General features: G+C 48.8%; 3 protein-coding genes across 14 annotated transcripts; 1 reads left to right on the plus strand and 2 right to left on the minus strand.

The window, feature by feature from the left end:
• Positions 1-3,186: 3,186 nt before the first annotated feature.
• Positions 3,187-75,730, plus strand: DHRS7B (dehydrogenase/reductase 7B). 10 transcript variants are annotated; one of them, XM_037987814.2, is made up of 9 exons: positions 3,197-3,255; positions 22,103-22,191; positions 51,038-51,215; positions 58,676-58,854; positions 63,978-64,087; positions 68,255-68,471; positions 69,032-69,124; positions 73,044-73,196; positions 75,255-75,730. In XM_037987814.2, the coding sequence occupies exons 4-9, from the start codon at positions 58,701-58,703 to the stop codon at positions 75,458-75,460; spliced, it is 933 nt and encodes a 310-aa protein (XP_037843742.1). In that variant the 5' UTR covers positions 3,197-3,255; positions 22,103-22,191; positions 51,038-51,215; positions 58,676-58,700; the 3' UTR covers positions 75,461-75,730. The 10 variants fall into 10 exon arrangements, with proteins under 10 accessions (XP_008008867.2, XP_037843742.1, XP_072860869.1 ...); XM_073004768.1 differs by having other exon boundaries at positions 51,038-51,184; XM_037987811.2 differs by lacking the exon at positions 51,038-51,215 and adding an exon at positions 55,423-55,560.
• Positions 75,731-82,294: 6,564 nt separating this feature from the next.
• Positions 82,295-99,464, minus strand: TMEM11 (transmembrane protein 11). 3 transcript variants are annotated; one of them, XM_008010682.3, is made up of 3 exons: positions 98,956-99,026; positions 95,854-96,145; positions 82,295-83,196 (listed from the first exon to the last, which is right to left on the minus strand). In XM_008010682.3, coding segments are annotated over exons 2-3 (519 nt in total). In that variant the 5' UTR covers positions 95,856-96,145; positions 98,956-99,026; the 3' UTR covers positions 82,295-82,679. The 3 variants fall into 3 exon arrangements, with proteins under 3 accessions (XP_008008873.1, XP_037843737.1, XP_008008872.1); XM_037987809.2 differs by lacking the exon at positions 98,956-99,026 and adding an exon at positions 97,776-98,358; XM_008010681.3 differs by lacking the exon at positions 95,854-96,145 and having other exon boundaries at positions 98,956-99,464.
• A 26,493-nt stretch (positions 99,465-125,957) lies between these two features.
• On the minus strand, positions 125,958-141,380 carry NATD1 (N-acetyltransferase domain containing 1). Its single transcript, XM_008010683.3, has 3 exons — positions 141,088-141,380; positions 131,155-131,273; positions 125,958-130,490 (listed from the first exon to the last, which is right to left on the minus strand). Exons 1-3 carry the CDS (start codon positions 141,191-141,193, stop codon positions 130,374-130,376), a joined length of 342 nt encoding a protein of 113 aa, XP_008008874.3. The 5' UTR covers positions 141,194-141,380; the 3' UTR covers positions 125,958-130,373.
• Between the last annotated feature and the right edge of the window lie 757 nt (positions 141,381-142,137).

The following is a 142,137-nucleotide window of genomic DNA, read 5'->3' on the forward strand; positions in this document are numbered from 1 at the left end:
ACAACCCTTGATGCTGTTGCAGAAATCATAGGTTGTGACACCCACAGCATTCTCTCAACCATTTACACATTCCTTCCAGGGTAAGTATATTTTTTTCCCCAAGATATAAGCCCTGGTTCTGGGAGGCTACTGTGTAGAGATCCACTGGCCTCGCGGACACCGAAGACCATGCTTCTGTCTGTAACTTCCCTCTAATTAATTATCCTATACTGACACACTGGATTTGTCTGCTTCCTATGTTTTCCCAGCTCCTTGGGCATTTGGGGATGGCTTTGCCTATATGCCCTTTCATGGAACACTCTCTCTGACACCACCCCAGAGAAGGGGATGAGTGCTTTCTTCCCATCAAGTCGGGTGGAAGTCCAGGTTCTCCATGTGGTTTCCACTGATACCATGCTGGGGGAGAGCCTCCTTGCTGCTCAGTGGGAATGAAAATCCAGCCCTCCACTTGGCCTTCTCTGACACCATGCCAGAGGGTGGGGACGGTGGTGCCTCTTTACAGCCTAGCATGGGTGGCAGTCTGGGCTTTCCAAGAGGCAAGCATGGGGATGGGGTTCTTTCTGTGGTTTGGGCTGGATTAGAGTCATTATTATCTAAACATTTTCTGTCTTCTGAGGCTGCCCTTTTCCTGGTCTTGTGGCTAGAGAGAGAAGGCTTTTCTTAGGGCATTGTCTTTGCCTGTTGGCATTTCCAGATTGCTTACTTCCTAGCACCCAGTCTGGGATATATAAGGCAACACCCACCATGTTGTTCGTTGGGTCTCAGGGTGGCTAGCTGGTTTCCTTCTCTCCACCTTTCAGAGTCTTAGATTGTTTTATATATAATGCCCACAATTTTTAGTTGTACTTAGTAAAAGGAATAGGGAAAATTGTGTCTAGTTCATCTTCTTGGAAACAAGAATCTTCCATCTTGTTTTCATAGAAGGCCATGGAACTGTGCTAACCACTGGAATCTATTTGTTTTGTTTGTTTGTTTTTGAGATGGAGTCTCACTGTGTTGCCCAGGCTGGAGCGCAGTGGCGTGATCTCTGCTCACTGCCACCTCCACCTCTTGGGTTCAAGTGATTCTCCTGCCTCAGCCTCCTGAGTAGCTGGGACTACAGGTACACGACACCATGCCTGGCTGATTTTTTAAAATTTTTAGTAGATGGGGTTTCCCCATGTTGGTCAGGCTGATCTCAAACTCCCGACCTCAGGTGATCCACCTGCCTCAGCCTCCCAAAGTGCTGGATTACAGGTGTGAGCCACTGCACCCGGCCTACTGGAATCTATTTGTATAATATCCTGACTGTGAAGTTAGAGTTCTTACACTTGCATTTGGGAGACGCAGTTCAAATTGGTTACCAAAACATTGAAATGTGTTGAGTTGCTTCTAAAACAAATTCCATGCAGGATTGAAGAGTGGGTTGGCTAAGAGGGTAGCAGGCCTAGGAAATGAACCCCAGGAAACTGACTTAGTCAGGCGTTACCCAGTGGAGGGTGTCCAGGTTCTTGGCGTTTTGAACAAAGAATTGGACAAAACGCACAAACAAAGCAAGGAAAGAATGATGCAACAAAAGCACACTCCACAGCGTGGGAGGCTGCCTAGCATGTGGCTCAAGAGCCCGGTTACAGAATTTTCTGGAGTTTAAATACCCTCTAGAGGTTTCCCATTGGTTACTTGGTGTACACCCTATGTAAAAGAGGTAGTGGCCTGTGATCAGCCTGATTGGTTGCAAAAGGGGACCAATCAGAGGTACCTTCAATTTTTCATCTGCCAGGCAGAAAAGTGGGGCAGGTTGCAAAGGGAGTAGCTTCTGGTCCTTTTGTTACTTGGGCATGGAAAGTTCCGGTTTTCCTTTTGATTTAGTTCTAGGAAGTCAGCGTGAATTGGCCTTAGGTTCCCTGCCTCCAGACCCTACTTTCCTGCCTCACAGGTTCATATTGGGTTTGTTATAAGGATATTCAAACTTTGTGAATAGGCAAGCAGGAATCTAGAGTTTCTAGAACATTGGAGAGGGACCAGGAGGGTATAAAAACTTGTGTGAAAACATCAAAAATAAATATTTAAAAATAAAATTTCCCACTTTCAGAGTTTGTGGATATCTGTAAGAATTTCCATGATATATTAATTCGTTAAAGTGAAAAAAGCAAGAACAGAAGGGTGTTTCAGAATGCTATTGTTTGTGTAACAAGGGGGTGTTGAATATATATATAATTGCTTGGTTATCAATAAACTGGCTCTGAAAGGACACACATAGCTAATAGCATTGTTACCTAGGGGGAGGTGAAGTGGGTTCCTGGAGAACAGAGAGGGAGATTTTCCACCTTACACAAATTTGCCATCTTATGAATTTTGAATGATGAGTGTCCCCCCACCCCTTCCTTCCTCTGCCCTGCCCCTTCCTTCCTCTGCCCTTTACTCTCAATATCCTCTTTTCATGTTTTTTTTTTTTTTTTAATCACTTCAGGTCCTTCAAAAAATTTATTTGCAAGAAGTACGTAAATACTCTGAATAAAATTCATTTTCAGATATATGTATTACAAATATCTTGTCTGTTCTATTGTCTTTCCCTTTTCTCAATGGGGTCTTTTCGGTATCTTATAGTTACTGATGCCCAATTTATCAGCCTTTTCCTTTAGGACTGGCACTTTTTGTGTTCTGCTAAAACGTTATTTTCCTCTCTCATGGTTATGATATTCTGCGATTTTATTGTCTAGAGTTGTACTGTTCACATTCAGGTCTACCATCCATCTAGAAATATTTTACTTGAGATAGGAGTCAAAGTTCATTTTCCCCCAATCCACATTCAATTGACGTAGCACTATATATTGAACAAAACTTTCCTTATTGCATTACCGTGGCTACTTGTAGGAGGAAAAAGTGACGACATAGCTGCGGGTCTGTTTCTGGCCTCCCTCTTTTTCATTCATTGTTTTTACCTTTGTACCAGTTATCACACTGTTCTGATTACTGTGGCATTATAATCATCTTGATAACTATATCGTGAATTCACCAACTATGTTCTTCGCCGAAAGTCCACGGAACACCAACCACGACCTTCGGAATTTCCCTCCGGAAGATGAAGGCACTGTAGTTACGCAGGTGGACCCTGTTCAAATCTCTGGTCTAGCGGGTCCTACGTACACCTTGAGGGACGCCCGCCCAACGCGCATGCGCAGCCTCAACGCTGGGATTGGACGGAACGTCGCCGGCTGCGTACACGTCACTTCCGAGGCGGGAGGATGGATTGACTATGATCTCTCCGGCAACCAGGTAGGGGCTGGGGAAGAAGGAACCTCCGAGATCAGGGGATAGGGTCTGACCTTGAGCTGAGGCGACTCCCCGGCCTGGGTGAGGGGAAGCGGTGTAGTGGTCGAGCGAAGGCCGCGGGCCCTGGGGGAGCGCGCGGAATCCCGGGCGGCTTTCGGATCCCCGCGACGCGGAACTCTGAAGGAAGACAGCCCAGGCGCTGGGACCAGGGCTCTGTTTCCGGCGAGTGCTTGGCTGGGAACCCCGCCTGTCGCCGAGGTCTCTTGAGTCCGGTTTCCGCGGCTGGAAATGGGTGTCGCGCTGGGCGCTGTGTGTGAAAGGCCTCTGCTCCCAGAGGGCTCCTGGCTCGAGCCTGTTTATTCCCGCATTTCTGCGCGACGTAGGGGAGCCCCCGCAGCGTGTGCCTGCGGCAGGACCGAGGGTTGAGCGCTGGGGGACGGTGGCACCTTAGCCAGTGACGGCGAGTTAGGATTAGCCAAAGGAACTCCGGTTTTTCAGAAGGCAGAAGGAGGGTGCTGACTCGAGCGTCCACGGGAATGGCTGTTTGAGATGTCTTGCTCTTCCAGTAGTTACTCTGCGGCTTCCTGGCTGTGCGGCTTTGGGCAAATGTTTTAAACTCGGAGTGTCTGTTTCTTCAGCTGTAACTTTGGGAATAACAAACCCACTCACAAGGTTGTTGTGAAGCGTAAATGAGACTGCACTTGCAAGGTGCTCAGCTGGTGTCTGGCACATAGTAGGTATTCAACAAATGGTAGTCACCTAATGCTCTTTTTTCAGTTTCCAAACCTTTGGTGTAATGATTTGAGAATCGTGAAGTTACTTTTGAAATAACGTTTGGGTTTCATACACTCATACATTTAGTAAGCAGAATACTTGCTTACACTGTTGCCGATTGCAACGGTGTGTTTGCGTAATGGAAGCTATATTTGTGCCTTTATCAAGGGTGTGGAATATGCCTTCCCTACCATGTACATGTCCCCTTTTCTCCATTCCTTAATAATAGTTGATATTTTTTGAGTGTTTGCTATGTTCCAGGCATTGTACTAATCCCTTTACTGAATTACTCAATCCCGTAATAACCCTAATAATAGGAACTATAGGGAGAGATGGGCTTAGAGATGTTGAGAAATTTATCCAAAGGCATAGAGCTATTAGCCAGGCATGGTGGCACACGCCTGTAGTCCCAGCTACTTGTTGGGACCGAGGCAAGTGGATTGCTTGAACCTGGGAGATTGAGGCTGCAGTGAGCCGAGATCACGCCATTGTATTCAAGTCTAGGTGACAAAGTGAGACCCTGTCTTAGCTGGGTACAGTGACTCACACCTTTAGGGGCTGAGGCGGGCGGATCACCTGAGGTCAGGAGTTCGAGACCAGCCTGGCCAACATGGTGAAACCAGTCTCTACTAAAAAATACAAAAATTGGCTGGGCGCTGTAATTCCAGCACTTTAAGAGGCCAAGGTGGGCGGATCACAAGGTCAGGAGATCGAGACCATCCTGGCTAACACGGTGAAACCCCGTCTGTACTAAAAAAAAATACAAAAAAATTAGCCGGGTGTGGTGGAGGGCTCCTGTAGTCCCAGCTACTCGGGGGGCTGAGGCAGGAGACTGGTGTGAACCCGGGATGCGAAGCTTGCAGTGAGCCGAGATCCCGCCACTGCGCTCCATCCTGGGCGACAGAGCAAGACTCCGTCTCAAAACAAACAAAAATTAGCCGGGCGTGGTGGTGGGTGCCTGTAATCCCAGCTACTCGGGAGGCTTTGGCAGGAGAATCGCTTGAACCTGGGAGGCAGAGGTTGCAGTGAGCTGAGATCCCGCCACTGCACTCTAGTCTGGGCTACAAGAGCGAGACTCCGTCTTGGGGGAAATAAAAAAGTGAGACCCTGTCTCAAACAACAACAACAACAAAGGCATAGAGCCGGTAAAGGCAGATCCAATACCACGTCACTTCAGAACCTAGCACTTAGCTACAAATCTTATTAATTCCTTCAGATACTTATTGAACGCTTACAGTGTACCAGCATTGTGCTGGGTGTTGTGGATGCAGTGATGACCAAAACAGATAAAACCCCTGTCTTTAAATTGCTTGTAAATCTAGCAAGGGAGATAGACGGTAAATATATACATAAAACTAAATGTTAATTACGATTGTGATGCATGCTGTGGAGAACAGTAGAGGGTGCTGTGAGAATACATAGTGGAGTCACTGGCATGCTGGGGGCGGCGGGGGTGTTGGGGGGGAAATGAGGAGAGACAGGGCAGGCTTTCCCAAGAAAATAATATTTCGCTGAGACTTCAAGGACTGAGTTGGAGTTAAATGGACAAAGAGCTAACAGAAGGAGGGAAGGGCATGTGTGAAGTCTTGAGACTAGGAGGAGCTTGTATCTTGTTACGTAAAGACCTGTGTGAGGCTGAATGTGGTGGCTCACACCTGTAATCCCAGTGCTTTGGGAGGCTGAGGTGGGAGGATCACGTGAGGCCGGGAGTTTGAGACTAGCCTGGGCAACAAAGGGAGACCCCATCTCTACAAAAAATTAAAAATTATCTAGGTGTGGTGGTGTGCACCTGTCGTCCCAGTTACTCAGAAGGCTGAGTCAGGAGGATCACTTGAGCCCAGGAGTTTGAGGCTGCAGTAAACTGCATTCCAGCCTGGGCAACAAGTAAGACCCTGACTCAAAAAAAAAAAAAAAAAAAGAAAAAGAATAATAAGCATTAAACCAGACTGGGATGTATTACGGATAATATACTAATGCAGTTTCTTTCAGAAAAGAAATACCACATACAAATAAATACCACCATTTATTTGTATGTAGCTGAGCAGATATAACCCATTATGTAGTCTCAAGATTAATGGTAATTTGTCCTCTTGTAAGAAGACTTGACGGCACCATTTGCTGTACATGCTTTCATAGTTCATTCTAAATTCATCTGGTAATTGGATTGGTCATCTGTGCTACCTAGTTACTTTTTTCCAAAGGAAAACATAAAACAGCTCTATGATAAAACAAGTAGTTGAGGTGCCTAGGTTAAACTCCCACAGTGATAGGGCTGGGTCATTTTCTTCCTGGATATTTCCATTTAAAATAGGGGGTTCAGGGGGTTTGGCTGAGCATGGTGGCTCATGCCTGTAATTCCAGTACTTTGGGAGGCTGAGAAGAGCAGATCACTTGAGGTCAGGAGTTCAAGACCAGCCTAGCCAACATGGCGAACCCTGTCTCTATTAAAAATACAAAAATTAGCTGGGTTTGGTGGCACACGCCTGTAATCCCAGCTACTCAGGAGGCTGAGGCAGGAGAATCACTTGAACCGGGAGGCGGAGTTTGCAATGAGTCGAGATTATGCCTCTGCACTCGACCTTGGGCTACAGAGTGAGACTTCATCTAAAAAAAATTTTTTTAAATACATAAATATAAAGGAGGGGGTTCCAGGCCCTTCAGAAAAACAGTCCTGGGTTTTACTGTATTTACTGGGTTTAAAAAAGCTAAGATAGGGCTAGATTATTTAGCCTTTAAAAAGATTTGCATACATATCAAAGGGAAAGAGGAATAATTTATAAATACTGGGTTTTTCAAAGAAATGCTGTAAGGAAAAGGAAGGAGAGAAAAGATCTCCTTCCCTTTAGGCAACAGGAAAAATTCAGTTTTAAAATTTTTACTCTATGTTTGCATGACAACTAAAAAAAAATTTACTTAACAGTACAGTAAAATGTTGGACTAGAGCAACATCCATAATGTTGGCTGGTGTAGGAGTTATTCATTCCCACCCCATTATACACATATGAAACCTTTCTTTGGTAGCCAATGTTATTTTAATGCAGAAATTAACTCTCTATTCTGGAAAGCCATAAGCATGAGGGTGAAAATTGGGATTGAACAGCATGTAAGTTCAGTTTGAAAGCTTCTTGCCACCCAAGAGGGAGAGGTCTGTGATGGCCACTGAGTTTGCTACCGGAAAAGAGTCTTGATCCAGACCTCAAGAGAGGGTTCTTGGATCTTGTGTAAGAAATAATTTGAGGCCAATCCATAGAGAAAAGTGAAAGCAAGTTTATTAGAGAAGTAAAGAAACAAGATAATGGCTACTCCATAGGCACAGCAGCCCTGAGGGCTGTTGGCTGGCCACTTTTATGGTCATTTCCTGATTATATGCTAAACAAAGGGCGGATTATTCATGAATTTTCCAGGAAAGGGGTGGTAATTCCCGTAACTGAGGGTTCCTTCCCTTCGTAGACCATATAGGGTAATTTCTTGACCTTGTCATGGCATTTGTAAACTGGTATAGTGCTGGTGGAAGTGTTGTTTAGTGTGCTAATGCATTATAATTAGAATGTATGAGCAGTGAGGATGACCAGAGGTCACTTTCATTGCCATTTTCCATTTGGTGGGTTTTGGCTGGCTTCTTTACCTCAGCCTGCTTTATCAGCAAGGTCTTTGTGACCTGTATCTTATGCGACCTCTGTCTCATCTTGTGACTTAGAATGCCTAACCTGGGAATGCAGCCAAGTAGGTCTCAGCCTTATTTTACCCAGCCTGTATTCAAAATAGAGTTGCTCTGGTTCAGATGACTGATACATTGACTGAATATTGCTTACCAGTGGTTTGAGCTTTCTTGCTGTACTTAGCTAGTGTTTTATTAAGTAAGCTATGTTTGCACTAGGAACACTAAGTTCTGAAGGGGATATACATTTTTCCAGTTTATATGAGCAGCACTTAGTGGTCATTAAATTACTACATTAGGAAACTACCATTGCGGAATTCTGTATGAGTATGGTATTATAACCCAGATTGGTTTAAAATATTAGCTAAACTAAATCAAGGAAACTGTACTGAGTTCCTGTTAAGCAGCTATTGGTTTAAAGTGTTAGCTAAACTGAATCAAGGAAACTACTGAGTTCCTGTTAAGCAGCTAGCTTGTTTATGTTCAATTGTTGCTTAGAACCCTTTGTATTCTGTTTGAGTTGTTAAAAGAAAAACTTTAGACAAATTAAATTCAACAGAGTTTAACTGAACAAAGAATGATTTGCAAATCAGCAGCTTCTGGAATTAGAATAGGTTCAGAGTGACTCCAGGGCAGCTACATGGTTGGATAGTATTTATGGACAGAAACAGGAAAGTGACATACAGAAAACGGAAGTGAGGTAGAGGCCAGGCCCAATTGCTTATACCTATAATCCCAGCACTTTAGGAGGCCAAGGTAGGAGGATTGCTTGGAGCCCAGGAGTTCGAGACCACCCTGGGCAACATAGGGAGACCCCCATCTCTATAAGAAAAAAGAAATATATATATATGTGTGTGTGTGTGTGTGTGTATGGTATATGTATCTGTATATGTATGTGCGTGTGCGTGTGTGTGTGTGTGTGTGTGTATATATATATATGAAAGCAGGTGTACCACTCATTCCTGTGGTCCTAGCTACTTGGGAGACTGAGGTGGGAAGATCGCTTGAACCTGGGAGGTCGAGGCTGCAGTGAGTCATGATCACACCACTGTACCCCAGCCTGGGCGGCAGAGGGAGATCCCCTGTCTCAAAAAAAAAAAAAAAAAAAAAAAAAGTGAGGTACATAAACAGCTAGATTGGTTGCAGCCTAGTGTTTGCCTTATTTGAGCAATTGGCTGCCTATGACTGGCTGAAACTGGGCTGCTGTGATTGGTTGAGACTGGGCTACTTGTTACAAGAGTAGGTTAAAGTTTGTTTGCACATCCAGTTAGGTTACAAGTCACTAGGTATGGAGGGACATTTAGGCTAAACTTAAAATATGTAAGGAGGCAGCTTTAGGCTAAACTTCTTGTAACAAGGTGATTAGAGCTAAGCTTAGGGATCTGTTCATCTCTTAGTATTGGAATCCTTCCTGTTTAAAGTTCCAACTAAAGGATTATTATTATTTCTTTTTACATGACCCCCTATTTGATGCACTTAAGAGTTAAGAATGTGGGCTTCAGAGTCTGAATACATTGGTTGAAATCTCTTTTCCACCATTTACTAGCCATGTGACTTCAGGTACTTTTCTTATGTAGCAAATGAAAATAACTGTCATACCTACCTCAGGATTGCTGTGAGGATGAAATGAAATCATGGGTATGGAGAATGTGTAGTTCAGCATCTGGCACATTGCAAACATTTTACAAAGTTAGTAATTGTTATTAATATTTTTCCTTTTCAATAGCCATATATGGTAATGTGAACCCAGAAAATCTGAGACAGGTCTCAGTTAATTCAGAGAGTTTATTTTGCCAAGGTTGAGGACGTGCCCGTGACACAGCCTCAGGAAGTCCTGATGACGTGTGCCCAAGGTGGTCGGGGCACAGCTTGGTTTTATACATTTTAGGGAGACATGAGACATCAATCAATATATGTGAGAAGTACCTTAGTTCCATCCAGAAAGGTGGGACAACTCAAAGTAAGGCCCTCCTCAGGGACTTCCAGGTGACCAATAGGTGAGAGACAAATGGTTGCATTCTTTTGAGTTTCTGATGAGCCTTTCCAAAGGAGGCAATCAGAATATGCATCTGTCTCTGTGAGCAGAGGGATGACTTTGAATAAAATGGGAGGCGGGTTTGCCCTGAACAGTTCCCAGCTAGAAGGAGCCCAAGATACTTTCCTTTCACATTTCCCCACTTTTCTTTTTTAAAATCGTTTGGAGAAAGCATTTTAGAAGAAAATGAGTCTCTGGTCTCAGGTTTCATCTGATCTCTCACGGCTAGGACAGTTTATTCCTAGTTAGTTAGGTCCTGAAAGCTCATTCTTATCTGGTTGTGAAGTCTCATGTCCTGTGAAGAGAAAATGGGGGGAGGAAGGGAGAAAAACAATAACAAACCAAAGAACAATCCTGGAAAAATTGATATAGGCCACATTACTCTGAAGCAGGTATGAAAGTGGCTTATGTATGTAAATAGGTTGCTGTTATTTTCTTCTAAGTTGTCTGGCTTCAGTTTGCAGGGCTTTAAAAAAGCACAGCTTAGTTTTCAGAGACTCCAAATTAGGAAAAATGGAAGGAAAAAAAAAAGGAAAAAAATTGAAAACAGTATTTTGAAGACTTGTAGCAAGAAAAATTAGAGTTCAGTTCAGGGCCGGGCGCAGTGGCTCACGCCTGTAATCCCAGCACTTTGGGAGGCCGACACGGGTGGATCACGAGGTCAGGAGATCCAGACAATCCTGGCTAACACAGTAAAACCCCATCTCTACTAAAAATACAAAAAAATTGCCAGGCGTGGTAGCAGGTGCCTGTAGCCCCAGCTACTCAGGAGGGTAAGGTAGGAGAATGGCGTGAACCCAGGAGGTGGAGCTTGCAGTGAGTCGAGATCGCACCACTGCACTCCAACCTGGACGACAGAATGAGAATCTGTCTCAAAAAAAAAAAAAAAAGGAATTCAGTTCGAATTGTAGAAAATAATAAAAATTGAAAAAACATTGGGCAAAACTAGAATCTAACAACAGGTGTAATATAGTTTTGAGACATACACTTTCTCTCTCTAGTTTCCCAATTTTGCCAAAGACAAATCATGCCAGGACTGGTTTGCTTTATTATACTTGACCTAATTATTTGTATACAGTGCAGCAAGAATAATAATTTTTTTTTACATAGGGTTTTAAATTGCTTTGATGGAACTTGTTCCATAGGAGGAATCTCAGATAAGACTTTCTAAAGCTGAGCCATGATTTATGTAATCAAATACCTATGAGCTGGGTGAATTTCCTCTCCTCTTGAGATTCCAGGATAAACCTGGGACTTCTGGGACTGTCAGAAAGTGACATTCTTTACTTGCCACAGGTCAGAAACCCTGTACATGCACTGTGTACACACAATATGAGGCCACTTTTTCCAAGGGTTTTATTGGCTCCATATGTCATATTTGATTCCTTAAAGGAAAGCACTCCATTCCAGTCAAAGCCTTGGTAAAATAACCAGTTTCTCCAGTTGTGTCCTGTTACAAATGAAAACAGAGTCTTATATCCCTTATGCAAATAACTGTATTACCATAAGAATACTCATAAATAGTTTCCAGATTCTGGAGTAATCAGGTAGAGAGAAACAAATATGCTCCAAATTTTGTTCATAGGAGTATGCTGAATTGTTAAAAGCTGTCAGTAGCTCAAAAGAAAAGTTTCAAGACTCTGAAAAACAAAACAAAGGATCAGCAAAAATTTTAAGCAAAAATTCAGTCCATGCAGTTAATTCCTGTTCTGCTTGATACTCGTGAACATTTTAGCTTTCCCTGAGTCCTGAAAGTTTTTCCTCTATTCTGATATCACAATCTCCAAAGAAACCTGCATTCAAGAGCACCTGTTAGAGTTTTGTAGCTGATTAGAAAACCACCTTCTAAAAAGGACCAAAACAAGACAATTGTCCATGGATGACAAAAAGTTTTAGGGCAGTCATAGTCAAGGAAATTTGTTACCTCTGTGACACCAAAAATTTAAACATAACAATTATGATTATTACTGATAATGTATACTAAGTTATATCAGAATTATAGGAGTTTCCCATAATTTTGTAATACATACCAATAACATATTTATACAAATACAGCCCAAAGAAAACCAAATACCGTTTCATATTTGACAATGCTTCCTGTATAATTTTTGTATCAGATAAGCCAAATTATGTTATTTTTTGGACTTTAGGGAACCTCTAATGTCTTAAAGGATTAATTAGGTCAGAAAAAGACATAATTTATGATTTGATTTGGGAAAGTTTGTCAAATATCAAAGGTTTTAAACACTTGATATCACAAAATAGGATCACAGGTCATTGTAAAATAAGTCATTCATTTAACCAAAATGGTAACTCAAGGATTTCAAAAGCAAAAAGGTGAAAACCTCTATTTTTTGAGAGAGAAGAATTAATTTTCCAAACAATAAGCCCTAATAAAAACAGCATGAAGACAATTAAATTTGTTTTTCAAAATTTTATAAACAGTCTATAAGATTTTAATCTTGACCTTAAGATATAGCTTCCATAAGCTTTTTATAACCTTTATTAAGGAGTTGATTAATGCTTCCAGAAAACCTTATTAATCTGACATGGGCCATATGCTGGTCTTGCATCAGTGTGCCTTTGACATTAATAATTAATTTATAGAGAAACTGAACTTATTTTATCTTTCAAAATTGGCCCTTACAATCTTACATGCCCACCCCTTCCACAATAGTCCCTGGGCTTTGAGGAGTTAAATAGCTTTTAACTTCTTGCCCTGTGTCTCAGGAATGCAGTTTATTTTGATTGGCATCTTCTGTGGGGCCTGAAGACAAGGCTTTAATTGCAGTCAGTGTTTAAGATTTAGCAAAACTGGCTGGGCATGGTGGCTCATGCCTATAATCCCAGCACTTTGGGAGGCTGAGGTGGGTGGATCACCTGAGATCAGGAGTTCAAGACGAGCCTGGCCAACACGGTGCAACCCTGTCTCTACTAATAATACAAAAAAATTAGCTGGGTGTGGTGGTGCACACCTATAATCTCAGCTACTCGGGAGGCTGAGGCAGGAGAATCACTTGAACCTGAGAGGTAGAGGTTGCAGTGAGCCAAGATTGCACCAGTGCACTCCAGCCTGGGCAACAAGAGCAAAACTCCATTTCAAAAAAAAAAAAAGAAAGAAAGAAAGAAAAGGTTTTATGGGGTTTTTTTTGGTGTTTTTTTGTTTGTTTGTTTTTTGAGACGGAGCCTTGTTCTGTTGCCCAGGCTGAAGTGCAGTGGCCCGATCTTGGCTCACTGCAACCTCCGCCTCCCAGGTTCAAGGGATTCATTCTCCTGCCTCAGCCTTCTGAGTAGCTGGGATTATAGGCGTGTACCACCATGCCCGGCTAATTTTTGTATTTTTAGTAGAGATGGGGTTTCACCATGTTAGCCAGACTGGTCTGGAACTCCTGACCTCAGGTGATCTGCCCGCTTCAGCCTTCCAAAATGCTGGGATTACAGGTGTGAGCCACCGCACCCAGTCAAAAAAAAGTTTTTAATCTCAGTTTTTTTATGTCTAAGCAAACCAAAACTTAATATGACAACTTGGTCATATTAAAGTTTTTTGGTTTTAAAATTTATTTTTATTTTTATTTCTTTTTTGTATGTGTGTGAGACAGAGTCTCACTCTGTTACTCAGGCTGGAGTACACTGGCATGATCTGAGCTCACTGCAACCTCTGCCCCCAGAGTTCATGCAATTCTCCTGTCTCAGTCTCCTGTATAGCTGGGATTATAGGCATCCGCCACCACGCCTAGGTAATTTGTGTATTTTTAGTAGAGATGGGGTTTCACTATGCTGGCCAGGCTGGTCTTGAACTCCTGACCTCAGGTGATCCACCTGCCTTGGCCTCCTAAACTGCTGGAATTATAGGCGTGAGCCACTGGGCCTGCCCATTTTTCTTTTTGTTTTTTTTTTGAGACAGTGTCTCACTCTGTCACCCAGGCTGGAGTGCAGTGGTGCAATCTCGGCTAACTACAAGCTCTGCCTCCTGGGTTCACACCATCCTCCTGCCTCAGCCTCCATACCTCAACCTCCAGAGTAGCGGGGACTGGTGCCTGCCACCACGCCTGGCTAATTTTTTTTATTTTTGAGATGGAGTTTTGCTCTTGTTGCCCAGGTTGGAGTGCAGTGATGCAATTTTGGCTCATCACAACCTCCACCCTCCGGGTTCAAGCATTTCTCCTGCTCAGCCTCCCGAGTTGCTGGGATTACAGGCATGTGCCACCACACCCAGCTAGTTTTATACTTTTAGTAGAGATGGGGTTTCTCTATGTTGGTCAGGATGGTCTCAAACTCCCAACCTCAGGTGATCCGCCTGCCTTGGCCTCCCAAAGTGCTGGGATTACAGACATGAGACACCACGCCCGGCTTCTGGCTAATTTTTTGTATTTTTAGTAGAGATGTTGTTTCACTGTGTTATCCAGGATGGTCTCGATCTCCTAACCTCGTGATCTGCCCACCTCAGCCTCCCAAAGTGCTGGGATTACAGGCGTGAGCCACTGCGCCCAGCCTCTTTTTTGGAAAAAAAAAGAAAAAAAGAAAAAAAATCCTCTTATTGCAACTTATACTAATCATTCATGACATGCTGGGGCTTTCTGGGCTTTCTGATTTCTCTTGAACATCTTCCCTATTTTTTTTTTTTTTTTTTTTTTTTGAGACGGAGTCTCGCTCTGTCGCCCGGGCTGGAGTGCAGTGGCATGATCTTGGCTCACTGCAATCTCTGCCTCCTGGGTTCATACCATTCTCCTGCCTCAGCCTCGCAAGTAGCTGGGACTGCAGGCTTCTGCCACCAAGTCCGGCTAATTTTTTGTATTTTCAGTAGAGACGGGGTTTCACCGTGTTAGCCAGGATGGTCTCAATCTCCTGACGTCGTGATCCACCTGCCTCTGCCTCCCAACGTGCTGGGATTACAGGTGTGAGCCACCATGCCTGAAACATCCCTCCTTCTTAAACAACCAGTCATTTTATTTTAGGACTAAATTTACCATACAAGATTCTTTCTCATATAAAATTATTTTTCTTTAAGCTTTCTTACCACACATACAAAAATTTACCTCTTTATTTTTATAACTTTCTTTATGTCTCTTTTTTTTTTTTTTTTTTTTTTTTTGAGACGGAGTCTCGCTCTGTCGCCCAGGCTGGAGTGCAGTGGCGCAATCTCGGCTCACTGCAAGCTCCGCCTTCCGGGCTCACGCCATTCTCCTGCCTCAGCCTTCCAAGTAGCTGGGACTACAGGCGCCCGCCACTGCGCCCGGCTAATTTTTTTTCTATTTTTTAGTAGAGACGGGGTTTCACCATGGTCTCGATCTCCTGACCTTGTGATCCGCCCGCCTCGGCCTCCCAAAGTGCTGGGATTACTGGCGTGAGCCACCGCGCCCGGCCTCTTTATGTCTCTTTTTATTTTCTGGTTCCTTTTACCTTGTTTTATATGTAACCTTTAAGCTTTGAATTAGACAGAACTTGTTCACCTTTTAGCAAGAGTGTTTTGTTTTTTAGCAAGAGGGTTTTCCTACAATATGTATTTATTGGAAAATACCCAAATAATTAAATACCTATTATTTAATTTAACTTTATGTTCTAAATTATGACCAGTTTATCTACAAGTATTTATCCTATTACATTTACCAAATTATTTTATTTTAATTGTTTACATACATTATTGAAACTATGATAGTCATAATTTAAAATTATGAAACCACCACTGCAAAATCTTAACAGTGAAAAATGATTTGACCTAACTAACTTCATCTTGCTCTTAACCTCCAAGCTGTGCTTGTTCATTCCTGGGCATAAGCTGAACTAACTTTGGAAGGAACTTAGTTTATAGTTTAGCTTTGAAACAAAGATGGTAACAGTCCTTTCCCAAAAGGAACCTCCTTGTTGCCTGTGGACTAGACTGCCTAAAGCCATGAGATTAGAAGTTACGGTAATCTTACTATATTGAAGATGCAGCTATTTTCATTAAACCAATATTAATGTCTTATTTATTAAAAATTACACAAGCAAAGATCATTCTGTTTTGGGCTGGGTTTGAAGTTTTGAAACCCCTGTGCCATATGTTGACACCTTAATATATCTGGCAGAGAATTATGAAATTGCTTGATTAATAAATGCAGGCAAAAATGTATGCTGGCAATTGTTAAGACATTTCTAATATTACTTTACCAATAATTTTAAAACTAGCTTATTTATTAAATATTTTACTTAAGTTACATGAACTTGAAAAAGCATTTGACTCGTCTTTTTTAGTATCTGATTTAGGTGCTTTTTTAAAGCCAATTACTCAGAGCTCTTTTATATATATTTTAAATAGTGAAACATTGTGTACACAATATGTAAATACGTAGACATATTAGGCATGCCAATAGAAGTACATTTTTGTAGATTCATTTTGTAGTACCATTAGAAGTATCATTAGAAGTACATTTTGTAGATTCATATCAGACTTTCAGATTCTTGATAACCTGTTTTACAACCCTGCGCAGCTGTCAGCTAAATAGCCTTAAATTTTCATGTTAAAGGAACCAATTCAGGTGAAAGTCAAATAGCACAGTTTACATTATAAGATGAGGAGAGAAAAAGTTTGGGTTATAGAAATTATAAAGGTCTTTTAAATACACACACACCCCAACACCCTATAGCTTTTACTTCAGAACTTTTAGCCATGAGATTAATAGAAATTTAGTGGTTTGCAAAAATATCTTGTTGGATCTAAACAGTGGTTTTTATCTTAATAGAAAACTAACAGCAGATGAAGAGCAGGCAGAAAAGAAAAAATAGAGAAAAAGAATACTTAGGAACTCTGTAGTTTGCAGGTCAACCTTAGTCCTCTTTTTCCTTAATGTGAATGTGCACAAAGACCATATTATTGCCATTTTACATAAACTTTGGCAAGTAGAGGTGCCATAAAACCTATGGAGTGCTCAAAAGGGGGTCATTCTCCTTTTCTCATCATTCTTTGATTATTTGTTTCCTGCCCTTTTTCTTTTTTTTCTTAAAAGCGGGAACTGAGCTGTAGTCTAGGGTTTTTATGTGGTGAATCGATATGTGCTCCTTGTGGGCAAGACTACACAGTATGTCATCACTGAGTCATTCCCACCCTTTTACGTGTCTCATTTTCTCTCTCCAGAAGTCTATGACCTCAGAGAGGGCTCAGAACGCTGGGTGATCAGTGCTTATATGTATTTCCTGGAAGAGCTATTTTAAAAATTAATTTCTGTTGGGGATTTCCCTGCAAGGCTGCTGCATGTCATTGTGGAGGGGTGGAACTTAACCCCAGACACCCCCAGGAGGCCACCGGTCACCCAGGGGTACCTTTCGGCTGGGAGGAGCAAAACGCCTTTTTTCTTCTCAACTGTGAAAAACAGTTCAGTTCCTCACACAAGTGCATACAGACAAACTGAATTAAGATTAAATTTGAGAGAAAAAGCAATAGTGAAGTCCCTTTAGAATGCATCTCTGAACTAGAATTAGGATCCTTAAACAAAAACTTCAGACAGGAACAAAATAGCAAACACACACACACACACACACACACACACACACACACACACACACAGAGCAATAGGATCACTGAGCACTCTAATGGTAAGGAGGAATTACGACCAGTTAGTTGTTAATCTTAACTTTAACCAAGACAAATCCCAGTTCAGTTACTTACCTAGAGATTGGTCTCAGGCTGAAGAGTGGTTTCTACCAGCAGGAAAGAAAAAAAAAAACAAAACCCTAATCTCAAACTCCACAAAGGAGTTACTGCCTTCCATCATCATGGAAGCAGGAAAATCACTTGTCTTCCTTATGCTGGAAGCAGGTAAAACTCCAAAAAAAAGAGAGGAGTTATACAGCAAAATAAACTTTAGATCTTGATCAAATTTTGGGAGATCAGGGATTCTCTGGAGGGAATGCTTTCAGACCCCAGCAAATTGTCATAAAGGTAGTTCATGCTGGTACCAAGCACCGGTAGGCAATTTGTCAAAGGTCAAGGGCATCCCCACTCAGAATACCCCCATGGTTATCAAAATGTGAACCCAGAAAATCTGAGACAGGTCTCAGTTAATTTAGAAAGTTTATTTTGCCAGGGTTGAGGATGTGCCCATGACACAGCCTCAGAAAGTCCTGAAGACATGTGCACCCAAGGTGGTTGGGGAACAACTTAGTTTTATACATTTTAGGAAGACATGAGACATCAGTCAATATATGTAAGAAGTACATTAGTTCCATCCAGAAATGCAGGGGCAACTCAAAGCAAGCAAGCCCTCCCACCCATTCACCCGCCTTCCCCACCCCACCATTACTCCCGGGGCTTGCAGGTCACAGGTAGGTGAGAGATAATTGGTTACATTCTTTTGAGTTTCTGAAGAGTCTTTCCAAAGGAGGCAATCAAAATATGCATCTATCTCTGAGCAAAGGGATGACTATGAATAGAATAGGAGGTAGATTTGCCTTGAGCATTTCCCAGCTTGAAGGAGCCCAAGATATTTTCCTTTCATAGTAACAGGCTAAAAATTACTTGGGGTTTTGTTTGGTTTTGAGGTGGAGTCTTGTATGTTGCCCAGGCTGCTGGAGTGCAGTGGTGCAATCTTGACTCATCGCAACCTCCACCTCCCGGGTTCAAGTGATTCTCCTGCCCTCAGCCTCCCGAGTAGCTGGGATAACAGGCACCTGTCACCATGCCTGGCTAATTTTTGTATTTTTAGTAGAGACAGGGTTTCACCATGTTGGCCAGGCTAGTCTCAAACTCCTGACCTCAGGTGATCCGCCCACCTCAGCTTCCCAAACTGCTGGGATTACAGGTGTAAGCCACTGCGCCCGGCCTAATTTTTGTATTTTTAGTAAAGATGGAGTTTCACCATGTTGGCCAAGCTGGTCTTGAACTCCTGACCTCAAGTGATCTGCCAGCCTTGGCCTCCCAAAATGCTGGGATTACAGGCATGAGCCACTGTGCCCGTCCAAAATTACTTGTTTTTAAAGTATGATTTGGACATCTGTGTAATATTATTGTTTCACTCAAAGCTGCCATGTTAGAAATAGCCACAGGATGGGCAAAATATTAATTATATTAGAAATAAAAACGTACTTCAGATTTGTGAAGTTGGCATATATAGTGTTTTCTACAACATTTTCAAAGGAATGAAGGATTGTGACATTACAGCATTTTGTAATACATAAAAAGCACCTGAAAGGAGCATAGTTCCTCTCTCCCTATCAATTGTCAAGTATTTACAGAGGGGCAGTTTTTTTCCTCTCATTTTAACCCATGAGATTTACAAATTATGACAGTCAAATAGTGGTTCTCATACACCTGTGTGGTCCGCTTCTGAGGATCCAATCTGGCAGCTTACACAAAAGAGTTGTAGTTATTGCTGACTACTGGCTCTTTGGGGTAGCAATTGGGGTCCTGAAATCTCAGTTACTGAAAACTAGAAGATTACAGTGAGAGAGCCTAACATGTTAAAAGTGTTTGCTCTTTTTCACATCTACTTTTCATTTGTTTATCATTAAGTCAGCAGATGTTTATTCAGCATCAAGCTTGGGCATGGCACAGGAAACATAGAGATGAATCAAGTGGCCTTTCTTAGGCCACTAGAGAGAGACCACCTGTGGACAGGTCAAGTGCAACCAAGGGTTCTAGGAGCTCTGGCAGGAGGTTCTAGACAATTCTGGGCTTTCTTGTGATCTAATTTCTTACTCTCAGGTTGAGAAACACTCACCTGATGTAGACATGCAGCAGTAGAGGATGCTTGTAGCAGCTGAGGACAGGTCTGAAGACCGATCATTCCAGCAGACTCCATTCAACATGTAATGCTTTACGGTGAATAAGGAGCTGTTACCTCTTTAGGTCTTATCTTATAACTGCCTTGAGATGCAGGTAGAATGAGAATCTACTCATTCTGGAGGTGAGAAAACTGGGGTCCAAATGGGATAAGTTCCCAAATCAAACAGAGGAAGTAAATGGTGGCAACATTTTTATTCCAAATCAGTTGCTCCGACATGCAGGAACTATAAATCTAACAAGCATTTCATTTGTCATGCTGGACTGCCTTAGTTTAAGGAATCTAGATTTATAAAAATCCAGGTTTACTAATTCACCCAAGTTTAAATGGTGAATATTTGCATTGCAGAAGGATTTTTCAGGCTGGTCATGGTGACTCACGCCTGTAATCCCAGCACTCTGGGAGGCCAAGGTGGGTGGATCACCTGAGGTCAGGAGTTTGAGACCAGCCTGGCCAACATGGTGAAACGCTGTCTCTACTAAAATTACAAAAATTAGCTGGGCATAGTGGTGCATGCCTGTAATCCCAGCTAGTTGGGAGGCTGAGGCAGAGGAACTACTTGAACCCAGGAGGCGGATGTTGCAGTGAGCCCAGATCACGCCACTGTACTCCAGCCTGGGTGACAGAGTGAGACTGTCTCCAAAAAAAAAAAAAAAAAAAAAAAAGATTTTCCATTAAAAGTAGATATTGTAACTTGGAGCATACAGATGGGCTTCAAGGGTTTTGTAGGTCTCCTGAAATCATTTACACAATTTTTTGTATACTTGTCTTTTAGCAGACGTAGTAAAAATCAGATTTCCAAAGGAATCTATTCAGAGAAATGGTAGAGACCCCCACCATTCTAGTGGATTTAAAAAAAAATCAACCTGTAGGCCGGGCATGGTGGCTTATGCCTGTTATCCCAGCACTTTGGGAGGCCAAGGCGGGTGGATCACGAGGTCAGGAGATCAAGACCATCCTGGCTAACATGGTAAAACCCCATCTCTACTAAAAGTAAATACGAAAAATTAGCCAGGCATATGTTGCTGGTGCTTGTAGTCCCAGCTACTCAGGAGGCTGAGGCAGGAGAATGGCATGAACCCAGGAGGCGGAGCTTGCAGTAAGCCGAGATCACGCCACTGCACTGTAGCCTGGGCGACAGAGCAAGACTCCGTCTCAAAAAAAAAAAAAAAAAAAAAAAAAAAAAAAAATTCAACCTGTCAATTTTTAAATTGTGGTACTTAATGGAATGTTTCTCAGTAACTCTTCGAAAATGTGTTTAAAAACATTTAAATGCAGGTTTACGGGAAAATGTTACATTTCTTAGTATGTTGCATGTGGTAGAATATTGTGCTTGTAGACGCATCTCAATTAATGAAAAGGGGAATTTTAAAAGGTCACTTCATTTTCCATTGCTGGATAAGGAGAGATAAGGAAATTTAAACTACAGATGGTTCCCAGCTTATGATGGTTTTACTCAACCATTTTTCAACTTTATGATGGTGCAACAGTCATATGCATGTAGAAACTATACTCAAGTATCTATACACCCATTCTGTTTTTCATTTTCAGTACAGCATTAATAAATTACATGAAATAGTCAACACTTTATTATAAAATAGGTTTATCTGAGATGATTTTGCCTAACTGTAGGCTAATGTAAGCATCCTGAGCATGTTTAAGGTAGGTTAGGCTAAGCTATGATGTTTGGTAGGTTAGGTGGATTAAATGCATTTTTATTTATGGTATTTTCAACTTATGATGGGTTTATTGAGATATAACCCTATGTAAATTGAAGAGCATCTGTAGTTAATTTTGTTGCCCATTAGTGTTGGGCACAAGGAAGAGTAATAATTTATCCATTTTCTTCGTTCCTTCTCTTTACTGTTTCTTATATTACCTAACACCCACTCCAGATAGATAATCCAGTAGTTGTCATAATAATATCATTTAGCTAAACCAAATAAAAGGCCTCCTAATCTACATATAAGCCTGGGCGCTGTAGCATAGCACATGTTTGTAATCTCAGCACTTTGGGAGACTGAGGCAGGCAGATTGAACTCAGGAGCTCAAGACCAACCTGGGCAACGTGGCAAAACCGGATCTCTACAAAAAATTATCTGGGCACAGTGGTGTGTGCCTGTAGTCCCAGCTACTTGGGAGGCTGTGGTGGGAGGATTGTTTGAGCCCCAGAGGTCAAGGCTGCAGTGAGCTGAGATCACACTACTGCACTCCAGCCTAGGTGACAGAGTGAGACCTTGTCTCAGAAAACAAAAACAAAAACAAAACAGAAAACAAAAAACATGCATATATGTATTTAATCCTTTCTGCAATCTTATAAGATATTAGATACATTTTGCAGATGAGGAAACTGGCTAAAACATTAAGTAACTTGTTCAAAGGTACTCACTTAGTCAGTATGATGTTGGTATTTAATCCAAGATCTGCCTCGTTCCAACAATAGTTTGCTGTATCAACCATGTGAAGTGGTCATTCACACCTCAAATTTATTTATATCTTAATAGAAAAATGGCAGCTAGCAATTTGATCTTAAGCAATAAGCAAATCAGACTTGAATTTAAAGATAATTTATTTTGTGGAAAAAACAATGAATTGCAAGAAACAAAATGTGGTTTCTTACTGAATCAGAAGGAAGATGTGGTTGGACAACTATGGCAGTTGACCCCAGGCCAAGGGTACTGGTTAAAGTGAGGAAACATTAATTCTTACAACAAGAGGTAAGTTTTGCAATGATCTACTGTCTTTTTTTCTCATAAACGTGGAATGAAAGATACTGCCTTTTTCCCCAAACAATTTTTATTTAACTTGGCATGTATAATGTCTTAAAAGGCATCTCTTCTTGAAAGTTTCTAATTGACATGCATTACTATGAAGGCATTTGTATAGGATTATTTCAGAGACATAATTTCTATGTGATTAGAGTTTTTCATCTGTTTTATCAAGATTTTAATTTCTAGCAGTGGGATAATTATATTAATAAGTCCTTGGGAAATTTGTGGCGCTTAGAGTCTGTTGAGTTGCTGAACAGAGCTGGGGGTCTTGCTGTAGCCAGTGATCTCAGGACATGTTAAATGCTATCACTGTTGTAGACCAAAATCAGCATGCCTTTTATCAGTGAAGACTCTGAAGCCTTGGGCTATGGCAGAACTTGGGGCCCTGAAGTACACATGGAAGTCAGCCCACTGAACGTGGGGTTAACAAAAAGAGTGCAGAAATGAGAATATATATTTGGACTACTTCTGGTTCCAAAGTAGCAACATAGAAACAAACTGACTTCACTCACTTCCACAGAAAACCAAAAACAAATGTATAGTGCTGAGATTATCACCAGAAATGTCCCAGAACTCAAACATGAAGATGAGACAATTCTCGAGGCCATGGAGAAATGAAAAAGCTCCCAGCAGTTGGTAAGAGAATTGGACTTCCACATCCATTCTGCCTGGCACCAAGTGTGAGGAAAATTTCCCTGCAAGTCACCATTTTTGCACTGGAAAAAGTAAGACTGAGATGAACAACCAACTGTAGGAACCCAGTTTTCAGATTCCTTCCTGGGCTGGGGTCGCCGCGAGAGACCACTCGACACGGAAGTCACAGCGGAGAGATTTATTGCTAGCGCGCTAGGGTCCTATGTCCAAAGTTGGCCACAGGACCCCGAATGCTTGTTACAGACAGTTTATAAAGGAAAAAAACCACAAAATTTTACAAAGCTTGAGGCGCAAGATGATTGGAGCAGGTTATGGCCTGAGCGAGATGTCTTACTTTAATTGGTTGGTTTGAACCTGGTTTGAACCCGCGCGGGGTATTTCCCGGACTTGTTCTTCTGTTTGAGTTCCAGGAATATGGGTGGGTGTTTTAGATAGCCACACGGACATCAGGCGGGTGCTTTAGATGGCCACCTGGTCGTTGGGTGGGTGCTTTTAGATAACCACCTGGTGTGGCTTTTCTAAGCTTCTAAGTTTCTAAGTCTCTAAGTTTCTAAGCTTCTAAGTCTATAAATTTCTAAGTCTCTAAGTTTCTAAGCTTCTAAGTTTAAAGGTTTTTAAGTTTCTAAATCTATTTTCATTCCCTCCTCTTTTTGTGACCAAGAGGCTCAATCTTGAGCCTCCTCTTCTGTCCTGAGGGCTTGGTACTGTTGGGTTAGGACCATAGCCTGCACAATGTTTAACTTATCTTTAATAAAGGCGAGTAAGCGGTTAAGTATACACGGCCCGAAAGTCAGGATGAGCATGAGCAGGATAAGGGGGCCTAAGATGGTGGAGACTAAGGTACTGAACCAAGGAGACTGGTTGTACCAGCTTTCAAACCAATTTTGTTGAGACTCTCTTTCTTTTTTCCGTTTGTCTAATCTTTCTCTTAGTTTTGCCATAGAATCTTTAACCACTCCTGAATGGTCTGCGTAAAAGCAACATTGTTCTTTGAGGGCTGCACAGAGCCCGCCTTCCTTTAAGAAGACAATTTCTAGTCCTCGCCGGTTTTGCAATACAACTTCTGACAGAGAGGTTAGAGATTCTTCAAGTTTTGAAATAGAGTGTTCTATGGCTCTAAGGTCCTCATCCATGGCTGCCCTAAGTTGTTGCAGATGGTAGCTACCACGTACTAAAGCTGCTGTTCCGGTCCCAACCCCAGCTGCTACCCCCACTCCTAGCATTACAGCGAGGGTGAGTGAGACAGGTTCCCTTTTGGGTCTACTATAAGCTTTCTGTTCATACCGGAGGTCAAAGGAGTCTCCAGAGTGATAGTATACTCGGGGAACAACCTGTACTAACACGCAGTAGTCTGTGCTGCGGTTAAACGCTGCTGTGGATACACAGGGAGTGAGTCCAGTGTTGCAAGCCCACCAGTCTGTCCCAGAAGGGACCAAATAGTGATTGGAGCTAGGCACTGTCAGAGTCTTGTCACAAAGATGCTGATGGCTAGTGGGCACCTTTCCTATACAGATTCCTGACCCAGAAACTTCAGCCAGGGTCAGCTTTTTATGCTGATCCCATGCACATCCAGTAGGATTAGTGGAGTTGGTGAAATTATTAGTGGAGGCAATGCCCTCATAATAAGGGGGGGCTGTCGCTAGGCACAGCCAACAAGAGGAGGTAGATTCTGGCCTGGTCTGGTTTAAGGCAAAGTAAGAGCCCTTTATGAGATTAAGGAGCCTGTCACCTAAGCCCGGAGAACTCAAGGGCAGGGTAGTGCCTTGAGGGGCCTTTGGCTGAGGGCTCTGAGGGGCCTCCGGCTGAGGGCCCTGAGGGTCCTTCGCCTGGGAGCCCTGAGGGTCCTCCGGCCGGGGGCCCTGAGGGTCCTCCGGCTGAGGGCCCTGAGGGGCCTCCGGCTGAGGAGGCCTTGCTTCTGGTAAAACTGGGTTTTGCCCTATTGAGACAGGAGCTGAGGCAGGGCTAACTGCTAGTCTAATTTGGATGGGGATCCCAAACAGTGGCTTTTGGTGTAAATATAGGCCCCATATTAACCCTGACATCCAGCGGCCATCAGATTTCGCCGCTTTTTTGAATTTGATGCAGACCAGATTACAATCAGCCGAATACCGGGTTCTGGTGCAGGGCTTAACAAAGGACATGGATATGTACCATGGTGTTGTGGCCTATTTCCATTCTCCATCATTAGTAGTTACACAAGTCCAGCTAGCACAATACAGGGAAGTTATATCCCCGCAAGTTTGTTTCATTTTTCCTGTCCGGAATCCGGGGCAGGCATAGAACCCGTTCCGGCTTATGGACACCCTTCTAGCCTGTTTTCTCCATGCTCCCCCTTCCATGTTATCTACCCCTGCTACTCTATCTAGGTTGAGATAGAGGTCAGGGAACCAAGTTCCCACAGGGGCAATTTGTGAAGTCTCATATAAGACTTCATGGGTATTAAAATTAGTTACTTTCCAGGTTAGGTTAAAAGGTTGGTGGGGGTTTTTGGTGTCAGCGACGCGGGGAAGGAGGGCTAGTAGTAAGTAAAGGGTTAGGTACGAGTGAGTCTTATCTTGAGGGGGTCCTCGGAGCGACGGAGTCTCCATGTCCCAGGTGGTCCGGGCGTCTCTGGAGCAGCCTTGGCGTGGGATGCGTGGATCCAAGTGGCGATTCCGTCAACCTTTATGGCTGTGGGTGTGGTCAGGAGAACAATGTAGGGTCCTTTCCACCGAGGCTCCAGTCCTTGAGAACGGTGTCGTCTAACGTAGACGGAGTCCCCCACCTGGAAGGGGTGGCTGGTCTGCGAATGTCCTGGCCGGTACAGTTCTGCCAAGGGGGCCCAGATTTGGGTCTGTACTGCTTGTAGTCCTTTTAGCCGGGCCTGTAGGTCAGTCTTAGAGTTGGAGGGAGAAAAGGAGTCAAGTAGGGTTGACAAAGGGGGAGGTCCTCCATAGAGGATTTCATATGGAGTGAGCCCAAAGCGGTTAGGCGTATTCCGGGCTCTTAATAGAGCTAGAGATAGGAGGCGTCTCCAATCTTTTAAGCCAGTCTCTAAGGTCAATTTAGTAAGGGTCTCTTTTATTGTTCTATTCATTCTTTCTACCTGCCCTGAGCTCTGGGGTCTATAAGCACAATGCAATTTCCAATTAATCCCCAGTATCCTGGCTAGCCCCTGACTTACCTGGGAAACGAAGGCCGGCCCGTTGTCTGACCCAATTACCTTGGGAAGTCCAAATCTAGGAAAGATTTCTTCCAGAATCTTCTTGGCTACTATGTGTGCCGTTTCTTGCCGGGTGGGGTAGGCTTCTACCCATCCTGAAAAGGTATCTACAAACACTAGTAAGTACTTATACCCAGCATAGTGAGGTTTTACTTCAGTGAAGTCTACCTCCCAATAAGCCCCCGGGCGGCTGCCACGGGTTCGTATTCCTGCTGGCACTCGAGTAGCCCCAGCGTTCACCTGCTGACAGACCTTGCAGGCAGAAGTCACCTGTTCTATTAGAGTACTTGCCTTAGGAATTAGAAAGTCAGTTTTTTCAATCAACATTTTTAACTTCCGGCTACCTAAGTGTGTCCAGGCGTGCATCTGCTGGATCATAGCCACGGCTTCTTTTTGTGGGAGGACTGTTTTCCCTTCTTTTTCCCAGTTCTTGGTGTCCTTGTTTCTTATAGCTCCTATGGCTCTTGCCTCTTCCTGATCTTCTGGGGTGTAGGTGTGTCCATCCTGGTCGGTCTTGTTGGGTTCTGAGGCTAAGGTTAGTACTTTTGCCATGGCTGCCTGCTTGGCCACTTGGTCCGCCTGTCTGTTTCCCACTGCAACTGGATCCTGTCCTTTCTGATGTCCGGGACAGTGGATTATGGCTACTTCACGTGGGAGGAAGAGGGCTTTTAACAAGGCAATTATTTCAGCTTTGTTCTTGATTTTTTTCCCCTCTGATGTTAGGAGACCTCTTCTTTCATAAATACTTCCATGGGTATGAGCCGTTGCAAAAGCATATCGGCTATCTGTATAAATATTAGCCTTTTTCCCCTTGGACAGCTCTAGGGCCTTGGTTAGCGCTATTAGCTCAGCCTTTTGTGCAGACGTGCCAGGGGGCAGTGACTGCGCCCAAATGGTGGTGTGGCCATCTACCACTGCCGCTCCCGCCCTCCGGGTACCTGAGTCAAGATAGCTGCTGCCGTCTGTATACCATGTGTGGTCCGCGTCTGGGAGTTCTGTGTCCTTGAGGTCCTCCCGCGTTCCGTGGGTTTCTGCCAACACCTGCCGACAGTCGTGAGGGCTCAGTTGGTCTCCTGGTAGCGGCAGCAGCGTTGCAGGGTTCAGGGTGACCGGAGGGCCAAACCGGACGCGGTCTGTGTCCAATAGGAGGGCCTGGTAGTGGGTCAAGCGTGCATTGGTAATCCACCGGTCCGGGGGCTGTCGCACTATGGCCTCTAGAGCGTGTGGAGTAATAACAGTCAATGGCTGCCCAAGGGTTAACTTAGCAGAGTCTTTGACTAACATGGCAGTGGCTGCCATGATGCGGAGACACGGGGGCCAACCGGCTGCTACAGGATCTAGCTTTTTAGACAGATACGCTACCGGTCTCTTCCAGGGCCCTAATTTCTGGGTTAAGACTCCTTTTGCAATTCCTTGCCTCTCATCTAGGAAGAGGGTGAAAGGTTTTGAGGTATCCGGTAACCCAAGGGCTGGGGCAGAGAGGAGTGCTTTCTTTAGAGTCTCAAAAGCCAATTGATGTTCCTCCTGCCAGGTAAAAGGGGTGCTTCCCTTGGTGAGGGTATAAAGGGGGGCGGCCAGTTCAGCGAAACCGGGTATCCATAAGCGACAGAACCCAGCAGTTCCCAGGAATTCACGCACCTCTCTGGGATTCTGGGGCGGTGGAATGCGAGCTACAGTCTCTATGCACCCAGGGGTGAGCCACTTTTTCCCCTCACTCAGTATGTACCCCAGGTAGGTTACCTTGGTCTGACAAATTTGTGCCTTCTTGGCGGATGCCCGGTATCCTTTTTCACCCAGTTCCTGGAGTAGATGCCTAGTACCTTGCATGCAGGCTTCCTTTGTGGGGGCCGCCAGGAGGAGGTCATCTACATACTGGAGCAAGGTCACTTCTGGATGCTGGGTCCGGAAGTCGGTTAGGTCCCTGTGGAGAGCCTCATCGAAGAGAGTGGGAGAGTTCTTGAACCCTTGGGGAAGTCGGGTCCAGGTCAATTGGCCTGAGATTCCTCTCTCAGGGTCTTTCCACTCAAAGGCAAATAGTTCCTGGCTTTGGGGGGCCAGGGGTAAACAAAAGAAGGCATCTTTTAAGTCCAGTACTGTATACCAGCTGTAGTCTGGTTTTAAGGTACTGAGCAAGTTGTAAGGATTGGGGACCGTGGGGTGGATATCCACAGTTCTTTTGTTAATTTCTCTCAAATCTTGGACGGGCCTGTAATCCTGGGTACCAGGCTTTTTTACTGGCAGAAGAGGAGTATTCCAGGGTGAGCGACAAGGTCGCAAAACTCCAAGTTCTAGAAATTTGATAATGTGTTGCCGAATGCCCATATGAGCCTCTAGGCTCATGGGATATTGTTTGATAGATACAGGCACCGCCGTGGGCTTTAGATCAATTATGATTGGGGCTTGACACTTGGCCCGCCCAAGTCCTCCCGTTTCCGCCCAAGCTTGGGGAAAATCTTGTAACCAAACATCAGGGAGGCTAGTGGTGACCGGGGTGTCAAAAAGCCGGTGTTCATCTTGCAGAGACACAGTCAAAATTTGGATGGGCTGGCCGTCTTGGTCTAACACTTGGGCCCCTTCCTCGGAGAAGTGGATCTGAGCTCCGAGTTTGGTTAGGAGATCTCGTCCCAGAAGGGGGTATGGACATTCGGGTACCACCAAGAAGGAATGTGTCACCATTCCTTGCCCAAGGTTAACTGTCCGGTGGTTAGTCCATTTGTGCATTTTTCCCCCTGTTGCCCCTTGGACCCAAGATGTACGAGAGGACAGGGGCCCGTTTGCCTTGGTCAAAACCGAGTGTTGGGCGCCTGTGTCCACCAAGAAGGTGGTGGGATGCCCCCCTACAGATAGAGTTAGCCGGGGCTCGGGGGGGGGCTCCAGAGCCTTGACACCCCTATTCGCTGTCCTCACCTAAGGTGAGGACAGGGGCAGGTTTCTTCTGGTCTCTAGGACGCTTGGGGCAGTCTTTGATCCAATGCCCTCGCTCTTTGCAGTAGGCGCACTGGTCCTTATCTACTTTAGGCCGCCTCCGCTTTTCCCCCTGTCTCCCTGGCCTTTTCTCCGTTACTACTGCTGCCAGGATTTTTGTCAAGTGCTTATCTCTTTTTCGGTCTCTTCGATCCTCCCGTTCCTCTTGTTCCTTCGCTAGCCTGGCCTCCCTTTCCTCGGGGGTTTCTCTCTTATTATACACTTTTTCTGCCTCTCTGACTAATTCCTGTAATTCATAGGTCTGGATCCCATCTAATCTTTGGAGTTTCCCTTTAATATCTGATGCTGCTTGGTCTATGAACGACATGGCCACGGTAGCCTTATGTTCCAGAGCCTCTGGATCAAATGGGGTATACATTCGAAACCCTTCCAGAAGTCTTTCCATAAAGGCTGCCGGGTTTTCGTCCTTTCCCTGAATTATGGTCCTTACTTTGGCCAAATTGGTGGGGCGTTTCCCTGCCCCCTTGAGACCCGCCAACAGAGCCTGGCGATAGATTCGGAGACTTTCCCTACCTGGTGCTGTCTCATAATCCCAGTCCGGGCGGGTGAGGGGAAATCCCTCGTCTATTTCGTTGGGGAGCTGGGTTGGAAGGCCTCCTGGCCCCGGCACATTTTTCCGGGCTTCCAGGAGGACTCGCTGCCTTTCTTCGGTGGTCAGAAGGACCTGCAAGAGCTGTTGACAATCATCCCAGGTAGGCTGGTGGGTGAGGAGAATTGATTCTATCAACGAGGTTAAGGCCTGAGGGTCTTGGGAAAAAGGGGGGTTGTGAGTTTTCCAATTGTAGAGGTCGGAGGCAGAAAAGGGCCAGTACTGGATCGCGCGGTTGACCGTGCGAAGGGGGAAAAGGGAAGACTGCCAGGTGGGAGTGCCATCCGGGTCTTCAGTCCGCCGCAAGCGGAGACGAGGTGTTGGTGGCGGCGTTCTAGGGGTTAATTCAGGCGGGGTTGGAGAGGGAGGCGAGGTCGAGGGAGGGACCGATGAGGGTGCTGGAGAAAGAGTAGGGGCCGAAGGAGTAGTGGGAGGGAATGGGGATAGGGTAGGGGACGAGGGTGAAGCGTAAGGTGGAGGCCTCAGGAGGGGGTCGTGAGGAGGAGGAGGAGGAGGCGGAGGGTCGAAAAGGAGGAGGTCTTGCTGAGTTCCATCAGGGAGGACTGGCTTAGGGGGATCCGAAGTCTGATTCTTTGGGGCTTCCACGGCAAGGAGGGTAGATTGGGACGGGGAGGGGGAATGAAAGAAGGGTTTCACCCAGGAAGGAGGGTTTCGGACCAAATCTTCCCAGGTGATTATGTAGGCCACTTGGTCCTGGTGTCCTTGTGGCCCAGGATTCATCACTTTTGCTTTAACCTGTAAGATAATGGAGAGGTCAAATGTTCCGTCTTGGGGCCACCCAACCTGGAGGTTTGGCCATTCAGACGAACAGAAAGTTTTCCATCGTCCTTTACGGACTTCCACGGAGAGATCGCGGGCTCGCGCCCGGACGTCAGGGAAGTGGGTCAAAGTCAAGGCTAAAGGAGTTGTTAGTGTCTGTCCCATAGTTTCGTCCAGAAAGTCACGCACACACAAGGACGAAATGACAACAATAAACACAGTGACCAAACACACACAGAGGAGCCGCGCGGCCAGAGAGTGGCGCCACAAGATTACAAAAGATTCAGACGGCAGGCGCAACCTGCCGACAGAGACGTTAGCTTTCCTTCCGAAAACCGCCAGGGCGTCCCCCGGGGCGCAAGGGGGAAGGTGCCGGACACGTCTGTCCCCCTTTCCCACTTGATTATTCAGACGGAGTACTCCTCAGAGCTAGCCGGCAAGACAAACAGAGCACAGAGCGAAACGAATGTACCTGACAGAGTCCGTTCGTTCGTCAGTCGGTGGCCCGGGCCAGTTGAGTCTCCACCGGAGGGGTCGAGGGTCCTCGGGCGACCCCCTTTCCCGGCCAACGCACCAAATGTAGGAACCCAGTTTTCAGATTCCTTCCTGGGCTGGGGTCGCCGCGAGAGACCACTCGACACGGAAGTCACAGCGGAGAGATTTATTGCTAGCGCGCTAGGGTCCTATGTCCAAAGTTGGCCACAGGACCCCGAATGCTTGTTACAGACAGTTTATAAAGGAAAAAAACCACAAAATTTTACAAAGCTTGAGGCGCAAGATGATTGGAGCAGGTTATGGCCTGAGCGAGATGTCTTACTTTAATTGGTTGGTTTGAACCTGGTTTGAACCCGCGCGGGGTATTTCCCGGACTTGTTCTTCTGTTTGAGTTCCAGGAATATGGGTGGGTGTTTTAGATAGCCACACGGACATCAGGCGGGTGCTTTAGATGGCCACCTGGTCGTTGGGTGGGTGCTTTTAGATAACCACCTGGTGTGGCTTTTCTAAGCTTCTAAGTTTCTAAGTCTCTAAGTTTCTAAGCTTCTAAGTCTATAAATTTCTAAGTCTCTAAGTTTCTAAGCTTCTAAGTTTAAAGGTTTTTAAGTTTCTAAATCTATTTTCACAACATCCTCATCATCTTGGATTCCCTAGCAGGAGATTTGTCCCTGCCTTAACCCACAGGAAGCATCTCAAGTGCCTGAAGGGGGAAATCCTGAGGACAGGCAGAGACAAAGGTGAGAGGCAGGACTGCCATCCCCAGCCCTGGAAACTCTGCTCTGTAATTCAAAGGAGATGGCAAATCATAATGGCTACTCAGCAACACAACACTGCAGGAGGTTTTTACCTACAGGTCGTCTGGGCACAGTGTGGGAGGATCAAGAATTCAAAATAGGCCAGCACAGTGACTCAGGCTTGTAATCCCAGGCATCAGGAAGGCTAAGACAGGAGGACTACATGAGCCCAGGAGTTTGAGACCAGCCTGGGCAACATGGTGAGATAGTGTCTCTATTTAAAAAAATAAAATAATTTTTGAAATTTATTTTATTTTTTTTGTAGAGACAAGTTCTCACCATGTTGCTCAGACTGCTGTCAAACTCCTGGGCTCAAGCAATCCTCCCACCTAAGCCTCCCAAAACACTGGGATTACAGGGAGAAGCCACCATGCCCAGCCCTAAAAAATAATTTTTTAAAAAAGAATTCAAGGCCGGGCGCGGTGGCTCAAGCCTGTAATCCCAGCACTTTGGGAGGCCGAGGCGGGTGGATCACGAGGTCAGGAGATCGAGACCATCCTGGCTAACATGGTGAAACCCCGTCTCTACTAAAAATACAAAAACCTAGCCGGGCGTGGTGGCGGGCGCCTGTAGTCCCAGCTACTCGGAGGCTGAGGCGGGAGAATGGCGTGAACCCGGGAGGCGGAGCTTGCAGTGAGCCAAGATCGCGCCACTGCACTCCAGCCTGGGCGACAGAGCGAGACTCCGTCTCAAAAAAAAAAAAAAAAAAAAAAAAAAAAAAGAATTCAAAATAGTAGTTTCAAGGAAACTCAATGATCTCCAAGGTCACACACACACACACACACACACACACACACACACAAAATTCAGAAATTTATCAGAGAAACTTAACAAAGATATTGAAATAAAAAACAGAAATCTCAGAACTGAGAAATACATTTGCTAAACTGAAAAATTCATTAATGGCTTTCAGCAGCAGAATGGATCAAGCAGAGGAAAGAATCAGTGAGCTGAAAGACGATTTGAAAGTACACGGCTGGGCACGGTGGCTCATGCCTGTAATCCTAGCACTTTGGGAGGCCAAGGGTGGATCACTTGAGGTACAGGAGTTGGAGACCAGCCTGGCCAATGTGGTAAAATCCTGTCTCTACCAAAAAGTATAAAAAATTAGCCGAGTGTGGTGGCGTGCACCTGAAATCCCAGCTACTTAGGAGGCTGAGGCAGGAGAATCACTTGAACCCAGGAAGTGGAAGTTGCAGTGAGCCAGGATCATGCCCCTGCACTCCAGCCTAGGCGACAGAGCAAAACTGTAAAAAACAAACCAACAAACAAAACCAGAAAATACACAAAAGTGAAAAAAAAAATAACAAAAAGCCATGAAGATTGCCCATAAGATATAGAAAACTACCTGAAAAGGCCCAAACTAAGAATTATTGGTGTTCAGGAGAGAGTTGAGCAAGAGCAAAGGGTAGAAACCTTAGTCTGAGAAATAACAACAGAAAACTTTACACAACTTAAGAAAGATACAAATATTCGGGAACAGGAAAATCAGAGAACATCAAATTTGACCCAAATAAGACCCCAAGACATATAATAATCAGACTCTTAAAGGTCAACAAAGAGAGAATCCTAAGAGCAGCAAGAAAAAAGAAGCAAATAACATAAAGGAACTCCAATTTGTCTGGCAACAGACTTCTCGATGAAGAAGCCTCATGGGAACCATGATGCAAAAAAGCATGCAGGAAACCATACAGGCCAGGGAGGTGTGGAACAACATTTTCAAAGTGCTGAAAGAAAAAAATAACTGCCATTCAAAAATACTGTATCCAGCAAAATTGTCCTTCAAATATGAAAGAGAGATACAGTATTTCCCAGACAACCAAAGTTGAGAGAATTTACCACCACTAAACCCACCTTACAAGAAATGCTAAAGGGAGTTCTTCAAACAGAAAGAAAACACTTGATGTGCAAATAGGAAAACATTGAAGGTATAAAACCCACTGATAAAGGTAAGTACATGGACAAACTCAGAATACTCTGATACTGTAATTGTGGTGTGCAATTCACTCATAACTCTAGTGTGGAGCTAGAAAAGACAAATCTATCAAAACAATAGTAGGTATAGCAACCTGTTAAGAGGTAGATAATATAAAATTATGTAAATTGAGAACTAAAAGTCAAAATGTGGGGGATGAGGATAAAGTGTAGAAGCGTGTTTTTTTAAACATATTTTTCTGTTTCTATTTGTTTCTTTGTTATTTAAGATAAGTTGTCATCTCTTTAAAATGACTTGTTACATCTGTGAGATTTTTTTTGTAAGGTTCATGGAAACCACAATACAAAACACTTACAATAGGTTTACTAAAAATACAAAGCAACAAAACATTCTACCAGAGAAAATCACTTAACCACAAAAGAAGAAGAGAAGAAAGGAAGAGAGGAGTTACAAAACAACCAGTGTAGGAACCTAGTTTTTAGATTCTTTCCTGGGCAGGGGTCGTCGCGAGAGACCACTCGACACGGAAGTCACAGCGGAGAGATTTATTGCTAGCGCACTAGGGTCCTATGTCCGAAGTTGGCCACAGGACCCCGAATGCCTAGTACAGACAGTTTATAAAGGCAAAAACCACAAAAATTCACAAAGCTTGAGGCGCAAGATGATTGGAGCAGGTTATGGCCTGAGCAAGGTGTCTTACTCTGATTGGTTGGTTTGAACCTGGTTTGAACCCGCACGGGGTATTTCCCGGACTTGTTCTTCTGTTTGAGTTCCAGGAATTTGGGTGGGTGTTTTAGATAGCCACACGGACATCGGGCAGGTGCCTTAGATGGCCACCTGGTCATTGGGTGGGTGCTTTTAGATGGCCACCTGGTCATTGGGTGGGTGCTTTTAGATGGCCACCTGGTGTGGCTTTTCTAAGCTTCTAAGTTTCTAAGTCTCTAAGTTTCTAAGCTTCTAAGTTTCTAAGTCTCTAAGTCTCTAAGTTTCTAAGTCTATATAAGTTTCTAAGTCTAAAAGTCTAAAGGTTTCTAAGTTTCTAAATCTATAGGTCTCTAAGTTTTTAAAGGTTTCTAAGTTTCTAAATCTATTTTCACCAGAAAATAAGGAACAAAATGGCAGTATTAAGTTCTTATCAATAATAACACTGAATGTTAATGGATTCAGTTCTCCAGTTAAATAGCATAGAATTTTCTTTAGCCAAGCATGGTGGCTCATACTTGTAATTCCATTACTTCGGGAGGCTAAGGTAGGAGGATCACTGGATCACGTGAGTCCAGGAGTTCAAGACCAGCCTGGGCAACATAACAAGACTCCATCTCTATTTAAAAAAAAAAAAAAAAAAAAAAAAATTAAAGCATAGAGTGTCTGAATGGATAAAAGGTCCTTGGCAAAGGGGCAAGGTATCTGGTATGGCAGACAGGGAGGCTGGGAAATCTCCTAGAAAACCAACCTATTAAAAAGGTATGGGCGGGGCCCGGTGGCTCAAGCCTGTAATCCCAGCACTTTGGGAGGCCGAGACGGGCGGATTACGAGGTCAGGAGATCGAGACCATCCTGGCTAACACAGTGAAACCCCGTCTCTACTAAACAATACAAAAAACTAGCCGGGCGAGGTGGCGGGCGCCTGTAGTCCCAGCTACTCAGGAGGCTGAGGCAGGAGAATGGCCTAAACCCGGCAGGCGGAGCTTGCAGTGAGCTGAGATCGCGCCACTGCACTCCAGCCTGGGCGACAGAGCGAGACTCCGTCTTAAAAAAAAAAAGAAAAGTATGAAACAGGATGAAATTGTCAAAAACAACCATTTCATGGGTGTGGAAATTGACCTAAGACATGCAATAAATCAAGAGGCATTTCTTTGGCCAGGCATGGTGGCTTATGCCTGTAATCCCAGCACTTTGGGAGGCTGAGGTGGGTCGATCATCTGAGGTCAGGAGTTCGAGACCAGCCTGGCCAACATGGTGAAACCCCGTTTCTACTACAAATACAAAAATTATCCGGGCTTGGTGGTGCATGCCTGTAATCCCAGCTACTTAAGAGGATGGGGCAGGAGAATCTCTTGAACCCAAGAGGCAGAGGTTGCAATGAGCCAAGATCTCACCATTGCCCTCCAGCCTGGGCAAAAGAGCAAAACTCCATTTTTTAAAAAAGAAGCATTTATTCATGAAAAAACATGGAATTTTGAGTAAGAGCAGTAGGAGTCTGTGACATACTTGCCGAGAGCTATAATAAAATTACCACAAATTTAGTGGCTTAATAAACCACATATTTATTATCTTACAGTTCTAAAAGTTGGAAGTCCTAAAATTAAGCCATCAGCAGTGCTTGATTTCTTCTGGAGGGTCTAGAATAATCCCCCTATCTCAAGATTCTTAATTTAATCACAGCTGCAAAGTTTCTTTTTACCATATAAGTGAAGTAACATGCCCACTGATTCTAGAGATTAGGATTAGAATGTGGACATCTTTGAAAGGTATTATTTAGGCTACCACAAACATTAATATATATATCCAAGAAACTTTGTGAGCTCCAAGTAGGACAGTCACAAAGAGATCCACCACATCTAGATACATCCTAGTCAAACTGTTGAAAGCCAAAGGCATAAGCTCAAAAACAGCAAAAGAAAAATTACTCATCACATGCAAGGGAACAACAGTTATATGATTAGTGTCTGGCTTCTCATTATAAGCAGCAGGGCTTTTAGCTTTCAGTCCAGCAGGTAGGTAGCTTAGAAGTTGCCACTTGTAGGCTGGGTGTGGTGGCTCACGCCTGTAATCCTAGCACTTTGGGAGGCCTAGGCAGGTGGATCATGAGGTCGGGAGTTCAAGACCAGCCTGGCCAAGATGGTGAAACCCTGTCTTTACTAAAAATAAAAAATAAAAAAATAATTAGCTGGGCGTGTTGGCAGGCACCTGTAATCCCAGCTATTCGGAAGGCTGAGGCAGAGAATTGCTTGAACCTGGGAGGCGGAGTTTGCAGTGAGCCGAGATCAGGCCACTGCACTCCAGCCTGGGTGACAGAGTGAGACTCTGTCTCAAAAAAATAAAAGTTGCTGCTTGTTCCTAACAAGTAAAAAGCTTACCAAACCAAAAATCGACTCTTCATAGATACATCAGAGACATGAAATCATACTGCACACTGTTGCCCCCAAAATAAGAGACAGACAGGTGGATACATGGAATCACATTTACTGGAGCAGAAACCTATGTGGGAACCAGTCCTGTGGTAGGAAAATATGAAGTGTAATTGACAAATTGCTGGAGACTCCTGTGAACAAGTCTGAGAGTGATTTAGTTGAATGTTGTTCCCACTAAAATCCCATGTTCAATTGTAATCCCCAGTGTTGGAGATGGGGTCTGGTGGAAGGTGATTGGATCATGAGGAATCTTATGAAATGGTTTAATGCCATCCTCCTGGTGCTGTCCTTGCAACAGTGAGTGAGTTTTCACAAGATCTGGCTGTGTAAAAGTTTGTGGCATCTTCCCCCTTGTTCTATCTCACCCCTGCTCTCAATTGCTCCCTGTTCACCATCCACCATGATTGTAAACTTCTTGAGGCCTCCCCAGAAGCTGAGCAGATGCTGGCACCATGCTTGCTGCAAAACCTGCAGAACCATGAGCCAATTAAACCTCTTTATAAATTACCTAGCCTCAGGTGGTGTTTTGTTATTTTTATTTTTTGAGAAGGGGTCTCACTGTGTCACCCAGGTGAGAGTACACTGCCCCAATCTCAGCTCACTGTAGCCTCAGCCTCCTGGGCTCAAGTGATCCTCCTGCCTCCGTGAGTACCTCAGCCTCCGTGAGTACCTGAGACCACAGGCACATGCCATGACACCTGCCTTATTTTTCTATTTTTTTGAAGAAACAGGATTTCACCATGTTGCCCAGGCTGGTGTTGAACTCCTGGACTCAAGCAATATGCCTGCCTCAGCTTCCAAAGTGTTGGGACTACAGGTGTGAACCACCACACCCAGCCCAGGTGTTTCTTTATAGCAATGCAAGAACAGTGTAACACAGAGAGTTAAAAACTTCAGTGGGACTTCGTAAGTTTTACCTCCAAGAGTTCTACCAGCCCCTCACAATGAATATTGGAGAGAAATCCCCTTGTGCTTCCAGCAGAGGGAAGGAAAAAAAAATCACTTTGAAATATGCCAGAGCATTCTGCTCATCTTAACAAGGCCTGCCCTCAGGAGAAACTATTTTACCAGAGCCTAACTTACTTTGGGGAAGGATAATACTCAACTTCAGCTCACTCTGTTCTTTCATGTGGGAGAAATTAATGCCCAACTCCAGCCCTCTCTAGCCATCCTGTCCCACCTAAAGGGGGAAAACTGAGAGGCACTGGTGAAATTTATAGTTCACAGGCTCACCAAAAAACTGAGACCTAATCATAGGACTGTAGAACACTTCCCCTCCCTCCAGCACCTTACCACTACATTACTAAAGGCCTGCTTACCACAGTTCTTTTTACCCAGTGCATCCTGTCCAGCTTTTGATAAAAAATTACACGGCATACTAAAAGGGAAAATACACAGAAGAGACTGAAGAAGCATCAGAACCAGAGTTTGATATGGCAGGAATGTTGGATTTATCAGGCCAAGAATTTTAAAAAATCGTGGTTAATATGCTAAGGGCTTTAATGGAAAAGTAGACAACATGCAAGAACTAATGGGTAATGTAAACAGAAAGATGAAAAAGCTAAGAAGAGAAACAAAATGCTAGAAATCAAAAGTGATATAACAGAAATGAAGTATGTCTTTGATGGGCTCAGTAGACTGGACATGGCAGAGGAGAGAATCTGGAAACTTTGAAGATATGACAATAGAAACTTCCAAAACTTAAAAGCAAAGAGAAAAAAGACTGAAAAAAACAGGAACAGAATGTCCAAGAAATGTGAGATAACTACAGAAGATGTAACATATACATAACGGGAATGCCGGAAAGAGGAAAGAGAGAAAGAAATAGAAGCAATATATATATATATATATATATATATATTTTTTTTTTTTTTTTGAGACGGTGTCTCCCTCTGTCGCCCAGGCTGGCATGCAGTGGCCAGATCTCAGCTCACTGCAAGCTCCGCCTCCCGGGTTTACGCCATTCTCCTGCCTCAGGCTCCCGAACAGCTGGGACTACAGGCTTCCGTCACCTCGCCCGGCTAGTTTTTTGTATTTTTTTAGTAGAGACGGGGTTTCACCGTGTTAGCCAGGATGTTCTCAATCTCCTGACCTCGTGATCCGCCTGTCTTGGCCTCCCAAAGTGCTGGGATTACAGGCTTGAGCCACCGCGCCCGGCCTAGAAGCAATATTTTAAGGAATAGTGATTGAGAATTTCCCCCTCAGAGAACACCAAGCAGGATGTCTTAGTCCTGTAAACTGGGTAATTTATAAAAAGATAGAAATGTGTTTCTTACAGTTCCAGAGGCTAGGAAGTAGAAGATCAATGCACTGGCAGGTTCACTGTCTGGTGAGGGCCTGTTCCTTATAGAAGGTGCCATCTAAGTGTCCTCACATGGCAGAAGGGATAGAATGGGTGGAAAAAAGGGACAACGGCATGTAATCCCATTCATGAGGGCAGAGCACTCATGACTCAATTACCTACAAAAGGTCACAACTCTTAATACTATTGCATTGGGGATAGAGTTTCAACATGAATTTTGAAAGGGACAAAAACATTCAAACCATAGCACAGGATAAAGGGAAAAAAGCCTATACGGACATATCATAGTCAAACTACAGAAAATCAATGATAAAGAAAAAAAATCTAGAAAAAAGCCAGAGAGGAAAATTACTACCTATAGAGGAGCAAAGATAAGAATTACATCTGGGCTGGGCACGGTGGCTCATGCCTGTAAATCCCAGCACTTTGGGAGACTGAGGTGGGTGGATTACCTGAGATCAGGAGTTTGAGACCAGCCTGGCCAATATAGTCTCTACTAATAATACAAAAAGTAGGTGGGTGTGGTGGCACGTGCCTGTAATCCCAGCTGCTCTGGAGGCTAAGGCAGGAGAATCACTTGAATCCAGGAGGTGGAGGTTGCAGTGAGCCAAGATAGTTATAAGTGAAATGAATGATAGTAACAGTACAAGGGAAGAGAGGGAAGAATCAGGATTATTTTGTTATTATAAGGCACTTGCAATACCTGTGGAGTGGTATAGTGTTATTTGAAAGTGGACTTGGATTCATTGGAAATATATACTGTAAACTCTAGGGCAACCACTAAAAAAAGTTTTTTGTTTTTTGTTTTTTAAAAAAGCATAATTGATAAGCCATGAAAGGAGAGGAAATGGAATCATATAAAATGCTCAGTTAACCACAATGAGCAGAAGAACTGTGGAAGACAAAAAGAGGAGCGAAAACAAGGGTAACAAAAAAAATTAACAAATATGGTAGCTGTTAATCCAGCTATGTCAGTAATCACTTTAAATGTCAGTGGTTTTGTCAGTTACATCAATTAAAAGGCAGAGATTGTGAGAGTTTATCAAAGAATAAGACCCAAATATATGTTGTCTACAGGAAACCAACTTTAAGTATAAAGACATATATAGATTAAAAGTAAAGAGATGAAGAAAGATCCATCATACTAACACAAAATAAAGTGGGAGTAGCTATATTTCTATATAGAGCAGACTACAGAGTAAGGAAAGTTATCAGGGATAAAGAGCATTACAATATGACCACAGATCAATAATCCAATAAGACAATAATCTTTAATGTATATACATGTAATAGAGCATCAAAATGTGTGAGGCAAAAACTGATAGAACTGCACAGAGAAAGAGATGAATCCACTATTATATTTGGAGACTTCAGTGCTCTTTTATCAGAAAGACAGATTTGGCATGCAGAAAATTAGAACATAGTTAAACTCAACAGCAGCAGTCAGCTGGATATAGTTAAAATGTAGAAACTACTTTGTCCAACAACAGCAGATTATACATTCTTCCGAAGTGAATGAAATATTCACTTAGACCACATTCTAGGCCACAAAACACACCTTAATAAATATAAAGGAACAGAAATACATGGTCTGCTTCCAGACCACCATGGAGTTGAACTAGAAATCAGTAACAGAAAGATAACTGGAAATCCCTCAAATAGTTAGTGATTAAACAACATACTTGTAAATAACGCATGGGTTAAAGAAGAAATCTCAGGAGAAAACTGAAAATATTTTGAAGTAAAAGAAAATGAAAACACACCTTACCAAATTTGTAGAATGCAGCAAAAGCAGTGCTTAGAGGGAAATTTATAGCATTGAATGTATGTATTAGAAAAGAAGAAAGATCTAAAATCAACAATCTAAGCTTATACTTTAGGCAACTAGAAAAAGAAGAGAAAATTAAAACCAAAGTAAGCCGAAGAAAAATAATAAAAATTAGAGCAGAAATCAATGAAATTGAGAATAGGAAATCAGTAAAGAAAACCAAACAAAACTAAAAGCTGGTTCTTTGAAAAGATAATAAAATCAATAAGCGTCTAGTCTGGCTAAGGAAGTTAACCAAAAAACTAAGGCACAAATGACTAATATCAGAAATGAAAGCAAGGACATCACTACAGAGCCCATGAAAAGAATAATAAATGTAGCCGGGCGTGGTGGTTTACGCCTGTAATCCTTGCACTTTGGGTGGCCGAGGCAGGCGGATTACCTAAGATCAGGAGATCGAGACCAGCCTGGCCACCATGGTGAAACCACATCTCTACAAAAATACAAAAGTTAGCCAGGCATGGTGTTGTGCACCTGTAGTCCCTGCTACTCGGGCGGCTGAGGCAGGAAAATCGTTTGAACCTGGGAGGTGGAGGTTGCATTGAGCCAATATCATACCACTGCACTCTATCCTGGGTAACAGAGTGAGACTCCATCTCAAAATAAATAAATAAATAAATAAGCTGGGCTTGGTAGCTCCAGCCTGTAATCCCAGCACTTTGGGAAGCTGAGGCAGGTGGATCACCTGAGGTCAGGAGTTCGAGACCAGCCTGGCCAACGTAGTGAAACCATCTCTACTGAAAATACAAAAATTAGCCGGGCGTGGTGGCATGCACCTATTGTCCCAGCTAGTTGGGGAGCCAAGGCAGGAGAATCGCTTGAACCTGGGAGGTGGAGGTTGCAGTGAGCTGAGATCGTGCCATTGCACCCCAGCCAGGGCGACAAGAGCAAAATTCCATCTCAAAAAAAAAGAATGCCATGAATAACTCTGTGCCCATTACTTGATAACCTAGATGAAATAGACCAATTCCATCAAAAGACAATCTGCCAAAACTCACGCAATAAGAAATAGACACTCTGTCTCTACTAAAACTACAAAAAAACTAGCTGGGCGAGGTGGCGGGCGCCTGTAGTCCCAGCTACTCGGGAGGCTGAGGCAGGAGAATGGCGTGAACCCGGGAGGCGGAGCTTGCAGTGAGCTGAGATCCGGCCACTGCACTCCAGCCCCGGCAACAGAGCGAGACTCTGTCTCAAAAAAAAAAAGAAATAGACACTCTGAATGGGCCTATATTTATTAGAGAAATGGAATCAATAATAATGACTTTCCAAACAGAAAGCACCAAGCCCAGATGGATTCACTGATGAATTCTATGCAACAGTTAAGAAAGAATTATACTAATTCTCTACAATCTCTCCCGGAAGATAGAAGCAGAGATAATACTTTCTAACTCAACCTATGAGACCTCCATTACCCTAATACCAAAACCAAGGATATTAAAAGAAAATAAAAATATGTACCAGTATCTCTCATGAACATAGATGCAAATATCCTCAACAAAATATTAACAAATTGAATGCAATAACGTATGAAAATGACCAAGACCATGACCAAGTGGGATTTATCCAAGATATGCAAGTCTGGCTCAATGTTCAAATCAGGCTAGGCACGGTGCTCATGCTTGTAATCCCAGCACTTTGGGAGGGCGAGGTGGGAGAATTGATTGAGCCCAGGAATTCAAGACCAGCTTGGGCAACAGAGCAAGACCTCATCTCTACAAATAATAAAATCATCCAGGTGAGGTAGTGTACATCTGTGGTCTCAGCTACTTAGAAGGCTGAGGTGGGAGAATTGCTTGAGCTTGGGCATTTGAGGGTGCAGTGAGTAGTGATCACACTACTGCACTCCAGTCTGGGCAAGAAAGTGAGACCCTGTCTCAAAACAAAACCAAAAACTAATATAACCTGGCTGGGCGCAGTGGCTTATTCCTGTAATCCCAGTACTTTGGGAGGCCGAGGCCAGTGGATCACTTAAGCCTGGGAGTTCAAGACCAGCCCAGGCAAAATGGTGAAACCCTGTCTCTACAAAAGTGACCCAAGTGTGGTGGCACACTCCTGTAGTGCCAGCTACTTGGGAGGCTGAGGCGGAAAAAATTAAGCCTGGGAGGTAAGGGCTGCAATGAGCTGAGATTGCGCCACTGCACTCCAGCTTGGTTGACGGAGTGAGACCCTGTCTGAAAAAAAAAATAATAATCCATCACATCGACAAACTAAAGAGGAAAAAAAAAGTCACATGATCATATCAGTAGATGCAGAGAAAGTATTTAACAGTATCTATCTCTGATTCATGATTAAAACTCTTAGCAAATAGGAGTAGAGGGGAACTCCCTCAACTTGATAAATACTTACAAGAAAACTACAGCCAACATCATACTCAATGGTGAAGAACTCAGAGCTTGCCCACTAAGATCAGGAACAAGGCAAGGATGTTCCCTCTCATCAGTGCTTTTAAAAAAAAATTTTCCCCACCCAAATCTCATATTGAATCATTACTGTTTTTTAACATCATACTGGAAGTCCTGCATAGTGCAGTAAGACAAGAAAATGAAATAAAAATTGTAGAGACTGGGAAGGAAAAAATAAAAATGTATTTGTTCACAGATGGCAATCATTTATGTAAAAAATCTGAAAGAACAAGAAACTCCTGGAACTAATAAGTGATTAAGCAAAGTTGCAGGATACAAGGTGAATATATAAACGTGAATCACTTTTCTGTATACCAGCGGTGAACAAGTAGAATTTGAAATTAAGACATTACAGTGTGAACAAGTTTTTTAATGAGGCAGACTATAAAACTGATGAAATGTAACAAATAACTAAATAGATATTCCATGTTCACAAATAGAACAACTCAATAATGTCAAGATATAATTTGTTCCTAATTTATCTGTAGAGTCAATGCAATCCCAATCCAAATCCCAGCAAGTTATTTTATGGATATTGACAAACTGATTCTAAAGTTTATACGGAAAGGCAAAAGACCAAGAATAACCAACTCAATATTGTAGGAGAAACAAGTTAGAGGACTGACACTACCTGACTCCAAGACTTAGTATAAAGCTACATTAATCAGGACAGCAATACTGGTGAAACAACAAGTAGATCAATGGAACAGAATAGAGAGCCCAGAAATAGATTCATATAAATAGAGCCAACTGATCTTTGACAATGGAGAAATGATAGTCTTTTCAGCAGATAGTATTGAAACACTACCTGCATGCAAAAAAAAAAAAAAAAAAAAAAAAAAAACTAAACACAGACTTTACAACTTGCACAAAAGTTAATTCAAAATGAATCGTACACCTAAATGTAAAATGCAAAACTATGAAACTCGTAGAAGATAACACAAGAGAAAATTTGATGACCTCGGGTATGGTGGTGACTTCTGGGCATGATCCATGAAAGAAATAATTGATAAACTGGACTTCATTAAAATTACAAACGTCTAGTCTGAGAAAGACTATGTCAAGAGAATGAGAAGACAACCACAGACTAGTAGAAAATATTTTCTTTCTTTCTTTTTTTTTTTTTTTTTTTTAAAGACGGAGTCTCACTCTGTCGCCCAGGCTAGAGCGCAGTGGCGTGATCTTAGCTCATTGCAACCTCTGCCTCCCAGGTTGAAGTGATTCTCCTGCCTCAGCCTCCTAAGTAGCTAGGATTATAGGCATGCGCCACCATGCTTGGCTAATTTTTTTTTTGTATTTTTAGTAGAGATGGGGTTTCACTATGTTGGTCAGGCTGATCTCAAACTCCTGACCTCATGATCCTCCTGCCTTGGCCTCCCAAAGTGTTGGGATTACAGGCGTGAGCCACTGCACCTGGCCAATATTTTCAAAAGACACATTTTAAAGGACTGTTAGCTGGATGGTGGCTCATGTCTATAATCCCAGCACTTTGAGAGGCCAAGATGAGACGATCACTGAGCTCAGGAGTTTGAGACCAGCCTGGGCAAGATGGCAAGACCCTGTCTCTGCAATTTTTTTTTTTTTTTTTTTTGAGGCGGAGTTTCACTCTGTCGCCCAGGCTGGAGTGCAGTGGCCGGATCTCAGCTCACTGCAAGCTCCGCCTCCCGGGTTCACGCCATTCTCCTGCCTCAGCCTCCCGAGTAGCTGGGACTACAGGCGCCCGCCACCTCGCCCGGCTAGATTTTTGTATTTTTTAGTAGAGACGGGGTTTCACCGGGTTAGCCAGGATGGTCTCGATCTCCTGACCTCGTGATCCGCCCGTCTCGGCCTCCCAAAGTGCTGGGATTACAGGCTTGAGCCACCGCGCCCGGCCTTTTTTTTTTTTTTAAAGTTAGCTGGGCACAGTGTGGTGTGGCTATAGTTGTAGGTACTTGGGAAGCTGAGGCAGGAGAATCCCTTGAGACTAGGAAGTTGAGGTGGCAGTGAACCACTGCACTCCAGCCTGGGCCACAGAGCGAGATCCTGTCTCACAAAAAAAAAAAAAGGACTATTATCTAAATTATACAAAGAACTGTTAAAACTCATCGGTGGAAAATAGGGCCAGGCGTGGTGGTTCATGCCTGTAATTCCAGCACTTTGGGAGGCTGACGTGATGGATCGCTTGAGATCAGGAGTTCAAGACCAGCCTGGCCAACATAGTGAAACCCTGTCTCTACTAAAAATACAAAAATTAGGCCAGGTGTGGTGGTTCACGCCTGTAATCCCAGCACTTTGGGCGGCTGAGGTGGGTGGATCACAAGGTCATGAGTTCGAGACCAGCTGGACCAACATGGTGAAACCCCATCTGTACTAAAATACAAAAATTAGCATGGTGGTGTGGATCTGTAATCCCAGCTACTTGGAAGGCTGAGGCAGGAGAATCGCTTGAACCCAGGAGGCGGAGGTTGCAGTGAGCTGAAATCATGCCACTGCACTCCAGCCTGGGCGACAGAGCAAGACTTTGCATCAAAAAAAAAAGAAAAAATTATCTGGATGGTAGTGGCAATGTGCCTGTAATCCTAGCCACTCGGGAGGCTGAGGCAGGAGAATCACTTGAGCCTGGGAGGTGGAGGTTGCAATAAGCCAAGATCACGCCAGTGCACTCCAGCCTGGGCGACAAAGTGAGACTCTGTCTCAAAAATAAAAAAATTTTAAAAATTAAAAATGAACAGCACAATAAAAAAATGGAGGAAAGATCTGAAGAGACCTGAGTGACGAAAATATACAAGTGGCAAATAAGCATATGAAAAGATGCTCTGCATCATATTTCATAAGGAAAATGCAAATTAAAATGACAGTGAGATACCACTGCACACCGAATAGGGTGGCCAAAATCCAGAACATTGACATCACCACATGCTAGCAAGGAAGTGGAACAATAGAAACTCTTATTTATTACTGGTGGGAATGCAAAATGCTACAGCCACTTTGGAAGACAGTTGGTAGTTTCTTACAAAATGAAATGGACTCTTACCATACAACGCAGTAATCACACTCCTTGATATTTACCCAGATAAACTGAAAACTTACATCTACTCAAAAACCTGCACACAGATGTTTATAGCAGCTTTATTCATAATTGCCGAAACTTCGAAGCCACCAAGATGTCTTTGAATGGATAAACTGTGGTACATCCAGACAACTGAGTATTATTCAGTACTAAAAAAAAAAAAAGAGCTATGAAGCTATGCAAAGACATGGAGGAAACTGAAATGTATATTACTAAGTGAAAGCAGTCAATCTGGAAAGGCCACATACTATATGGTTCCAACTATATGACATTCTGGAAAAGGCAAAACTGTGGAGATAGTTAAAGGTGCATGGGTTGGGGAGGAGGGAGAGATGAATAGGTGGAGCACAGAGGATTTTTAGGGCAGTGAAACTATTCTGTATGGTATTACAATGATAGATTTATGTCAGTATACATTTGTCCAAACCAAGAGAATGCATAGCACCAAGTGGGCACTTGGTGCCCATTACACTTTACAAAATGTAAACTTTGCCCTCTGGGTGACAATGATGTGACAGCATAGGCACATGGGTTATAACAGTGTAACACCGGTGGGGGATGTGGATAATGGAGGAGGCTGTACTTATGTGGACACAGGGGTATATGGGAACTCTGTACTTTCTGCTCAGTTTTGCTGTGAACCTAAAATTCGTCTTAGAAATTTCATTAATTTAAAAAATGGCAGCTATGAGGCAGTAGAACTGTATATTCAAAGAATATACATGGGCCGGGCACAGTGGCTCACACCTGTAATCCCAGCACTTTGGGAGGCCAAGGTGGGTGGATCATGAGGTCAGGAGTTCGAGATCAGCCTGACCAACATGATGAAACCCCGTCTCTACTAAAAATACAAAAATTAGCTGGGCGTGGTGGTGCACACCTGTAGTCCCAGCTACTTGGGAGATTGGGGAAGGAAAATCGCTTGAACCCAGGAGGCAGAGGTTGCAGTGAGCCGAGATCATGCGATTGCACTCCAGCCTGGGCAACAGAGCGAGACTTCGTCTCGGGGAAAAAAAAAAAAAAAAGAATATACATGAAATTCTGTATCTAAAACTGTCCTTCAAAACTGAAGGTAAAATAAAGACATTCCCATATAAACAAAGACAGATACTTGGTAGATTGCAGATTTGTCCTTCAAGAAATGCTGTATTAAAGGAAGTCCTTTAGGCTAAAAGGAAATGACTCCAGACATTATCTTGAATCCCCAGGAAGAAGGCCCTGTGAGAGAAATAAGGAGAGAAAAAAATCTATCTATGAAGAAAAGTGGGAAGTGTAACAGTGGGTGAAATAGATTGATTACTTACTGTATGACTCTCCTAAAGAGACACAGCCGTGTCCTCAGGAAATATTTGCTAGGACGCTTGGTAAAAGAAAGTGATAGGGCACCTGCTTAGGCTATTTTTAAGTGAAATCATAGATGTTGGGAGTGGCACAGCCTTCTCAGCTCATGACACTTGCCTTCCCAGTCAGTCCTTCCAGCATGTGCCCTTCCGCCTGTGTGTTTGCTGGCGTTAAAAGTCAGTGCACTAAACGTTTTCAGGAGAGTTGTTAGAGAAACTTTCAAAACCTCCTTCAGAATAAAGGTCATTTTCTAGTTAAATTTCACAAAAATGTTTTTCACCCAGCTCTAAAAATAACTTGGAATTCAGGGTGAGCCATCATCCTAGATAAATTACAGTAAGGCACATTTGTCTGAGAGAAAGAGAGCGAACAGAGAGACATAATGATTTATCTAACTCTGTGAGGAAACCAAGACAACAATTTGTTAGAATTGAAAATATTCTGATTTCAACCATGAGACTACATGAAGTTAAGCAACATTTAATGTTTAATCCCTAGTAAATGACATACTTTTGCCCCGGGATGTGATTTGGTTGCCGTACTTTGTTTTAGTGATATTTTGCTGAGATAAAGCTGCAGGAATGTTTGCTTTTCTTATGGCAACTGGCGAGTAGTTAAAATGGACCGTGAGAACTTTTGTTATTCAGGATTCTGCATGATACTGAGTGTAGGCAAATAAAACAACACATCAGGGCTCTTGTTTTTTCTGTAATCTGAGGATATTGGATTCGATTATTTCCATAATACAATCTTATTCAACAAACATTTATGAAGTTCTCGCCACATAGGTGGTGTGGGAGTCAGAATGAAAGGCCAGACCCTCAGAGAACTGCCGTCTAGGGAGGCACGTGGCAGCGAAGGGTAATCATTGTGATGCTTTGTGAGATGCCACGGAGGCTACACTGAAAAGGAAGTGATTAACGCTGTCCAGGTATGGAGGGCAGGGCTCTGGCTGGCTTGATAGGTTTCAGGGAGGAGATGGTGCCCAAGCAGGACTTGAAGATTGGATAGAGTTATCAAGGAGGATAGCAGGCAAGAACGAACTTCTAGAGACCCAATTTTTCTTATACTTCCTACTTATCGAAAAGTATTTAGCATTGAGAGTGTTTTCTATAAAGAAGGCTCTTAAAATTATTATTTAATATTTCTTGAGCATCCTTGGTACCATTTAAAATACAGGTTTAGGCCAGGCACGGTGGCCCACACCTGTAATCTCAGCACTTTGGGAGGCCAAGGTCGGTGGATCACCTGAGGTCAGGACTTCGAGACCAGCCTGGCCAGCATGGAGAAACCCCATCTCTGCTAAAGACACAAAAACTAGCCGGGTGTGGTGGTGGGCGCTTGTAATTCCAGCTACTCAGAAGGCTGAGGCAGGAGAATCGCCTGAACCCGGGAGGCAGAGGTTGCAGTGAACCGAGATCGCGCCACTGCTCTACAGCCTGGGTGACAGAGCAAGATTTTCTCAACAAAACAAAACAAAACAAAACAAAACAAAAAACTAGGTATAATCTAAATAATCAAGTTAAATTAGAAAGAAATGACTTCGGGCCGGGCGCGGTGGCTCAAGCCTGTAATCCCAGCACTTTGGGAGGCCGAGACGGGCGGATCACCAGGTCAGGAGATCGAGACCATCCTGGCTAACACGGTGAAACCCCGTCTCTACGAAAAAATACAAAAAAAAAACTAGCTGGGCGAGGTGGCGGGTGCCTGTAGTCCCAGCTACTCGGGAGGCTGAGGCAGGAGAATGGTGTGAACCCGGGAGGCGGAGCTTGCAGTGTGCTGAGATCCGGCCACTGCACTCCAACCTGGGCGACAGAGCGCGACTCCATCTCAAAAAAAAAAAAAAAAAAGAAAAGAAATGGCTTTGGTACATTGTCAGGACACTAGGAGGACGTTTACTTCTGAAGTTTTTGTCAGTTCTGTGTATTTTACTTCTTGAGTCTTCATGCTGACCACTCTATTTCAGTGAATTGAGTTCACTTTAAAAAGCATATCAGAAAGTAAAACTGCTTTTGTTGTGTTTCTTTTCCTGCTACAAATCTCCCAGAGTCTGCTTGCAGTGAAGTGTTAATAATGCGGTCTCTTCTGTCCCCACTTCATTGCCCCCATGAAGAAAATCCTATGAAATGTTACAAGGCATTTTAGTGGACGGAAAAGCAATACAAATGACCAGATTACCTAGGTGCTTAAAATTGCATCAGGTGGCCTCCTTGTAGCCCTTGCCACATGGTAATTAAATGTTTGTTACTGATTGTTCTCCTCACTGCCTTAGTCCATGCACATGGTGGCATCAGGGGCTGGGTCTTGTTGATTCACTGATATCCAAGCTTCACATCCTTAGGGCATGATCACAGCTCACTGTAGCCTCTACTTCTGGGGCTCAAGTGATCCCCCCACCTCATCTTCCCAAGTAGCTAGGACCACAGATGTGCACCACCACGCCCTGCTAATTTTTATATTTTTGGTAGAGACGGGGTTTTACCATGTTGCCCAGGCTGGTCTGAAGCTCCTGAGCTCGAATGATCCTCCCGTCTTGGCCTCCTAAAGGGCTGAAATTACAGGCATGAGCCACCGCACCTGCCTGTGCTCAATCATGAGTGTAGATGTTGTCATTTGTTGTGCTTCATTTTGTTTTTTATTTTTTTTGTTTTTTAGACAGGGTCTTATTCTGTCTCCTAGGCTGGAGTGCAGTGGCATCATCATAACTTACTATAACCTCAAACTCCTGGGCTCAGGCAATCCTCCCACCTCAGCCTCCTGAGTAGCTGGGACTACAGGTGCTTGCCACCACACCTGGCTACTTTTTTCCCTTTCTTTATACAGACGGGGTCTCACTGTGTTGCTCAGGCTGGTCTGAAACTCCTGGGCTCAAGCAGTCCTCCCACCTCAGCCTCCTGTGTAGCTGGGATTACAGGCATGAGCCACTGGGCCAACCTTGCTTAATTAAGTCTGAAACTGATGCCTGTATATAGTTCCTCTTAGATACTCTAGTTGACGCTCTAGCATCTCCTTTTAAACTAGATTTCTGGCCTCATATTTATGTTGGCATCTTATCTGTCTTGTTGCTGTTGTGATATGTAATTTTTAAAGACAATAATCTGATTTAGGAGTCACAAACCAGCAGTGGCCTCGGCCAGGTGCGGTGTTCGGCCAGCATAGCAGTTTGAATTGTTTTCACTTTGAATGAAGTCTTCAGGCAAGGCTTGTACTTTGGACAGCCCACTACTCTGTGTTGTTTTACATTGATTGTTTCTTTCATTATCACAATTATTTAATTTTTGTGTTTCTTTGTGTATTGTCAGTCTCCCATAGGGGCTGCCTCCATGAGGTCAGACAGCTTTTCTCCTTCTTTCATTGCCCTCCACCCCAGCCCTAGACCGGTGCCTGGTACCAGAGGGCACTCGAGAAGTGTGGTTGAGAGGATGAGTGCACGACATCCAGGATCTGAGGTGATCCCCGGTGTGGGTGTGGAGGAATAAGGTTGGTCTTTCTACCAAACATACTCAAACATGACAAGCCCTTAAAGCTGCCAGCTTGGCTGCTATTGCTTGGAACGTTTCTGAAATTCTCTCTGGGGAATTGCCTTTTTTCAGTCAGTTTATGATTCAACAGCACAGTTGTTCAAGATTTTCACATTTACAAAGTGCTTTCCCATGCATTTTCCCATTGGAGCGACCATCCCCATTCTGATGTGAGTGCGCTTAGTTTCAAGTAGTGAATGAATCTATCTGTGTTGCACAGCAAGTATGCAGCACGGTGGTCTTGTCCCCCCTCCCTCGTGCTGACATGGTGCTTTCTCTTCTTTACCACCACAGTCAGTGCCTTGTCCAGTTTCTGTCAGGGGCGGGTGCGGGGTGCCTGGGCCTCTGGTGTGTTTTCTAGGAAAGAGAGTGACATTATTCCAATGTCTTCCAGCAACACTATATTCACCTTTTTTTTTTTTTTTTTTTTTTTTTTTTGAGACAGGGTCTCACTCTGTCACCCAGGCTGGAGTGCAATGGCACGATCTCCACCTCCTGCGTTCAAGCCGTCCTCCCACTTCAGCCTCCCAAGTAGCTGGGACTACAGGTGCATGCCACCACTCCTGGCTAATTTTTAAATTTTTGGTAAAGATGGGGTTTCTCTATGTTGCCCAGGCTGGTCCCAAACTTGTGAGCTCAAGCAATCCACCCACCCTGGCCTCCCAAAGTGGTGAGATTACAGGCATGAGTCACTGGGCCTGATCTAAATTCACTTTAAAAAGCACACTAAGGCCGGACGTGGTGGCTCACGCCTGTAATCCCAGCACTTTGGGAGGCTGAGGTAGGCAGATCACGCGGTTAGGAGTTCGAGACCAGCCTGGCCAATATGGTAAAACCCCGTCTCTACTAAAAATACAAAAATTAGCCAGGCGTGGTGGCAGGCACCTGTAGTCCCAGCTGCTCCGGAGGCTGAGGCAGAAGAATCACTTGAACCCAGGAGGTGGAGGTTGCAGTGAGCCAATATCACACCACTGCTTTCCAGCCTGGGCAACAGAGTGAGACTCCGTCTCAAAAAAAAACAAAAACAAAAACAGAAAAACACATTAAAAAACAAAATTGTGTGTGTCCAAGTTCCTAGGTAGCCGTAGTAAGTGCTATAATTGATAAGCAGGGCTTTAGGCCAAAATGAACAGGCAGACTTGGCGCGAGCTCTGCCTCCTGCTCGTTGTCACCGCACTCCTGTGCCATCACATTACAGGGCCCGGGGCTGGGCTTTGGCACCTTTCCCCGCTCCCCCCGCCGCATGGGATTGCTGGGAAGCATGTGCTCGGCGTCTTACTGGAGAGCAGAGCTCACTTCAATGTGGCTGCTCTTCCCAGGATTGAACACTCAGGAGTCTGGTCTGAAATCTTCCTTCTGGTTTTATTTTTACTAAAGCCAGCCTGTACTCTTTTAAACCAAGGGGCTGAAGGCTGGCTTCTGAAAATACACCCCACGGGCCACTCTGCCGTGGCTTGTTCAGGCATTCCAGGGAGGGCTTGCTGACCTGAAGGTGTCCTCTGGCCCAGGTCAAAAGACCAGAGAAGACACTGGCGCTAGGACCCGCCACTGGCAAAGTAGCTGCCATCTGAGGTAGGATATTGTTCTTTTTTTTTTTTTTCTCCAGTCGAAGGCACCCTTAATGTGGCTTCTCAGACATTTGAGGCCAAAAAAAAAAAAAGTAGTTTGACCCTGCCTTTACTTTCTGAAAATGACAGAAGCTTTCAGATATATTTCAAGATATGCGTCATAAGCATGACCCATAGTTTATGTCACCTTAAATAGAGCAGCTGATTAGAACTGGCCATTGGTTATAAAATAAAAGAGCAGATGTAGGTTTGTGGGAGCAGGATCCTAACTGCTTTAGCGGTACTAAGCCAATCCTTGCCGTGTGATTTCAGTGTTTTGCCTTCCAATTGGAACTCCTCTCTGCCCTTTAGCCCAATTTTCTTGTGTGTAACATGGCAAATTATTTCATGGCTAATCCTTCTTACAGACCTGAAATTGTTCTTTTTGAAAAATCTTTGGTGGGTTTTGAGATCCCCTCCTTTGATTCTCAGATGTGGCTGTTAGTAGTTTAATTTCTACGTGTGGTTTCTGAGTAGATTCCAACAACCTATTTTTATTAACAGTTCTTTAAAAAAAAAAATGCTTGAGAGAAAGGAATCTTAGGAACGGATTCCGTCTGTGAAATGCAATGGAGAATTTTGGCCAAAGTAGAAGGAATGGAATGGATGACATAAAGGGTGACATTTGTGCTCAGAGTTGATTTCTTGGTGATCGTCTCATGTCTAATTTGAGGTTCCAGAAGCCCTTTAAAGGGTGGATGAGCTGCATGAACGGATATGAGGGAGTTAGAACAGTGGTGGGTTCAGCAGAAAGTAAAGGAGCAGCAGAATCACAGGGAGAAACACCGAACTCTGGCTGCCTGGGCCCAAGGAACACTCATCCTTAGAGGGACTTTGCTACCTTTGCACTCTTGTTTTTTTTTTTTGAGACGGAGTCTCACTCTGTTGCCCATCCTGGAGTGCAGTAGCGCGATCACGGCTCACTGCAAGCTCTGCCTCCCGGGTTCACGCCATTCTCCTGCCTCAGCCTCCTGAGTAGCTGGGACTATAGGCGCCCGCCACCACGTCCAGCTAATTTTTTGTATTTTTAATAGAGACGAGGTTTCACTGTGTTTGCCAGGATGGTCTCGATCTCCTGACCTCGTGATCTGCCCGCCTCGGCCTCCCAAAGTTCTGGGATTACAGGCGTGAGCCACCACGCCCGGCCCTTTTGCACTCTTTTAACCTGGGTCTAGAGCTCATGGATCTGGCAAGGGATGAAAATACAAGCAGACAGCATTAATATGTGAGCCCCTGAGCTCTCTCCCTTCCTCACGCCAGTTCGTGACTCTCATCATCAGTGCGAGACCATGCTTCAGGTCTCTTGCCCAAGGACTAAGAGTGTGACTGTGAGTGTGCACATTCCATGTGTCGGTGGTGCCCTCTGATTCCAGATGCCGTGTGCACTATGGTTTCTATTTGAGGGGCTCTCACCTTCTTTTTCTGGCCTCACTCTCTCTCCCCACGTCTCTGTCCTACTTTCCGCCATGGCTCACAGTGGTGCGGGACAGACTCTGCCCCTTCTCTCTACAAGCTGATCTCCAAATGCTGAAAATCGTGAGCCAGATATTGTTTCCCAGTCCCTTTTTATACCATCAGTCTTGCCTTTTCAGTCCATGATCCGACTATCTATCTGAAACTAGCAGTTAATAAGGATTTTGGTATAAAATCCATGATTGATAAATATATTAAAGTTTGTACATATATATAAATCCTTCTTGTAGGCCATTTTCAAAGAAAACAGGCCTCCCTTTGACCTTGTTTTATGTAGATGTATGTCCTAATCTGGAAATGTGGCCAGCTAGAACACTGTTCCTTTCTTCCACTGTGAAGCTGTCCTTTTAGCTGGTAGAAAGGCCTAGACACCACGGCGAGGTGGTGGGGCTTTCCGTGGCTAGCTCTCATGGCCATCCCACTTCCAAAGACAAGCTAGGAAAGTGTTGGCGCAGCTGTCTCTAAGAGCCCAAGCAGGCCCAGCAGTGTGGCCACATGCCCTGCAGAGTGGAAGAACAGTTAGGAGGGCTTTCAGAATTTGAAGAACTCTGGAAAGAGTCAGGATTATCAGTATGAACAACTGCATCCGGTCAGGAAAGTTATGCTGGAATTGAAGCTGATTCTCAGATAAACGGCTCGCTCTGGGGTATCTTTTCCCACCATGGTCATTCTTTGTTAGCAGGGGAGAGTTGGCACTGGATTTTGTTTTTTGTTTGTTTGTGAGACAGGGACTCACTCTGTCACCCAGACTGGAGTGCAGTGGTGCGATCTTGGCTCACTGCAGCCTCAACCTCCTAGGCTCAAGCAATCCTCCCACCTCAGCCTCCCAAGAAGCTGGGACTACAGACGTGTACTGCCATACCTGGTTAGTTCTTGTATGTTTTGCAGAGATGGGATTTCACCATGTTGCCCAGGCTGATCTTGAATTCCCGGGCTCAAGCGATCCCCCTACCTCAGCCTCCCAAAGTGCTGGAATTACAGGCGCGAGGCACTGCGTTTGGCCTTGGTACTGGCTTTTAATTTACTTTGCATTCTGATTCAATAGCAACCTACCAGACTGAATGCAGACATGCGCTCTCCCCACAGAAAGCGGCCCGGGCCAAGGATGGATCCCATTCACCCGGCGCCATGTTTGCCTCAGGCAAAGTGGTCCCCAGGGCCAGGAGACCAAGGCTGGCCTATGATGTGTCAGGTGCTCAAGGAATCCCAGAAGTGTACAAGACGGTGTGTAGTTTTCTCTTTTCTTCATGTCATAGATTGCTGGCTTGAGTTTTAATTAGGTTGCATGAAAGTACAATTTGTTGGGAGCTTTAATCATCTTCCACTGGGGAGCCTTGCTGGGCTGGCTTATTTTCATCCTACTCCTCCCTGGGTGTGAAAACGGGGTTGAGGGACATTTTGGTACCTGTCTGCTCTCTCCTGCTTTGCTGGCCTTGATAACCACATTTTCTAACACAAAACTTGGGACATGAGAGCCTGACTTCTGACTTCTGCCAATGTTGTGGATGGAGCTTTTTCCTATTTGTTAATTTGATTAAACTGAAGGGTTGATGAAGATACAGAAGTTAAACAACATTGGACACTTAATACATTTAATGAGCTTCCTTTAATGAGCCAGGGGTCCCTTCAGACAGCCTTGGGAGCCTGATTGCTGGGAGGGGAGGTCCTGGTCCAGGAACTTTGAGGTAGTCGTGATCATGATGATGCTGGTGGCAGCTGTGTTCCCTCTGTGCACACAGATGAATTCATCCAACATCGTAATAAACCCAGGAGGGAGGTCGTCTCATAACTTCAGCTCAGAGGCAAGGACACTGAGGCCCAGGGCAGTGAGGCCCCTTTGCCAGGCTGCCAAGTGACTGGGCCAGGGTGTCACCCAAGCCAGGCTGGCTTGAGGGCTCATCCTCATGACCCCTGCACTGCCACTGTTGTGCTGCAGTTAGTGTTTTTCAGGTGGCCTCTGGGTTTTGGGAAGCGACAGACTGCATACTTGGCTCTTGACCCCCATGACCTCAGTGGCGTTCTGCCTCAGCCCCAGGGTGTCGGTTTGAAATGGGGCGGACTTCACAGGCTCTGGCCTCCAGTGAGCCTCCATGGCGGAGTGTTCAGAGGGGTTTCCACCCAACACGCCTAGTGGGGCTCTGGGTCCCGGCCCCAGAGGCTGAGGCCTACTATCCTTCCCTGAGCTGAGGCCCCCACCCCTTTTGTACCTCAAGCTCATCCTGGGCAGTGGCTGTGCCCTGGGCCATTCTGGACAAGGCAGGGTGGTCCTACCCTGAGACCTACCTGGTACAAAGACCTGTGACTGCAGTGGGAAAAAAGCTTTTACCAAATAGCCATCCAGCCGAGTTAACTCTTCCTAAGCCCCCACCCCTCAACCAGCTTATTATATGCAAGTTTTAAGCTACCCTTACCTCGAGCCTTCTCTTGCCTTTTGTCAATTGCTATAATTTTCTGGTAAAGCTATATCAACAAACTGGCAACCATTCCTGCCTCCCACTGTGTATCCCTCCTTCCCCTGGGAAACCCTCCCACATTCCCTGTTTTCAGGATCTTGGTCCTGTGCAGGACTTCAGACAGCACCCACAGAACCCTGGAGTAGGACAGGCCTCAGTGCCTACCCTACACCTTTCCTGAGCACATCTCAGATTCCAGACAAAGGGTCCTTGGGACCCAGCATAGCCTGCAGGCAAGAATACCTGGCCAGAGCTTCCTCTTGGGGCAGGGATGCTACCAGTAGTGCCTGGGTGAAGAGCTTGGTGCTTTAGATACCACTTTAATCCCCAGTTCATCCAGCGGAGGCTTGGCATAGTGTAGGGCAAGAGGGAGCTTTATCCACACAGCAGATAGTAGCCGAGGTGTTTTCAGAAGTGGATTGAGTGGCGGTTGGTGGGAAACTGTCATTTTTACAGTCCGAGAATGTGGCTGTTTTTTACGGTGGTTAAGAATTCAGGCGTATCTGGAAAAGCAGGTGAAAAAGTAAATGCTAAACTAGTTGACTTGACAGTTCCAGTTGCAGTAGAATCCTCTTGTAGGGGCGGTTTAGTATAGATCAGGGCAGCCACCCTGAACATGAACTTCAGGATCCAAGCACTTGGTGCATAGATGGATGCGTGTTGGGAGTCCACAGTGTTCCTGGCCTCACTCTGGCATCCAGAGGTGATGTCCTCTTAGGGAAGGAAGCAGAATTTTTTTTTTTTTTTAATGTGTGGGCTTGAGATGGGATATTAAGCAGGTGAGTGAGGGTTTTACATCATTGCTCCAAGCTGATGAATAATTTAGAGCTGCAGGCTGGTTTGCCAGAACTCTCTTCTTGGATTCCAGCCTCTTCCTTCCTGAGAAGGGATTCTGTGCTTGTAAACCACAGCCCTGGAGGTGGACTGTCGGGGGCCTTTTGTCTCATAGACGCTGGCTCGCTCATCCAGTGGCCTTCCAGGGCATTGCTTCCCAGCGACAGCACATGGTGCTCACCGCGGTCCTCACCAGCTCCTCCTCGGCCTTCCTTTCACCCTGTGTCCCCCTCTTATCTCCTGCTTTGGGCACAGGGGGACAGGTGAATGTGGAAGAATGGGGGAGGTTCAGGGGAAATAAGGGCAGGTGGGGAAAAACACACATTTCCCAAGAATCAACTGCACACTGTCGCACAGACACTCGCACAGCCTGCGGATTTCACGGCTCACTGGCGAATGCTGGGCAGGAACATGCCACAGGCACAGCAGGGCAACACGCTCACCAGCCAGAGCCCACATTGGTGCCTGGGGCAGGGCCCTGCACTGAATCCCCTTTGGGTGTCTGCGAGGCCTGTGGTCAGAAGTCCATCTGTGGCCCTCACTGTAACAATCTAGGGGCTGCTCCACCCAGAAACGTCCATCCTCTGAGTGTCTGCTCTGAAGAGGATAAGAATTGGTACGATTTCCTTTTTCCCTTCCTCAAAAAAACCCCTTTCTAGTTTCACAAGTATTCAGGGAGTGAAAATGAAAACAGGCGTTACTTGAGGTAAGGCCAGCACAGGTTTCCGAAGGAGAGGCAGGTGACACCGACACGCCACCTCCTCCTGTGACACTGCGGGTGATTACATCCTAGGCTGAATGGCATTCTCCGCTTGTTCCCTGAGGGGCAGCATGAGGCCTGTGGCTTTTCTGTCCGCTCATGTCAGTACTGAGTAAGAGGGAGAAAGTTCCACAATGCTCAACAGTCAGCCGAGGGGGCAGGGCCTGGGTCAGTACTTTCTGGGGTCCACAGAGGGAGATCTAGGATTCGTATCAGATGAGAGGAAGAGCCTAGGAAAGTCCCCTGAGCTCTGCTACTTTGTCACTGGTGTGTTTGGTTTTGGTTCTTCCAGGAAGAATCTGCCAAAGGCGAGGGCCATGGACTTCATCACCTCCACAGCCATCCTGCCCCTGCTGTTCGGCTGCCTGGGCGTCTTCGGCCTCTTCCGGCTGCTGCAGTGGGTGCGCGGGAAGGCCTACCTGCGGAATGCTGTGGTGGTGATCACAGGCGCCACCTCCGGGCTGGGCAAAGGTGGGTGCTGGAGGCAGTGCTGCCAGGGGGTGGGGGGAAGTCAGCCAGCGAAGGGGAGCAGCCCAGCTGCACAGGGACCACCAGCGCAAATGCCCAAAGCGGCAGCAGAAGTCCAGAATGAGGGAAGCGGGCTGGATGGCACTGTCCTTGGTCCAGGTGGGAAAAGCAGGAGCCAAAGCACAGTGAGAAATGACTCAGCGTCAGGGTGGGAGGCAAGCGCGAGAGAAGCAGCCTGGCCCCAGGGGTGGGGTGGGGTGGGGTGGGGTGGGGTGGGATGCCTGCCCCTCACAGGGCAGCCCTGCTCAGCCCCAGCTGCTTGCTGAGGTAGGAATTTTATGTGAAATCTCCCAATTTCCAAATATGGACAGCTAACTTAAAACGTGTTTTTACCTCTGTGAGGACCAAATGAAACATGTCCTTCCCTAGATTCAGCCGGGACCTCCGGTTCACAGCTTTGGTGCACACTTTCTCTGGGCCTTGCCTTCCCAGGCCAGGCCCCCAGCTGTCCCCTCAGCATGGTCTCAGCAAGGTCAAAGACAGGATAAATGGTGCCTCAGCTGTTCCAGGGTCTCCAGTCTAGGTCCGTTCCAACCCAGTGAACACCATGAGCTTCTAAGTCTCAGGAATGGTGTACCAGGACCCTGGCCTGGAATGTCAAAACCTGGGTTCCCCCTTCTCCCATTTCTGGAAGCCTCTGAGTTACAGGGCTCCGTTGTTTTCTTGCCACACGTGTATATTGACTTAGCACGTTGCACATGCACACACCATACCATCTACCATCCACGCTCACGCTGAGTTCCATGGAAGAAGGCTGAGGAGTTCCCTGAATTGTGGTGACCCACCCGCTGCTACGTCTTCTGGTTGGTGATAGCTCAGCTGGAGCTGATGGAGCGCCTGCTAAGTGGGAGGCTCTGGGTCAGGTTCTAGAACAAACAGATGAAAGACAGGGTGCCTTCCTTGAAGGAGGTTACAGTTGACTGCTGTAAGGAGAAAGGCAAGGACTTATCTCAGTATATTGCCATTGCAGTAACATATGCTCCCAAACCAGCCCGGTGGCGACAAGGCACGTGTATATGTGCTGGCTTGTGCTAAGCATTTTTACATGCATTATCTTACTGACTTCTCACAGCTAAGATTCAGAGAAAGAACGACTAGGACTTCCAGCCAGAAAGTACAAAACCAAGAGTCAAACCCACATCTCTCTGTCTCTAAAACTCAAGTCTCAAAGCTGCAGCAGGGAAGATGGCCAGGTAAAAGGAATAGGTGGGCTGGTAGACAGAACATTCCAGACAGGCCCAGAGGTGGGAGAAGCACGGTCCCGCAGGGACTTATAAACAGTTGGGTGTTGCATGAACACAGAGAAGCAGATGGGTCTTTGTGGTGGAAGTGGCTTGCAGTTGGCCAAGGGTGGCCTGGGAAGGCTTTAGGGAGTATGGATTCATTTATGCACCACTGTGGATGTTAGGTGAGGTCTGCAGGGATAAATACCGTGTCTGTCATTGGATAGCCAGACCTTTGCAGGGACAGCTGTCTGCAGGCCCTTTGCCATCGTCAGTCCTCTGACCTTACTCAGTTGCTATATATAGGGTGGTCAGCAGCCACTTCTCTTGAGCTCGAAGAGAAGCATTTTGTGAAAGTCCTTGAAGAGCATTTGAGGACTGGCAGAGGTGGAGCTCTGGGTCGCAGGTGCTTCCATCCGTGGATGTTTGAGAAACAAGCTGTCATCTTCATTCTGCATCTCCTCTCCTGACACCAAGACTATGAAGGGAACAGAAAATGTCACGGAGGTCACCAGACCTGTCTGTGTATCATAAGATGTCAGGCCCTTCCTGGATTCCAATCACTGCTTATATTCTGCCCCATTTTACTTTTTGGGAACAGGAGTTCCTGCATCCAGATAAAGTAGAGCAGATTCTTAACCGGCCATGTCAAGTACAGCCACTGTTGATGCCACTGAGGACGTGCTGCTGTTGCCTTGCTTCTGTGAGGAGGCAGAGCTATGTTGTCCTCAGTGGCTCTGCCTGCCGTGTCAGCCACCCGGAAGGTTTGGAGTTACGCAATGAGTCTTCAGTTTTTCGTATTTCTCCTATCTTGTCTCTTGTTTTGTGTATTTAAGCCTCTTGAGCTTGTCCTTGTAGAATAGTGTGGGACCACTGACTAAAGGAACAGAACATTCTGGATATCTGCTTCCTCCAGCTTTAGCCCCAGGGCTGTGCACAGCTCTCTTGATTTCCAGCTAGGCGTGCCAGCGGCATTGGACAGTCATCTGCAGCCCTTCACGTATGTACCTTGGAGTTGTTTTCCTTGGACCCTCCAACCTTCCAGGATCAGCTTTTCAATAAATGAAAATGGAATCCTTCCAATCTGTTGTTTTCATTTCTGTCACTCCCTACACAAACTTTCATTTCCTCTCTTTTTAGCTTTGCTCGGAAGCAAAAGTCAAATAGAATTGAGGCAGTCAATTCCCCAAAGCAGTTTAGACTCCAGCGGGACTCCCACCTTTGCCATGGTTCTGTGTCTGCACCCTTTGGTGGCACCTCACAAATGTCCTATGTGTTGGTCAGGACAAGACAAAATGGGGTGAGGCAGCCAGCAGGACCCAAGGTTCCTAGCCTTTGGGAATGATTTATAAACCGGATGAACAGTTCTAGCCTCAGGAATGCTGGCATCTGGCTTGGAGTGCAGCCACCACCCGCCTCATTCCTGTAGGGGCTTTGCTGCTCTGCTGAGAAGAGGACCAGGGCAGGCAGGGTTGGGGCGCTGGGACCAGGCCTCACTACCCAGGGTGGGTGCTCTCTCTGGGCTTCCACCCTTTGTCGGGATGAGCCAAGGAACACACCAACCTCATCTCCTTCAAAGAAGATGGTGTGTCTAGATTGAGTCTACTTAACACCTCTTTCCCAAAGACTGTCGGGTGTGTGGAGAGGCACCCGTGGGGTGAGCAAATGCTGTGTAGGGAGCTGAACAAGAAGCTGTGGAGCACAGGGAGGCTTCACACCATGAGACAGACATCAGGGAGCCTTCCCTCAGATCTCTCAGGACCCCTGGTCCTGAAGGATGCTGGAGTTTCTTCTCCTCCCGTTTGGAACCCATCTAGCTTTAAGGAAATTTGACACTTCTCTAAGGGCAGGCCTGTTCAGACCAGTACACACCGCCTGCCCCTCTGACCTTTCCTTTCCAGCGGAGGAGATGGCAGCCCTGATCCTCCAAGCCTGCAGCATTGGCCTCTCACCACATGGCTCCTAGAGATGGAACTAGCCTGCAAAGGCCATTCCCTTCCATGAACCAGGAGCTAGGGCGCCACCTCATCACCTTGGCCTCTTAAGATTCCATCTAGAACCAAGTCAGTGGCTCACTGGCGTCAGGTCAGGGTCAGCCAGGGGCCAAGGTGTCCTGTGCAGATCTGCTGGTGAGCACTTGAGGGAGACACCTCAGGTGAGGACAGGAGTTTGAGGCTGCGGTAAACTACCATTGTGCCACTGCACTCCAGCCTGAGCAACAGAGTAAGACCCTGTCTCTAAAAAAAAAAAAAATTTAATGAATAGAAATACAAAAATGACAACTGACACTGCAGATGCTGTTTATCTAACACTGTGGTAAGAGATTCCTGCCTTAACTCATTCAGTCTCACAGTCACACCCCCAGGGGCTGAATGAGTTAAGGTAGGTCATCTCTTACTACTGTGCTTGATAGATAAAAAGCGTCCTAAATAAGAGGAAAGTCAGAAACAAAGAAGTTCTAACCGGAAGTCTAGCTCAAGTCCATTCTCTTGGCTGCTGGGCTGTCCTGCTTTTCATAAGCTGTATGGACGTTTTCAGGGCACTGAACATTTATATAGGATATGTTGCAGGGGAGGGTAAGCAAGAAGCAACACCACCACGCTCTCTGCCTCCCCTCCTGCCATCACTCCGTTTCCTTTCTGATTCCCCACAGACTAGTCCCCCACCCCCAGTTCTGGTGGTTTACCCTCCTGTGTCCAGGGGATTTTTTGTCAGGCTCTCCTGCTTAGCCACAGGAGAATTACCAGTGACCCTTGCTGGGCCCCCCACTCAAAGCTGATCATGGCATTCCCTGGGATTTGATCGGAGCTGGGAAGAGACAAAACAAAACCGTGCATGTGAGCTCTGGAGCCTGCCCACGTGTGAGAGCACCTGGGCAGCCAGCGCTTGGGTCCTTCCTAGCTTTCGGCCATCCGGCTTCTCCTCTCCATTCTTGAACTTCCCCACAATCCCTCTGGCAAATTCTTTTTTTGCTTTGCCCCAGTGTGAGTTTAGTTTCTGTTTCTTGCCACCAAAAGGATATAGACCATGTGTCTGGCTAGCTTTGGACTGTCCCTGCTGTGGTCTTAGTTGAAGTCCTCACAGGTTGTCACCTGAAATAGTGCAGCGGGCTTGGTGGAGTCTGCTTTCCTCCAGTGTCCCCACTCCCTCCCGCCCAGCAGGACTGAGCCTTTTCAAAGGCAGGCATCCTTAATAGTCCTGCGTGTGGCAGGTACTTGCGTGCACTGCCTTGACCCCTCCCCAGCCAGTGAGGCTATTAGACCCTCCACCTTCTGTCCCAGCTCCATCTGCCTGTGGCCCCTCAGGCAGTCTGCTCCCTCTGCCTCAAGCACTCCCTCGGAAACAGCCCATCAGACCTGGGAAGGGCCTCGGTCCTCTGCCCCAGCTTTTCTACAGGACTATGTGAGTAGTTCCAGGAGAGCTGTGCCTGGGTAGTGCCACCACACAGCCTTGGCAGGGCACAGCACCATAATAGCTGGCCCTGACTGTCCTTATCAATCAGGACAAGCCTCTGCCCGAGTGACCTTGCTGAGCTCTCTCAGCTGTGAAGATAGGTGATGCTCACAGCTGATCCAGGTGAACAGGAGTATCATGGGGCGTTCTGAGCATGATACTTAACACATGTGTCCACCTCGGCCTGCCTTTCTTTTTGCCCTGTGGATGTCTGTAGCACTGGGTGTGAGCCCTGCACTGGACCCTAGCTCCCAGCTTCATGCTGGACCACAAGCAGGGGCCAACACAGACATGTCAAGGGTGTGAAGCAGCAAACAGCAACACTGGGTGAATTTACACTGAACGGCGCTGGGGAAGAATGGCTGTCAGGGCTCTTTTCTCTTCCCTTAGAATGTGCCAAAGTCTTCTATGCTGCTGGTGCTAAGCTGGTGCTCTGTGGCCGGAATGGTGGGGCCCTCGAAGAGCTCATCAGAGAACTCACCGCTTCTCATGCCACCAAGGTGAGCCACGGGCATGCTTTCCATGGGGAAGGAGTGCAGGCCATCTTCTGTAGGCACTGAGGAGATAGAGGCCCACTCCTGGACTGCTGAGTTACAGGACATCCATGTGTCACATTGTCCCAGGGAAGACAGCAGGTCTCCATAGCGAATCGGGCCCGCTGCATCGGGAGGGAGAACTGTCCAGTGGTTTACATCCCGGTGCCCCTACTGGCTAGCACTATGAGTTTAGAAAGTTCTCTTTTCTCCCTTCCCTTTTACCTGGCTAAGCTCTACTCATTGGGTGGGAGTAGGGGATGGTGATAACTCTAAAAGGTTTTTTTGGAGACAGAGTCTTGCTCTGTCACCCAGGCTGGAGTACAGTGTCCCAATCTCAGCTCACTGCAATCTCTGGCCCCTGGGTTCAAGTGATTCTCCTGCCTCAGCCTCCCAAATAGCTGGGACTACAGGCGTGCACCACCACACCCAGCTAATTTTTGTATTTTCAGTAGAGATGGGGTTTCACTATGTTGGCCAGGATGGTCTCAATCTCTTGACCTCATAATCCGCCTGCCTCACCCTCCCACAGTGCTGAGATTGCAGGCATGAGCCACCGTGTCCAGCCAAGTTTTATAGTTTTAAATCTTACATTTAGGTGACTGATCCATTTGAGTTAATTTTTATAAATGGTATTAGATAAGAGTCCAATTTCATTCTTTTGCATGTGGTTATCTCCTTTTCCCAGCACCATTTGTTGAAGACCGTCTTTCCTCATTGAATGGGCATCCTTACAAAAATCAATTGATTACATATTTGAAGTGTATATTTCTCAGTTCCTTGTTCTATTCAGTCAGTCTATATGTCTGTCTTATGTCAGTACCATATGGGTTTTTCTCCCCCTTAGGGGGGAGGGATGGAGCATGAGGGTAGGAAGGGGGAGGCAAGGGGAAGGAGGAGGGGAAGGACCCATACTGTTTTCATTGCTGTAGCTTTGTACAAGTTTTGGAGTGAGGAAGTGTGAGTCCTCCAACTGTCCTTTTTCAGGAGTGTTTTGGCTATTCAGGGCCCATTGCCATCCCATATGAATTTTAGGATTATTTTTTTCTATTTCTGCAAAAACTGCCAGTGGGATTTTGACAGGAATCACACTTCGGGTAGTACTCTCACATTAACACGGTCTTCCAATCCATGAATGTAGGATGTCTTTCTGTGAACTTATGTCTTCTTTAATTTCTGTCAGCAGTGTTTTACAGTCTTCAGTGTACAGTCTTTCACCTCCTTAGATTATTGCCAAGTGTTTATCTTAGTCTGTTTTATGTTGCTGTAACAATAGCAGAGACTGGGTGGTTTTTATTTTTATTTTATTATTATTTTTAGAGACATAGTCTTGCTCTGTCCTCTAGGCTAGAGTTCACGAGTGCAATCATGGCTCACTGCAGCCTGAAAATCCCAGACTCAAGCAATCCTTTGCCTCAGCCTCCTGAGTAGCTGGGACTACAGGCACACGCCACTGTACAGGGTTAATTTTTTCATTTTTTGTAGGGACAGGGTCCTGCTATGTTACCCAGGCTGGTCTCGAACTCCAGGCCTCAACTGATCTGCCCACTTTGCCCTCCCAGAGTGCCAGGATTATAGGTGTGAGCCACTGCGCCTAGCCAGACTGAGTAATTTTTAAAGAAATCTAGTTTTCTGGCCGGGCGCGGTGGCTCAAGCCTGTAATCCCAGCACTTTGGGAGGCCGAGACGGGCGGATCACGAGGTCAGGAGATCGAGACCATCCTGGCTAACACGGTGAAACCCCGTCTCTACTAAAAATACAAGAAAATTAGCCGGGCGAGGTGGCGGGCGCCTATAGTCCCAGCTACTCGGGAGGCTGAGGCAGGAGAATGGCGGGAACCCGGGGGGGCGGAGCTTGCAGTGAGCCGAGATCGCGCCACTGCACTCCAGCCTGGGGCACAGAGCAAGACTCCGTCTCAAAAAAAAAAAAAAAAAAAAGAAATCTAGTTTTCAAAGTCTGGAGGCAGAGAAATCCAAGTTTGAGGAGCTGTCATCTGGCAAGGGTCTGGTGTCTGGCGGGGGCCTTCTTGCCACATCATAACATGTAGGAAGGCACCATGTGGGCGAGAAAGAGGGAAAAGGGCTGAATTTATCCTTTGAGAAGGAAGCTCCCACAATAACAGCATTAATCCATTCATGAAGTTCCCAGCTCTCAACACTGTTGCACTGGGGATTAAGTTTCTAACACACGGGTTTTGAGAGACACATTCAAACCATAGCATATTTAATTTTTTAAACTGCTACTGTAAATAGAATTGCTTTCCTGATTCCCTTTTCAGATTATTCATTGTTTGTATATAGAAACAGTGCTGATTTTTGGATGTTGCTCTTGTACCTTGCCACTTTGCTCGATTTGTTAATTAACTCTTACTAGCTTTTTGTGGATGTATTGGAATTTTCTATATATAGAATCATACCATCTGCAAACAGAGATAGTTTTACTTTTTCCTTTCCAAATTGAGTCATTTTTTTCTTGTCTAATTGTTCTGGTTAGCACTTCCAGTACAGTGTTGAGTAGCCGTTGCGAAAGCAGGCATCCTATCTTGTTCCTGATCTTAGAGGAAGGCTTTCCATTTTTTTCCACTGAGTATGTTATCTGTGGGTTTTTCACAAACACCCTGTGCTGTGTTGAGGAATTTCTGGTCTATTCCTAGTTTATTGAGTATGTTTACCATGAAAGGGTGTTAAATTTTGTCAGATCTCTTCTCTGCATCAATTGAGATGATCAAGTGGGTTTTTTTTTTCTTCATTCTATTAATGTGGTATAACGTTCAATTTTCTTTTTTTTTCTTTCTTTTTTTGAGAAGGAGTTTTTGTTCTTATTGCCCAGGCTGGAGTGCAGTGGCACGATCTCAGCTCACCACAACCTCCGCCCCTCAGGTTCAAGTGATCCTCCTGCCTCAGCCTCCCGAGTAGCTGGGATTGCAGGCATATGCCTCCATGCCCAGCTAATTTTGTATTTTTAGTAGAGACGGGGTTTCTCCATGTTGGTCAGGCTGGTCTCGAACTCCCGACCTTAGGTGATCCACCCGCCTCAGCCTCCCAAAGTGCTAGGATTATAGGCATGAGCCACCACCCCCGGCCATTTTTCTTTTTTTTAATTTAAAGAGACAAGGTCTTGCCATGTTGCCCAGGCTGGCCTCAAACTCCTGGGCTCAAGTGAGCCTCCCTCCTCAGCCACCCAAAGTGCTGGGGATAACAGGCATGAGCCACTGTACCTGGCCATGATTGATTTTCCTATGTTGAACCAACCTTGCTTGAATTCCTAGGCTAAATCCCACCTGGTCGTGGTGAATAATCCTTTTAATATGCTGTTAAATTCAATTTGCTGGTATTTTGTTGAAGATTTTTGCATCTATATTCTTAAGAGATATTGCTCTATAATTTTCTTGTGATATCTTTAATCTGGCTTTAGTATCAAAGTAATGTTGGCCTCAGACTGAATTAGGAGGTGTTTTCTCCTGTTCAGTTTTCTAGAAGAGTACAAGAAGAACTGGTGTTAATTCTCCTTTAAATGTTTGGCAGAATTCACCAGTGAAGCCATCCGGTCCAGGACTTTTCTTTGTTGGGAGGTTTTTGATTGCTGATCCAATCTCTTTATCTGTTATAAGTCTCCTGAGATTTTTTTATTTCTTTTTGAGTCAGTTTAGGTTATTTGTGTTTTTTAAGGAATTTATCCATTTATTCTAGTTTTTCTAACTTGTTGGCAAATAATTGTTCATAATATTCTTTTATATCATTTTTTATAATCTTTATAATCTTTTTTATCATGTGTTATCATTTCTGTAAAGTTGGTGGTCCCACTTTCATTTCTGATTTTAGTTATTTGTGTCTTCTGATTTTTCCTTGTCCATCTAGTTAATGCTGTCTCAACTTCGTTGATCTTTTCAAAGAACCAACTTTTGGTTTCATTGATTTTTATTGTTTTTCTGTATTCTGTTTGTTTGTCTCTGTTCTAATCTTTACTATAATATTTCCTTCCCCTCCTGGTTTTGGGTTTAGTTTGCTCTTCTTTTTCTAGTTCCTTAAAGTATAAAGTTATGTTATTGTTTTGAGCCTAAGTGATCTGTGGGACACATAGCTCGGATGGCCTGCCACTCAGAAAGTGAATTTGGTGTCTGTTGTATTTGACCAGGTGCAGACACACAAGCCTTACTTGGTGACCTTCGACCTCACAGACCCTGGGGCCGTAGTTGCAGCAGCAGCTGAGATCCTGCAGTGCTTTGGCTATGTGGACATACTTGTCAACAATGCTGGGATCAGCTACCGTGGTACCATCATGGACACCACAGTGGATGTGGACAAGAGGGTCATGGAGACAAACTACTTTGGCCCAGTTGCTCTAACGAAAGGTAATAGTCTTGAGAAAAGAGCAGTGATAAGTGATATGTTGGCATTCTTTTTACTTCACTCGGATCCTTTCCAGCTAAACGTTCCTCGTCTCCATCCTCTCTATTGCCCTGGAGTGGGTGTTAGATGTTATTGTCACAGTTTGGGTATTTGCTTTAGAGCTTCCAATGAAGATGTTCTCTTTAGTGATGGCCACATTTGTGCAGCATTACCTACATGTCTTTTTCATGGTGTCTGCAAACCCCTACACGGTGGGGATATTTTTATGTCCCACCACGGATTTCAGTCCAGGGGAGAGGCTCCAGCAGGAAAAGGGAACTGAGCTAACCATTTGCAGTGACCTCCGTCCCTGTTTCCTTGCCTCTCTCCTCTCTCCTGCCAGCCTGCTGGCACTCCGTTGAGCATAGGAGGCTAGGAGTTCCAACATAGTCCTCTACCCTAAGGGGTTTTCACCGTTCTCCCTTACTCTGACTAAATATCAAAAGCATGGTTGCCTTCCATCAGCATCACATGCAATGACTGGAAGGAGGGTGCTTGTCTAAGCCTCTGCCTCTGTCCTCAGCACTCCTGCCCTCCATGATCAAGAGGAGGCAAGGCCACATTGTCGCCATCAGCAGCATCCAGGGCAAGATCAGCATTCCTTTTCGATCAGCCTGTGAGTACTGCTCTCTCCCACAAAATGCTCTGCTTTATGGTTTTTTCCTGATTATAAAAGTAACACATTTACTATCTAGAATTTAGACACTGTAGAAATAAACTATCCAGAATGCAAAGGCACTTTAGAATGTGTTCCCCAGAGCCACATGTCTGGAATCAAATCCCAACTCTACTTTTTGTCCCCTGTGTGACCTTGGGCAAGTATCCCCACTTCTCTGTGCCCTGCCCTCAAGTGTAAATGGAGACAGCCTCAGTCTTAGCCCAGAGGACTTCTGTGAGCACAGTGCTTGGAGCTGCCCCAGGCACTAAGCACTAGGCATGTGCTAGTCACTCCTACTATTATGATTATTAGCTTGTCCTGCAGATATAACCATGCCATCACTTTGGGGCATATGCCTCCACAATTTTTTCTACATGTAATTCAAACATGCAAAAATGGGATGGCATTATTCATACTGCTTTGCAGCTTGTTAATCCCACTTAACAATGTATCTTTCTACATCAGCATGTATGGATTTACCTCATCCTTTCAATATAGTAATCCACTGAATGCATGTGACATAATTGATTTAGCCATTTTCCTGGACACTTGAGGATTTTTTTCCCCCCCAGTCTTTGACCCTTAGCAGCAGTGTGCTATGTAGAACATCCTCAAATATTTATATCTTGGGGCACTCAATGGGAAGGTTTCAATAAAAAGGGTTGTAAGGTAATTTCACAAACTGTCCTTTCTTTGCATCACCTCCTGAAAGGAAATACTGCCTTATCTCCTCTCAGCCACCCAAAGGCTAGACCCAGCCACAGCCTGGTCAGCAAAGGCAGGGAAATCTGAGCTGCTGCAGCACTTTGCAAGGGCAGCCACAAACATCCAGGTCCATGACACTATATGGCCACCTGTGAACTGGGAGTGTAACATAATTTATTCTTTCTTCCAAGATCTGGATCCCAGCTGTACCTTTTGGCTCTGGTATACAACCAGAAAATCTGGTTGTATTTTCTTGGACACATTACTTAACTATTCTGATCCTGTTTCCTTACATATTAGTGAGATTTACAATCATCATACATGCTTGTACATACATGCTTTCCCTGTTTATTAATATTCTCTTTCAACTTTGGATAGGACACCATCTAAGGCTTCTCAAATGGTGCAGGAAAAAAAATAGTATATATAGAATCATAACTAATAAAGCAAACGAGTTAAAATGTTAAGAATGGGTAAATCAGGGTAAAGGGTTTGTTTGTTTTGTTTTGTTTTGTTTTTGAGACAGAGTTTCACTCTTGTTGCCCAGGCTGGAATGCAGTGGTGCAATCTCGGCTCACTGCAACCTCCGCCTCCCGGGTTCAAGTGATTCTCCTGCCTCAGCCTCCTGAGTAGCTGGGATTACAGGCACGTGCCACCACACCTGGCTAGCTTTTGTATTACTGGTAGAGACAGGGTTTCACGTGTTGGCCAGGCTGATCTCAAACTCCTGACCTCAAGTGATCCACCCACCTCAGCCTCCCAAAGTGCTGGGATTATAGGCGTGAGCCACTGCGCCCAGCTGGAGTTCTTTATACTAAATTGTTTTCAAGTTTTACTTTGATTTATAATAATACCACTGATTTTGTTGTCTGTTTGGCCTGCTGACTGCAGTAAGGCGTACAATGATTGGTCTCCATATTCAGCTTTATAATGACCAGGCTGAATATGGAGTGCCTCTTGGGCAAGTTGGTTAACCCAGATAAGTAGCAGCCTTCTCACCTATAAAATGGGGAGAACGGCATTCTCTCTCTCACACGGCTACAAGTCACGTGATCCACGCAGTGTGCTTAGTACTGGGCCGCACACTGGCAGGGTAAGTGATGTGGACAGTGGCGAGGTCAGCACAGCCTGGCTGAGAACTCACAGCCTGAGAGCTCTGGGGAGAACCAGCTGTCAGAGTGTAGCCTTCTATTTTGGGGACTTACAGGATAACCCACTCTTCCCTGTCCCCAAGCCTGGGCTGTACTCTTGGAATCATGGCTGATAGGGGCAGTCTTCTCCATCCACCCACAGCCAATCCATCCACCCCCCCAGCAACCGTGCCCCAAACCAACAGAGCAGGCCCAGCAAGGCACTGCAGCAAGCTCAGACGCTACTGAACTGCCTCATGTGACTTGCCGCGACACTTCCTTGCTTTCTCCCTTCCTGTTTCCTTAGCTGACGGATGCCCCTTCTTTCCTAAGGCTAAAACATTTACAATTCTGAATTGGAGGAAACTGATTTACTGTGGAGACGCTGGTATGTTTCCCAGGAATGTCATTATAGGGTCACTGTGTTCCCATTCAGAGCACCTTTTACTGGGTTGTGAAGCCCTTGCGCGAGGGCAGACACAGCTGTTTCTTGCAGGTGGAGTAAGCTCTGTAGCTCTTCTAGATGAAAAGCCACTGCCTGGATATTTGTCAAAATGAGATACATAAGAAGGCAGGCCTGAATTTTTTACACCCATGAAGGCCCACTGATGGGGCCAATTCTGTCACCTGGTAACTCACTGGGGAGGACTAGGCAGCCAGAGCTACATGGCAGGTCTGCGGGGCCAGCATGGGAGCTGTCCAGCCTGCCACCAGGTGAAGAAAGCTACTTGCAGGAACAGTAGAATAGGTAAGAGTTCATTTCTGTATTAAAAGATGTATATATATATATTTTATGTGAAATGTGTAAAATCACATGGCTATACGTAGGATATATTAAAAAAAATAAATCACTGGGCATGGCTGCTTACTCCTATAATCCCATCGCTCTGGGAGGGTGAGGTGGGAGGATTGCTTGAGGCCAGGAGGTCGAGGCTGCAAAGAGCTGTAATCCTATGATCATAGCTCTTCTCCAGCCTGGGTAACAGAGAAGATGTCTTCTCTAAAAATACAAAACAGAATTAAACAAAAATCCTGGGAAACTGTTAGCACTGATTATCTCTAGGAATGGAATTTGGAAGACAGGAGGACTGTCTGTTTTTTTTTTTTTTTTTTACTTTCTGTCCTTTTATATACCGTTTGAATGTTTTACCCAGTAGGCATTCAGTTTGTTTTTGTTTTTTTTTTTTTTAACTTTTAACTTGGAATAACTTCAGACTTAAAGTTGCAGGAACAGCACAAATCACTCCCATGCACGCTTCATGCAGATCCCCTAATAACCTTTTTACCTTATGTCCTTTATCATATTCCCTGTGTATATGCATATATACCATTTATAATATATATAAAACTATATGTATGTATAGCTTATAATTTTTTTCCTGAACCATTTGAAAGGAAACTGGAGACATGATGCTCGTTTACTCCTATTTCAGTGTGTTTCCTAAGAACAAGGGCACAGTACACTTCTCAAAGTCAGGAAATGAACATTGTTATAATACTGTAATCTTTTTTTTTTTTTTTTTTTTTGAGGCGGAGTGTAGCTCTGTCGCCCAGGCTGGAGTGCAGTGGCCGGATCTCAGCTCACTGCAAGCTCCGCCTCCCGGGTTCACGCCATTCTCCGGCCTCAGCCTCCCGAGTAGCTGGGACTACAGGCGCCCGCCTCCTCGCCCGGCTAGTTTTTTGTATTTTTTAGTAGAGACGGGGTTTCACCGTGTTAACCAGGATGGTCTCGATCTCTTGACCTCGTGATCCGCCCGTCTCGGCCTCCCAAAGTGCTGGGATTACAGGCTTGAGCCACCGCGCCCGGCCGAATACTGTAATCTTAAATTATAAAACCAGGTTTTAAAGCTGCAGTCCCAGCTGAGGCGGGAGGATCACATGAGCTCAGGAGTTGGAGTCCAGCCTAGGCAACATAGCAAGACCTGATCACAAGTAAAACCAGGTTTTGAAAACAGAGAGCGTGAATGGTGGTGAATAGTTGGGTACCAGGCCATGCCCACCCCGGCGCACTCACTCCCCTGCCTCTCCGTCCACACGTGTAGACGCAGCCTCCAAACATGCAACCCAGGCTTTCTTTGACTGTCTGCGCGCCGAGATGGAACAGTATGAAATTGAGGTGACCGTCATCAGCCCGGGCTATATCCACACCAACCTCTCTGTCAATGCCATCACCGCGGATGGATCTAGGTATGGAGGTGAGGCCCGGTTTCTCTTTTCTCCTATGAAACTCTGTCGGTCAGCCACAGTGAGACATGCGGTTCTTACGTCAGGGATTCTTTGGTCATTTTCATTTGGAATAGAACTTCTAAAGTGAGAAAACTGAGGTGTTGGTTCTAGATATGGACTATTGAATCATCTTCGTTTACCCCACCATGGCCTACCCTTAGTGTGAACGTCACCATTGCAGCGTTCAGAACAGGACCTCTGTGGGCAGGACTCAAGGGCTAAAAGGAAGTTGCCAAGCTGGAATGCCACCAGACTCCCAACTAACCCGTTCGCAGATCCCGAGTCCAAGGAGTATTATCAGCGTTGGGATTGAGTGAACTGACCTCATGGCAAGTGTCGGGTGTTTGATGGTCTGTCTCTGTCCCGTAGGCTTGGGAAATGACTGATTCCGGGCCAGTCTTCAGGGTGAGGCCCAGTGCAGCAGTCTCAGCACCTTCATCTTGTCTCATTTGGAGACAGTGCAGAGCTGACCTGCAGTCACCACTCGCGGGCAGAGCAGCCGGCCCCAGCATGCAGGCTCAGGCCAAGCAGAGACCAGTGTGCCCGTGATCCCTGGAGCCCTTGGAGCTGGGGCTGCCTCCCCTTGCTTGGAACAGGGCCTGCTCACCCCTCCAGTGCTGTCCTGCCATGTCCTCCTCCCTGAAGTGATCTCTTGGGGTTTGTGCTGTGATGTCTGCCAGGGGCCTCACGGTCCTGCACCCAGCCCAGCCAGGCCTGAACCAAGACTGCCCATGTCCTGGCAGAGCTGCGCTCACACAGCGAGTCCTGTTTTCCCACCGTAGACACTATACACAGGCATGGGGCTCCATACAGCTTTACACCTGTTTAAACCGAGGAGACGCCACTGAAAAACTTCTCTCTGTGGCATTTCAAAATAAGCTGTAATCCAAAACTTCCTGCTTTTCTGCATTAACAAAAACACAATGAGAACAGACATTGGTGAGGGAGCTCAGGCAAGCTGGACAACTTAGTAGTGGTTTCCTATGGCTAGGCACTGTGGCCCACACCTGTAATCTCAACACTTTGGGAGGTCAAGTCAAGAGGATCACTTCAGCCTAGGAGTTTGAGACCAGTCTGGGCAATAGTGCAAGACCTTGCCTCCACAAAAAATATGAAAATTAGCCAACCATGGTGGCACCGCCTGTAGTCCAGCTACTCAGGAGGCTGAGTCAGGCAGGAGGATTGCTTGAGCCCAGGAGGTCGAGGCTGCAGTAAGCCATGATTGTGCCACTGCACTCCAGCCTGGGCAACAGAGCGAAACCCTGTCTCAAAAAAAAAAAAAGTGGTTTCACATGGTCTGTGCTAGTGGCCGCTCCTGTGTGCCTGCCAGCTGGTCCTATTTTGCTGGCAACACTGTCAAATTACTAGGGTAGAAGGAACATCAGTTGCTGTTAACCTAACACCTCCTTCTAATCTCTTCCAGCTGTCCCTTCTAACACCTAAAACAAACTAAGGATTTCTTCCTGTTTCTCATCCAGTTAGTACTTGACATCGAGAACAGGGACAGGTGTCTGCTCCTGACTCAGTGAGCTTGTGCCTGTGGGCGTCAGTAGTCCCCAGCCACCTCTGTCTGGCCACCCTGAAGCCAGGCTACCCAAGACAAATGAGGTGGCACAACATCCTTTAGTCTTTAGTTGTTCTAACAGGCACACGTTTCCCAGGTCAGGAAGCTGCTTTTCAGATACAGTGGGAGGGGCTCACTCTGTGCCTTTGCTGTGGACCACCAGGCAGACAGACTCACTTTGGTTCCAAGCCCTAGCTGGGATCCTCAGTCTACCTTGTTTCCACATCCCACCCCACTCTCGCTTCCCCCACTGACCCACATCCAGCTGCAAAATGGTTCCTCCTTTCCTGGGAGCATGGAATCCTCAGGGGTGGTGGCACACCACCGGCTTCCTGGCCCTGGGAAGAGCTTCGTGGTGGGAAAGGCAGCAGGCTGACCTGACGGCTCACATCAGCTCCACTCCTCAAGAGGGACCTCTGCTTCCAAGTTAGTTCATGTGTTTCTTTTGTTTTATTTATTTTAGTTATGGATACCACCACAGCCCAGGGCCGAAGCCCCGTGGAGGTGGCCCACGATGTTCTTGCTGCTGTGGGGAAGAAGAAGAAAGATGTGATCCTGGCTGACTTACTGCCTTCCTTGGCCATTTATCTTCGAACTCTGGCTCCTGGGCTCTTCTTCAGCCTCATGGCCTCCAGGGCCAGAAAAGAGCGGAAATCCAAGAACTGCTAGTACTCCGACCAGCCAGAGCCAGGGCAGAGAAGCAGCGCTCTTAGGCTTGGTTCCTCTACAAGGGACAGTTGTATTTGTTGAGACTTTAATGGCGATTTGTCTCACAAATGGGAAAGATTGAAGAAACACGTCTGACGCAGATCTGCTGGCAGAGGAAGAGAACCAAAAACGGCAGCAAGCTTCTTCCCAGGGTGAGGGGAAACACTTCAGGAGTAAACGTGGAGCTGGGGTTTAACCCTAAAACTAAGAAATAAACATCTCAAACAGTAAGAGTTGTAGTCTTCAAGGACTAGAACCTTGTGTCCTTTGAATTCTGGCCCTGCCAGCTCCTAGAAATTGTTTCAACCTTGGAATCAGAAGATGTGATGTCACCTGACCCAGCTGTTTTTGTATTTGACTTAAACCTAATTGTTTGGGCAGAAAGACCACCTCCAGTACTCAAGGGAGAAAGCTGTAGTTTCAAGAAGTCAGTAGTCACACCCATTTCCGGGCCCTGTGATATCTCATCCAACATAAAAAGTGGGCCAGTATGTAATGGCTTATTTGGCGTATCCCAAGGGATGGCTTTAGCACCTCATAGGAATTCCTGCTTCTCTCTTAACTCTCATTGCCTCCCTGTAGGATGCCAGGCACCACTCCAAGCAGAAGGTGACCTTACTAAAGAGAGAGCAGCCAAAAGGGAGAGGAGGATGCTACATGGCCCCGTGCATCCCTCTAGAAGTGAAACCATCAAATTGGCCAGCTGGGCAGATTCTACAGCAGCCCCTGGTCTGGTGGAAGTGAGCCTTTGTTAGCTGTAACTAGTTGGATCATAGCCAGAAAGAATGCCTGTTTCTGCCTTTTTCATTTAGTAAAAATACATGGTTGAGGCTCACTGAGTAGGTCAAGTTCACTTCTAGTGTTTAGGAAGAAACTTTTCCTGTTATTGAAACTGAAAATTGAAATGTAGGTCCACTGCAGACTTCCCCAGATTGGATTACAAATCTCCTATCATATCATACTGACATCTTGCACCATGTCCCAACTCTGGCCTTGTTGAGCCTATATTTTATGACCATTATATAACATTGGCGGCAACATTTTTTTTTTTTTTTTTTTTTTTTGAGACGGAGTCTCGCTCAGTCACCCAGGCTGGAGTGCAGTGGCGCAATCTCGGCTCACTGCAACCTCCGCCTCCCGGGTTCAAGTGATTCTCCTGCCTCGGCCTCCCAAGTAGCTGGGACTACAGGCACATGCCACCACACCCAGCTAATTTTTGTATTTTTAGTAGAGGTGGGGTTTCACCACGTTGGCCAGGCTGGCCTCGATCTCTTGACCTCATGATCTGCCTGCCTCGGCCTCCCAAAGTGCTGGGATGACAGGCGTGAGCCACCGCGCCTGGCCTGAGCTTGTATTTTAAACAGCTGCCCTAGACAGATGATAAAAATGGCCACAGCCAGCCTTTGGTTAGGGTGTCAGAGGGTTTCAGGTTTCCTGGGAGTAGGAGGACAAATGGGTGATTAGATCTGGTGACGTCCCAGCTCCTAACGCTTCCTGGACGTTCCAGGAGCCTCTGGGTAAAATGTGCATACAAACATGATGGGTCTGTCTTCATTTTCCAGGTAAATTGTCAGCCTCCCTCCTGACATGGAAGAAAAGGGTCTCCTTAGTGTTCAAGCTGGAGACAGTAGACTCAGGCCAGAGCTGGAACTCAGACAGCAGCAGCACCTGTCTAAAGCTCAGCCCGAGTCTAAGGTTGAATGAAAGTGCCGAGCACACAGCAGGTTTCCAGGAAATGGCAGCAATGAAGGTCGCTGTCCCTCTAGATGGAAACGAGAGGACGTTTCTCCTTGGACGCTGTTGGCTGCCACGCTCAGAGGCACCTGGTGTCCAGGTGCTGTCCTTTCCTCTCCATTATATAACATGGTCAGCAACTGGAGGTTGATGTGATAGGCTGCCCTCAAAGGAATGCAAGTTTAGCAACCGTGTACTCTATCATCAGAAGACAGGAACGTCATTGTTGAGGTTGTTGGTTTTGGGGCCATTGTGACCTGACTCACAGTTGGGGTGCATGGAGCTTGGGCTGGCATTAAATATTTCTTAACCTACATACCACCTGTTAGTTGTAAGTGGTTGGATTGCAGCCAGAACGAACACCTGCTTTCATGTTGTTTTTTTCTTTTTTGGTTTTTTTTTGAGATGGCCTCGGCCTCCCAAAGTGTTGGGATTATAGGTGTTGAGCCACTGTGCCTGGCCTCTTTTTCTTTTTTCTTTTTTTTTTTTTTTTGAGACAGAGTCTCGCTCTGTTGCCCAGGCTGGAGTGCAGTGGCATGATCTCTGCTCACTGCAAGCTCCACCTCCCGGGTTCACGCCATTCTCCTGCCTCAGCCTCCTGAGTAGCTGGGACTACAGGCGCCTGCCACCATGCCCGGCTAATTCTTTTGTATTTTTAGTAGAGACAGGGTCTCACCATATTAGCCAGGATGGTCTCGATCTCCTGACCTCGTGATCCACTCGCCTCGGCCTCCCAAAGTGCTGGGATTACAGGCGTGAGCCACCGTGCCCGGCCTCTTTTCTGAAATGGAGTTTCGCTCTTGTCGCCCAGGCTGAAGTACAATGGCATGATCTCAGCTCACTGCAACCGCCACCTCCTGTGACTCACCTTCAAGTGATTCTCCTGCCTCAGCCTCCCGAGTAGCTGGGATTATAGGTGTGCGCCACCATGCCCAGCTACCACCTTTCTAATTTATTAAAAATACATGGTTGAGGCTTACTGAGTAGGTCCAGTTCATTTCTAAAGTTTATTTCCTCCCAATTAAAGTGGTTAGCAACTGGCGATTGACGTGCTAGACCAGCCAGATCTCAATATTATTGTTTACTTATCCAACATTCTAAAAACGTCAAATCACGTTCTAAAACTTAACTTTATAAACTTTATGTTTTGCCATATAAACTATAACACGAACTGAAGAATTGTTAAAATCTAGCTAAATAAAGCTGTTTGCCAAAGGCAGAGTCCGAGGCCCACTGTTCTCGAGGAGGAGGTTGGCGAGTCCCAGAGGGGACCTGTTAAAGTCGCACCAACACCAGACAGACGCTCTTCTTGGCCTCAGAGGCTGAGGACTAAAAGGGCCTGCAGCTGTGCTCTTTCATGTCCATGTTGTCTTGGGTCGCTGGAGTTCAGTGTCCCTTCCTGGAGACAGCCGTGGTTTGGATAATGTGGGACTTACTGAGCCTTTAGAATTCTCCCAACTTAGCAGCTGAAGCACCTTCCTGTGGGTGGGCCCCACGTGCACTGCTCCAAAGCAAGAAGCCCAGCCACAGCCCGGGTTCAGCTGATGGCCTTTGAGCAACCTTCATTGCTCTTGGATTTTCACATCAGTGTTTGAACATGGACGTTGCCAGCAGGGTTGGCGATGCTGCCGTTCCACTTTCTCTTTTCTGTCTTTAGAGGGTTTTTGCCTCCTGCTCTTTCATCCTGAAATTCTGCTGGGGAGGTCTGAAAAGCATGATTTTTCATTGGTTCTGCCTTCAGATATCTGATGAAGTTCAAAGACACTTTCCACTTTGCTCTTTAAGCCCCTTGGTGTTTCACATCATGCCAAAACCAGAGACGGAAAAATAAAACCAATTAGCTTTTCCAAACAGCAGCGCCTCCATGCCGGGCAGAGGGGCCGTAGCTGATGAGTGAATCGAAGAAATAGTGCACAGCCCTGGGCGCCCTGCCCACCTCCCAGCAAGTCTCCCTTCCTTCCCTCAGGGCCCAGCAGCGGCTGCAGCAGATGTGAAAAACTCTGGAGGGAGCTAAGAGACCAGAACGAGGAGATCCAGTTTGATCAGTTGTCCTTTTACATAACAGCTCTTCACTCTTCTCTGAAATTGGGTGGGGATGGGTAGCTAAAACTAATTTACTAGATTAATGACACACTCTATTCCCTAAAGTGGTCCATGTAGGACTCATTTAAGTGGATTTTGCACAGGAGGGCCCCGGTAACCTGGCCTTTGCTTTCTCTCAGCAGTTACTGAATGCTGTTTAAAAAAAAGAAAAAAAAAATTGGCTGGGCGCAGCAGCTCGTGTCTGTAATCCCAGCACTTTGGGAGGCTGAGGCAGATGGATCACCTGAGGCCAGGAGTTCAAGACCAGCCTGGCCAGTATGGTGAAACCCCATCTCTACTAAAAAGACAAAAAATTAGCCAGTCGTGGCAACCTGTAATCTCAGCTCACTCGGGAGGCTGAGGCAGGAGAATTGCTTGAACCCAGGAGACAGAGGCTGCAGTGAGCCGAGATCGCGCCATTGCACTGTAGCCTGGGCGACAGAGAGACTCCATCTCAAGAAAAAAAATAATTAATTTTTGGAGACAGGGTCACACTCTGTCGCCCAGGCTGGAGTGCAGTGGCAAGATCACAGCTCACTGCATCCTCAACCTCTCAGGCTTGAGCGATCCTCCCTCCTCAGACTCCTGAGTAGCTGGGACCACATTTGCATACCACCACATCTGGCTAATTTTCGTCTTTTGTTTTATAGAGACAGGTCTTGCTATGTTGCCCAGACTGGTCTTGAACTTCTGGACTCAAGTATTTAATGGTCCTCCTCCCTCAGCCTCCCAATGTGCCGGGATTACAGGCATGAGCTACTGCACTCAGCCTTCGAATGCTATTTCTTCAGAAGTACTGTCGCATATCACAGATGACCATAAGCGACTTGTCAGCAGCTCTGCCGTGACTGATCCTCTAGGCAGGACAAAGGCAGGAACAGAGAAGTCAGCACTGACAGTGGGGAGGGAGGCGCACCTCTGCTTCTCGCTGCCAGCCTCAGGCACATGAAACCACTGCCTGCTGTCCACACCAGCACCTCATCCCCATCTCCCTGGTCAGGGGTCATGTAACTAATACGGTATTTCAGAACCTGGGTTAATACATCCAACAAGAATCACTTGGCTCAGTGCAGCTTGGGAAACGGTGGAAGAGCTACCCGTTTGCGCCCGGCTTCTACTTCGGGCGAGGGCTTCTGCTCAGCTGACTTGAGGTTGCCTCAACTTGTCTGGCTTGTCCAGCTTGTGCCTTCCAGTCAACTCCCCCATGAAATCTAACTTGTCGGCAGAGCACTTTCAGGCCAGGCATGGGGCTCCCTTTCCAAATCTGGGCATTATATAAAAAAATAAAAATAAAAAAAAAAACCTGCCCAGCAGGCTCAGATGCCAGCACTCAGACACCTGAGGGGTCACGGGCAGCTGCATTTCAACTCACACTGCCGTCGAGATGAGGCACGTTTTTCCGGGATCAGTTGTGTGGCTAAGGCAGTTCCCTCTTTACCATTATTCCAGGTGCCTAGAGACTGCCACGTAAACAATGGTGCACACTCAACACCGTCGTGCCCCCAGCACTCAACTGAGTGATAAGTATTTCTAAATCTCTTGGAATTAAATCAAAATTTCTTAAACTTTCTGTGGGCCATGGGTCCCTTTTAAAAATCTTTAAAAGCTCTCGATCTCCCCTACAAAAAATGGCCCAATCACCCCTTGTGAAGCCTTCCCCCTCCATGACTCTGTGACATCAGGTCTTCCTGATGGAGCGTTTAAAACTAGGTGAGAAACCACTTTGGCTATCTCTTAAAGATTGGCCTGGCCAGGCACGGCAGCTCACGCCTGTAATCCCGACACTTTGGGAGGCCGAGGCAGGCAGATCACTTGAGGCCAGGAGTTAGAGACCAGCCTGGCCAGCACGGCAAAATCCCGTCTATACTAAAAGTAACCAAAATTATCCGGGCATGGTAGCACACGCCTGTAGTCTCAGCTACTCGGGCCTGAGGCAGGAGAATCACTTCAACTCAGGAGGTAGAGGTTGCAGCGAGCCGAGGTCACGCCACTGCACTCCATCCTGGGTGACAGAGCAAGACTTTGTCTCAAAAAAAAGAAAAGAAAAAAGAAAAAAAAATGATTGGCCTTCAGAAGGAGGTGCCACGTGGCTCTTCAGGGATGAATGGGCTTTAGGAAGGCAGAAGTGAAGACAGGGGCCCTAGCCTTTTTGTGGAAGCGATAATTTCCCATTTACCCAAGGCCTTAGAGCAAGCTTGTCCAATCACCAACCACATGAAGCCTCATGAAGCCCAGGACGGCTTTGAATGTGGCCCAACACAAATTTGTAAACTTTCTTAAAACATTATTTTTTTGTAATTTTTTTTTTTTTTTTTAGCTCATCAGCTATCATTAGTGTTAGCGTATTTTATGTGTGGTCCAAGACAATTCTCTTTCCCATGAGGCGCAGGGAAGTCAAGATTGGCCACCCCTGCCTTAGAGGAAACGTGGCAGGTGATGCAGTCTACCCTTCGGTGTGAGGGAGGAGCACTGGCTTGGCTCCTGTGGAACAGGGAGCACTGCGGCCAGGGGCTGCTTCCAAGATCGCTCTGAGGGCTTTTCTGTCAGCCAAAGGCAATGGGTTGATAAACTCAGGGTCCACAGCAGGAAGAGTTTCGGTGCTTCAAAGAAAACACAGTGTTCAGATCTCTGAAGAGGGATCCTAGAGCCCAGAGTTCCCCACGTGAACCCAAGTGAAGACCCAAAGGCCTCCAAGCCTCATCACCTTATCCTACCATGTTCCTGAATAGCATGGTAGCAGTGCTGGCCTTCGGAATGATGAGGCCAACGCGAGCCAGGAGACTGCTCCTGCGTGGGGTTTGGGCCCAGGACTACCTCGGATCTAGGCTGGTCGTCGCTGTAACTGGTAACACTGGGCCGCAGCTAAGAACAGGGCAGGGTGGCTACCACAGCACCTGCTGCTTCCACGTACAAGCCGCCACCTAGGGCGGATGTGCAGCAGCAGCTGCAGGCAGACATGGAAAGAGAGAACAGCGGGAGTTGAAATTCTCATAATTTTAATGGTCAATAGCTTCTGGTGGGCTCTGGATGGTACAGTTAAACAATAGACTTAAAGACCTCCCCCAAAGCACGTCCACACCCCCTCAGCAGCGTCTGCCTCCATCAGCGTTCCACTGCCCCATCGGACTTCCACAGCCTCAGACCCCCCTTCTTGGGTTATGGAAATCCACATCTTAGTGTAATGAGCTGAAAAACCCTGGGGACACCCATGATCTGTTATTTTTTAAAAATAACAAATATTAAGCCAAACACCTTCCCAGGCTCTGCCGCCTCACAGAGTGAGAAACGTGACTGTGGCGATCTGAAGACTCTGTTGTCTCTTGTGGGCCAGGCGGTTTTTGCTTCGCTCCCTGTTCTACTGAGATCATACGGCATAGAGTTCGTAAATCTTCTTTACACAGTACACCAGGGCGGCCAGTGCTATCGTGTTGTGCAGTCTCTTTCTGTGCAGGTCGTCCTTCCGGACCAGCACCACTGGGGTGGAGGAGGTGAGTGTGTGCAGAGGCAGGCGCGACAGTTTATAGGCGTCGTACTCCACTTGGTACTTGCAGCAAGGGTCAAACTGCCAGGAGATCCCATAGAGGGTGCAGCAGGCCAGGCTCAGCACACCAGCGGGCAGGGAGATGTAGTGGGAATAATCTAAGGGCAGCGCCAACGGGGTGAAGAGGCAGGCGGTGCCCGCCAGCACGGCCGTCTTGTGCAGGCAGTTGCCCACGGTGATCCAGCGGGCCGTCTCGTCGCCGATGCGCGTGGGCTCAATCACAATGTACTTGTACTGGGCTTCCAGGGCCTGCTCCAGCTCGTACTCAAACTGGTCCTGGGCATTCTCCCCATTGTAGATCTCGTGGACAATGTAGCAGTCTGTGGCCGACAAGCTCACCCTTTTGACGGAGGGGGCAGGAGAGGGAGAGAGAGAGAGAGGATGATTAGGCTGAGCAGCACTTAACTGTGTTTCGATGCTGGGGGAGGTCTGAGCCTGCACTGCGGAGAGCACATCTCCCTGAGGTCCTTATCTCCTTCAGATCCCAACACAAGACAATCAGTAAAAAGTACTTTTCCTGAAATAGTGAAATAAGCCTGGGCGCAGTGGCTCACACCTGTAATCCTAGCACTTTGGGAGGCCGGGGTGGGTGAATCATGAGGTCAGGAGTTCAAGACCAGCCTGGCCAATATGGTGAAACCCTGTGTCTACTAAAGATACAAAAAATTAGCCAGGTGTGGTGGCGCATGCCTATAATCCCCGTTATCTACTCGGGAGGCTGAGGCAGGAGAATCATTTGAACCTGGGAGGCAGAGGTTGCAGTGAGCCGAGATCGTGCCATTGCACTGCAGCCTGGGTGACAGGACGAGACTCCGTCTCAAAAAAAAAAAAAAAAAAAAAAAAGGCAGGAAAAGGAGTACCTCGATGTTTAAAAGAACAAACGCAGGCCTGGTGGTTAGCCTAAGGCTGTGGACCAACTGATCTGAGTCAGCAAAGGAGCCTAAAGGGGAAAGAAGGATTCGCACAGTCACATGGGCGCACACGGCAGCACGAGGCCGACAGCCTGAGAGCCGCTCTTAATCAGGGCAACTGCAGGAGGATTCTCACTGCAAACCACAGGCCTCAGGACAGATCATGCTAAGCCCTTGCCCTCCACACGGTTCCTAAGTAGTCATCCTGGGCCCACAGAACAGAGGCACAATGGAAGAGCTCTGCCTTGGGTGAAATCCAAACTCCTTTGGCTCTCCTGGGAGGCCAGGCTGCACGAGCCCTGGGTGCCCTTCCTGGATGGCAGCGGCCTCCTGCTCCTCCCCACCGCGGAGGGTAGAACAGGAGACCCAGGACACTGGCCCACTGCATAGGAAAAGCGACCCTTTCCCTGAATTAGGAAAAGACGACACTTCAAGGACAGCAGCGGTCCCCAAATGTAGCGGGCAGGAGGGTCAACTGAGGGGCTTCAAAACATCCAGCCAGCAATGCCACCGATTCCGGCCCTGCAGGCCCAGGCCCCTGCCCCACCGGCAAATGCCACTCATTTGCATCAGAAACACAGCCACAGAGACCACACAAGGGGCTTTCCCCCTGGGACCGGGGTGCATGCCATGACCCCAAGCAGTAGCAGATCCAGCACATGGAAGGCGCAGCTCTGCAGCAAGGCCAGACAGCAGCCCGGCGGCAGCCCCAGCAGTGACCGTGCGCCAAGCTGCATTTTAGGCAGTCTGGCGTTTTCTTGGTTTCAGGCCTTGCAATCCAAATTTCCCACCCAAAGCAGAATCTTCTTCACCTGTGGCGGGCAGGCCTGAATACAGGGCTACCCACGCCTTGTTATTTTTCCTTGGCTGGTTTCAGCTGAGACAGATCTTTTTTTTTTTGAGACGGAGTCTCGCTCTGTCGCCCAGGCTGGAGTGTGGTGGCCGGATCTCGGCTCACTGCAGGCTCCGCCTCCCGGGTTTACGCCATTCTCCTGCCTCAGCCTCCCGAGTAGCTGGGACTACAGGCACCTGCCACCTCGCCCGGCTAGTTTTTTTGTATTTTTTAGTAGAGACGGGGTTTCCCCGTGTTAGCCAGGATGGTCTCGATCTCCTCACCTCGTGATCCGCCCGCCTCGGCCTCCCAAAGTCCTGGGATTTCAGGCTTAAGCCACCGCGCCCGGCCAGCTGAGACAGATCTTTCTGTATCTCCGCAACGCCACTCTGCATCCATTATCTGCTCATCCGCGAGAAGTCTTTATCTGAGCCCTGACAGGGACACTGCTACACACAGCTCTTGAGGCTGGATCAAGTTTTCCAACTCATGGCTCCTACGGCTGTGCAGAGCCATGTTCCTCAGTGCAAAGCTGCCCCTTCCCTCAGCACACCCTGGTCCCCAGGATGGTCAACCTCATCTGACTAAAGGACACGAGGCTCTAGGGACCTGCTGGTCACTGCTCCCCTGCTGGAGTCCATGCCCCTCCCACTGGGAGGCTCTGGAACAATGTACGAGGCCACACAAGGGTCAATGTTGCCCATCTGCCTGAGGCTCTGACAGGAACTAGCTTCCTTTAGGGGCCAACGAGAAGCACAGCCCTCAGTGTGCAGAGACGCGAAGGTCCCGTCCGCCCGGCCTGTCCTGGCACGCACACCTGGTGCAGAGGAAAGTCATGGGAGCTGAGCCACCTGGCCATCGGCCATAACATGGGAGCGACGAGTGAAGACATTCATAACAAGCCACCCTCAGCCCAGCATGAAGGTAACTCCCTCCAGCCTCCTTCAAAGATGGGAGCAATTCTAAGTGAAGGATGGTGGAAATAGGACTGTCAGGGCAGACTTCAAGGAAAAAGAACAGGCAATCACGGTCCTTCCTACTACTGAGACTCCTCCCAGCTCCAGGCTTTCAGCAAACAAATAAGCAAACCTAACAGGCAGGGTTTCATGCTGGTTGGATGAACAACTGGTGAACGATCTTATGTGGCCACATTAAAGAGGAAAGTCATTAGTAATGGGCTGACTGTGCCCCCAAACATGGGGGCCCTACCCCCTGGGTGGGCACCACTTTCATAAAAGGCACTGGCTTGGACCTGGGCAAAGGGAACTCTTTATCCTGAAAAAGTCACTGTAACGAAGCTGGGCTAAGGCAAAGCCTCCTAATTCAATCATAGGCCCTAATTAAACTGCATGCACTGGGGAGAAATCAGTTCGCTGTGGGTGGGACAAGAGCCTCCTAAACTTGGGTTGCTGCCAAGCCGCCTGTGACTGTGTGCCAGTGTCGTGGCTGCCTTGCCAGGGGTGAACTGATGAGCTGTTACTGTAAGACTGCACAGGCAGCTTCTGTGGGGAAAAGAGGGGTTTCCTTCTAAAGTCCTCGGTGGAGTTTTTCCATTTGGTCTGAGAGGAGAGGTGAGGGAGAGGCCAGCTGTTACTTCTAGGCAGGATTCAACAGTTTTTATTTTTGAGACAGGTTCCTGCTCTGTCACCAGGTAGGAGTGCAGTGGTGTGATCTCTGCTTATTGCAGCCTCGACCTCTCGGGTTCAAGCGATCTTCCCACCTCTGCCTCCGAGTAGCTGGGACTACAGGTGTGTGCCACCACGCCTGGCTGCATGGCTAATTTAAAAAAATTGTTTTGTACAGATGGGGTTTCGCCATGTTGCTCCGGCTGGTCTCGATCTTCTGGGCTCAAGTGTTCCGTTTGCCTTGGCCTCCCAAAGTTCTGGGATTAACAGGCATGAGCTACCGCATCCAGCCAGATTCAGCATTTTAAAAGCACCTACAGCAAACAAGCACATCTGAGGCAGGGTCTTCACTGGCGTTGGGGGCTGAAGGCCAAGCAGTGCCCCCACATGCTCAATTGAGAAATGAGTGGCGGTGGCGCAATGGGCTGGCTGTGGCCCTGGGTGTAGGGGGAGGGGCGGGGCCTCCACTCTCAGGTGGGAGCACTCCTGGCCAAGAGAACTCCCTTCTGGTCTCAAGTCCATCAGCCAAGAGGAGCAGAGAGGCCAGATAACAAGGTCGGGGGTGGAGGGCCAAATTGTGTCCCCATCTTGAGACCGAAATGGAGTTGCTTCCAAGTCAGCTTGTGCATCCTACTGACTGTCAAAGCCAGGCCAGGGACACCTCGGGGCGGGCCCCAGAGGCAGGCTTCCTCCCTCAGGAACACTCAAAGCAAAAGGGAGGTGTTAAGTTGGGCTTACACAATGCTCTGGCCAACACCCAAATCCACCGAGTCCGGTGCCCTTCTCTGCCCAGCAGGTCAGCGCCATCCTGAATGTACTGAAAACCACTGTTGGTCCCACAGAGGAAATTCCAGAAACCCCAGCCCTGGAACAGACTGCCCCATCTGGAAACACAGCAGCGGGCAGATGCCACCCCCTCACCCCCTCCAGCCCCCCTGCAAGCCCAGCTGGCACCCACATCTACCCAGACCCCTCTGCAGGCTCCATTGCTTGCTGGGACGGATGGGTGGGTGCATCCACATATCCCAACCAGCCTAGAAGCAGCGAGACGCCAAGGCCCTCCAGGCTGTCTCCCACCTCACTGCCGCTGCCAGGTGTGGCCCGCCCCCCAGCACAGGGAGTGAGGAGACTGGGCATCCTCTGCCCTCGGCTGTGGGCAGTCCTGCGAATGACACAGCCGTGAGCAAGCGCGTGGACATGGGGGCACTCGCCAGCACACATCCTGAGATGGTGGCATGGGTGTGCCCCCACCCGCCTGTCAAACCACGGCCCTGGCCTCCTGCAGCCTCGGCATCTTCATGCGGGCCAGGCACTGTTGCTGCCCACTGTCTAAAACACCTATCCCCAGCAGAAACACGAAGAGCATAAGCCATGCTGCCTCCAGACAAAGGCAGGGCCCTGCACAACTGTGGCCACTGCCAGAGGCTCACCAATTCTGCTTTTAAAGTCAGTTAGGCAAAGGGAATCTCGGTTTCCACTGGGAAAGGACAACACGTGAAGTCTAGGGAAATGGATTTCTAGGATTCCATAAGGCAACAGACCCTATACAGAGATGGCAAGGTTCAAACTAAAACACACACAGACGCACACAAAGCTGCAGGGTCCCTCTGTTGGAGATCACACGACCACGACCAGGCCACCAGCACCCCAACTTCCCGGGACACTGGTGGGAGCGGGGTGCTGTCAGTGCAGACACAGGTTTTTAAGCTGTCGCTGCTGGGCCCCCGGGTTCAGGTCTGCGCTGCTGACACGGACTGCTGGACTTCTCTTACTTCAGAAACTCGTGGCCATGACCAGGTGCGGTGGCTCACGCCTATAATCCCAGCACTTTGGGAGGCCAAGGTGTGCAGATCACTTGATGTCAGGAGTTTGAGACCAGCCTGGCCAACACGGTGCAACCGTCTTTACAAAAAATTAGCCCGGCGTGGTGGTGCACGCCCGTAATTCCAGCTACTCAGGAGGCTGAGGCACAAGAGTCACTTGAACCCGGGAGGCAGAGGTTGTAGTGAGCCAAGAGTGTGCCACTGCACTCCAGCCTGGGTGACAGAAAGAAAAAGAAAAAAAAAAAGAAACTGCCGAGTACTCCCAGGACACAGCCACGTCCAGCCAGCACCTGAGCACCCAGCAGTCACCCATATATGGCTTGCTTCTGCTTGCGGGTCAAACAAAACCGAATGAAGGAAAGAACCCAGTGGGAAGGTTGTCTCAAACCACTGCAGAGCATCACCAGCTGCCCTCCAACTTGTAAGGCCATGGGCCTAAGGACCTGGGCGACCTGAACCCTGTTGCATGGGAGATTTTTTTTTTCCTTTTTTTTTTTATTATTATATGGAGATTTTTTTTTTTTTAAGTCAGAGCTAGTTGGAATCTTTTGAGCCCTGGGCTTCCTAAGGGACTGTATTTTTGCTTTTCATTGCAAGTGTCAAATGACCAGTAAGAGAGCAATTAATAGAGTCTATGGTAAAAAAAAAAAAAAAAAAAGAAAGAAAGAAAAAGAAAAAGCGGCCAGGCGCAGTGGCTCATGCCTGTAATCCCAGCACTTTAGGAGGCCAAGGCAGGTGGATCACCTGAGGTCAGGAGTTTGACACCAGCCTGGCTAACATGGTGAAACCCCATCTCTACTAAAAACACAAGAATTAGCTGGGTTTGTTGGCACGTGCCTGTAGTCCCAGCTGCTCAGGAGCCTGAGGCAGAAGAATTGCTTGAACCCAGGAGGCGGAGGTTGCAGTGAGCTGAGATCACGCCACTGCACTCCAGCTTGGGCAACGAGTAAAACTCTGTCTCAAAAAAAAAAAAAAAAAAGAAAGAAAGAAAGAAAAAGGTAGCAGCAGTAACAGCAAAGTCTCCAAGCGGAAGCAAGTTCAGGGGAAAAGGCAGGGTTCAGAAGAGTGTGTACAGTATGCTATCTGTAGTGATTTTTAAAAGTCTATTGCTTTTATATACACAGAACATTACTGAAAGGATACACAAAGACATGATTTTTATGACTGGTCACTAGGGAGGGAACTAAGGGGTTCAGGAAAGAAAAGGGAGGGAGGGCTCCTTCTAGTAAGTAACTTTTGATCCTTTTGAATCTGGCATGATCTCTGGTACTTAAAGATCACTGTCGGAAGTGGGTCTTAACATATGGAAGGAGAAAAGTAAAAGGATCAGTGTCGCTATCCTAAACACACCATGCCAGCACTGAGGTAGCTTGGGATTCTCTGAGTCTTTAGCGCTGGAAGCAGGGGTCAGCCAGTTCCAGCACCTCAGGGGGACTGCTGCAGACCCTGAAGGGGACCGCCCTCTGCTGCCTCAGGATAGCTTGTAGGCACTTGTAAAGTAGGCGTCTTGAACTTCCCTCCCTCAGCCTTCAACCAGAGTCAGGCTTCAGGCCCTCCTTTCTCCACTTTAGAGCCCAACTCAATCAGCTCTCGCAGTCAGCAAAGGAATCCCCTGGGAACACGCACATTCCAGTTAAAAGGCAGCCACAGTGAAAACTCAGCAGGGCAACTCCACGACCCCTGTGGGATGTCGACAGCCTGTGCCAGCAGCCATAATCTGGAGGCATCTCCCCAAAAGGCAAGAGCTGGCGCAAGAAAGAGCAGGACTGTTCGGTGAGAGCAAAAGATGACCGACAGGAGCGGGGAGAGCAGAATCGCGCCTCGTCCATGAGTGACATGAACGAGTTGCAGTGGCCTGAGCCAGGGATACAACTCTCACACACTCTAAGGCGGCAGAGGTCAGGGACGTGCCACTGAGAGCCAACTATAAAGTCAGCGAGGGTCTCTGCTGCAGGAGGAGGCGGGCCGGGGTAACACTAGTTCTCTATCACGCTGGGCGGGGAGCACACACGTCTATCACTTTGTCTTTTTTAAAGTGTGGTAACATACACATAAAATATTCCAGCGTAAGCACTTTTCAGCGTACAGTTCAGTGGCGCTAAGCACATGCACACTGATGTACAACCATCACCACCATCCCCCTCCAGGATTCCTTTATCTTCCCAAACTGAAACTCTGCCCATGAAACGACCCCCTCATTCCCCACCAACGCCAAGCCCCTGCAAACTACCATTCTACTCTCTACCCCAATGAATCTGACTATACAAGTACTTCATACAAGTGGGAGCATATATAGTATTTGCCCTTTTGTGTCTGGCTTATTCCACCGAGCGTAATTAGTCTTCGAGGTTCATGCATGTTGTAGCATGTATCCGAATTTTCTTCCTTTTTAAGGCTGAATAATGTTCCACTGTAGGCATAAACCACATTTTGTTAATCCATTCATCTGTGATGGATACTTTGGTTTCCACCACGGGCTACTGTGAATAAAGCTGCTACGAACACGGGTGCACACACATCTCTTTGATTCCTTGCTTTTTTCGGGGGGGTATATATACCCGGAAGTGGAACTGCTGTGGATCATACAGTAATTCAACTTTGTAGTTTTTTTTGAGGAAACTCCATACTGTTTTGCAGAGCAGCTGGACCATTGTACATTCCCACCAGCAGTGCACAGGACTTCCCATTTCTCCATATCCTCACCAACACTTGTTATTTTCCGTTTTCTTTCTTTTGAGACACAGTCTCGCTCTATCGCCCAGGCTGGAGTGCAATGGCACCATCTCGACTCACTGCAACCTCTGCATCCCGGGCTTAAGCGAGTCACCTGCCTCAGCCTCCCAAATAGCTGGGACTACAGGCATGCGCCACCATGCCCAGCTAATTTTTGTATTTTTAGTAAAGACGGGGTTTTCACCACGTTGGCCAGGCTGGTCTCGAACTCCTAAGTGATCTGCCTGCCTCAGCTTCCCAAAGCATAGGGATTACAGGCAAGAGCCACTGTACCTGGCCTCATTTTATTTTTATTTATTTATTTGTTTATTTATTTATTTTGTGGAGATGGAGTTTCACTCTTGTCGCCCAGACTGGAGTGCAGTGGCACGATCTTGGCGCACTGCAACCTCCGCCTCCTGGGTTCAAGCAATTCTCTTGCCTCAGCCTCTCGAGTGGCTGAGATTACAGGCATGTGCCACGACGCCTGGCTAATTTTGTATTTTTAGTAGAGACGGAGTTTCTCCATGTTGGCCAGGCTAGTCTCGAACTCCTAATCTCAGGTGACCCGCCCGCCTGGCCTCCCAAAGTGCTGGAATTACAGGCATGAGCCACCGCGCCCGGCCTGATTTGTATTTTTTAATGGCAGCTTTACTGGGATAGAATTCACAGGGCATCTCCCCCATCTGAGGAGAACAATGAGGTGGCTCAGCACTTTCCCACAGTTGTGCAACCAATAGCACAACTGATCCTGGTGCATTGTCACCATCTCAGAAAGAAACCTTGTACCCATCAGCGGTCCCTTCACATCTCCCCAGCCCTTCCCAGCCCTCCACGACCACCAGTCTGCTTCCCCACTCTCTGGATATGCCAATTCTGGGCATTTCATTTACATGGAATCCTGTAACATGTGGTCTCCAGCAACTGGCCTCTTTCATTTTGCGTTATGTTTTTAAGGGCCATCGTGCTGGGGCATGTTTATTACTTTTCACAGTATTGTAAACATAACTTTTGATGTGTTCAACATATAAACTTTAAAAAATCTAAGATACGCCGGGCGCGGTGGCTCACGCCTGTAATCCCAGCACTTTGGGAGGCTGAGGCGGGCAGATCATGAGGTCAGGACTTCAAGACCAGCCCGGCAAACATGGTAAAACCATGTCCTTACTAAAAATACAAAACTTAGCTGGGTGTATTGGCGCATGTCTGTGGTCCCAGCTACTTGGGAGACTGAGGCAGGAGAATCACTGGAACCCAGGAGGCAGAGGCTACAGTAAGCCAAGACTGCGCCACTGCACTCCAGACTGGGTAACAAAGCGAGACTCTGCCTCAATAATAATAATTTTAAAAACCCCTAAGACAAGATATATAAGACAAAGTATCAAAGGTGCTATACATGAAAATGGATCAGGCCCGGTGCGGTGGCTCACGCCTGTAATCCCAGCACTTTGGGAGGCCGAGGCGGGCAGATCACCTAAGGTCAGGAGTTTGAGACCAGCCTGGCCAACATGGTGAAACCCTGTCTCTACTAAAAATACAAAAATTAGCCGGGCATGGTAGCAGGTGCCTGTAATCCCAGCTACTTGGGAGGCTGGGGCGGGAGAATCGCTTAAACCCAGGAGGTTGCAGTGAGCCAAGATTGCGCCATTACACTCCAGCCTGGGGGACAAGAGCAAGCCATCGTCTCAAAAAAAAAAAAAAAAAAAAAAAAACAGAAAAGAAAAAAAGAAAAAAAAAAAAGAAAATAGATCAACAGTGGTTTTCTTTGGATGGTGGCCTAATAGGTGACGTTTCAATTTCTTCATGCTTTTCTGTATTTAAAAAAAAAAAAAAAAGTGTTTCTTTTTTTTTTTTTTTTTTTGAGACAGTCTCACTCTGTCGCCCAGGCTGGAGTGTAGTGGTGCAATCTCGGCTCACCGCAAGCTCCGCCTCCCGGGTTCATGCCATTCTCCTGCCTTAGCCTTCCAGTAGCTGGGACTCCAGGTGCCCACCACCACACACAGCTAATTTTTTCTATTTTTAGTAGAGACGGGGTTTCACTGTGTTAGCCAGGATGGTCTCGATCTCCTGATCTCCTGATCCGCCCGCCTCAGCCTCCCAAAGTGTTGGGATTACAGGCGTGAGCCACCGCGCCCGGCCAAAGTGTTTCTTTTATAATGGGAAAAATAATTATAAACTTATTCTTAAAAAGAAAAATTCTGGCCAGGCGCGGTGGCTCACGCCTGTAATCCCAGCACTTTGGGAGGCCGAGGCAGGCGGATCACGACGTCAGGAGATCGAGACCACAGTGAAACCCCGTCTCTACTGAAAATACAAAAAATTAGCCCGGCACGGTGGCGGGCGCCTGTAGTCCCAGCTGCTCGGGAGGCTGAGGCAGGAGAATGGTGTGAACCCGGGAGGCGGAGCTTGCAGTGAGCCGAGATCGCGCCACTGCACTCCAGCCTGGGTGACAGAGCAAGACTCCGTCTCAAAAAAAAAAAAAAGAAAAATTCTGTTCAACCCTATATTCGTTGAGGTTAAGGGACCAGACACCCGTGGGGGGTCCCTCCTTTCACTGCCAAGAAGAACAGGAGGTGGCTCACTTCCTGCTCCAGAACCTTCTCGGTGTCCATGAAAGGCAGAAGTCTGGACGGGCAGCTTCTCATGGCTGAGGCGTCATGCTGGTGTCTACCCACAGTACTGCCTAAAAAGAGAAGGACGGTTCCAGCTCCCTGTTTCTCTTGAGCAAACACTGGCCAAGCTGCCAGGCCAGCCACCATCACCTTCCCGGTTCTGAGAGACCCAGCAGAGGCAAATCTGAGTGGAAGCACCCACATGAGGCCCCTTCCTGGAGTGGGCTGGGCTCACAGGCAGGCCTGAAGCTCCACCAGGGCGGAGGCTGCGTTTCCATCAGAGACTCCCCAGCACTGGGCCTGAATGTAACAGGTTCCCAAAAGACACAGGTTGGAGGGACATTTGTAATGATTACAGGGATGAACCACAGGAGTGACAGGAGGGGAAAAACAATGATGGTTATTAAGAGAACTGGTACCGGAAAGAAGTCAACCCATCCGTCAGGTTGCTTTTCGCTTAGTGAACAGGGTCACCTGATCACCTATGACACGGGAGGGGCTGGGCTGGACCTCCACCCGCTTCTGCCTAATTAAGCCCTGCTTCTTCCCGACCCACAGAAAGCAGAGGAATGAAGCAGCGAAAGCCCGTGCCTCAGACTCAAAGGCACGGGCACGCGGCCCCATGGCCTGAGGACGGCTCCCACAGGCCAAGGAACTTTCACAGGGTACCCAGCCCTTTCGTCTGCTTCACAGGATGCTTTCCTATTCTGCGCACTGGTAACTGAGCAGCGCTTCTATCTGGGGGGCAGGAACACGGTGCACCGAGTTGGGGAGCCGAGAGGGTGGATTCAATTCTGTCTCAGCTGCCTACCGGCTTTGTGTCCTAGGGTAAAACACCCGGCCCCTCTGAGCCAGTTTCCCGTGTTGTCAAATGGGGCCAGAGGCCCTGGCTCTCCCAGAGGACTGCAGTGAAGAGGGAACAGTCGCCAAGCACTGCCCCTCTGCCTAAGGCACATGTGGCTGTTGAAATTTAAATTAAAATTAGAAATATTAAAAAATTCAGTTCCTGGCCGGGCACAGTGGTTCACACCTGTAATTCCAGCACTTTGCGGGGGCCAGGACAGGTGGATTCCTTGAGCCCACAAATTTAAGACCAGCCCGGACAACATGGTGAACGGCCGCCTCTACAAAAAATACGAAAGTGACAGGGCGTGGTGGTGCATGGCTGTGGCCCCAGCTACTCGGGAGGCTAGGGTGGGAGAATGCGTTGAGCCAGGGAGACGCAGGTTGCAGAGAGCCGAGATCACACCACTGCACTCCAGCCTGGGTGACAGAGCCAGACCTGTCTCATCAAACAAAGAAATGAATTTAAAAAACCTCAGTTCCTCAGACACTACAAATCCTGACAGCCGCACGTGGCTAATGGCTGCCCTAATGGACTGCAGGGACACACCAGAAGGAGTCTGTCGTGCCAGAAACTCCTACTGGACGGCCCTGCTCTGAAGAACTGTTATGACTACTACATGGTCGTCAGCTTTTCCTGAGAACGGTGCCCATAAAGTGGCTGCTGGCACCAGGGCGGAACACAGCGGCAGCTGGGAGGTTCCCGGGTGCGCTCGCTCGTGGAGGACTGCCCAGCTCTAACCCCCGCACCTCGCTCATTGAAGAACAGGTGCACACCCACAAGCCGGAGCACAGGAGCCACCTCCCCACCTCCGTGGACCCAGGCGCAGCCCTCCCCTCTTCAGAAAGGGGGGTCTTCCCCTGGAACATGACCTAAAGGACTGAACCACTGAGGCACACGTTCATGCACTTGGAATCCAGGCTGCTTGAGTGAACCAAGGAAAACAGAAATTCTTGAAAACTTGAAGGCACATCAGTGCTGAAGAGGATGAACCCCATCCTCACCTACGAATCCAACTTCTGTGGCCAGAACATGTGGCTCTGCCTTTGTTAGGCAGCTGAGCAGAATCCCACAACCAGTGGCTAAACCCCCACACACTTGGGTGCAGATCCCATATCTGCTCATCTCATCCCAGCCCGAAGGAAACAAAAACTCCCACCACACACAAAAGCGAGCATGGGAGTCTTTCATGAGAGATTCAATACTCCCAAACCCTGAGAGTGTAAAAGGGAAGGATCAGATCTGAAAGGGAAGCTGTCACCCCAGGACCATGGCCCGACCTGCCCCCGGGGCTTGTGCTCCATCTGCTCGCTGGATGAACCTGCAAGGGCCACCTGGGACCAGGCACACCTGAGTTCACAAAGAAGAGGACAGGTCCTGGGGAATAAAGCGTGGCATGGAAAGCTATGGAAGTCAGCCCAGAGAACTGGCTGCTTATAAAATGCTGGAGCAGATGGCCACGCAAGCCAGGGGAGGGGCAGGCCGCAACAAATAACTTCACCCTAAACCTGAACCGTTAGCCCAGTGCATCTGGCCCTCTGCACACCCCAGGCTGCCTCATATCATGCTCAGAAGCAGATCAAGTACATCTTCACATGATTATAAAAACAGGAACTCAGAGCACACAGCTATACTCACATTCCAACAATCACGGAGGGCTCAGGGAGGTTCAGGGGCCCTGAGAGAGTGAAGTCAAGCAACCCAAGCAAGACAGGCGGGGCTGTCTGTGAGCTGGTCCGGGCTGGCACACGGTGGCAGAACACAGATACCTGCACTGTGCTTTCCTAGATGGGCAAGTGTGTCTCAAAGACGCCGACAGGACAAGTGGCAATCTGTTTGATGTGCTCGTTGCCAGTGTGCTGAATTTTGGACAAGAATTCAGGTTACAGCTCAGAGTCTGATGTTCTTCATTACAAACACTGTTGGTTCCCTAGATTTAATGGAGTGGAGAGAAAAATCAACATGCAAGCACTACCATTTTGCTATTTCCACCCCTCCTAATTTAGTCGAAACCAGCACTGTCCATATCGTAACTTTCTGCAGTGATGGAAATGTCCTCCACCTATGCTGTCCAATATGGTAGCCACGAGCCAGAAGTGGCTATTGAGCCTTTGCAATGTGGCTAGTGAGACTGAGGAGCTGAATTCTTCATTTTATTTAATGTTAATGAATTTAAATGTAATTGCCACATGTGGCTGGTGACTACTGAACTGCTGTGTTAATTCAGCACTAATTCTAGAGCTGTGGTTCTAGACTCAACAAGGTAAAGCAAGAACCCACACGCTACACGTGCTAAGCTGGACCATCCAACACACAGCGCTGGCAGTAATAGTGTGGGCAATCTGGCACTGCGTGAGGCCTTTAAGTACAGTGCATGCTTCAGAGTTGGCAGCCGCTGGCAAATTTGGCAAGTTTGCCCAAAGTGTCGCTCTGTTCTAGCCCCTTGTCCAAACCAGACACTGTTTCCCTCAGCTTCAGCAAAAGCGGATGCTAACCAGGTGTGAGCAGCAACGGGAGAGAGCACTCGTATAATATGGAGCTGAGATTTGAGTCAGCACAAATGTGACATGGAACAAAGTCATTTCAGAGAGCCATAAACAGCCTACTTCAGTCATAAGAGCCAATAATACACTCAGATCTCCTAATCTAGGGTGCTGGGCCATCAGCTAATCCGCCCTGCCCCACCTGAACAGTCATCACCAACTGAGCAGGAATGGAGGCGCGCCCAGAAGTCAGCTCGCTAGCCGCACAGCGGGTTCTGTTTTCATCCCCTGCTCAGCATGGAAAGAGCTTAGGGAAGCTGGGCTCGGGCAAATGACTTTTCCTACAGAACCTGGCTAGGGGTTTACAGCAAAAGCAAACAGAGAGGTAGTCTCCACCCACACCACATTATCTAGGAGAGTTGATGGTGACATCCAAACCACAAAACCAAATGCCACATTCCTGCTGACACACAACATCTGCGTGTATGAGTGGAGCCTTCAGTTCCAGGCCAAAGGTGCAACCTGAGACCAAGCAGGTAAATGCATGGAGTCAAGCTGTCAGGTGAGGAACCAAGCACTGGAAAGCACTGTCCTAACCAAAAAGGGTCAGCCACTACCCAGTTTTTCAGGGAGCGTTTTATGTGAAATCTGTTGGCAACTAATTTAAATTCTCTTAAAAACTGTTGAGGTTCAACAGTCAGGCACCGGCTCCAGCTGATGCACTGCTGATGTGCCGCCTCCATTTTGAATAAATACTTGTCTCAAGCCAAAGCAAAAACAATTCTCAGGATCTATTTTCTTAGATCACTAAAAGCTTAACCTGGGCTGGCAAGGCTCCTGTTCCCTGCCTGAGGCATCTCTATAAGGCTCTTTTCAGTTGCTTTTAGTCCAACAAGAGGGCGAACGTTTCTAAAACTTTGTTTTCTAAACAGGTTATTTCCTATTGCTGTTTGCATTGAATATCTTGAAAATGTTTGCTAGTTTTTAAGGGCATCTGAAAACCATTGAGGTAACTTATTTAAATGGTCCGATCTAAGAAATACCAGGCGGGAGTTAAACAAACAAAAGTGTGTTTACCACTGCTTTTCCAAGGAAGAGGAAATGCAGAATGGGCGACGTTGGATAACTGGGCTCAAGAATAAAGTGCAAGCAAGCTAACGGTCTCTATCACAACTGCCAAACAGGAAGAATCTTCCCAGCTGGGAAAGCCATCTGCAAGCAATAGCAATGAACACGGGATGGAATCAGTCATAGAAAAGGAATAATGCAGAGTAGTTGACAGGCAGAGAAATTTTCTGGTTAGACAATCCTCACCAAAGAGACGGGGAAAAAAACAACAACAGCAAAACCAAAACTTTTCTTTTTTGCTGACCGCTGCTGTTAACAATCAAGCTTTAGCGGATAGTTCATCCAGGTGGCTCCACCAATATACATCCTCTCCCAAAACTTCTAGTGGCTGAACAGCTTCTAGTGGCTTCCACTAGCTGAAACTGCTTCCCAGAAGCAAAAACTGCAACTTGAACATGTAACACGGAAACGACTCCAATCTCATCTTCTAGAAATCAGTTATTCAAATGGAGGTCTCTGTTGGAAGAAACACGCTCCTAGCTCCCTACCCACACACCATTCATTAGGAAAGGTCACTTTAATTGACTTCCACGGCAGGAGCGCTTGCACAGAACCATCCAAAAGTCTCCAGAATCGCCCCTCGAGGAAGTGGCCGGCTCCGGGGCCGGAAGAGACACATGTGGCGGGAGCTAAAGCTCCCTGGTAAACGTGCAGATCAAACTACCCCTGCCGCGGCGGCCTGCTCTGTGAAGGCTTCACCTTCTTTCTTTCTCCGGGGGCCCTACCTTCCTCGCCACGTCGGGGGCCGCGGCCGAGATGGCCACGCGCGCGGCCAAGCGGGAAGGGTGCTTCGGCCGCCGATCAGCCCGCGGCTAGGCGGGTCCCTGAGGCCTGCGCTGGGCGCCAGTTCCTCTCCGCACCGCCCGGCCTCGGGCCCCGCCCCGCATGGCCGCTGCCCACCTTACCCAGCCCGGCTAACGCCCCTTCCCCTAAGCTCTCCGCCGAAGCCTTCGACCTCGCTCCTACCCGGATCCCGGATCCTCCGGAACTGGAACCCCGTATGCCAGGCGGGGATCGGGGGAGCCTGGGGATACCAGGGCAGGAAGGCTGCTGCAGCCCCCGGAGGCCGCGCTGGGCTCTCCGGTCCCTGAGCCGCCTGCACCGTGGGCAACAAGCCCTTGGATCTCACCTCTCTCGGGCGCTGCCGCCACTGCTGCCCGGGCCAAGACGCCTCCTTCCCCAAGCGGCCATCTTGGAGACACTCCGCTTGCCAACGTCTCGCGCCAAGGCGGCATCGGGAGAGCAGGCGGGCCGACGGGAAATGTAGTCCGCCCCGCTGTCCCGGGACGCTCGGCAGGCGGAAGCCGGGCCTGGCGGAACTACCGCGCCCACAAGGCAGCGCGCCAGAAGCCCCGCCCCCGGGGTCGCCGGGGTCCGTAGTCCTTCTGCGAGGGCGCGAGGACCCCCAGGAGCAGTCCTGGTTCCGACATTTTTGAAGAAACTGAGTTCCCGGCGTTCGCAGCCTGGGAGTCACAGGCGCCCACCCACCGGTAGGTCCTTGGGTTTCGAGAGCCAGCAGGTGAAGGAGAGAGAAGAGGAAAGTGCCTACAACTCCCAGAGCACCGCGCGTAGGCGCCCGGCGCCGCCGTCCCGGCCCGCCAGGCCGCGTCTCCTGCCGGGGACCGCCGCGCTGTGTGCGGGCCTCTAGCGCCCGGCCCCTCCGCGTCGCCCCGCCTGCCCTTCACAGCCTTGGCCCATAAGGTCACCGAGGGGCGGGAGACGCCGCCCGGGTCCTCCTCGGAGTCAGGCGCTGCTCCCGCACCATCCCCCGCCCGATTCAGACTCCGGGGTACTTTGGAGGCCGAGACAGACAACGCTGTCCCGGCTGCCACGGAGGTCCCTGCTTGCAGGTGCAGGCTGTTAGAGGAGAGGGTCTGAACGCAAGGAAGGGGAATAGCTGTATGATAACTGCTTGAAGGAGAGAGGGCCCTGCGACAGCGACAGCCCTGTTTCAGACAGGGCCTCCAGGCCTCTTAGACTCAGTCCCTGCCACGCACCCACTCTTGTCCTGTCCGCTGCGACGGCATAATCTCGGGATCTTTGAAGGCAGATGCGGGGCTAAACCATCCCACCTGACGGGAACCCTGCCCCAGGACCTGACATCTCCTTGTCTGGACACTGCTGTTAACGAGTCAGTCAGGAAGGACTAACTGGAACCCAGAGATTCCCAGGTGCTGCTGCCTCAGACCTGTGGACTCTTTGGGGGATCTCTTACAGTTTGTAAACTTCTCAGTTCCTCTACTGCTCCCACACACAACGTTGCTAAACATATTAGTTGGCCCCATAAATACTTGAGCAAAACAAATGCGAAAATCTGCCCCAAGTTCTGCCTAGAAGTCCAGCCCGGCGCGTCACACTTCCGTGTAGTGGAACCCTCGTCCCCACCCACCGCAGGCCACAGCAGGACGGCCAGCAGACGGAAAGGCGACCCTCTCATTGTTGAGGATTCCTTTTGATTTCCTTCCAGCTCACATTCTACCAGTTTTAGCTGCTTACAATCCTCTCACCGTTCCTCATCACTTATAGTGTGTGATTCAAACTCCTTAGCACAATCGAGAAACACCCCCCCACCCCTAGACTGGGCGCGGTGGCTCACGCCTGTAATCCCAGCACTTTGGGAGGCCGAGGCGGGTGGATCACGAGGTCAGGAGATCGAGACCATCCTGGCTAACACGGTGAAACCCCGTCTCTACTAAAAATAGAAAAAATTAGCTGGGTGTGGTGGCGGGCACCTGTAGTCCCAGCTACTCGGGAGGCTGAGGCAGGAGAATGGCGTGAACCCGGGAGGCGGAGCTTGCAGTGAGCCGAGATCGCGCCACCGCACTCCAGCCTGGGCGACAAAGCGAGACTCCGTCTCAAAACCCGCCCCGTAGTTTGGAAGTTGCCTACCTCTCCAAATTCAACTGCCTACCTTCCACGTCTGGAACTTAACAAGCTAGTAAATTCAGAGGGTTTGCAGGTACGCAGATGTTCTATGCTTTGCCTAAATGCGTTTGCCACCCAGCTAACTTTGTTTTTTCGAGACAGAGTCTTGTTCTGTCTCCCAGGCTTGAATGCAGTGGCGCCATCTTGGCTCACTGCAACCTCCGCCTCCCAGGTTCAAGCAATTCTCCTGCTTCAGCCTCCTGAGTAGCTGAGATTACAGGCGCGTGCCACCACACCTGGCTAATTTTTGTGTGTTTAGTAGAGACGGGGTTTCACCATGTTGGCCAGGCTGCTTTCTAACTCCTGAGCTTTTAATCCGTCCGCCTCGGCCTCCCAAAGTGCTGGGATTTACAGGCGTAAGCCACCGTGCCCAGCCCTCCCAGCCAACTTTTAGCCTTCAAGACCTTGTACCTGTCTGGTCTCTAAAAAGTACCTGGTCTTTCAGTTGGGTCATACGGCCCTGCCTCCAAGTAACAGCGTAACCCATGCTGGAGACCTCTGAACAATTCCGTGGTGTGACACTGTCTGCGGATATGGCTGTCTTGTCTTTGGATCAGTGTGGTGGTTCAGAGGGTATACTAGGGATTCTAGAACACACTTCTGGCTCAGGGGCTGCTTGTGTAACTTCTCTTTCTCAGCTGCCTGGTTTATATCATGGATGATAGTACCTCCCCTCAGAGGATTGCTGTGTTTCATGAGGTGATACATGTATGGAACTTAGAAAAACAGCACAGGGTAACGGTAACAAGTGATTATTATGTAATGCCAAGTGCTGTTCTGTATTTTAAGTGATCTACATCTTGATCTTCACAGCAACCCTATAAAAGTGATACTGTTGGCCAGGCGTGGTAGTTCACGCCTGTAATCCCAGCACTTTGGGAGGCCAAGGCGGGTGGATCACCTGAGGTCAGGAGTTCAAGACCAGCCTGGCCAGCATGGTGAAATCTCGTCTCCACTAAAAATACAAAAATTAACCAGGCATGGTGGCATGCGCCTGTAATCCAAGCTACTCAGGAGGCTGAAGCAGGAGAATCACCTGAACCCAGGAGGTAGAGGTTCCAGTGATCTGAGATCACGCCTCTGAACTCCAGACTCTGTCTTAAAAAAAAAAAAAAGTGATATTATCAACAATCTCATTTTGCAAATGAGGAAATCAACTTACAGAGGACCTGAGTGACTTGCTCACACTGCCAGGCAGGAAAGTGCTAGGATTTGAGCCCAAACTGTCCAGGGATGACACTCTGCCATCGTGCCTCTCCAGAAACACTGGAGGTAGGTCTAGTACGCAGAGTAAATGTAAACGCTCAGAACAACTGTGGCCCTAATGACCTTCCCGTTTCTCCGGCTTTTACTCTCCCCTTAACTTCTGAATGGCTGTCTGCTTCCAATCTGCCAACTTGGGCTAAGATCCTCACAATGTTGCCTCTTGATTACTGTTAATGCATGGAGGTTGTCTGGAACATTCATAGGCAGCCTGATTGACTCAGTATATATTAGCTGAGCACCTATGGAGGGCACAGCCTGAGTGTTGGGAATTAGATCCTGTGGGCTGTCATGCAGTGGAGACGCCTGTGAGCCCTCTGTCCTGTACAAAGGCAGCCAGTGGAAGGGCGTGTCCTTGTTGGTGCTCAAAGTAATCTGCTACTTCTCTTACTATACTTTTCATTCATTGATTTTTTTTTTATTATTATTATTATTTTGAGACGGAGTCTTGCTTTGTCGCCCAGGCTGGAGTGCAGTGGCCGGATCTCAGCTCACTGCAAGCTCCGCCTCCCGAGTTCACACCATTCTCCTGCCTCAGCCTCCCGAGTAGCTGGGACTATAGGCGCCCACCACCTCGCCCGGCTATTTTTTTGTATTTTTTAGTAGAGACAGGGTTTCACCGCGTTAGCCAGGATGGTCTCGATCTCCTGACCTCGTGATCCACCCATCTCGGCCTCCCAAAGTGCTGAGATTACAGGCGTGAGCCACCGCGCCCGGCCCATTCATTGATTCTTAAATCGCTGTTGAAGGCATACTCTGCAGGTACTCTTTTGGGCACAGAGATACAGTGTTAGTAAGACAAACCCTGTTCCTGGGTCTTATGGGCTTTACATTCCAATGGGATAAGCAACTAAGTAAATATTCTCAGAGTAGTACCAAGAAGAAAAGGAACAGGATGATCAAATGCAGTGGCTTGGGGATCTCAGGTGGTAAGAGAAGGTCGCTCTAAAAAGATAACATTTGAAGGCTGGGCACGATGCCTCACACCTGTAACCACAGCACTTTAGGAGGCTGAGGAAGGAGGACAGCTTGAGGCCAGCCTGGGCAACATAGGGAGACCTTGACTCTACAAAAAATGTAAACATTAAGTATGATGGCACGTGTCTGTAGTCCTAGCTACTGGAGAGGCTGAGGTGAGTGGATCTCTTGAGCCCAGGAGTTTGAGACTGCAGGGAGCTATGATTGTATTACTACACTCCAGCCTGAGGGACAGAGTGAGACCCTGTCTCTTAAAAAAAAAAAAAAAAAAAAAGACTGCATCAAAAGGTAACATTTGAGTGGGACTTGAAAGAGCGTGCATGTGAAGGACTGAAGACAGAATGTTCTGGCTGGGCGCGGTGGCTCACGCCTGTAATCCCAGCACTTTGGGAGGCCAAGGTGGGTGGATCACGAGGTCAGGAGATCGAGACCATCCTGGCTAACACAGTGAAACCCCATCTCCACTAAAAATATAAAAAATTAGACAGGTGTGGTGGCGGGCACCTGTAGTCCCAGCTACTCGGGAGGCTGAGGCAGGAGAATGGCATGAACCCGGGAGGCAAAGGTTGCAGTGAGCCGAGATTGTGCCTTTGGTTAAGTCACTTTCTCTATTTGAGTTTCAGTTTCTCACCTGTAAAATATGAGTAATTTTATCTATATTAGCCAGTGTGTAATTAGAGGAAAAACCATTTAATACAGAGTATTGTTTACAAAGATGTTGGAAGGGCATGAGAACCAAGGGGAGGACAGGGGCACCCAAAGCCTAGTAACTGGAGGTAGCTACTATGACCCCCACAAGGCTGGAGGAGCAAAAGGAAAATGCGTTTCCAGAAACTGATTCCTCAGCTGCTGAGCAGGAGCCTGGAGCTGCACTTGCCGCCTGGTGCTACTGACACACAACTGGAACCACCAGTGTGGCCTGGGGTGCAACCAGAAGCCAGAGATTGGAATTGCTTTCCCCATCTCACATCTTCCAAATTCCCACCAATGCCTCCCACTGGCTGAGTCAGATGACAAGGGAGTCTGGGAAATGTAGTTCTCTGGCTTCCAGCCCTGACCATGGAGCATATAGAAAGGCAGGTGTAGGAGAGAAAATAGATGCCTCTTGTCTTCACAAGCACTTGTCTTCACACAGCACTTGTCTTACAGGGCTGTTTTGAGGAGTAAAAACTCACCCTATTTTTATTCCTTATAGCATGTAGTAGCATTCAGGGAAAGGCAAATCTTCCAAAACAATGTCTTAGGTATAATAGTTCTATGTAAAGGTTTGAATTTACCATTAAAAGCATCAAAATGAGCATTTTAAAAGTAGAATTTTAAGTCTGAATGGACAGTATATTCACATGGTATAAAATTCAAATTACAAAACAATATACAGTGAAAAATAAGGGGTTTTTTTTTGCCCATCTTGTGACCTGGCTCTTTCCATCTCTGTCCAAAACCCTCTGCAGGCTATCTCTGGTACCTTTGTTATGGATCCTCTGCAGATATAAAGTAGACATATATTAACAAATGTTTTCTTTGGCCCAGAGGATGCATATTATACACATTGCTCCACTTCTTGTTTTTTTTTTTTTTTTTTTTTTTTGCACTTAATTGTGTCTTGAAGATGACTCTGCATCAGGGCATATCTGATTTGTTTTAGCAGTACATGATAATGCATTGTTTGGATATGCCATCATTATATCAGCCAGTCTCTGGACAGTCTTTTACTCTTTCAAAGAGTGCTGCAATAAACATGTTTGCGCCATTTCCTGGTACCCATTGCAAATAAAACTGGGATAATTTCCTGACGAGAACTTGCTGGGTCAAAGAGTGTAGGCACTTGTTATTTTGATAAATGTTGCCAGACTGCTCTCCACTCCCTCCAGTAGTACATGACACCGCCTGTTTTCCCACAGCTGTGCCAGCATGGTCTGTTAGCAAGTGTTTTCTTTTTGTAAATCTGATAAATTTAAAAGTGGCATCTCGCTAAGTGCAATATGCTAGCAGAGGACATTTGTGGAAAAACAGGTGAAATCTGGGCCGGGTGCGGTGGCTCACGCCTATAATCTCAGCATTTTGGGGGGCCGAGGCGGGTGGATTACAAGGTCAGGTGTTCGAGACCAGCCTGGCCAATATGGTGAAACCCCATCTCACCGAAAAAAGTTAGCTGGGCGTGGAGGTGCATGCCTGTAATCTCAGCTGCTAGGGAAGCTGAGGCAGGAGAATCACCTGGACATGGGAGGTGGAGGTTGCAGTGAGCCAAGATCGTGCCACTGCACTCCAGCCTTAGTGATGGAGTAAAACTCTGTCTCAAAAAAGAAAAAAAGAAAAAAAAAAAAAGAAAAAAACCCACACACTTAAAAAAAGGAAAAAAAAAAAAACTGGTGAAATCTGAATGGGGTCTTGAGTTCAGTTAATAGTAACTGCCAATGTTGGTTCTTAGTTTTGACACGTACCATGACTATGTGAGATGTTAATGTCAAGGGAACCAGGGTGAAAGCTATACAGAACTGTACTATTTTTGCGAGTTTCCTGTACATCTAAAATTATCCTTGGCAAGGTTTCTTTAAAAAATGACATCTTGTTTTATGCAAAATTTGAATTTCTCGTGAGTGAAATGGAACATTTTGAATATGATGCTCTTTTTAAAAGGTGGCCTTAATAACGTGTATTTACCAAGGAAAAAAGTCACAGTTTATTTACTTATAAAAAATTCATTAACAGTGCATTTAAAATTTCTGTTACTGGAGACTGTAGTTCTCATCCTATCCATTAATCCATCCATTAATGTGCAACTTAAATGTTTCCCCCCAGATAAGCAGTTTTACTCTACAGGATCTTGTTCTTCAGTGACATGTCATAAGAGTTAATAATTCCACAAGCCGCCCTGCACTGCTGTGATCCTTACAATATTGAAAGGTTGATGTATATCCTTTCCTACCTTTCCTCATTCTAAAATGTTTCCTCATTCTAAATGCCAAGCTGGTTTTGAACAACTGACCGCAGGTGATCAACCTGCCTTGGTCCCCCACGGTGCTGGGATTATAGGCATGAGCTAACATGCCCAGCCCTAATCTGTTCTTCTTACATGGATACTTGTCAAATCGGGTTAGGACCCACTCTCCTGGCCTCATTTTAACTTAATTTTCTCTTTAATCAAAGTCCAAATGTAGTCTCATTCTGAGGTACTGGGAGGTTAAAATAGTGACATTTGAATTGGGGTGAGGGTAAGGGGCAGGGGCACACAACTCAGCCCATAACATGTAGGATTAAAAAAATTCTTCGGGCCTGGCGAGGTGGCTCACACCTATAATCCCAGCACTTTGGGAGGCCAAGGTGAGAGGATCGCTTGAGCCCAGGAACTGGAGGATGCAGTGAGCTATGACTGCACCACTGCACTCCAGCCTGGGTGACAGAGTGAGACCCTGTCTCAAAAAATAAAGTGAAGCCTCAGCATACAGTGAGGCAGTGTGTGTGCAGTGAATCGAAGTTCCAGTCGTCATTCCTTCATTTTGGGGCTCCACACTGCCATCTGGGCATCCCCAGGCCTCCCTAGGCTGGCCTTGCCCCACCCTCATGGAGGTAGTCTTTACCTGGCAGGCACCTTGGAGGCTGGTCCTATATATTGAGATATATAGGTCCATCATTGAGATAAAAAGAAATCCAAGGCTGGAAGCAGTGACAAATGATGTGGACTTGGTGGAAGTTGCCCAGGGAGATGGATGAGAATGGTGACATCACAGATAGCACAGCTTTTTCTCTAAAATCCCAGGACTTACCACGGTGGCCACCCTCTGTTTCTCACCTGTTCACTTTCTTCTGCTCTCTCTCTCAGCCTCCCGTGTCCCACCTTTTTCATACACGAAGACTCTTTTCTCCCCCAGCACTCCTGTGGTGGTTTAAAAGCATGGCAGCAAACTCTTCAGCATTCCTTCCTTCAGGATGGTGCCTAAGTCCCCTCCCCGGGAATTTGAGTGGGCCTATGACTGCTTCAGTCAGCAGGGTGTAGAGGAAGTGATGCTGAATGACTTTTAAGGTTGGCTCGTAAAAGGCCATAGAGGCTCTGTCACTGGAGCCCCCTGTGCTCCGATGGAGGTCTGAAGTCTTATGCGGAAGAAGCGCAAGCCACATGGAGAAGCCAGGTGTCGAGGCTCTAGTGAGCATCACAGCTGAGCAGAGACGGGGCCCTCTGCTTCTTGTGGTGCCCTCTCTAGATTCCCCACGCAGACTCCACAAGCAGAATGAAGTGGCTGTGGTTTGATGCCCCTGGTTTTCAGGTGACTTGTTATGCAACAGTAGATCGCTGAAACAACCCCCTTCTAAAGGACTCTCTGCAGATATTCTCCACTTGGCGAGACCAAAGCTAGCCTAACAGGGCGCAGCAGCAGAGAAGCCCAACTGTTGGCCAAAAATGCCACTGGCTACCGTGCAGCCAGGATGTCCTTGGGGAGCCTTATCTATCCCACCACATCAACATCTCCACCTCAGACATGGGAAAGGCACCAAGGTGCAAGCATGGGCAGTACTCCTAGGGAACCCCAAGCACAGCCCACTGCCCCAAGATGCAAATGGAACTCCTCACTGGTCCCATAGTTTTACAATGTGAGTCTGGGAAAGCACAGATGGGCCCTCTTTTATGTTAGTGTCCGCCTTGGCGGAGGATGGAGACAGCAAGACTGCTGAGCTTGTGGTGCAGACTTGGAGATGCATTTGTTACTAGAACCGTAGAGGGTGCTTGTACAAACCTGGTGTTGGAGGGATGAATGGACGAGGCCTCTCCTTTCCATAGCTCATGCGGCCAGCCCCTCATCTAATGCAGGGGCCAAAACAGAGCAGGAGTGTGTAAGGGTGACCAGCCGTCCTGGCTTGCCCGGGCCTGAGGGGAATCCCAGGGCATGGGATTTTTAGTTTTAATATTGGGAGAGTTTTGGGCAAACTGGGCCAAGTTGGTCATATGAGGGTGTGGCAAGCAAGGCAAAGATGGTTTGATCATTGCAGCCCCTCACTTCCTATAGCTCACTGCAGAGCCTATGTCATCCTGACAACAACGATGCAGAAGGTATCTGGCAGCATTTGACTTCACAAACTGGGAAACGGCATGGGTGGAGGCACCTCCCCATGCTGCCCAGTGTCTCATGGTGGCCACAAGAGGCTGTGGCTCCTATTGCTCAAACAGGGCCCTGTTCTTGTCCAGCATTTCCACAGCAAGGCCCCTGCTCACACCAGACACTTCCAAGGAACCCTTGGCCAGATGACAGCAGTTGGTCTGGTAGTTAACAGATTCTATATGTTATGTGAAACAGATTCTAGAAGGCGCCCATGCATCCCATAACACTTTTTCATCTCTCCTTCTGTCCATCCTTCTGCCCACTCCTAGTTACAGCATGTGTGCTCCAGGCTGGGAGCCAGGGCAGCCTCATGGGCCAGCCCCATCCGCAAGGAACCTGTGTCTGGGGAGACAGGCAGTCACAAATGAGATATTTTCAGGTGAGTGCTAGGCAGGTGATACCACTGAACATACTTAGGAGTGAGTGGGGAAGGTGGTCTACCTAAGTAAGGAGGTGTGTGAGTCTGCCCTAGCCAAATACCACAGACTGGGTGATTGAAACAACACAATTCCTGCTCAGTTCTGCAGGCTGAAGTGCAAAATCAAGGCAGATCCCGTTCCTGCTGAAGGCAGATGTCTGCCTTCTTGTGTCCTCACATGGCAGAGACAGACACAGAGAGTTCTCTCCTTATAAGCGCACCCTTTTTGTCAGATTAAGATGCCATCCCATGGCCTCATTGCACCTTCGTTGCCTCCTAAAAGCCCCATTTCCAAATACAGTCCCATTCTGAGGTCCTGGGAGTTAGGTCCTTAACAGAGGAATTCTAAGGGGACACAATTCGGCCCCTAACACCCCTGTTCCCAGTTGGATCAAGGCCTCAAAACGAAGACAGGCTCGTCTCACCTCACCTGTGCCTCTTCTGAGAAGCTGCGAGACTGAGAGGGAGCTGGAGATAATAGGTTGATTTGGGACAAGGACAGTGCAGGGTGAGGACATGGCTCTGTGTCCCCAGGTTGGGGAGCAGCAGGCTGGTGGAGGACCACGCTCACGGGTTCTGAAGGGGAGCAGCTTCCCTGGCAACCTGAGGCCCAAGACACAGAGGGCAGGATACACAGATCCGAGCTGGGGCCAGATACATTGCTGACTCTTGAGTGGAAGGCGATGGAAATGAAGGTCTGACGCTATGTTCAATCCTGTCCCGCCCTAGATGATGGCTGGAGGGACAAGGGAACCCCAGTAGGATGATGGATTCCTAGAGGTTGCAAAAGGAATGGGCAGGGCCAGCCATCACTGAGAGCACCCAGGTGGTCTCGTAGGTTTTGCTCAGAGGTTGTGCACCCCACTCACCATTGCCAGGAGGGGCATCCACCCAGGCGTCCATGAATTCATGGATATACACAAGGAGGTGAAGCCACATGATGCAGTGTGAGCCACATGACGCAGTGGAGCTCTGGTCCATGGACCTTGCGGAGGCACCTTGAGAGCATTGTTCCAAGTGAAAGAAGCCAGACACAAAAAATATTGTATGAGTGTAACTATGTGGAAATGTCCAGAACAGACACATCCACAGAGACAGAAACCAGATGTGTGACTGCCAGGGGCTAGGGGGTGGGAGGGAAAATGGGGATGGGTTCTGGGGGGAATGAGGTTTCTTTTGGGGGATGAGAATGTTTTGGAAGTAGATAGAGGCAATGGCTGTGCAACATTGTGGATGCACCAAATGCCACTGAATTGTAGTCTAAAATGGTCAATTGTGCATTTTGTGAATTTCACCTAAATTTAAAGAAAAAATTGACCATGAGAGCAAAATCCATCACAGCCATGGGAACCCCCGGGCTCACCTGGGTATCACTTAAGCCGAACTCTCTGGCCCCTTGCTGGTCTCCCTCCCCAGCCCAGACTGACAAATAGCAGGTCCTGGAGATATCTGGGCAGTATCCACACATCATTCCATAGAGCACTGCCAGGGGCCCTGGCATGACTGGGACAGAGATGAGGGAGACCGCTGCAGAGAGCCACAGGATAGATACTGTGCCACTCACAAAGGTCCTTTAAAATTTTCTAGTAGTGGCTGGGCATGGTGGCTTACACCTGTAATCCCAGCACATTGGGAGGCTGAGGCGGGTGGATCACTTTAGGTCAGGAGTTCGAGACCAACCTGGGCAACACGGTGAAACCCCGTCTCTACTAAAACACAAAAAGTTAGCCGGGAGTGGCAGCGTGCGCCTGTAGTCCCAGCTACTCAGGAGGCTGAGGCAGGAAAATCACTTGAACCCAGGAGGTGGAGGTTGTAGTAAGCTGAGATCGTGCCACTGCACTCCAGCCTGGGCGACAGAGCAAGACTCTGTCTTCAAAACAAACACACACAATTTTCCAGTAGCAACACTTTAAAAGGAAGTGAAATTATTATTTTTTCCTTTTGAAACAGTCTTGTTCTGTCGCCCAGGCTGGAGTGCAGTGGCACAATCTCAGCTCACTGCAACCTCCGCCTCCCGGGTTTAAGAGATTCTTGGGCCTCAGCCTTGCAGGTAGCTGGGATTATAAGCATGCACCACCAAACCTGGCTAATTTTTGTATTTTTAGTAAAGATGGGGTTTTGCCATGTTTGCCAGGCTTGTCTCAAACTCCTGACCTCAAGTGATCCACCTGCCTCGGCCTCCCAAAATTCTGGGATTACAGGCATAAGCCACCACGCCTGGCCTGAAGTTAATTTTAATAATATATTTTACTTAATCCTATATATATCGAAAAAGTGTCATTTCATGTAGTCACTTAGAATTTATGAGTGAGATATAGGTGGGAGTTGAACAATGAGAACACAGGGACACAGGACGGGGAACATGACACCCCAGGGCTGGTCGGGGGGGTGGGGGGCTGGGGGAGGGATAGCATTAGAAGAAATACCTAATGTAAATGACAAGTTGAAGGGTGCAGGAAACCAACATGGTACATGTATACCTATGTCACAAACCTGCATGTTGTGTACATGTATCCTAGAACTTAAGGATAATAATAATGAAAAAAGGAATTTGAGTGAGATATTTTAACATTCTTTTTCTTTTTTTTTTTTTTTTTTTTTTTGGTGAAACGGAGTCTTGCTCTGTCGCCCAGGCTAGAATGCAGCAGTGCGATCTCAGCTCACTGCAACCTCCGCCTCCCGGGTTCAAGCGATTCTCCTGCCTCAGCCTCCCGAATACCTGGGACTACAGGCGCACGCCACCATGTCTGGCTAATTTTTGTGATTTTAGTAGAGGCAGGGTTTCACCATATTAGTCAGGCTGGTGTCAAACTCCTGACCTCAGGTAATCCACCTGCCTTGGCCTCCCAAAGTGCTGGGATTATAGGCGTGAGCCACTGCACCCAGCCAACATCCCTCCCCTCCTCTCAGCTCCCCCTCCCCTCCCCTCTGCTGCCCCTTCCCTTCTCTCCCCTCCCCCTCCCCGCCCCTCCCTTCCCCTTCCCTTCTCCTTTTTTGAGACAGACTCTTGCTCTGTCCCCTAGGCTGGAGTGCAGTGGTGCGATCTCAGCTCATTGCAACCTCTGCCTCCCGGTTACAAGCAATTCCCCTGCCTCAGCCTCCTGAGTAGCTGGGACTACAAGCACGCGCCACCATGCCTGGCTAATTTTTTGTATTTTAGTAGAGACAGGGTTTCACCGTGTTGACCAGGATGGTCTCAATCTCCTGACCTCGTGATCCGCCCGCCTTGGCCTCCCGAAGTGCCAGGATTACAGGCGTGAGCCACTGCGCCCAGCCAACATTCTTTTTCTTCATACTAACTCTTTCAAATTCTCTGTGGGGTTTTGCACTTGGAGCATATCTCACAGATCCTGAAACCCATGGACTCCTAGAAACTTCTTACAATTCTTTAGAGAGAACACTGCAGCTCAGAGGGGCCTCAGGGGGATCTGGTGCAACTCTTCCCATTTTCACAGAGGAAACCCAGCGAAGCCCAGGGAGGTCCTAAGATGACCCCGGGGCCCCACTGCAAGCTCGCAGCAGAGCCAGGACCAAATGCCTGTCCCGCCAGCACTTGCCTCCCTGCCAGCGCCCAAGGCGTCTCTGCTATTCTGGATGGAGTAAGAAGCTGCCTTTTGAGGCTGCATCTCATCTCGTGGTTTGGGGTTGGAGTTGGGAGAAAATGCTTGAGAAGAGGTCGGGTGTTGTGGCTCACGCCTGTAATCCCAGGACTTTGGGAGGCCGAGGCAGGCAGATCATGAGGTCAGGAGTTCGAGACCAGTGTGGCCAACATGGTGAAACTCTGTCTCTACTAAAAATACAAAAAATAGCCGGGTGTGGTGGCAGGTGCCTGTAGTCCCAGCTACTCGGGAGACTGAGGCAGAAGAATCGCTTGAACCTGGGAGGCCGGGGTTGCAGTGAGCCAAGATCATGCCACTGCACTCCAGCCTAGGTGACAGAGCAAGACTCCATCTCGGGAAAAGAAAAAAAAAAAAAAAAAAAACAGAAAAGAAAATGCCTGAGAAGATAGGAATTGGTGGAGACGAGGGGACACAGGTCCCCAGGCCTCCTGGACTTATGTGGCCTGAGAAGGCGGAGTCAGAAGAAGTAGGATGGTATGCGGGAAGAGAGAGGCAAGAAAGATGTCAGGGAGGGAGAACAGCTTGGGGCATGGGAATAATTGGGGATTTGCTTCCATGGATTGGGGGCCAACAGGTCTTAGCTTCCTGTGGCCACTGTCGCAAATGACCACAAATGAGGTGACTTCAGACAGCAAGCATGTGTTCAGAAGAATGCAATCAGGGTGCTGGGAGGGCCATGTTCCCCAGGAGGCTCTGGGGAGATGTCCCTCCCTCTCCCACTTCTGGTTGCGGCCTGCCTGGATCTGTGGCCTCGTCACACCAAGCTCTGCCTCATGGTCGCACGTCAGCCTTCTTGGTCTCAACTCTCCCTCTGTCTCCCTCGTATAAAGACACTTGTGGCCGGGCGCGGTGGCTCAAGCCTGTAATCCCAGCACTTTGGGAGGCCGAGACGGGCGGATCACGAGGTCAGGAGATCGAGACCATCCTGGCTAACATGGTGAAACCCCGTCTCTACTAAAAACAGAAAAAATTAGCCGGGCGCAGTGGCGGGCGCCTGTAGTCCCAGCTACTCGGGAGGCTGAGGCAGGAGAATGGCGTGATCCCGGGAGGCGGAGCTTGCAGTGAGCCGAGATTGCGCCACGGCACTCCAGCCTGGGTGACAGAGCGAGACTCCATCTCAAAAAAAAAAAAAAAAAAAAAAAAAAAGACACTTGTTGGGGTTAGGGGCCACCCGGATAATCCAGGATGATCTCCTCATCTCAAGATCCTTAACCTGACCAGGTGTGCTGGCTCATGCCTGTAATCCCAGCACTTTGGGACGCTGAGGTGGGAGGATCTCGAGCCCAGGAAGTCGAGGCTGCGGTGAGCTGAGATCACACCACTGCACTCCAGCCTGGGCGACAGAGTGAGATCCTGTCTCAAAATCATCATCATCATAATGAAAGATTCTTAACCTAAGTATATTTACAAAGATATTTTTCCAAATATAGTGGCACTCATGGGTTCTAGGAATTTGGATTTGGGCATGTCACTTTGACGGTCACCATTCAACCCACTGCAAAGTGACAGAGTGAGAACATCAGCCCAAAAGTGAGGAGAAACCCCGTGGCCATCAGAGGCGGTGTATCCTGTGGAGACATTCAGGCAGGTGACTCGGAGCAGGGAGTTTCAGCGTAGCGAGCCCTTGGGTCCAGGGCCTGCATGCCTGGCTTGGGAGTAGATGAGATTAGCAGGTTACAAAGGCCCTCCTAACAGGCCCCAAGAGTCTTCCAGACCTGATCACCCCCATCTTGAGGGAAGCAGTGGGGCCCTTTCACCCTCACGAACCTGTGTCTCTATTGTCTGAAAGTTCAGTAGAAGGGAGTAGATTCATCACCTCTGTCAGCTCCTGCCTGGAGCCACTCTCTCCTCACCCAGACACAGGCTCCCAGCCAGATCACTCTGGAACTTTCCCTGGCAGCTCAGAGTGGCAGGAGTCAGAGCTGTGTTGACATCACACATTTTTGAACCGGTCTACAGCAGCCTTGGTTGGGCACAACCTGGAGTTGCTGTCAGGCACCCCCTTGGGCCTGTGCATCAGTGAGGCCAGGGCGGCTGCCTCTGTACTGCCCTGCCAGGCTGCTGGCTCCTCCTGCTTCCTTCCTGCTGCTAGAGGCCTCCCAGGTCTAGCACACATGCATTCATTGCAGCCAGCAGTCCTGCATTGAGGCTCAGAACACCTGGGTCTCTGTCCCACCTGCCCCTAACTAACCTATCACCCCACCCTGGGGCCTCGGTTTCTCTCCTTTAAAAAGGAGTTGAATTGCCTTGCGTGGTGGCTCACGCCTGTAATCCGAGCACTTTGGGAGGCCGAGGCCAGCGGATCACAAGGTCAGGAGATGGAGACTATCCTGGCTAACACGGTGAAACCCCGTCTCTACTAAAATAATTATAATAATAATAAATTAGCCGGGCATGGTGGCAGGAGCCTGTAGTCCCAGCTACTCAGGAGGCTGAGGCAGGAGAATGGCATGACCTGGGAGGCGGAGGTTGCAGTGAGCCAAGATCGCACCACTGCACTCCAGCCTGGGCGACAGAGCAAGACTCCGTCTCAAAAAAAAAAAAAAAAAAAAAGGTTGAATTATGAAGGTTTCTTCCAGCTTGGTCCTCTGTACAGGGGATTGTGCCAGGCACTGGTGGTGGGTGAGAGTTAAGGAGGAAGGTGGCTGGGTATAGTGACTCACGCCTGTAATCCCAACACTTTCTGAGGCTGAGGCGGGCAGATCACTTGAAGTCAGGAGTTCGAGACCAGCCAGCCAATATGGTGAAACTCTACTAGAAATACAAAAATTAGCCGGGCGTGGTGACATGCGCCTGTAATCCCAGCTACTCAGGAGGCTGAGACATGGGAATGGCTTGAACCCGGGAGGCAGAGATTTGCAGTGGGCTGAGATTGTACCACTGTACTCCAGCCTGACTTTTTCACACTCTGTCTCAAAAAAAAAAAAAAAAAAGAAAAAAAGAAAAGAAAAAGGAAGGTGATGGCGGGTAAGGGTTTCCTGAGAGACTGTGAGGGGAGCCCAGGGCTCCCCAGAGAGAGCAGGAGAGGCCCAGAGACTGCTGTCTATAGAGTGGGCCAGTGCCTGTCAGGTCAATGTATCCTCCCAGCAAACTCCCATCCTTATCTGTTCTGGAATGTTCTCAGTGGTGTCTGGTGGAATTGCTCTCCTAGGTATAAGCTCAGATTGGGTTTCTGCCCATCCTGGGGTCAGCTGAGACAGGGTAGTGTGTGTTGTAGGGAGAAGCACTGAGCTGTCCTCTGACATGCTTCGGCTACAGGGACCAAAATGAGTTTAGGAGGGGTGTGATGTAATACATTTATTATTTTTATTTTTTAATTTTCGTTTTTCATTTTTCTTTTTTTTCCCCCTCTTTTTTTTAGAGATGGGGTCTCATTGTGTTGCTCAGGCTAGCGTTCAGTGGCTCTTTACAGGCACGATCCCACTACTAATCAGCACGGGAGTTTTGACCTCTGTTTCCAGCAGAGGCCGTTTCAAACCCTCCTTAGTCAACCTGATGGTCCCCTGCTCCCAGGAGGCCACCATGTTGATGCTGAACTTAGTGTGAACACCTGATTGGCATAGCACACTACAGCCCAGAACTCCTGGGCTCAAGCCATCCTCCTGCCTCAGCCTCCCGAGTGGCTGGACTACAGGTGTGCCCCACCACACCCAGCTAACCATTTTTTAATGAAAAAAAAAAAAAGTGTAGTTTTCTCCATTTTTTTCCTTCAAAAGTCTTTCAGCTAATACTTATGACCACTGCTTGGTGCTAGGCTTATTTGTGCAGTAAATTCTTTTTTTTTTTTTTTTTTTTTGATGGAGTCTTGTTCTGTTGCCCAGGCTGGAGTGAGGAAGCCCTAATATGTAATCTTCCGTGAACTGTGAATCTGGAAACCTTACCACATTGCTTTTGGGATTAGCAGAATACCATCCTGGGGAATCCCAGCAGAAAGGAGCACTGTCAGTCTTACTGGTCACCCCTGGCCAAGGCCCAGTCATGACCCTTCCTTCCATCTCCATTTGATCCCATCATAAACCTCAAGAAAAATAAAAAGCGTCATCATCTTAGGAAAAAGTGGCAGGGGACTCAATATGTTGATCATGCTATGGCAAGACTCCAGATTCTCTCTCTCTTTTTTTTTTTTTTTTTTTGAGATGGAGTCTTGCTCTGTCGCCCAGGCTAGAGTGCAGTGGCGCAATCTCGGCTCACTGTAAGCTCCGCCTCCCAGGTTCACGCCGTTCTCCTGCCTCAGCCTCCCAAGTAGCTGGGACTACAGGCGCCCGCCATCACGCCAGGCTAATTTTTTGTATCTTTTTTTTTTAGTAGATACGGGGTTTCACTGTGTTAGCCAGGATGGTCTTGATCTCCTGACCTCATGATCCACCCACCTCGGCCTCCCAAAGTGCTGGGATTACAGATGTGAGCCACCGCGCCTGGCCGTTGTGCAGTAAATTCTAAAAGCAATGCTCATATGGAAATGCAGGCATTTTGTGAGCAGCGCCTGGTTCCCTCCTGACTGTGCAGCTGTGGGGCCTGGCTGTCCTTACTCTCCAGTGCAGGTGGAGCTGCTGTGGAAAGCGCAGAGGGTCCTGTTTCCAGGGCTATGAGTGCTGCCCCTTGTCACTTGTATGCTTGTGCCAGGGCACCCAGCAGGGCAGGCGTGGAAACTTGTTGCAGCACCACCCTCCTCCCTGCCCTGGAAACTAACACGACCTCAGCAGGACAGGCCATTTCTGGAAGGCAGCCTGTCCACGTGGAACATGTTGCCATGGATGGTGTGATGGTGGTCAGCTGCATGGGTCATCTGGCCCAAGACTGACCCAGGCATCTCTGATCTTAGGGCTGACAGGCACTGGACGAGGAGTAAGTGGTTTGGGCTCTGGACCCAGTGACATCATGAGCTTGCAGTGGTCCTGAATAGCTGCCCCTGCTTCTGCACCCCCCCTCTCTGCTTAGAAATGAGCCCTGGCCGGGCGTGGTGGCTCAAGCCTGTAATCCTAGCACTTTGGGAGGCCGAGACTGGTGGATCACGAGGTCAGGAGATTGAGACCATCCTGGCTAACATGGTGAAACCCTGTCTCTACTAAAAAAAAATACAAAAAACTAGCCGGGCGAGGTGGCGGGCGCCTGTAGTCCCAGCTACTCGGGAGGCTGAGGCAGGAGAATGGCGTAAACCCGGGAGGCGGAGCTTGTAGTGAGCTGAGATCGGGCCACTGCACTCCAGCCTGGGCGACAGAGCGAGACTCCGTCTCAAAAAAAAAAAAAAAAAAAAAACCCAGAAATGAGCCCTGCCATCATGCTGGACCCTTCATCCACTCTTAATATTGTTCTTAAGTGGGTTCACTCTTTGAACACTGAAGTATATTATTTAAAAGGGAAACTGGCCGGGCGTGGTGGCTCATGCCTGTAATCCCAACACTTGGGGAGGCTGAGGCAGGTGGATTGCTTGAGCCCAGGAGTTGAAGACAAACCCAGGCACCATAGGGAGACCCTGTCTCTGCAAAATATCAAAAAAATTAGCCGAGAGTGGTGGTGCATGCCTATAGTCCCAGCTACTCAGGAGGCTGAGACGGGAGGATTGCTTAAGCCCTAAAGGTTGAGGCAGCAGTGAGCTGTGATTGTGCCACTGTACTCCAGCCTGGGAGACAGAGTGAAACTCCATCTCGAAAAGTAAATAGTTAATTTTAAAAAGGAAGTTCTATGCAGCCACCTAAATGGAACACCTGTATCATGTGCAGGTAACTGCAAAAGTAAATACAATGAAGACCAAAACCAAAGCAGATAATAAAATTCTAGATAGACTTGGCTGCCCCCCTACATGTCGGCTCCCGGGCTCTGCATTTGTTGGAGTTAGGGGCATGCTGGCCTGGAGCTGAGTCCTACTTCACCTACACAGGTGACTGGAAGATCCTTGAAGAGGAGGGTCTTTCCCAGCAGCTAAGGGCTGCCTTTACACCTGGGGCTTTGCACTACACAGAAAGGCCTACCAGCCGCGTGCCTCTGAGGACATGCTCACCTGTGAGCAGAAAGCGCTCCCTAAACCCTGGTGGCGGGATTCTCCCTCTCTCTACTGGGCCTCAAAACACAGGTTCCGTATTCATGTGGCTGGAGACTGCCGAGGGTTTGGCTGCTGCTCAGGACTGCCTGGATTCCTCACAGAGAGTTGACAAGGAGGCGCCAGGATGCACTAGGAAATGCCCAGGCCGAGGAGGTGGGAGGCTGGGGTTCGAGTCCTGCTTCTGGCACCACGCCAGCTGGGGGACTTTATTATTCATGCAGTCTACAAATATTTGTTGAGTATTTCCTATGTGCCAGATGCTGTGCCAGAGCTGGGCTTTGGCAGTAAACAAGATGGAAATGAAATTGCTTTGGCGATTTGGCAATCTGGCAATTTGGCAATGAACAAGATGGAAAACAAGATGGAAATCAAAGCCCCTGCCCTAGGGGGGCTTTTACTGAAGTGACAGGAGGTTGTCAGCAAGCAAGGAAACAAGTGAGAAACTTCCAGGTAGTCATATGGGATCAAAATAAGATGGGGTAATGGGATAGAGTGCCTAGGGAGCCAGCATTAGATGGGGAAGCCAGGGAAGGCAGTGTCTGGAATATGGATGTGATGCCTGGAGGCATAGCAGCCATTTTGTGACCATGAGGCAAGAAGCATGAGGACAAAAAACAACACAGCAAGGATGCTGCAGAGGGAAGATGAGAAGAGCCTAGGCCTTCGGTGACATCATTGCACCATTGCACAAACTCTGGACCTTCATCCTCCAGGCTTCATGATACATGAGGTAAATGAAATGCCTTGTGAGTTAGGTTTTTCTAGCAGCTAAACATGTCTTTAACTAAAACAGACATAAACGATAAGGAAGGTCAAACTAGGAGAATATGTAGAAGAAGAACTTTTCAGGTAGAGGGAACACATGTGCAAAGGCCCTGAGGCAGGAATAAGCTTGAAAGAGTTGACGAACGTAAACAAAGTCAGTGCAGCTGAGGTGTGATGAAGGGACTTGGGTAAGCAGAAGCAGCATTGGGGCCCTTGGGTTTTATCCTTCATGTAGTAAATAAGAGGGCACTGGGGACTTTTGAGCAGGAGAGAGACAGGATGTGACTGAGGTTTTAGATCTTTCTGGTTGCTGCATGGAGCCCACAGGGGACAAGATAGCAGTCAGGCCAAAAGGTCAAGTGAGGAGTGCTGGACCCTGGCCTGACTCGGCCACAGCAGAGATGGAGTCTGGGAGCCATGCATATAATGCACCACACACACCTCAACACACCCCCTTCTGCCCAGGCAGACCCAGGTTCGAGTCCTGACCCTGCCACTTGTCAGCTCTCAAACCTACCCATTTTCTCTCTCCTTACTGCCCCAACTGTAGTGCAAGAGAGAGTCATCCTCTCTCACCTAGCATCTGCCACGGCCTCCTAATCTGCCTTTCTACCTCTAGCCTTCATCCCTCCCATCCTTTCTCCACATCCCAGACACAGTTATAAATTTTTTCTTTTCTTTTTTTCAGAGAGAGGTTCACTGTGTCACCCAGGCTGGTCTCCAATTCCTGGGCTCAAGTCATCCTCCCACCTCAGCCTCCCAAAGTGTTGGCATTACAGGCGTGAGCCACTGTGCCTGGCCCAGCCACAATAATTGTTTTAAAATAATAAATATAACCATACTACTTCTCTGCTTAGAATCTTCTAGTGGCGCCTCAGCATCAACTCTAGATCCCTGGCCATGGCCTGTGTGTTTGTCAGGGCGTCGTCAGCTGCTGGAACAAATGGGCTGAGAAATGCTTCCTTGTTGAGATGCAGTTCAGTCTGATTCTTCCTCACTGTGGTGTGAAGTAGGTGTCTCTTGCCAGTGGATAGCTTTCCTCCATGCAGTGATTCAGGGACCCAGGCTCCAACTGTCTTGTTCCCCTTCTACATCCAGCCAGTTAAGGGGAAGCGGAGGTCAGGGAGGGGCCCTCCCACTCTTAGAAGCCCTGCTCACAATTGACTGCAGGGGGAGACTATGAAATAGTCTGTGTATCCAGGGAGGTCAGAAAATTGATTTTTAATGATTCACTGTGAGTCTCAGCCACAGTCTGTCTTTCTGGCAATGAGATAGCAGTGTGCTCTTTCTTCTATCACACCCTCCCCCAGAGGGATGACCCAAACCCCATCTGTCTCTGCCTGTGGCCCTGCACCTCCTGGAACATGCCATGCTCTCTGCTATGACCATCCTGGGATCTCCAAGTAAAATCCAGTGCCTGCTCCCTCTGAACTGGCTGGGGGCAGTTAAAGCTCTCATTAGGGAAGCGGGAACAGGGACACAGAGCAGCCCCCACCCCACAATTGCAGAATCTGACTGGCGATGTTGTGAAGCTCACTGTCCTACTCATGGAGGGATTTTCCAACACTGCTTTCTGGGAGGTCCCTCCTCATCCAGTTTTCTCCATGGCGACATCTGAGGTGGGGACCACGTGGTTTTTGCAGCTCTTTTCCTGCCTGTACAAGGGTGGAGGCCCAAGGCGTGTTCTACAATGACAGGCTTGTGGTGGCTTTGGCAATACAGTTCCCTCCAGATTTTAGGGAGTTTTCCTTCCAGTAAGTTCCATGTGACCACACCCGAGGTACTTTTCTACTATCATCTTCCAGCAGCTTGATTTCTTAGCTTCCTCATCTCCCATGTCACTGTCTCTCTATTTACTGACACTGACCTTGAGAACATCTCAACAATTAGTGGGGCAAGACCACCCACTTCATTTGGTCCTTGCTGCAGGATTAAGACCTTCGTCTGTAAACCCGAGAGTTTTAATAAGCCGTTGCTACTTAAAACCTTTTCATTTTTATTTCCTGCTATTTGAGATCCGTTCGCAGTTCACTTTTCCAACACCGCAAGGCCTCAAACTCTTCGTATTTCCCTTTCTTCTATTTCCACATGGTTTATATCTTGCTTCAGTGTGTCTCTATCTCACAATACCTTACTGTACACCAAAGGAATGACTAACATATTTTTCTTTTCTTTTTTTTTGAGACGGAGTCTCGCTCTGTCTTCAGGCTGGAGTGTAGTGGCACGATCTCGGCTCACTGCAACCTCCGCCTCCCGGTTTCTTTTTTTTTTTTTTTTTTGAGACGGAGTCTCGCTTTGTCGCCCAGACTGGAGTGCGGTGGCCGGATCTCAGCTCACTGCAAGCTCCGCCTCCCAGGTTTGCGCCATTCTCCTGCCTCAGCCTCCCAAGTAGCTGGGACTACAGGCGCCCGCCACCTCGCCCGGCTAGTTTTTTGTATTTTTTTTTAGTAGAGACGGGGTTTCACTGTGTTAGCCAGGATGGTCTCGATCTCCTGACCTCGTGATCCGCCCGTCTCGGCCTCCCAAAGTGCTGGGATTACAGGCTTGAGCCACCGCGCCCGGCCCCGCCTCCCGGTTTCAAGCGATTCTCCTGCCTCAGCCTCCTGAGTAGCTGGGACTACAGGCATGCGCCACCATGCCTAGTTAATTTTTGTATTTTTGGTAGAGATGGGGTTTCACCATGTTGGCCAGGATGGTCTCGATCTCTTGACCTCATCACCTGCCCGCCTCAGCCTCCCAAAGTGCTGGGATCACAGATGTGAGCCACCGTGCCCAGCCTAACATATATTTTTATTGTGCTCACTCAGCCTCCTTTCTCTGGAGCTACAGGCTTACTTCTCCCAGTCTGCCCTTCAAGCTATTGCAGGCTACAGCTCTAACAAACATTTTACCTCTGCATGACGTGAGTCTCCCACTTTCCATTCTGCAACATCTATTTCCATGTTCCCTGCTGGCTACTAAGCCAATGGTACATATTTGAGGTTTCAAGTTATGGCAGCACTCTATTTTGAGGTATTCATTAGTGCACACTATCTGCTGTAACAAATAGACCCCAAAATGCAGAATGATTAAAAAACCACAGAGATGTATTTCTCACATAACAAGCCAGAGTGAGAGCTCATTAGTGGCATATGGTTTTTCTCCTGAAAAGCTGAATGCAGTAATTTGGAAACCTGTGTTCTTTACAGTTAGTAGATTCACCCTTCCCAAGGCCTAGTAACCAATGATATTCAACAGTGGAACGGGAAAGAGAGAGCCTGGAGAGAGCCCATATCCATGCTCCTTGCAGAATGCAGATCTCAGGCCCCAACTGCTGTGTGGGTGGCAGGAGGTGCAGCTGTGTGCCCATGAGTGAAAACTCACTGAACTGCTAACAATCTCTACCACACTTCAGGGTTCTCCATCATCCAGCCATTCCACCTCTCCGGTCTCATCCCTTGACCTTCCCCCTGCCAGCCTCACTCATCTTCATTCGATTCCTCAAGGATCTCTCATCTCTAGGCCTTTGCTCATGCTGGTTAGCCCACCTGGAGCCCTCTCCCCCTCACTGTTCTAGCCATTCACTCAGCCATCCGTCCATCGACTCATCCACCAAACCACCCACCTACCTACTCATCCAACCATCCACCCAGCCATCCATTCACCCATCCATCCACCACCCAACCATCTATCCACCCACTCATCCATCCATCCACCCACTCATCCACGCACACCCATCTATCCACCCATCCACCCACTCATCTACCTATCCATTCATCCACCCATCTATCCACCCACTCATCTATCCATCCATCCACTCATCCACCCAGCCATTCATCCACCCACACCCATCCATCCATCCACCCATCCATCCACACATCCACCCACTCATCCACCCATCTATCCACCCACCCATCTATCCACCCACTCATCCATCCATCCACCCACTCATCCACCCAGCCATTCATCCACTCACACCCGTCCATCCATCCATCCATCCATCCACCCATCCACTCATCCACCTACTCATCTACCCATCCATCCATCCACCCGCTCACCCATCCACCCATCCATTCACCCACTCACCCATCCACCCACTCATCTACCCATCCATCTATCCACCCAATCATCTATCCATCCATCCACTCATCCACCCAGCCATTCATCCACCCACACCCATCCACCCATCCACCCATCCATCCACACATCCACCCACTCATCCACCCATCTATCCACCCACCCATCTATCCACCCACTCATCCATCCATCCACCCACTCATCCACCCAGCCATTCATCCACCCACACCCGTCCATCCATCCATCCATCCATCCATCCATCCATCCATCCATCCACCCACCCATCCACTCATCCACCTACTCATCTACCTATCCATCCATCCACCCGCTCACCCATCCACCCATCCATCCACCCACTCACCCATCCACCCACTCATCTACCCATCCATCTATCCACCCAATCATCTATCCACCCACCCATCCACCCAGTCATCCACCCAGCCATTCACCCATCCACCCACCCATCCATCCATCCATCCACCCACCCATCCACCCAGCCATTCACCCATCCATCCACCCATCCATCCACCCATCCATCCATCCATCCATCCATCCACCCACCCACCCACCTATCCACTAATTCACCCACCCACTCATCCATTCATTCATCCATTTACCTATCCATCCACCCACCCACCCATCCACACACCCATCCACTAATTCACCCACCCATCCATCCAACAAATGTTTTGAGCACTAAATGTGTGCCAGGCACTGATCCACATGCTGGGATTCTGCAATGAAAAAACAAACTCCTGCCCTCATGCAGCTTGTATTCTAGCTGGGAGAGACAATGAATAATAAACCAGATAAAATAAATAAATCATACATCGTGTAAGAAGAAATCGATGACTGGAAAAAATAGGGCAGGGTAAGGGGATCAGAAGTGGAGGAGGTAGCAATTTAAATGTTGGGCAGGGGAGAACTGGGAAGGAAGGCCTCATCCAGAAGGTGATCACTGGGCATGGACCTGAAGGAGGTGAGGGAGCGAGCCATGAGCATATCTGGGGGAAGAGTGCTCTGGGCAGAGAGCATAGCCTCTGAGGTGGGAGCAGCTTTGCAGATACAAGGACCAGCAGGAGGCCCATGTGGAGTGAGAAAGGGGAGGAGTAGTGGGAGCTGAGATCAGAGACCATGAGGCCCAGATCCCTTGGGGCCTGCAGGTTGTGCCCCTTGCAAAGCTCCCTCATCTTTCAGGCCCCAGTCCCCATCTCCTTCTTCAAGAGAGCCTTGTAGGTTCTCCGCATTGGGGCTGTGTGCGTCGCCTGTGTGTGCACCAATAGTCTGGTCACAGAGTTTCTTGTTACATGTGCACTTTCTCATCCCCCTCCCCTGAACTCAGGTCCTGTGAAGATAGTGGCCCGTCTGCCTGGGTCACCCTCACTGGGCACGGTGTGGATGACATCATATCTCCAAAGGGCAGTGGCTCCATGTGAACAGGATGCAGGTTCTCTCCTCATGGCTTGCTGGGAAGTTTAAATGAGACGACCTAGTCCAGGGCACCTAGTTGGACTTTTTATCTTAGTTGGCAGATGAAGCACCAATACATTTGTATGCCCTGGCTCTCCTTTCCCAGATTCCAGAATGGCCATGCAGAGGCTTATTCCTGCAGTCTCAGGGTCTCCACACCCAATGTGTGACCCCATCATCAAGCTTCCTCCGGAATCAGGACAACTTTCAGGAACAAACCTCTCAAGGGGCCCCCTCTTTCAACTCCTGGGTTCCACCTTCTCCCTAATTCAGAAAACGATAGAATCTCACCCAGCCAGATCTCCCACCTGACTCCATGTGTAATGGCCTACAAGTATCTCCGTCAACCCTCAGACAAGCTCTTCCCAAGACAAAGGAGCTTTTAATTTTAGCAGTCCAGTGCATGATGTGCTGGTATTAGTGATGGCAGATGAGCTGGTATTGCTAATAACCCTTCTCTCACCCATCCACACATCCATCTACCCACTTACCCACCCACCCACTCATCTACCCCTCCATCTATCGCCCAACCATCTACCCACTATCCATCCATTCTTGGTCTGCCTGGCTCTGGGGCCTGTCATCCTCTAGATGCTTTGCCTCAGCCTTGGTACCAATGGACTGGCATTATGTCATATGCCACAGCCCCTGCAGGCAAGAATATTTCTGCTTGCCCTGATTGTCTGTTGGTTGCCAGATCCCTTCCCTCCTCTGATCACAGAGAGGCTGGAAGCCTGCAAACTACATTTGCTAGAGCCCTTACCAGTGGGCTTCCAATTTGTTCCCACTGGTAGGAAGCACTGATCAATCAGAAGGCAGTCAAGTTCCTGGATCTGGGGGGGTTTTTAGTGCTGGCAACAGCAGCAGTCATCAGCAGGCATGCACACCTCGGTCTTGTTCAGCCAGCAAGGTTCTACCAGGAGCACCGTCAGCAGCCCTGTGATCCCCAGGCACTTCTGGGTGACACCTGTTCCTCCAGCCTCCATGTAAAAGCAGCTTCCTGCACTTTTCCTGCACTTACCAATATTTGGGCAATCTCACCTTTTCACTCTCACTCCTCTCATTTTTCCAACAGTTTTCATAACCAGTCCCTTGCATTAAATCCACTCTGAAGCGCCTGGGCAATTTCCATTTTCCTGACTCTTCACTGACTGATAATGTCCTTGGTAGCAGGAATGACTTCCTAGAAATAGACCCTTAATGCTGGAAATCGGGGATTGGTTATCTGCCTGGATTGGGCTGGAATGCAGTAATGACCTCACTGTCAGAGGGGATGTGGTACCCTGGAAAGTCACAGAATTCGGTGACAAAACTAGTCCTTACAACATGACCTATTTTAAGTGCCTGGGGTGAAGTGTCTCTTGAAGGCAAAGCTGGAGACCAAATGGCTGAAGCCCTTCATGTCACGGGGACAGCTGGAGACACTGTTGGCTTCTGACTACACTGGAGGCAGCGGAAGTGATAAACCCAACGCAAGACTTGGATAGAAAAACAGACAGCATCTTGGATAACCAGAAAAGAATCTCTTTAATATCTTGTAGCCATAAGACTGATACAACTGAAAACATATCCCTAAATTTGATCCTGCAGGTTGCAGTTACAAGTGGAATTCACAGCCTTGCCGGAACTCTTATGTAAAATTTAGGGCATTGGATCTGGAAGGAGTGGGACCCTGAGAATCGTAAAGGGATATTTGGGTGGACTTGAGCAAATCCAAGAACCCTGAACTGAGGAAGAGCAGTGTGAGTGTATGGTCAGGGGCTCCATGAATACTCCTGCCTACAACTCCAGCCTCACAGGCGATTCAGCCTTTTCCATACCAGCCCAGCACTGGTTAGCCCCTCACCTTATGGCTCGAGGCAGGACCCTTCGCAGGCTTGCAGCTGAGTGGGAAGTTGCTGGAAGTTTTATGTTTATTGCTTTCAAGGCCATCTGTCACCACAAGCAGACATAAGACCTCATATCACACAAGCTCGATGCCACCAAGAGGACGGGAGCTGGGCTGGATCCTGAGCCCTTCAAGTGGCATGGGCTTTGGCTTGTGACCCCGATTGAGTTTCAGTCTCATCTATCAAATAGGCCTAATAATAGGCATGTCACGGGACTGCTGTGAAAACAAAGTGGAATAAGATTGCAACGGGGCCAGGTGAGGTGGCTCACACCTGTAATCCCAACACTTTGGGAGGCCAAGGCGGGTGGATCATTTGAGGTCAGGGGTTCGAGACCAGCCTGGCCAACATGGTGAAACCCCGTCTCTACTAAAAATACAAAAATTAGCTGGGCGCGGTGGCACAACACCTATAATCTCAGCTACTTGGGAAGCTGAGGCAGGAGAATCGCTTGAACCCAGGAGTTGGAGGTTGCAGTGAGCCAAGATCACACCACGGCACTCCAGCCTGGGCGACAGAGCGAGACTCCATCTCCAAAAACAAAAACAAAAACAAAAAGATTGCAACGGGCCTGACACTTTCTCTTTCATTCTGAGTAGCCATGTAACCCTGAGTGGGAACCAGGAGACATTGTCCTGCAGTCTGTTCCCTCCCTCAGTAGCTGGCATGGAATGAGATGTGGCCCTGGGCCTGGTGCAAGATTTTCACTTGTTTTGTAAGCATCAGCCACAGCTTTCCTTGATGGGCATGTGTTGACATGAGGCTGGGCCTCACCTCCCTGCAGTGGACCAGAAATCCCAAAGGAGCGGCTTCTTATGGCACAGATCTCATGCATGACATCGCTGCCCCTTCCTAGGAAACCCCACAAAGTCACTCTGCTTCATAGCTGGACTGTGGCCTCGCGGGCTTTTGCACCTGGAGATGGCAGGGAACTGTGACGTGGGGGCTGGGCCAGCTGGAAAGGCAGAGCTGCCCAGACTGGGGTCTGGGGTCCTGAAGTCACTGTTATCCTGTGGGGAGACCTCAGCCAAGCCCCAGTGCCACTCAGGGTCTCGCTCTCCACACTGAAGGCTGGGCTGAGGACTGAGGAGAGAGGCCAGACACCAGGGAGGGAAGCCCGCCTCCCCCTTCCCACCTCAGCCTCCCCACCCGTTAAGGACAGGGCTGACCAGCAGGTTGCTGTGGGGGAGGCGACAGCATGGGGACAGCACTGCAAGTCAGGCCACACCTTTTACAGAAACGTTCCTCTGAGACCTGCTGAGGAGCTTGGAGAATGAGGAAGGGGGCGGTCCCGCGGCCAGCTGGGTCCACACCCTGCCACGGGCCCTGAGGAGGGAAGGCACGAGTCACTGCCTATTTTGACCGGGCAAGAAAATAGAAACCCACAGGGTGAGGCGGGCAGGAAAGCAGCTCTGTGGGAGACCTGCAGGCCCCCCGAGCATCCCCTGCCGTACTCTGGCTCTCGCCCAGATGCATAAACCGGCCCCATGTGGTGGCATCCTTACCCAAGGACTCCCAGGTGACCCGATGGGAGGGGTGAGGCTGGGCTGCCAGGTAGACAGGGTTAGCACCAGACGGGATGGGCTGGGGGCTCCAGGGCAGGGTGTCTGTGGTGACCCGACCTGGGGAGATGTGGTTATTGCTCTGCTGGAGACCTTGGGCCAGGTCCCACGAAGCCCTGCCTAGCCCCGGCGTGGGTTAGCGGTGATGTAAGGCAGCCCGAGGCGAGGCCAGGTCATATCAGCGGGAGCTTGGATCAGGCCTCCTGAGAAAGCCCTAGCCTCGGTTCCTGGGCCCAGGGCCTCTGCGGGCCTCCACCACCCCAAGCCTCCTGGTTCAAGTATTGGTTGTGGGCTGGTCGGATGGAGAGTCACCTGCTAGAACACAGGGGGAGGAATCTTAGGTGAGCGTGGGAACAGGGTGGGGCCGGGCCCATTCCCTCGTGGCTCTCAAGGGCTTCCTGTTGGGGGGGCTCCTTGTACTGCCACTGCAAGGGACCCTCCTGCGGGTGGGCTGGAGGCCACAGGGACACGGCCTCAGCTCACTGAGCTCCTGGGTGGTCATGATGGACTACGTGCTTGAACGTGGGGAGGGACGTGTGCATGGGAAGGGGGTGACCTTACGGAGGGGAAAAGAGGCCCCTAGCCCTGCTGCCCTAGGACAGTAAGGGGAAGGCCCAGGCCTGGCTGCCCATCCTCTGTGCCTACAACTTCCTCTTTCCTTACATTCTGCCAGCAATGGGCCACCCCTAGCCCTGGAGGGGACCCGGAGCAGCTCGGCCCACCTCCTGCCTCCGACCTCTCACACAAGCCCTCTGCAAAACAGCCGAATTCCTGGAGGCCAGGGCAGGAGCATCTGCCACAGGGCAAGGGGCAGGGATGTGGGGGGTGCTCGGGATGGTGACCCCTGCTGGTCCACACTGTGACCCACAGCAGGGGTTTCGAGGAGACTCTGGGGCTCCAGGACCCCCATCGGCAGGATGCCAGGCCTCCCTGCACAGGCAGGTCTCCATGGTCCTGTGTCCAGGCAGGAAGACCCCTGAGCTGCTGTGGCTGGAGAAGGAATGTGGGGGGTCTTGGTGCCAAGACTGGGGATAGCAAGGAGGTGAGTGGAAAATGCAACCATAGGCCAGCCAGCACCTGCGCCTGGAGTCAGAGGGAGGAGTCACTATGGCAACCACTGCTGCTGCACCGGGGGAGTCGACCTCTCCCTGTACTGCCCAGAGCCCAGCCTGACACCCCCCGAAGCCTGGTGGGAATGCATCACTCCCAAGGGATGTGGTGTTGACTAACCAACGTCTCAGCCCTAAAGGGCCCCTGGCTCCAGGGTCACCCTCCAGCTCTACAGAGGAGCAGGGATGAATCTGACCCTTGTTAGAGCGGACACAAGAGGGCAGGACCTGAGCCAGCCCCAGGGGAAGCCAGCATGCCCGGGAAAGGCTGGTCCCACCAAAGTGTGCTGGTGTGTCTCCCAGACTGCACCCAGGAAGGCTGGGTTGGGGAGGAGCCCAGGGCCGGATGGGCAGCAGAGTGTATCCAGCTTCGCCAGCCCAAAAAGAGGACACTGATGTCTGGCAGCAGCACAGAAACCCCTGTGCCTGATGTTTCCTCCTCCTGGATGCTGACAGCAGTTTTTGGAGAACAGTCAGCCTCTCTCCCGCCCCAGCTCCAAGGCATCTTCTTGGAGAAGGCTCAGGCAGGTGGCCAAGGCCAGCAAGGGGCAGGCCTGCAGCTGCTCAGGCCCCCTTGGAGCTGCTCCCAGCAGACAGGGGTATAGGGGACAGCAGCCCAGGGGGATGGGGTCTTGGTTTCCTGCAGAACCTACACGACGGGCCAAAAAAAAGGTGGGGGTACCAAGGAGAGGAAAACACCCACGGCACCCACCACCAGCCCGCCTGTAGACCACATCCTGTGCGTTCACATGTGTGAACCGCACGTGCAATTGAGCCTGGCCAGTGCTCCGTCCTTCACTCTTCTGGTTTCTGTCAGCGAGAGTTGCTCCCTTCCAGGGCCCTGCCTGTACTGGGGATGGGGGTCTGAGAAAGGGGCAGCGCTGGTGGCAGGTGGGGTCTGGCGCTGCCACCCTCAGAAGCTGGCACACGAGGTTTCTTATTGCTCCTCTTGGCTCTGGGGCACACTTTCCTAATTTCCAGAAAGGACACAGGCCCAGGAGAGGTGGCAGCAGGGGTCCCGCACTGGCCCTCCTGCTGATCTCCACGTGGAACCCGGCGGGCGGGATGCAGGCTGGCTCTAGCCCCTAGTGCGGCCCACAGGCCTCCCACGAAGCTGCTGGTCTCTGCAGAGTGGGAGCTGCCGGGACTACCCGGCCTCCTTCCCACCTCAGTTACCGGGTCACCGCCCATCATTGGTCAGCGGCCTCCAGGGATCTGGACGTGGAGCACAGATAAGTGTCCTTATAAAAATAACTCTGAGTCTGTTCCCAGTGGGACCAGGTTCCTGAGAGCACGTAGGGCTGGGCAAAGGCCACGTGGAAGAGTCCGGCAGGGAGCGCTCCCGCCTGCAGGCCAGGGTTACGGCTGCAGGCGCTCCAGGTACTGCGGCAGGGGGTTCTCCTTGACGTACTTCTGGATGTACCAGCAGGTGAGATGGGCCTTGAGGTCCTCCTCCACCACGAAGTCCAGGGCGGCCTGGGAGCCGGGCAGAGAGGACAGCGGTCAGGGCCTGCAGCCGGCACCAGAAAGGTGGCATCGTCTGCTCCCTCCCCAGGCCCCGGCTCCCTGGCCACCCACTTTGTCCTGCTCAGTAATTCTCTTGCTTCAGCATCACCTGGGATGATCCCCACAGACTGGTCCAGTACACAAGGGAAAAACACATCACCTCTCCCCAGGGAGGTACAAGCCCCCATGCCCCAGACAGCACGGAGGGCAAAGGTTGCCTGCAATTCTCCTGGCGGGGTGAGGGTGGAGGAGGGGAAGCCTGCCCATAGCCCAGCTAAGTCCCAATAGCAGCCCTCAGGGCCTGCTTTGCTCTGGCTGTAACTCCCTTCCCCAAGCCCAAACCTCTCTCCAGACAGCCTGGGATTTGGGATTCCCTGAGGATGAAGGGGCTGGGGGCGGGAATGGGGCTCCCATGAAGCACCTGCCACACAGGAGGTGTGTAAGGATCCTGGAGGCTCAGCCATGCCAGGGTCTTGAACAGGAGCCTGGGCCCAGAAAGGCTGCCACCGGCCCGGAGAGGACCCAGGGCCAAGCAGCAGGCTGAACTGGCCACCAGGGCCACCGTCTCCTCTGACGGAGGGTGGCAGCCCCCATGTCCCCGCTCCCGCCTGGCCCTGCCGCCTGCCTACCCTACCTTGGCGAGGTGCTTGGCGATGCCGCGCCCACGGTAGGCATCTGGGACCTCGGTGTGCTGCAGGTCCACGATCCGCTTGCCCACGTACTCATAGAGCAGGACGGCCCGGTCATGACATCCTGGGGGTTGCGGAGACAAGTAAGCCTATGCTGACTCCCATCCCAGTGGACTCAGGTGCAGAGGCTGGGGTGGAGGGACAGGCATTTGGGGCCATTCAACTGCTACAGCTAAATCCTGAATAACCTCTCGGTGCCTCAGTCCCCTCATCCATAAAGTGGGGATACAATAAAATGTCCTTCATAGGGTGGTTTGGAGAATTAAATGAGGTAACCTCTGTGACATGCTTACAGCAGTGCTTAGAACACCTGAACCTCTGCTACTACGTCAGTCTTAGCATCCCAGAGTCCCACCACCCCTTCTGTAGCCCTGCTCTCTGCATCCCCACCACACCCCCGGATCTGGCCCCAGGACCCAGCATTGGACACAGAACAGGGCTTGGCAAATCTGCAACTAAGGCAGAGCATGAAGAGACAAGAGAGGCAGCGCTGTGCCATGCATTAGGACCACCTGCTGGACCCTGACCGAGATGCAGCAGGCAAGATCAGAGGCCCGTGGCAGAGTCCATGACGCCGGACACGGGAGACAGTAACAAATGCGTCTTCACACTCCTCCAGGCCTGCCAGGCCTGGAGCTCACCAGTCCACCCCAAACTCCTGCTGGGCAAACAATGAACTGAAGTTTTTCCTAACCACAGTTTTCAGTGTCTCATCTGTTTGCCTGTCCACCTACCCATCCATCCATCGACCCACCCATCCACTTATCCATCCACCAAAGGTTTCCTGAGCCCCAGGTACTGTTTCAGATGCTGGGAATATAGCAGCAAACAAGCCAGACAAGGAGTCCTACCCCCATGAAACCGAAACGGGAGAAAGAATAAACATGAAAAGCAAGTGGATGTATAGGATGCCAGGGAATGGGGGCAGGTGAAGACAGGAAGGAGAGGGCACCAGCCATTCTGAGGGAACGGTGTTCTGGGCAGAGGGAACAGCCAGTGCAAAGGCTCTGAGGCGGGAGTGGGCCTGAATGAGGGGCAGCTGGAGGGGGGTGGGTGAGGGCAAGGGCAGAGATGGGGGCAGGGAGGTGATAGGGCAGGTCCTGCAGAGCCTCCTAAACCTTCTGAGCTGGGCGCCACTGGAAGCCCCTCAGCAAAGGGACGGATGCGATTCACGGATTCTGCTGCCACTGTGGGGAGAACGGATGGGGAGCAGGGGCAGGGAGCCCAGAGGGTGAAGACGGAACACAGACCAGGGCGGGGGCAGTGTGGCTGTGTGGAGCAGTGTTTTGACTGGATGGTATCTGAAAGTGTAGCCAGCAGGATTTACTGATGGCTCCGATGTGGTCGAGCAGGGAAAGGGGAGTCTAGGACAACACTGAGGTTTCGAGTTTCAGGGAGTGCCAAGTGTGTGAATGAAATAAACAAGCTGGGAGGGGGCCATCAGGGAGACCCCTCCAATGGAGGAGAAGTCACTGTGCCCAGCTCAGTGGCCCTCCGTCTCTCCTTTGATTCTCCCCGAAGCCTCTGAGTTGAGAGGGGAGTGCCGGGAAGGTGGTGTAGGGGCATGGCCAGGGCAAAGGTTCCAAGGTGGGAGACTCAACACGCTGGCCCTGAAAGAAGACATTCATCGCCACGTGTCTTTCTCCACTCTTTAAACGCAAGCTGTGTTTCACGTACTTTAACTTCAAAGCCCCAGAGAATCTGCCCCTAAGGCCTGCGCTGGGCGACACGAGGGGAAGGCTGACGGGCCAAGAGGTCCAACCACTAGTCCAGGGCCACCGGAACTGGGGCCAACGACAGCAAGGAGGCTTTCTGGCCCTTGCTCTCTCCTTTGATTCTCCCCAAAGCCTCAGGAGATGGCTACAATTCATCTCCCCATTTCCAGAGGAGGAACTACTGAGATCCAGGGATCCAAGTCACACAGCAGGCCAAGATGACGCTGGAGCCCAGGCCTGCAGCTCCTGAGCCACAGCCATTCTTTTTTTTTTTTTTTTTTTTTTTGAGACGGAGTCTGGCTCTGTCACTCAGGCTGGAGTGCAGTGGCCGGATCTCTGCTCACCGCAAGCTCCTCCTCCCGGGTTTACGCCATTCTCCTGCCTCAGCCTCCGGAGTAGCTGGGACTACAGGCGCCCGCCACCTCGCCCGGCTAGTTTTTTGTACTTTTTAGTAGAGACGGGGTTTCACCGTGTTAGCCAGGATGGTCTCGATCTCCTGACCTCGTGATCCGCCCGTCTCGGCCTCCCAAAGTGCTGGGATTACAGGCTTGAGCCACCGCGCCCGGCCGCCACAGCCATTCTTTCTGCTCCACCAACACACCTGCTACTTCCTGCACCCGCCATCGCCTAGGCATTTCCCTCTGACCGATGCCCTTTCCCCGTTCCTGCCAGGCCCAGCTGAGGGTTCCCCAGCCCCACTCCCCTCATGCCTGCAGCCCCGCCCCCGCACCGGCCCTGCTGTCTCCTCCTTGTGGGCCTGACTGTCCTTCTGTGGACTGTGCCTGCCACCCTGGCCAAGGCCCAGCTGTGGCCACTGCCGCCTGTCCTGGCTGCACAGCAAGGGATCTGGTTCTTGGCTCCCCACCTGCTGAGGTTAATTCAACTCACCCAGGACAGGCGAGCAGAGAGAGGAGGCTATTTTGAGACTGACCCGGTCACCAAGGGAGTTGCCTACCTAACCTGGCCATTTAATTACCCCAGGCTCATTAAGGGCCTACTATGTTCCAGCAGTAGGGCCTACTATGTTCCAGCAGTCGGGCCTAGCATGTTCCAGCAGTGTTTGGGCTGCAGGGCAGGCAGCAGTGAACAAAACTGATGAAACTCTTCCTCATGGATCTTACCTACTGAGGAAGACACATAATAAGTAATATAATCATAAATAATACAGGGGCCGGGCACGGTGGCTCATGCCTGTAATCCCAGCACTTTAGGAGGCAGAGGTAGGAGGATCGCTTGAGCCCAGGAGCTGGAGACCAACCTGGGCAACATGATGACCCAGTCTCTACAAAAATAAAAATAAAGTTGGCCAGGCACAGTGACCCACTCCTATAATCCCAGCACTTTGGGAGGCCAAGGCGGGCAGATCACCTGAGGTCAGGAGTTCGAGACCAGCCTGGCCAATGTGGTGAAAGCCCATCTCTACTAAAGATACAAGAATTAGCTGGGCGTGGTAGCAGGCGCTTGTAATCCCAGCTACTTGCGAAGCTGAGGCAGGAGAATCACTTGAACCCGGAAAGCGAAGATTGCAGTGAGCCGAGACCGCACCATCGCATTCCAGCCTGGGCAACAAGAGCAAAACTCCATCTCAAAAAAAAAAAAAAAAAAAACAAAAAAGAAAGGGTAGTTGAGCGTGGTGGTACACACCTATGGTCCCAGCTATTTAGGAGGCTGAGACGGGAGGATCACTTGAGCCCAGGAGTTTGGGGCTGCAGTGAGATATGATTGTATCACTGCACTCCAGCCTGCGTGAGAATGAGACCCTGTCTCTAAATACATACATACATACATCACAGGTGACAAGCTGAGAGGTGCCAAGGATCACTACACAGCAGAGAAGGGATGGGTGGGGAGGGGCAGGGCTGCCACTGTAAAGAGGGCATACAGGGACCCCAAAGGAGATGTGGGGTATGAGCCATCCACTGGTGAGAATAGCATGTGCAAAGGCCCTGGGATAGGAGGTTGAAGGAAGAGCAAGGAGGCCAGAGTGGCTGGGGTGAGGGTTGGGAAGCCAAGTCAGAGATCCTGGGGCCAGACCACACAGAGCCGGGCAAGCCACCAAAAAGAGCTCAGCTTTTGCTCCAGCACAGTCCCTGCAGAGCAGGGAGGTGGACACAAGAAGCCTGGCAAGCTCATTTCTGCTCCTCTGTGCACGCCCTGCGTCAGCGTTTCTGGAGTGGCCACCTGGGCCATGGATGGGCCTGACCCTGGGAGGCCTCTGCTTCCCATTGGCCCTCAGTGATCGCACAGCTCAGCCACTACCGTATTCCAGGCACCCAGCTCAGGGTAGACACCCAAGAAATATTTGTCCAACTAAAACAACTGCTGTTCTGTCTCTGCCAGACACACACTAGGGCCTTGCGGCAGACCTGTGGACAACTGACTGGACCAGCGTGCTGGCCTTCCCACAGCCGGGCCCGCACCTCGGGCTGTGGCTCCCAGGAGACAGCGGGACAGGAACGGTGGTGGCCCAAGCGTGTGCAGTCCCAGCATGGGGCAGGCTCGTGCTCTGCTCTCTCCACACGACAATCCTCACAACCATCCCACTAAACAGGTAAGATTCTCACAGCCCCATGTACAGATGGGGAAACTGAGGCCCAGGAGGGAGGAGGGTGGTGGTGATCGTCCCGGGACAGGTGAGGTCTCTGGGGCAGAGAGGTGTCGGGACTGGCGTAGGATCACCTGGCAGAGTTGAGACTGGAACTGAGGGCCCTGCCCTGCCCTAGGCTTGCTCCTGTGGCTCCCAAGTGACAAGTACTGACCCCCTCTGTTCTAGTCTGAGGTCTGGAACTCTCAAGGCAGCTCTTAGAGCCTAGCCCAGATAAGGGCCTGGGGCCTGGGCCGGGCCCAGAGGCTGTGCCTGTGTCACTGTGAGATGAGACAGCAGGATCCACGGTGCTCAGAAATGAAAGCGTGGCTGACAGTGCTGCCCTGGTGTCCTGCCATCCCATCATGGGGGCTGCCGGCGGTCAAGGGAGGCCTCTGGACAGGTCATGTTTGGGCTGACCTGGAATGAGAGTCAGGGAGGTGTGTGGAGTTGACTGGCGATAGGGCTGAGTCAGAGGAGGGTCTTCAGGCTGAAAGGGGAAAAGAGGGCATCTGGGGTGGCCATAGTGGTGGTGGGGCTACATGTGAGGAAAAGATCAAGTTTAAATGGACACCCTACATGGGCCAGACCACATGGCAGTGGGTGGCGAGGAGCCGGGCTCCTGGGCAGCAACCTTGGAGCATCTGGCCAGGGCCTGAACCCCACCTTGGAGGGCCTTCAAAGGCCACCCAGTCACAAGTGTCTACACCCACGACACAGCCCACAAATGCGATACCTGTCCTCGCGCTCAACTCCTTGTCCTGCCCAAAACCTGTCTGGAGATCCCAGGAAAATGCCCAAGTCCCCAAAGCTTGACCAAGGTCCTTGGCTCCTCCTCGCCTTGCCTTTCTCATCTGACCTGACCCTTGGCAGGGCTGTGGACACAGCTTTCTAAACGTGCCTGGGGTCCAGCTGCCTCTCTGGCCGCCCTGCTTTGGTGGCTGTTTCCCTGCCTGCCACCTTTCTGCCCAGGGCCTCCGGGAACCCTTCCTTCTCATTCCAGGTGAGCCCAAAGGTCACCTGCCCAGAAGCCTCCACTGGCCGCCCGCAGCCCCCATGATGGGACAGCAGGACACCAGGGCAGCACTGTCAGCCACGCTTTCATTTCTGGACACCATGGCACAGTCTCTGGGCCTGGTCCGGGCCCCAGGCCCTTATCTGGGCTAGGCTCTAAGAGTTGCCTTGAGAGCTCCAGACCTCAGACTAGCACAGAGGGGCTCAGTACTTGTCACTTGGGAGCCGCAGGAGCGAGCCTAGGGCAGGGCAGGGCCCTCAGTTCCAGTCTCAACTCTGCCAGGTGATCTTATGCCAGTTCCGACATCTCTCTGCCCCAGAGACCTCACCCGTCCCGGGACGATCACCACCACCCTCCTCCCTCCTGGACGTGAGAACCCCACCAGCATCATGTGGCTGGTCTGAGAAAAGTTAAAGCTACTCTGCTTTTGGGGGACCCGTCCCTGGGTCTCTGTACCCCCATGCTCTCTCTGCCCCTCCCCAACCTCAGGACCAAAGCGGGCCAGGAAATTGACAGGGGAGGCGATCACAGAGAAAGACCAAAGCTTGCAGACAGGGGACGGGGCAAGACCTCTGGGAGATGTGGAGTCTGCAGAAGGTGTTGACCTCTGCTTTCTCCACTCGGCCCACACCCACCCCGCAAAAAGAGCTGGCGGATCAAAATATATAGATGAGGACACTGAGGCAGACGGAGGCAGAGCCCAGGCTGCCGGAACGGTGGCCCTGGACAAGGACAAGCAGACACCCTGGCTGGCTTTTCTGGCACCTCTGTAAGTAGAGCCTGGATCAGACAGGAGCCACATGTTGGTGGCTCATTGGTGGATTAGGCAGAGGGAGCTGTGAGCCTGGAGAGGCTCAACCATAGGTCCCTCCCCTCCCCAGAGGACCCTGGTCCAGCCCAGCCCAACACAGCCAGGGGCCCCATACTGAGCACCTCCCAAGGCCTGGGGCTGTGGTCTCAGCTCCACTGCATCCAGGGGTGCTGAGGGAGGCCAGGGGCAGCAGCTGACTCTCTGGGGCCTCAGTCTTCCTGTCCGCAAAATGGGGGTTAGGGAGGATGCAGAAAGTTCCAGGGTTCTGCAACCCTCAAGTGTCCCTTCCCTTGCAGCAAGTGGGACACACAGCCCTGCCTGTGAGGGAGAGGGAAGGCTGAGGAAGGGGCTGCCCAGGAGGTGGGGGTCTCTTCCAGCTGTCTCCAACCTTCAGAAACCATCCCCAGATGAAGGCTAGGGGCTTGATTCTGGCTTAGCTGCCTACAGGCTGTGTGCTTCGGTTTCCCCATCTACGAAGTGATGACAAGCTTGCATTTCAGAACGGGGATGTGGGATCAGACAAGCCCGAGCTCAAGCCTTCCTCTCATCACCCGAAAGCAAGTCACAGCCATGCTTCTTTCCACATCTGTCCAGGATTTAGGCGTTTCTCCCACGCCTCTTTGCAGTGCCTGGACTAGTAAAGTGACCACCTCCCTGCTCTGTCCTGGTCCTCACAGTTTGCTCCCCTTAGAGCAGCAGCCAGAGGGAGCCAGGGCATCCCGTCTTTCTTCTGCTCAGGACCCTCCTAGGTGCCTCAGAGTCAAAGCCAAGCCCATGGGACAACGGCCTCCAGGCCCTGCACCACGTGCTCCCCATGACCTCTCGATCCATTCTGCACACACCAGGCATCGCAGGCACTGCAGAGCTTTGCTCTTGCTGTTCCCTCCACTTGGAACACTCTTCCCTGTTGTAGCTCTGTTTCTTGACTCCTTCGGGTCTTCACTGAAACGCCACCCTCCAGGGAGGGGCGTCCTGGGCACAAGATTCTAAATAGCAGCCCTGCCCAACACAGCCTCACCTTTGCTCCTGCACCTCTCATGAGAGCCCTCGTTTTCCAGGATACATTAAAACTGACTCTATTTCTTGTCCATTTCCCTCTCTGTCAGCCACACGAGACCCCAACACCTAAGAGTGCTTGGTACACAGTAGGCGCTCAACAAATACGGGGTGAATCACAGCTCCTCCATCTCTGTGGTGCAAGACTTGGGGCAAGTCTTTTCACTTCCCCATGTCTCAGCCTCCCCATCTGTATATGGGAAATGCAGTTTCCCCTCTCCCTGTGCTGTGCGGCTATGAAATAAAAAGACTCCAGGTGCACCGGGCCTCCTAGAACGCTGTTAAATGCTTAATAAATGAAGCTGCTCAAACTTTTTCCCTCACTCAGAACCAGAGCTCGCAGGAAGAGAAATCGGCCTAGCTCTGCTATGTGGACAGCCTAGGAACACGTCTGCACCAGGCGCCTGGGGCTGGCTGACCCCTCAGCCTCAGTGTTTATATCGCTCAGTGGGCACAACAGCGCCAGCCTCCAGGCTTGCCTTACAGGTCGGGAATGATACCACAGCCTGTTGTCCTGATCAGCTCAGGGAGGCCTGGGTCCAGACTCAGACGACCCTTCTCTGGTCCCAAGACACACACCCAAACTCAGTTCGGCCTGGAAGCCCAGAAAAGCCCCACCCTGAGCTGCACAGCCACTCCCTTGGGGGCCTCTGGCCTCCCTCTTCTCTCTCCCCTGGGCTTGGCTGGGGAGATCCCCAGCCACATCTGTGGTCAGCTATCTGGGCAGTAAGTTCCAGAAGGGGGTAAGTTTAGAAATATGGCTGGGCATGTACAGCCCTGACCACAGCCAGCTCTGGAGGGCTGTCCTTTGGCTGTACCCACTTGGAAGAGAAAAAAAAAAAAAATCCAAATGTATCCCCTCTTCTTTCTATCTTTGAGTATAATGGGCCTCCCGAGCCCCCAAGGGAACCAGAGGCCGCTCTGGAACCTCAGAAGAGAGGATATGAAAGCCACCAGGCCTCTCTCCCAGAGTGGCCAGGGCCCCGAATGTCACCGCCAGCTAAGCCCTGCCGGCACCCTAGCAGTAGCAGGACTGGCCTCTGCCTGGTGGTGTAGGGTTGGTTGGGCCAACGGTGAAGTTCTGGGTGATGCTGGGCAATCATTTCCTAAGGTCTCTAGCCTCAGTTTCCTCATCTGTAACACGGGGTGGTATGTCACAACATTGTCAGGGTATTGTGACAGTCCCATCCACGAAGCAGTAGTGGGGCCTGGCTCGACACTCGGCACATTCCAAATAGCATCGGAGATCTGGCAGAGGCCCCTCCTGGCTGAAGCCAAAGGTGGCTCACAGGAGCCCCACGGTCCAGGGAGTCAGACCAGTCAGGAGGCCATCCCAGCTCTGCCCAACTCTCGGCCTGACCTCTGGCAAACCTTTCCCTTTCCTGGCCCTCCACCTTCCCTTCTTGAAAATGGGCACAGTGGCCTCTAAGGGCTGGTCCAGCTTGGACATTCCCACTGGGGCAAGGTGGCCAGGGAGTTCATGGCCCTGTTTTTGTAGTTCTACTGCCTACCTGTGGGACCTCCTGAGCGGGATGGGCCAGTCAAAACTTCTCTACACCGGCTGGGCGTGGTGACTCACTCCTGTAATCCCAGCACTTTGGGAGGCCATGGCAGGTGGATCACCTGAAGTCAGGAGTTCAAAACCAGCCTGGCCAACATGGTGAAAGCCCGTCTCTACTAAAAATACAAAAATTAGCTGGGCGTGGCGGTGGGTGCCTGTAATCCCAGCTACTCGGGAGGCTGAGGCGGGAGAATCACTTGAACCCAGGAAGCAGAGGTTGCAGTGAGCCGAGATCGTGCCACAGGAACTCCAGCCTGGGTGACAGAGTGAGACTCCGTCTCAAAAAAACAAAAACAAAAACTTCTCTACACTAAAGGAGGACTTGCCCTTGCTTTCTGGCTTCACGAATCACGATCCGGCCACAATTACCAGCACTTACTAATGCCCCACGAGCTGGTCTGATCCTTTACATTTGTCACAGTCTTTCATCCTTACAGCTAGCCAATGGGGTGTGCACTGGTGTTATTCCCACTGCAGAGAGGGAAAAACTGAGGCACACAGAAGTGAGGCAAATGGCCAGTCCCAGAGCCACCGAAGTCTTGATAGTGATAGTCATCCCCCTCCAACACTCCCCCCAAGGGACCACAAGCCCCTTTCGCGGTCAGCCCCAGGTCCGCAGGCCTCCCAGGTGTAGAAAGACTAAGATTCCCAGGGGCAGCAAGAAGCCATATAACACCCGCAGAAGGGGACAGGTCACCGCTGACCACCTTTCCAGGATCTCAAACAGGAGCCTTCAGTGGGTGCCCAACACCCGTGTAACAACTGGGCCTGAGCAGGTGCGGTTCCCCTGCAGCTGAGACGGGAGACCCGCGCGGCCCCAGCTCCTGCCTCTGCCTTTCCAGGGGCCCCTGTCCGCCCTGGCCCCTGTTCTCTCGGGTAGTCTGACCCCGCCCAGCCCGTTCCACTTCCCGGAGCGCCGACCGCGCCCCCACCTGGCTCCGAGCGCAACCCAGCCCGCGCCCGGAGCTCCGGCCGCCCGAGACCACCCCGCGGCGCACGCTCGCAACAGCCTTCCCGGGCGGCGGGCCGGGACCGGGCCGCTGGCGCGCCGGGGACGGGCGCCCAGAAAGGGGGCGGCCCCGGCGGGTCCCGCTCGCTCGCAGACAAAAGGTCGGGGCGGACCGGGGCCGCGTTACCGTTGAGCCGGACAGTGAACTGGCGGCGCCGGCGGTCGTGCTCCACGCGGATGGGGCAGCTCTGCTCCAGCGCGCCCAGCGGCACGGCGGCCGCCGAGTGCGCCATCTGCCCGCGGGGCTGCGGCGCTGGGACCCGGGCGGCGCCGGCGGGGGCCCGGACGCGCGGCGAGGGCTCGGGCGCGCGGCGGGGCTCGGGCGCGGGCGCAGGCGGCAGGCGGTGGGGTAGTTAGGGCCTGGGAGACCGCAGGCGGCGGCGCTGAAACTGACACTCGGCGGCGGCGGCAGCAACAAAAAGGAGGTGGGGGGGCCAGGAAATCAGCTGTGAGGTCACGTGCGGCGCGCAGCCAGTGGACGCGCGGCCTTTTTGTTTTGATACATTCCAGCCACCTCTTAAAGGGACCGCGCCGGCCGCGTTCCGTTCGCAGCCCCAAACAAAACAACACGGGACGCCGCCGCGCCGGGCTGCTTTTCCGTCTTGCGTTTGTCCCACATGCAACTTTGGTACCCCTGCAAGGACCCTTCTAAAAAAGACGTAATAACCTGTATGGACTTTCTAATCGTCTGCAAGGCAGCCACCATTTATTAAGCACTTGCTGTGTGCACGACCTGTGTATAGCAAAGCCCTGGAGCACAGGAAGCGCTCAGTAAACACTGCGCTGAAATTTATCACCAGAAACCTGAGAAATAGGTATGCTTGACTCCATTTTACAGTTGAGCAAATAGAAGCCTAAGGCAATGAAAGACTTGCATGAATTCTCACGCAGTTAGTGCCCTAGGGCTACTGGTGCTAGGAGCACGTACCCACCCGTGTGCGCAGCCTGGGTGGCTACTGGCTGCTGGGAAGGAATTGTCCCGTGAAGCCTTGTTTGGGATAGAAGTGAAATGCCACCTCTCCCAAGGGAGGCGGAAATGCGGGAAGAGGCCTTGGGGATCCTTGGATCCACTCCACAGATGGGGAGGCTGAATCCCAGAAAGGGGCAGGGACTTGATTGAAGGCACACAGGACTCTTGGGGCTCAGACTTCTTTGAAAGGCGACTTCATTAGGCTCT

Source organism: Chlorocebus sabaeus, chromosome 16 (genome assembly GCF_047675955.1).
Source record: "Chlorocebus sabaeus isolate Y175 chromosome 16, mChlSab1.0.hap1, whole genome shotgun sequence".
NCBI lineage: Eukaryota > Metazoa > Chordata > Mammalia > Primates > Cercopithecidae > Chlorocebus > Chlorocebus sabaeus.

Coding starts and splice junctions, on each gene's coding strand:
- DHRS7B (XM_037987811.2), top strand. CDS start 55,442: ATGGATCCCATTCACCCGGCGCCATGTTTGCCTCAGGCAAAGTGGTCC. Junction 55,561..58,675: donor TCCCAGAAGTGTACAAGACG/GTGTGTAGTTTT, acceptor TGGTTCTTCCAG/GAAGAATCTGCCAAAGGCGA. Junction 69,125..73,043: donor CATTCCTTTTCGATCAGCCT/GTGAGTACTGCT, acceptor CCACACGTGTAG/ACGCAGCCTCCAAACATGCA.
- TMEM11 (XM_008010681.3), bottom strand. CDS start 99,017: ATGGCCGCTTGGGGAAGGAGGCGTCTTGGCCCGGGCAGCAGTGGCGGC. Junction 83,197..98,955: donor GGCGGCAGCGCCCGAGAGAG/GTGAGATCCAAG, acceptor CTCCGTCAAAAG/GGTGAGCTTGTCGGCCACAG.
- NATD1 (XM_008010683.3), bottom strand. CDS start 141,193: ATGGCGCACTCGGCGGCCGCCGTGCCGCTGGGCGCGCTGGAGCAGAGC. Junction 131,274..141,087: donor GTTCACTGTCCGGCTCAACG/GTAACGCGGCCC, acceptor CGCAACCCCCAG/GATGTCATGACCGGGCCGTC. Junction 130,491..131,154: donor TCGCCAAGCACCTCGCCAAG/GTAGGGTAGGCA, acceptor CCCGGCTCCCAG/GCCGCCCTGGACTTCGTGGT.